The 144179-nt window shown below is 36.3% G+C and overlaps 3 protein-coding genes and 2 pseudogenes across 4 annotated transcripts; 4 read left to right on the top strand and 1 right to left on the bottom strand.

The window, feature by feature from the left end:
- Positions 1 to 66329: 66329 nt before the first annotated feature.
- On the top strand, positions 66330 to 67159 carry LOC145112041 (uncharacterized). Its single transcript, XM_079048251.1, has 2 exons — positions 66330 to 66895; positions 66988 to 67159. Exons 1-2 carry the CDS (start codon positions 66330 to 66332, stop codon positions 67157 to 67159), a joined length of 738 nt encoding a protein of 245 aa, XP_078904377.1.
- Positions 67160 to 80283: 13124 nt separating this feature from the next.
- Positions 80284 to 81024, top strand: LOC145112040 (phosphoglucomutase, cytoplasmic-like; annotated as a pseudogene).
- Positions 81025 to 82366: 1342 nt separating this feature from the next.
- Positions 82367 to 82909, top strand: LOC145112039 (uncharacterized). The gene has a single exon (XM_079048250.1). It carries the CDS (start codon positions 82367 to 82369, stop codon positions 82907 to 82909), a length of 543 nt encoding a protein of 180 aa, XP_078904376.1.
- Positions 82910 to 86417: 3508 nt separating this feature from the next.
- LOC145117155 (wall-associated receptor kinase 5-like) lies at positions 86418 to 109979 on the bottom strand (annotated as a pseudogene). Its single transcript, XR_013712528.1, has 3 exons — positions 109078 to 109979; positions 108782 to 108958; positions 86418 to 87696 (listed from the first exon to the last, which is right to left on the bottom strand). The product of XR_013712528.1 is annotated as a wall-associated receptor kinase 5-like (transcript).
- Positions 109980 to 127335: 17356 nt separating this feature from the next.
- Positions 127336 to 128296, top strand: LOC145112036 (uncharacterized). Its single transcript, XM_079048248.1, has 2 exons — positions 127336 to 127551; positions 127643 to 128296. Exons 1-2 carry the CDS (start codon positions 127336 to 127338, stop codon positions 128294 to 128296), a joined length of 870 nt encoding a protein of 289 aa, XP_078904374.1.
- Positions 128297 to 144179: the final 15883 nt, after the last annotated feature.

Raw genomic sequence — 144179 nt, 5'->3', positions numbered from 1 at the left:
TACGCGGGGAGTAATCTGGAGGTACTTTGGGCGTACTCTAATCCTTGCAATTGACCACTATCAGGGTGGTTGACCGAGTACACAGGGCGTACTTCGAGTACGCGGGGCATACCGTCACATCCTTCAAAATCCAATAAGTGGTTATTGGCTTAAGCACTTAAGTCCATATTTCAGATCCAAGGGTCAAATACAATCTAGAGTCATAAGTTTTCCAACTATATGACTTTACATACCCATTAAATGCATTACTCATGGTCTTAATCCATTAAGACCTTCTACAAGATGCATGGAGCAAAACTAACCATTATGACTTTATTTTTATGGCTTAGGACCCCTCCTTGGGTCTGAAAGGACCACTCAAATCGTCAAGAACATACCATCTTCAAGATGAGACATTTGGGACCAAAAAGCACATGAAATCAACACATAAGCAAGATCTAGTAACAAACCATCAAGGTATGAACTTTATACCTTGAAATAATGGAGAAAGGTGCAAAACTTCCAGATCCAAGCCTTGCCTCAAGCTTCCAAGCTTTACCACCACCTTCTTCTTCTTTTGGAGCACTCAAAAACTCAAACTCAACCTTCCAAGGACTCAAACCAGGCTAGGGTTACAAGGGAACACGTTTTATGCTAATGGAGGCTGAAAATAGGGAAGGAATGAGACATAAGGATGCTTAAATACTAGCCAAACCCTAAAAACTAGGGTTTCCCACTCTTGCGAGTACGCCCAACATACTAGGGCGCGCCCTAGTACGCTCAACGTACACCACGTACAGATGGCATACTCCGAAGTTGTCACACCCCCGAACCGGGACGGCGAAAACATCTGAGGGCGGATGACTTCATGTACAGTATCATAACAATTGAATATGAATGAAACATAGCAACCAAACACCATATATTGGAAATACACACTTACATAGTTTACATATTGAACTTGTTCATCAGTTACACAAAAGTAATAAAAGTAAAATTTCTTGAAGTCGCACCACCTGATCTCCTATTCGAGCTTATTACCTACCACTGGATCCCTGAGAATACAAATTAATTTAAAATGCTCAACATAAAAATGTTGGTGAGTTCATAAGTATATTTGAGAAAATGATTTTGTATAACTTTTTAATCACAAAAAAATCCTGTATTTTCTTAAAATAGTTTGGTATGTTTGTGTCCAATCTTGTATTAATGCATGTGTGTTATTGTTTAATAGAATGCCAAAAGTGATTGAAGAGAATGTAAATAGAATGCCCCTAGACAACCCTATGTTGCCTGTACAAGAAGAAAAGGATAGTCTCCCGTAAATTTCATAATGTTAATTCCTCTAAGTGAGTCGTCATAACCATACTAATTAATGTCAATTTCACCTGTCTTGGTGTTTGTGAACGCCGGCGGAAAATAGAATAAGGTTATCGTCACCCTAGACTGATGTAGTCGAATTGTAGTGAACAACTCAGGTGTGGGGTGTTATCCCCATATAGATCTATACACAAAACCCCGCTCTTCCTCCAAGAGACTCTGGTTATAACTACATGCTACGATCGTACACTCAATAGGTGTCAACTGACACGTCTTACTAGATCCTTAATCGAATTTTACGTGAAAAGAAACATATAAAACTCATTCCGGGCCCAATGAACCATGTAAGAGAACCACTAAGGTTCACTAAACACGTAAGTCATTTTCAGGCCCGAAAGGAATGAGGTTATATAACATGGGCCCAAAATATATGTAAAAGGACACCTAAGGCTCTTTTCACATGTAAGGTATTTATAGGCCCAAATAGCACGCAATTAGTATCCAAGGTCCGTCGCGCATGTTAATGGGTCAGTGAGGCCCCATAAACAAATAAATAGTATTCAGGACCTATCAAGCATATTAATGGGCCACTAAGGCCCAATATTATACGAATGGAAAAATTAGTCCGTTTGTTATTTTATTGCTAGTATTTGTTCAATTGTTTGTCAAATTGACCTAAAAATACCACTTTTGTAATCATATATATATATATATATATATATATATATATATATATATATATATATATATATATATATATATATATATATATATATATATATATATATATATTAAATGCACATAAGTTAACATGTCTAGATGATTTTAAAATATGTATAAGTCATATAATCTTTCATCTAACAAAAGTTTAAACACTTTTAGTAAGTTAAAACATCTTTCTGATTTTTGGCCTTTCTGTCCCTATTTTTAGAAAACTTATAGAAAAATCATCGTACGTCGAAATTTGGATCCGTAAACTCTGAGCATTTGTAAAATGAGTCTAATTTCTTCATAATTTTTATTATAATTTTTAGGGATATCTAACCAGTGTAAAAATGTTCATTTTCACAGACTGGTCCGGAATCCTTCCTGAAATGATAGGCAGGTTTGTAAAAATCGCCAAAAATTGTAGAAAAATCGTATGTATGAGTGAGAGTAGTCATTTTAAAGGTATAAACCTGAAATTGTTGCATGTAAAACATTTTGGAAAAATATTACCATCAAGGTGGTCAAAACAGTTCGTAACTAGACCAAAACGTTCCTTTTACAAGCTGATTTTAGAGTTTAGGTTATAGATTTTTGAACACAACACTTGTTTTTGCTATTTTGAGTGTATAAATTTCAGATCTGCAAGTTTACATGACAACATATACTTTTCTCATAGTTTCTATGAAGATCTAAGTGATAAACTTCTTATTTTTAACATATTTTTAGGTTTATGAAGTAAACAACAGATAATCATCAAATAATTCATGAAAAACACACATAGTCATGCATATACACATAGATCTACACAAAACAACTTGTATTCTCCCCCAAAAATTAGTAAAAACCGAAAATAGGGGGTATGAACTCACCTTGAGGAGTTGGATTCGGTTTTGGTGAGAAGATAAGAGGAAGTGATGTTGTTTTCGGCCTAGCACACCACTTTGAGAAGATCTTCAAAGTTAATATGATTCTAGAAGCATAAACACGATATTTGTGATGTTTTGAGGAAGATGAACATAAGATGGATTTATCCAACTTAAGAGTGAATTAGCTTACCTAGTTTGTGAAGCTTGAAAGAAAACTTCTTGAAGAACAAGTACCCACACGAATTTTTGAGCAAAGAGATAAGAGATTTTCTTGAGAGAATTTGGTGGTTGAAATGTGAATGAAATGAGGATGGTGGTGGGAAAGTCCTATGGCCGAGAATTTTGAAGAGAGGACAGGGAGTGAGGAGGGTCTTACATAGAAACATGATATTGCCTTGTTGTATGTTGTGTATTGTGCATGGAAATATGAGATTTCTTTGATGTATGGGAGGCTTATTGCATGGATATCCTCCATGCAATAAGGAGGTGTCACTTTTCTAAGGTAATTAATTTTTCATTTCATTTTTTTTATATGAAATCGAGAATGGAGAGGTATTCGGCCTAAGGTTGTCCCAAGAGATTAATTCTGATTTTTGGTTGGCCCAAAAAGGATTTTCGGCCCATCAAAGTTTAACAAATGGGTTTTAGTTTCAAAGGGCCCAACAATATTAATTCTCGGCCCAACTAAGGCCTCTATATGTGTTTTCAGCCTAAAAGATCAAAGGAAGAAATTTATCGGCCCAATAGGGCCCAATAAAGAAGTCGTGGTCCAATAAGGGTTTTAGGTTGAGAATTTATGGGTTAAGGTCCAAAAATGATTGAGTTTGGCTTATTGGATCGAGTTTTGGGTTTATACAAAGTGGTTTCGACTTGAATTATGACTCTTGAATGTGTAACTTATATAGTGTTGAAATTTGATTTAAGTCAAAGGTAGGGTTACAAGGTTACACTAAGAATTTATCCTATACAAGGATAGAAAAATATAACCCTAATTTGTTGGTTGTGACAGAAGTCCCCGAAATTACAATATTACCATTAGGGTTCCAATGCACACATTAAAGGGGCCAAAATGCAACATAAATAAATTAAAGGATTGTAATTAGAAGTACCTTGACATCAGGATGTTACAATTATCCCCCACTTGATTTAGACTTCGTCCTCGAAGTTAGCTGCGGCGAATAACTCAGGATAATGCTCCTGCATCTCAACCTCCGACTCCTAGGTCCACTCGGAGCCCTTCCGATATTGTCACTGTACGTTTACCAAAGGTATCTCTTTGTTGCGCAAGACCTTCGTCTTTTTTCCAAAATAGCTACCGGACTCTCAACATAGTTCAGGCGCTCATCGACGTGAATATCGTCCAAGGAAACTACTGCATCCTCATCCAATACGCACTTTCGCAGCTGCGAAACATGGAAAGTGTTGTGAACCTGACTGAGCTCGTCAGATAGATCCAACCTGTAAGCAACCTTGCCAACCCTGGCAACCACTCAAAAAGGCCTAATATACAGGGGACCCAACTTCCCCTCTTCCTGAAGCATATCAGACCTTTACAATGTGAGACCTTTAGTAATACGATATCGTTGATCTGAAACTCCAACTCGGATCGGCACAGGTCGGCATAGCTCTTTTGTCGACTTTGAGTGCTCTATGGTCTCTGCCTAATCTGCTGAATAAGCTCTGTGGTATGAAGGACTACTTCGGTCCCTCCCATAACCATGTGACCAACTTCCTCACAACAAACCGGGGTACGACATCTCCGACCATACAAGAGCTCAAAAGGCATAACACCAATGTTGGAGTGATAACTATTGTTGTAGGAGAACTCCGCAAGAGGTAGGTAGGAATCCCAACTCCCACAAAATTAATAACATAGGCCCGCAACAAATCCTCAAGGGTCTGTATTGTCCGGTCACTTTGGTCGTCGATCTGCGGATGGTAAGCAGTGCTGAAGTGTAACCTTGTACCCGGTTCCTCGTGGAACTTCTGCCAGAAACGGGAAGTGAATCGAACATCACAGTGTGAAACAATGGAGACCAGAACCCAATGGCAAGAAATGATCCCGCGAACATACGCATCAACTAAATTCTCGGCCGAAGAACTCTCCCAAATTGCCAAAAACTGGGCACTCTTGGTCAATCGATCCACGATGACCCAAATAGCATCAAAACCCTTTGCCGTTTTCGGCAACTTGGTGATAAAATCCATAGAAATTTGCTCCCATTTCCACACAGGAACCTCCAGAGGTTTCAGCTTGCCAAGCGGCCTCTGATCCTCTCCAGCTTCCAGTTTTCCATCCAAACTCCCTCGTCCTGAACCTCCCTGATCAATCCCAAAAGCGGAGAATCAACTGATATCCTCATACACGTCACCCTATCTGAAGACCCAACTGACTTGTGACTCAAAGCATCCACTACCACATTCGCTTTAGCCGGATGGTGAAGGATGTCGCGATCATAATCCTTAACTACATCCAGCCACCTGCGTTGCCTCATGTTCAGGTTAGGCTGGTCCATTAGATATCTCAAACTCTTGTGATCCGTGTAAACCGTACAACGGATCCCATATAGATAGTGTCTCCAAATCTTGAGGGCGAATACCACTGCCCCCAACTCCAGATCATGCATGCGATATCGCGACTCATGAGGCTTCAACTGTCGCGAAGCATAAGCAATCACCCATCCTCTCTGCATGATGGAGTCCGTCGGTCGGTGGTGGTGGGAGGATATATGCATGGGTGGGTGTTTAAAATTAAGAATTGATGTCGTATAGTAGTGGAAGGCACAGGATGGAGGACGACACAGTACATGGAAGACAGCGATGCAAAACTCAAAGAATTTAGGGATAGAGAGTACGATTTGGGAAACTCAAATTTATTAAAATTTAGATGAGGCTCTGGTGAAACTGATATCCTTAATTTAAGGGATATTAATTGATTTAGTGTTTTTACCATATTTATTATAACTAAGATTACAATTATACCATTATGTTATTTATTAATAATTTAATTTTTTCTTAAATTTTGATTGGTCTCTATATCCATATAATAAATGTGGATCAATATATGAACCTAATTATATATATATATATATATATATATATATATATATATATATATATATATATATATATATATATATATATATATATATATATATATATATATGGTTAGGTTATGATGTGGATGTAGGGATGAATGTGGACTAATGGTTTTAGTTATTTTAAGAAAATGATTTACATATATTGTTGAATTAAAGAAAATTGAATAATGACATAATTCTTATTTTAAGGGTATTCTAGTCAATTAAGCTAGAATTAAAAAAGGAAAATTGAGGATTTTAAAGGATAATAGATTCTAGACAAAACTTCAAAAATGGTCCATGTGGTTTCAAAAAATATGAAGTTTGGTCCCTAATTTACAAAAACCTTACAGATCGTCCCTGTGTTTTCAAAACTTATAACATTTGGTCCTTCCGGCTCACTCCGTTACAATTCAGCTGTTAAGTAAGGGGCATTTTTGTCATTTCACTACCCAGGGACCATTTATGAGGTTTTCTATTACTTTTTTTTAAATAAATAAATAGATAAATAAAATTTAATATGCAAAGGTCCCACACCTCTCTCTCTCTCTCCCTCTCTCTCCATGTACACCGCTCCTCCTGTCACAACTAGGAATTCAAAGGTTTTTGTAAACATTAACAAAGGTAACATTTGTGGCAAAAACTTGAAAGTATGCATGATAATTATTCAATGACAACAAAATTCCATCAAACACTCTATACAAACACTTCAAATGGTCAACAAAAGATTAGAAACCCTAAAAATCCCGGTTTAAGTCCATTATGGACTAGGATTTTCTTATTGGGCCTAATGGACCAATAAGCCTCCAATTTAACTATTTTGGGCTTAGGACCCTTAAATGGGCCCTAATTCGACCCACTTTCATGAAACTTAACATTTTGGGCCATAATGGACCCCACATGAATTGGTCTACCATAATGGGCCTTGTTGGGCCATAACAAATCTAATCAATCCTAATGGGGCATAAATCCATTCTTTTATGCAAGATTGGGCCGTAAACCCTCCTAAGGGCCCAATGGGCCGAAAACCATCAATTTGGGCTTCATATTATCGGACTCAAGCACTAAAGGCCCAAACCACTTCTCTCCTTTCTCCCTCTCAGCCCAACATATATAAAAAAAGGAGAATAATGGGGATTATAATGCCTTGACACCTCATTTTTGCTTAAGGGACAATTAGGAGATTACACACCATGTACCCATACATTCTCACATTCCCATGCGTCCATCACTTCACTTCTTTCTCTCCTCCCCCCTCTCTTTTTCTTCTTCGGCCGAGAGCAAGAGGAAAACACACACACACCTTCAAACTTCCTTCAAACTCTCTCTAGTTTTCAAGAACAACTCCTTCTTCATTTCCTAAGAATTTCGAGATTTAGAGTGTTTCCAAAGGGATTTTTCACCACAATCACTATAATTAGTAAGTTATTATCAAAAACCAACATCTTCTTTCATTTTAACACCAAGAACTCCTTCTCACATAGTTTTATTCCATGATCACACCTTAGAAGCTCCATAAGCTCGAGATCCACATCAAGGTGTTGCTAGGACCAAAAATCTTCTTCACATCTTCTTCAAAACCGAAACAACTAAGCAAGGTGAGTTCATACCCCCTTGTTTTTCGGTTTTTACTTGTTTTTGGGGGGAGAATACAAGTGTTATATGTTGATCTATGTGTGTTTGCATGTTATATGTGATTTCTTTGGTTTTTGGTTGTGATAATGTGTTAATACTTGAAATATCTCGAGATCTATAGAAAAAGTGTGAAAGAATCATAAACAAAAACATAAAAAAAACATACATCATAGATCTAAGAGTCCTTAAGTTTAATAAGTGAAAAACAAGGCCAAAGAACTTTGCAAGTGTCATTTTTTCAAAAATAACATAGATGGGTGTAAATTGATAATTATCGGTTTTATGAGGATTATAAGGTATTTATTTGTACAAAAGCTGATTTTTATGAAAATAATACTTTTCAAAAGGTCAAAAACATAAATTTTAGCTTATAGGGCTTTAAATTGGGCCTCACGGGTTTTTGGGCCCAAGGTTGCGAAAAAAATGAAGTTTTGAGGGGCTGAAATGGAAAACTTAACAAACAATGAGTCTAAAACGTAAATAAACTTTTTCAAGGGTTGAAAATGATTTTATTACCAAATTGGACTAAAAATGCAAAGTTTTTGATTTTGGGGTCAAAATTGTAAAACTTACGGAAATTGGGCCAAAGATGTAAACTTTTTACAAATAAAGGCTGGAAATGACAAATGCAATAGTTTTGTATTGAAATCACTATTCAAATAAAGTTTGGGTGGAAAATGTCAAGAAAAATGGTTTAAGGACCAAAAATGTCAATTTTCATAAAAAGGGACTAAAAGTGCCATTTTTATAGAAAAGGGGCCACAATGGTCAATCTAAATGTTTTTTGGCCAAATATACGATTATAAATTTTTGGGTTAAAAATATCAAGTTTATAATGCATGGTTTTAATATATATATATATATATATATATATATATATATATATATATATATATATATATATATATATATATAATGAAAACTTCGTTATAAATCAAACGTTAAGATATTTTTTTAACATTGCGAATGAACATTTAGCATACAACAAATACCAACAATACGAACTTAAACTCGATAAAACGTAAGCGATTCAAAGGTTGGGCTCAAATACCTTCTATTCGTGCTATTGGGCCTTTGTGGCCCAATATCATGATTATTGGGCCCAATATAATCACACATGTTTATTGGGCCGCAGGTGACCCAATTACATGCCTAATGGACCCTTAATGGCTTTTACCTGCTATTGGGCCTTAGTGGCCAATTTGCAATGCTAGTAAGGTCCAAACCAATCATATGCATGATGGGCTAACGTGTCCGTCCCGTACTGGACAGCCTATAATAAAATACATGATTCGTGGGCCTCTGCTGCCCTCTTCTCTTCGTCTGTTAGGCTTACCCCTTTTATTCAAGTAAACATAAATCAGGTTGTTAAACAAGGTTATTCAATTTCAATTGGATTTAGTGGGAAATAACGGGTGACACTAATAAGTGTCGGTCGTAGTCTGTAGTTATAACCAGAGTCTCCTGGAGGGAGAGCGAGAGTTTGTGTATAGATCTATACGGGGGTGACTCCCCCACACCTAAGCTGTTCGCTACAGTTAGACTCGGCCAGTCTAGGGTGACAAAATCTTAATTCAATACCGGCATTCGCTAGAATGCCAAGACAGACGAATTAGTCATTATTATGCATGGTTATAACGACTCACATAGAGATCCAATACCATCTAAGTAATCATGAGAAATCATATTCATTCGTTGTGATGATACAATAATACAAAAACTATCATACTATTTATATCGGAAAACATCGGGTTTTCCGGGGGAACAACATTACTCACTCCTACTCTCAACAACTATAATACAATAATCAATTTTGAATAACAATCAGTTTTACTTGTCTTGAAATCAGATACACATGCACTTATCGGATCATCGCATCTTTTTCGCAAACAGTTTTTGTACATAAAATATCGGATTTTCTGGATTTTACAAACGATACAAACAAATTTTATATCAAACATGCTTATGAACTCACCAACATTATATATGTTGACGTTTTCAAAACAACTTGTATTCTCAGGTAACAGATAAGCTGAAGAAAGATACCAAGTGTGTTAGGATGTTATGTTTTGTGACTCTCAAACAATTTATGCTATGGATATGTAATGTTTAAACAATGTACTTGATGTGAACAATGACAGTTGTACTATGTAATGTTGGTGATGTATGTGTAGTTCATGTATATTCATTGTGATGATATTTCAATTTAAGTCACGCGAGCCCTCAGACGTTTCCGCCGTCTGGTTCGGGGGTATGACAGGTTGGTATCAGAGCTCTGTTTATAGTGAACTGGCATATCTAACCACACATTGATATGCAACTATAAACCCAAAGAGGGACTAAATAACTTTGAACAAAACAAATAAAATATAATAATAAACACTCTTACTTGTGCGACTTAGGAAAATTAACATAATACCAAATCAAATAAGATGATTTGAAAAAAAAATCTTGACATCTCGGTTAAGCCAGGACTGTTCACAGTTGTATTAAGGGGCGAATGTAGCCTGATCAACTACATTTCCTCCAGAATACAACTATCACATGCCCTGGGGTGATCGCGATGGTCGGTAAACCTAAAACATACCCTTTTATTAACCAAGAAGAGAACATCAACTCAATTTATATAACAACTAAAACATCTTAGGGGTAATAGTAGTTTATTTATATACCCTCTCGCAGACAGTATGGCCGGCTTCCGTCATCCTGGAGATCCGTATTTCCCTAACCAGGAAAATAACGGATGGCTGGAAGAGGAACCTGAAGAAGACCCCGAGGAGGAGTCTGAAGAAGAACCTAAAGTGGAAGTCGAGGGCGGACCTGCTGAGCCAGTGGTAGACTTGGAAGAAGAAGAAGCCGAAGAAGACCTCGAAGGGGAGTCCGAGGAAGAACCCGGTGACGACGACGATGGTGATTCGGACGCAGAGGCTGAAGTCATCAACCCACCTTACCCGATTAGGGTGCCCGCTCATCGGATGGGCCCGACTGGCCCCACACCTCCATGGGGTGTTGATATATGGAGATGGAGCAGGCAGCAAGGGCAACGACCCCCATATGGGATGGTCAGGGAGTTCTATGATCTGAGAGATGGAGGACCAGCTGACCGGGCACTTCCTGTTATGGTGAGGCGGTTGCGGAACACTGGCGACCTAGCCCAGGGTACTACCGAGCAGCTGAATCAGATGTGAGCCGCAGTGGCAAGAGCGGAACAAGAAACTCAGGAGGTAATCCATAACTTTCAGGTACGTCAAACAGTTTGGGAGGACCGACTACGAGCCACAGAACGACAGGTGGCACGTCTTCAGGGCGTATCCACGTCATCAGCCCTACCATCCACCACATCTCAGAGCACTCCGGACCAGTAGACCTCCCTACTAGTGTTATGTTTCTTTTATGCGCACTATATTATGTATCCATCCACTCTATGTTTAAGTGATTACACTACTCATAGAGTCGTTATGCTGCCGAACTTTCTACGTTTTATGTATGCTCTTTCGAGAAAATTTTCATGTATCAAAGTACGGATATTATTAGTGGAAAATAATATGTGTTCTATCGTGATGTTGTTATCTGCTATGTGTTATATTTCCATGTTGTATGTCAATATGTAAAATTACTTAAGTATATGCTATACACCTAGTTTATAGGACCACAAAATCATGAAAATTATAGGCACTCAACATCTTTCCGTTCCATGACAGAAGGATGGCTTAGCGACCCACCCGTGGAAACCCCGAGCCGACACCACCAGAAATCAACTCAGTTGCATTTCAAGCAGCTGTATTTGTTGCAGTCACAGCGACACTGGCGCAGATCCACAATGGAAACAATGGTGGAGGCAACGGGCAAGGGGCCGAAAGCTCAAACAACGGAATGAACTAGGGGCCTACCAAGACATGCTCCTACAAAGATTTCACCAACGCCAAGCCACGAGCCTTTAATGACACAGGGGGAATGATAACCCTGAAGAGATGGATTGAAAAGGTGGAATCAGTGTTCGAGATATGTGATTGCCCCGAAGAGGTTAAGGTGAAGTTTGCAGCATGCACATTTGTTGATCAAGCTCTCACCTGGTGGAATGGACACGTAGAGGCCACAACTCTTCCCGTAGCCAATGTCATGTCGTGGGCGGAATTGAAAGAAATGCTGATGGCCGAGTACTGCCCGCATGGCAAAATTCAGAATATGGAACAAGAGTTATGGAACCTCACAGTCCGAAACTCCGACATCGATGCTTACATATCAAGGTTTAGCGAACTGTCTCTGTTATGCCCCGACATGATTACCTCGGAAGGAAAGAAAATCGAACGATTGATCTGGGGATTAACTCCCCCAATTCAAGGAAACGTAATAGCCGCAAATCCTGAAACCTTTGACAGCGCCAAGAGGTTGGCCAAGAAGCTGTATGAACACAACAACAAAAGAGGGGAAAAAGCAGGGGTAACTGAAAGCAAGAAGGAGAGTGATAACAAGCAGGGAAAGAATAACAAGCGGAAGGGATGACAAGGCTCAGAGTCATCAAAGAAACAAAAACGGTGACAGTTCATGTTGCAACCACCCAAGTTCCCTCCACACCACATGTTCCAACCTCATCTACCCCAAGTGCCCCTAAGCAGTATTCCGGAAATCTCCCAAAGTGCAACAAGTGCAATTTTCATCACAATGGTGAATGTAGGGAGATGCATTGTACCAGTTGCAATTGAAAGGGTCACACGACAAAATACTGTAGAACATATCCTCCCCAGAACCATCAATCGGGAAACAACAACAACAATCGCAACAACAACAACAACAACAACAACAACAACACCAACAACAACGACAACAACACTGGGGCAAGCCATACATGTTATGGATATGGATGGACTGGGCATTTCCGTCGAAACTGCCCCAATGTCAACAACCCATGGAATGGAGGAGTAGGGAGAGTGCTGACCCTGGGACAAGGAGAAGCGGTTCAGGATCTCGCTGTTGTCACTGGTACGTTTCTCCTTAACAACACATATGCATGCATCTGTTTGATACCGGGGCAGAGCGGAGTTTTGTGAGTAATAAATTCAAATATTTGTTAAAACAACAACCCCAGAAGCTTAATGAAACCTTTACGGTGGAAATGGCTAATGGGAAAACAGAATCAACTGGGAAAATCTACGTAGGATGTACCCTAACCTTAAATCACCACGCCTTTCAAATAAACTTGATGCTTGTAACTATTAGGAGTTTTGATGTGATTATCGGTATGGACTGGTTGAGCCCCCATCATGCCAAAATTATGTGTCGTAAGAAGGCTGTTCGCCTTCATCTCCCTAACCACGAAACCCTAATTATATACGGAGACAAACCCAGTACGAACCTTCGTCTTATCTCGTGTATTAAGGCACAGAAGTGTCTAAAAAAGAAGGACTTGGCGTTTCTGGCTCACGTCGTGGATAAATCCAAGGAAGAGATTAGTATTCGAGACATCCCAGTGGCTTGCGATTTCCCTGACATCTTTCTTGAAGACCTTCCGGGGATACCCCCAGAAAGATAAGTCGAGTTCCGAATCGACCTTGTACCAGGAGCTACACCCATCGCCAAATCGCTCTATAGGTTGGCTCCTGCGGAGATGCAAGAACTGTCAAGCCAACTCAGCGAACTCTTGAGCAAAGGATTCATCCGACCTAGCTTCTCACCTTGGGGAGCCCCGATCCTTTTTGTTAAAAAGAAGGAGGGATCCTTTAGAATGTGCATCAATTATAGAGAGCTGAATAAGGTCACTATTAAGAATCGCTACCCACTTCCACGAATCGACGATCTATTCGACCAGCTTCAAGGAGCAAATTACTTCTCTAAGATAGATCTGCGATCCGGCTACCACCAACTCAAGGTCCGGGAAGAGGATATCCCCAAGAATGCTTTCCGAACTCGCTATGGACATTATGAATTTATTGTAATGCCCTTCGGTCTAACGAATTCCCCTGCCGCATTCATGGACCTGATGAATCGAGTCTGCCGACCATTCCTTGACAACTTTGTCATCGTTTTCATCGACGATATTCTGGTCTATTCTCAAAGCGAAGAGGAGCAAGGTCGAAATCTCCGAAAAATCTTGGAAACCTTGCGAACCGAAAAGTTATACGCAAAACTCTCTAAATGTGAGTTTTGGCTTCGTAGCGTAAACTTCTTGGGTCATATTGTTAGCCAAGAAGGGATACATGTGGACCCTTCTAAGATCAAAGCCATTGAAGGATGGGCAGTCCCAATGACACCCACTGAAATTCGTCAATTTCTGGGTCTCGCAGGCTATTACAGAAGATTCATTCAGAACTTCTCCAGAACGGCCAAGCCACTTACCATGCTTACACAGAAGGGCATACCATTTGAATCGACCGAAAAGCAGGAGGTTGCCTTCCGAACTTTGAAACGAGCTCTCTGTAGTGCGCCAGTACTATCATTACCGTAGGGAACTGAGGACTTCGTAGTTTATTGCGATGCTTCGAATCAGGGTTTAGGTTGTGTACTCATGCAGCGGGGGAATGTGATAGCATATGCATCCTGGCAACTAAAGACACATGAGGTGAATTATACCACCCATGATCTCGAATTGGGAGCTGTGGTCTTTGCCTTGAAGATTTGGAGGCACTACCTTTATGGTACGAAGTGCACCATTTTCACCGACCACAAGAGCCTCCAACACATTTTAAATCAAAAGGAGTTAAACATGATGCAGCAAAGATGGGTTAAGCTGCTAAACGATTATGAGTGTGAAATCAAGTACCACCTAGGCAAGGCTAATGTGGTAGTTGATGCCTTAAGTCGGAAAGAATACTCAAATCGTCGTGTGAAAACTCTTTCCATAACCATCCAATCCCATCTGTCCTTGCAAGTCAAAGAAGCCCAGTTGGATGCTATGAAGACAGAAAACAGAACAAGTGAAGCGTTACGTGGAATGGAAAAGAACTTCGAAGTCAAGGAGGATGGAACACACTGTTTCATGAACCGAATTTGGATTCCTAAACTTGGGGGATTCAGAGAGGTAGTCATGAATGAGGCCCATAAGACACGATACTCCATCCGTCCGGGATCAAATAAAATGTACCTGGATATCAAGCAACATTATTGGTGGCCTAACATGAAGGCAGAAATTGCCACTTACATTAGCAAGTGCCTCACTTGCGCTAAAGTGAAGGTAGAATATCAGAAGCCCTCGGGACTATTACAGCAGCCGGTAATACCCGAGTGGAAATGGGAAAGGATTACCATGGACTTTGTGACCAAATTACCCAAGACAATTGATGGATGGGATGCCATATGGGTAATAGTGGATAGGTTAACAAAATCCGCCCATTTCCTGCCAATAAAGGAATCATACAAGATGGAACGATTGACGAGAATCTACATTAAGGAGATTGTGAAACTCCATGGAGTACCAAAATCTATCATCTCAGACCGAGATAGTGGATTCACTTCACACTTTTGGCAGACGCTTCAGAAAGCTATGGGAACACAACTCGACATGAGCACTGCTTACCACCCACAAATAGATGGTCAAAGTGAGCGAACCATTCAAACGCTTGAAGATATGCTTCGGGCATGTGCGATAAACTTTGGAAGGTCGTTGGATATCCACCTGCCTTTAATTGAGTTCGCGTACAACAACAGTTATCACACAAGCATCAAAGTCGCTCCTTTTGAAGCATTATATGGGCATAAATGTAGATCACCGTTGTGTTGGGATGAGGTAGGTGACACTCAGCTAGCGAGAGGACAGACACCAAACAATGCATTAACAGGGCCAGAAATCATAAGCGAAACGACATAGAAGATAGTTCAAATCAGATCTTGACTCCAAGCATCACGAGACCGACAGAAGAGCTACGCTGATAAACGGCGAAAGCCCTTGGAATTTCAAGTTGGGGATCGGGTGTTGTCAAAAGTCTCTCCCTAGAAAGGGGTGATTCGTTTCGGGAAACGGGGAAAACTAAACCCACGATACATTGGACCATTCGAGATTCTTGCCCGAATCGGTCCAGTGGCTTATAGATTGCAACTACCTGCCAAGCTCATCAGTGTACACCCCGTGTTCCATGTTAAAAATTTGAAGAAGTGCTTATCCGACGAAACTCTCGTTATCCCATTGGAAGAAATCGAAATCAACGAGAATCTCCTGTTCGTAGAGGAACCGGTTGAAATCATGGACAGGGAAGTGAAGCGTACAAAGCAAAGTCGCATTCCGATTGTGAAAGTTCGGTGGAACGCAAAGCGCGGATCGGAATTCACATGGGAACGCGAAGATCAGATGAAGCAAAAGTACCCTCACTTATTTTGGCACTCTCAAATCTAGCTTCAAATAGAATCTCGGGACGAAATTTCCTCTAACAGGGGGATGATGTCACAACTAGGAATTCAAAGGTTTTTGTAAACATTAACAAGGGTAACATTTGTGGCAAAAACGTGAAAGTATGCATGATAATTATTCAATGACAACAAAATTCCATCAAACACTCTATACAAACACTTCAAATGGTCAACAAAAGATTGGAAACCCTATAAATCTCGGTTTAAGTCCATTATGGACTAGGATTTTCTTATTGGGCCTAATGAACCAATAAGCCTCCAATTTGACTATTTTGGGCTTAGGACCCTTAAATGGGCCCTAATTGGACCCACTTTCATGAAGCTTAACATTTTGGGCCATAATGGACCCCAAATGAATTGGTCTACCATAATGGGCCTTGTTGGGCCATAACAAATCTAATCAATCCTAATGGGCCATAAATCCATTCTTTTATGCAAGATTGGGCCGTAAACCCTCCTAAGGGCCCAATGGACCGAAAACCATCAATTTGGGCTTCATATTATCGGACTCAAGCACTAAAGGCCCAAACCACTTCTCTCCTTTCTCCCTCTCGGCCCAACATATATAAAAAAAAAAGGAGAATAATGGGGATTATAATGCCTTGACACCTCATTTTTGCTTAAGGGACAATTAGGAGATTACACACCATGTACCCATACATTCTCACATTCCCATGCGTCCATCACTTCACTTCTTTCTCTCCTCCCCCCTCTCTTTTTCTTCTTCGGCCGAGAGCAAGAGGAAAACACACACACACACCTTCAAACTTCCTTCAAACTCTCTCTAGTTTTCAAGAACAACTCCTTCTTCATTTCCTAAGAATTTCGAGATTTAGAGTGTTTCCAAAGGGATTTTTCACCACAATCACTATAATTAGTAAGTTATTATCAAAAACCAACATCTTCTTTAATATGCAAAGGTCCCACACCTCTCTCACTCTCTCCCTCTCTCTCCATGTACACCGCTCCTCCTGTCACAACTAGGAATTCAAAGGTTTTTGTAAACATTAACAAAGGTAACATGTGTGGCAAAAACTTGAAAGTATGCATGATAATTATTCAATGACAACAAAATTCCATCAAACACTCTATACAAACACTTCAAATGGTCAACAAAAGATTAGAAACCCTAAAAATCCCGGTTTAAGTCCATTATGGACTAGGATTTTCTTATTGGGCCTAATGGACCAATAAGCCTCCAATTTAACTATTTTGGGCTTAGGACCCTTAAATGGGCCCTAATTCGACCCACTTTCATGAAACTTAACATTTTGGGCCATAATGGACCCCACATGAATTGGTCTACCATAATGGGCCTTGTTGGGCCATAACAAATCTAATCAATCCTAATGGGGCATAAATCCATTCTTTTATGCAAGATTGGGCCGTAAACCCTCCTAAGGGCCCAATGGGCCGAAAATCATCAATTTGGGCTTCATATTATCGGACTCAAGCACTAAAGGCCCAAACCACTTCTCTCCTTTCTCCCTCTCAGCCCAACATATATAAAAAAAGGAGAATAATGGGGATTATAATGCCTTGACACCTCATTTTTGCTTAAGGGACAATTAGGAGATTACACACCATGTACCCATACATTCTCACATTCCCATGCGTCCATCACTTCACTTCTTTCTCTCCTCCCCCCTCTCTTTTTCTTCTTCGGCCGAGAGCAAGAGGAACACACACACACACACACCTTCAAACTTCCTTCAAACTCTCTCTAGTTTTCAAGAACAACTCCTTCTTCATTTCTTAAAAATTTCGAGATTTAGAGTGTTTCCAAAGGGATTTTTCACCACAATCACTATTATTAGTAAGTTATTATCAAAAACCAACATCTTCTTTCATTTTAACACCAAGAACTCCTTCTCACATAGTTTTATTCCATGATCACACCTTAGAAGCTCCATAAGCTCAAGATCCACATCAAGGTGTTGCTAGGACCAAAAATCTTCTTCACATCTTCTTCAAAACCGAAACAACTAAGCAAGGTGAGTTCATACCCCCCTTGTTTTTTGGTTTTTACTTGTTATTGGGGGGGGGGGGGGAGAATACAAGTGTTATGTGTTGATCTATTTGTGTTTGAATGTTATATGTGATTTCTTTGATTTTTGGTTGTGATAATATGTTAATACTTGAAATATCTCGAGATCTACAGCAAAAGTGTGAAATAATCATAAACAAAAACATAATAAACAACATACATCATATATCTAAGAGTCCTTAAGTTTAATAAGTGAAAAACAAGGCCAAAGAACTTTACAAGTGTCATTTTTTCAAAAATAACAAATATTGGGTGTAAATTGATAATTATCGGTTTTATGAGGATTATAAGGTATTTATTTGTACAAAAGCTGATTTTTATGAAAATAATACTTTTCAAAGGGTCAAAACCATAAATTTTAGCTTATTGGGCTTTAAATTGGGCCTCACGAGTTTTTGGGCCCAAGGTTGCGAAAAAAATGAAGTTTTGAGGGGATGAAATGGAAAACTTAACAAACTATGAGTCTAAAACGTAAATAAACTTTTTCAGGGGTTGAAAATGATTTTATTACCAAATTGGACTAAACATGCAAAGTTTTTGATTTTGGGGTCAAAATTATAAAACTTACGGAAATTGGGCCAAAAATGTAAACTTTTTACAAATAAAGGCTGGAAATGACAAATGCAATAGTTTTGGACTGAAATGACTATTCAAATAAAGTTTGGGTTGAAAATGTCAAGAAAAATGGTTTAAGGACCAAAAATGTCAATTTTCATAAAAAGGGACTAAAAGTGCCATTTTTATAGAAAAAGGGGCCACAATGGTCAATCTAAATGTTTTTGGGCCAAATATACGATTATAAATTTTTGGGTTAAAAATATCAAGTTTATAACGCATGGTTTAATATATATATATATATATATATATATATATATATATATATATATATATATATATATATATATATATATATAATGAAAACTTCGTTATAAATCAAACGTGTCCATCGCATACTGGACAGCCTATAATAACATACATGATTCGTGGGCCTCTACTGCCCTCTTCTCTTCGTCTGTTAGGCTTACCCCTTTTATTCAAGTAAACATAAATCAGGTTGTTAAACAAGGTTATTCAATTTCAGTTGGATTTAGTGGGAAATAACGGGTGACACTAATAAGTGTCGGTCGTAGTCTGTAGTTATAACCAGAGTCTCCTGGAGGGAGAGCGAGAGTTTGTGTATAGATCTATACGGGGGTGACTCCCCCATACCTAAGCTGTTCGCTACAGTTAGACTCGGCCAGTCTAGGGTGACAAAATCTTAATTCCATACCGGCATTCGCTAGAATGCCAAGACAGACGAATTAGTCATTATTATGCATGGTTATTACGACTCACATAGAGATCCAATACCATCTAAGTAATCATGAGAAATCATATTCATTCGTTGTGATGATACAATAATACAAAAACTATCATACTATTTATATCGGAAAACATCGGGTTTTCCGGGGGAACAACATTACTCACTCCTACTCTCAACAACTATAATACACTAATCAATTTTGAATAACAATCACTTTTACTTGTCTTGAAATCAGATACAAATGCACTTATGGGATCATCGCATCTTTTTCGCAAACAGTTTTTGTACAGAAAATATCGGATTTTCTAGATTTTACAATCGATACAAACCAATTTTATATCAAACATGCTTATGAACTCACCAACATTATATTTGTTGACGTTTTCAAAACAATTTGTATTCTCAGGTAACAGATAAGTTGAAGAAAGATACCAAGTGTGTTAGGATGTTATGTTTTATGACTCTCAAACAATTTATGCTATGGATATGTAATGTTTAAACAATGTACTTGATGTGAACAATGACAGTTGTACTATGTAATGTTGGTGATGTATGTGTTGTTCTCATATATTCATTGTGATGATATTTCAATTTAAGTCACGCGAGCCCTCGGACGTTTCCGCCGTCTGGTTCGGGGGTGTGACACCTCCTCAACCTCATTCTCTTCTTTATCTTCTTCATGACTTTCCCCTATCATCTTTGTCTCTCTGTCATCACCCTTCCTTACCCATGAATGATCTTTATTACTGCCACGTGTCTCTGATGAATCAACACTTCTGGAATCATCAATCAACCCCAAACCAGTTCGTTCAACTGGTTTTTGACCGAACCGGATTTTGTAATATAGATCATGGTTTAGTTGTTTCAGTTTCCTTTCTTTTTCAAGTATTCTGTCACTTAAACTACTATTGCTTTGGTTTCCATTTCCATTAGATTCGTTTTTTGCATCTGAACCAGAATTATATTCTCTCTTCAGATTATCTATCTCTTCGTTTAAATTCTTTATCGCTTCTTCTGTGTCAGACCTGACAAAAAATTAAAAGGCTCAACAATTTATTATAATAATGGGTATTCACAATAGAAACACCAAAGGTTACTAAAAGACCAAGTACGATGATTAATATGTAATATTTCTACAGTTTCTCGATAATGATGATGCTTGAATGTAATACCCAATTTCACACAGCCAGAGATCAGAGATGTTCATCAAGTGTCAATAGAAGAATAGAAGATAATAGATAGGAATACTAACCTGCCAAACCGACGACTCTCCAACTCTACATCAATCTTTCTATAATCAATACCTTTTTCTCTTGAAGCAAAACTTCTTTGGGTTTAGCATCGCCAAAAGGGTTCACCTTAGGCCTTGTCTTCTCTAATCCCTGCAGCTGCAATGCAGTCCAACCCTCTACTGAACTGGCGAAATGTGAACTCGTGGGCCGACTGCTACTTTTCTTAGCATCAATTTCCAAATCCACCTTCTTGTGATCCAAAACTTTCTCAGCCCCTGGGCCTAGCTGCCCCAAAAGGACTCGGTTTACTAGTGTGCGTCGATGGCTCAACTGGAGCACTTTCACCCTTTGGTAGATCTAACACCAAATGTCGGCGTTCCATTGGTCGTTCCTGATCACCATCACGAGGTACAACTCCCCTTTTCCAACGATCGTCTTGAGAACCACTGAAATCCCGAAAACTAGGACCGAAATTAGAAGACCTGGAGAGTGGCATGGGCTCTGTTGAGTATTTGAGATATTGAAACTGATATGGCATATTTGGTTATTTAGGGAAGCCTTTTTAGGCTTAATCATTTTATGATTCCCTATGGTGCCTTTACAGTAGAAGTTCTTAATCGAGCTCTGCTAAGGCATTGGTTTTATATTAGACATTTATTTTATATTTATGGTAGATATTTATTGTTCCCTATAAATAATCATTAGGTTTACTTTTGGTGTAAGCTTTTTACCAGATTAGGGTTTTTCTCTATACGTTCATGAGATAATCAATATACAAAAACCCTTTATCAGATTACTTGCATATTATGGTGATTGATTCTTGATTGTTCTTGATATTCCGCATTCGTCATCTCGGATTTATTCCAAACAAGTGGTATCAGAGCGGGTTCTTGTAGATCTCAGCGATTTTTGCAAGAATCGATCTTGTTTATGGCGATATTTTATCATGAATCTCACATTGTTCTTCAAGTTTTGTAAGTTTTCTGAAAAGAAAAAGTCTATATCTCGCTTTTTTGTTGAAAATCTTGTTCAGATCTGTTTTCTTCAACTCAATATTTCATCTGATTTGTTCTTGAATCGAGGTTTGGAAGAGAGTTAGAAGAAAATTTTGTGTTTGTTTGAATTTTCGTGTTCAGATCTACTTTATCTCTCTAAAATCCATCTCAGATCTGTTTTCTCTCACTAAAAACCCTTTCAGATCCGTTTTTCTCTCTCTAGAATTCTTATCAGATCTACTTTCTCTCTGTTCAAGTTCTATCATTTGTTGAAGATCTAATGGATCTTTTATTCTGTAACTCCATTTTAAAACTTGGATTAAAGGTCACTAAACCAATCTATGGTGTAAACAAATCAACTTTGTTTCATGTTCTTGGTGATTCTACGTTGAGGAATGTTACTGAGTTATATAATTCTTTTGTTGATAAGAAAATAAATCATTACTCACGGGTTAATGAACGTGAATTGCAAAAGAATGAGAGAATAGTAGAACAATTTCGTGTTATCTATGAACATTTAGATCGGGAACATAAACAGATGTTGAAGATAAAAAGGGCTGAAAAAGAAAAAGAAGAAGTTCATGTTGCTCTTCAAGTTTCTAAAGAAAAAGTGACTCCAAATGTTCTTGTTGAGGGGGAGTCAAGTGGTTCATGTTATTCAGAAGAGTTACATTCCGAATCAGGTACTTCAGAAGATGAATCTCAAAGAAATTCATCTGAAATAGTGAAAGTGAAGACATTCTGTTCTATTGGAACTCAAACAGATGATTCTTTATGTTCTGATGATATCTTTGAAGGAATGATTCCTTACAGAAAGCCAATTCTTCAAGAAATTCAGATTTACCAAACTCCAAAAGTTTGTGTGTCAAAGTCTTCAAATGTTCAGATTCAGAAAGAAGAAAAAGATGTTCATATCCGAAATTTGTTTCTGAAGCCTAGAAATAAGAAAAGGAGGAAGAAGAGAAAGAACAAGAGTAAAATGAAGAAAGTTTGGATGCCCAAGGTACAAGTACCCAATGCTTATGAAAAGGTTGAGAAAGTTGATGTCAAACATGCTCAAAGAATCTCTGGTTCTCATTTTTCTTCAGTTAAAAATCTTAGAAGTTGGAAGGAAAAGAAAAGAGAATTTGGTTGGTTTAATGAAATTTTTGGAAATTTTTGTTTTCCAACTAAGAAGCGGGTATTATTTTCAGATGATGATAGATTTTCTTCAAATAAATGGGTTTGCAAGAAAGGAACTTCAATGTTGAATCTTAAATGGGTACCAAAAGTCCCATAAAATGTTTTGTCCTTGATTAAAAAAAAAAAAAAAAAAAAAAAAAAAAAAAAAAAAACGAAAATGGGGACAAAATCTTGGTGAAATCTGGTGGATTTGGTTCAAAGATATTAAATTTTGTTGAAGGAATCAATTTTTATTGGTTTTTTTTAAGTGTTGGAATTGACAAAAGTTGAAGAAGTTGACAAAGATGGGCTTAAAAGGACATTTTCTGCAGAAAGGGGGTCAAATTCTGACATGTTGCAGTGAACAGTGGATGCAAGCTGTCATATGTACTTTTAGCAGGGGCTGGTTCGGAACTTTGAAGAAATAAAAGCTTAATTCAAAAGATGAAGTTTTGGGCTGCATTTAATTCTTCACTTATTCTTTAGGGGTCAATTCTGTAACTATGATGAATAATGATTCACATTCTTTGCAAACTGGTATCGACCAACGAAAAAAAAAAAAAAAAATTTGTTGTTCGTCTCCTATCGGTGAAGCAGTTCTTAATTCGTTCAATGGAGTACAGAGGCGAAACTCAAAGACGCGAACCTTACAACTCACAAGCGAAACTCAAGTTTAGAAGCGAAAGTTAATGAAGCGAAGTCAAGTTTGAATGTTTCTTATTGAAGCGAAAGTTTGCTTTGGGTGTAGCATCAACGAAATTGGAAGCGAAACTCAGGATTCAGAACCGAACTCACAGAAGCGAACCTCATGAATAAGAACCGAACTCAAGTTAAGAAGCGAAACTCTGATTAAGAACCGAACTCACAGAAGCGAACCTCACGAATAAGAACCGAACTCAAGTTAAGAAGCGAAACTCAAGTTAAGAAGCGAAACTCCGATTAAGAACCGAACCCACAAGAACCGAACCCGAATCTACTGTTCATAGGCTAACGTTCGGTCTATTTCACTTTGGGAATGAAATTGGAGCGACCTTAAGGACTTTCGGTCCATGTCGATTTGAAATCGGAACCAGAAGGAGCGAACCTGGAATTGAAATTGAAGCGAACCTGTCATTAGCTTTCGGTTCATTACTTTGAAGCGAGAGGAACGAAACTCCAAAATGAGGAAGCGAAAGTAATTGGCATCAAAGCGAAGACACCAAAATGAAACTGGAATTGTTAGAGATCAAAATCGTCACTCTCAGAAACAAGAATCGGAACCAATTTATATTCTTGAAATCAATTTTGGAATTAAAATTCTAAAAGGAAATCGCATTCGGAATCAGTACATCAAAACAAAATCGAAGTCGGAACTTAATTCTTCACTCGGAATGACCCATCATTCGGAACGAGATTGAATGTTCTTATGTATCTGTTCGCTTTTGCAGGTCAAAATATAAAAGTCAAAATTTAGGATCGAACAGATTAGGAGCGAAAGGTGAGAGAATCGGGTTCGCACTTATTTCCCATATTTAAAAGTGATTTTGAATTCGCCTCTCACAATCAATCTTATGCTCGGAACGAAAGTAAAAATGCGAGATGGTTGGATTCGTGTTCTTCAAGATACGCAAACGAGTTTTATCAGACGTCTAATTGGAGAAGAAGACTAAACGTTTCATCTTCGGTCCCTGCAACTTCAGCGTTTTGACCGTTCTAGTCCTCAAATGTTTACAATCTTTACCGTTTCTGCCCCACTTTGGAAGATGCCATTTATTTCATCGTTAAAGTGAAGAAAATGGGTTATATTTTCAAATTTTGCCCCCTAACTTTCAAACCTTCCCAGATTTTACCCCTTCTTTCCAAAATATTTTAGTTTCTAATCTTTTCTTTGGTCTTATTCTTTTCAAACCCTTCTAAATAATTGCTTCTTTTCTATTTTTTTGTCTAAATTTAAATATCGGAAAATACAAAATTATTTTTTGTTATTTTTCGGTTTTAATTTTTTGAAGATTGGGTTTATTCTAAAGGGATTTATTTCATCAAATCTGATGGGTTTTGAAGATTGTTGGTGATTCTTCTTAACTTTCCGGATTCTCTCCATGGTATTTGTTGAAAATTCAAGGGGGAGTGATGATTATTCAAGGGGGAGTTCGTATGTCGCAGATTTATTCTATTTCTCTCGCTTTGAAGACCCCATGTACTGATGAGTCTCACAATTTAGGGGGAGAAATGCCAAGAAGATCGGAAATCGTGATCTTCATCAGTTTCAACATCTAGGGGGAGATTGTTGAGTATTTGAGATATTGAAACTGATATGGCATATTTGGGTATTTAGGGAAGCCTTTTTAGGGTTAATCATTTTATGATTCCCTACGGTGCCTTTACAGTAGAAGTTCTTAATCGAGCTCTGCTAAGGCATTGGTTTTATATTAGGCATTTATTTTATATTTATGGTAGATATTTATTGTTCCCTATAAATAATCATTAGGTTTACTTTTGGTGTAAGCTTTTTACCAGATTAGGGTTTTTCTCTGTACGTTCATGAGATAATCAATATACAAAAACCCTTTATCAGATTACTTGCATATTATGGTGGTTGATTCTTGATTGTTCTTGATATTCCGCATTCGTCATCTCGGATTTATTCCAAACAGGCTCCTTGCTCGCTGCCCAATTATCAATCTCGTCAACTCTACAAATTCCGCCACCAACTACATCGATAGAACCGTAACGGTTAGGTCTAGTGAGAGCGTCATAAGTAGGTATGATAGGTTTCTTCGTCATTGCCCAATTATCGACCTCGTCTGCCCTAGATGGTTGATCATATTCTGAAATCCAAGGAGATGAAACTCTACGATCATCACCATAGTCACCATAAGACTATTAGCTTATCTCACCGGAGTTGTGGTTTCGGGGAAAGCAGGGGTCGAGCAAAACAATAATAGAGGGTGTTTGGGGTGACGCGGCTTAACAGGAGAGGGAGGGAGGGAGAGAGAGAGAGAGAGAGAGAGAGAGAGAGAGAGAAAGAGGATTTAATATTAAATAATTATATATTTTATTCTTTTTTTTTTAAATTAGGCAAAAACTTCAAAAATGGTCTCTGTGATTATGAAATGACAGAAATGCCCTTCACTTAACGGCAAAAAGCTAAAGGAGTTAGTGAAAAAGACCATCTGTTAAAAGTTTTGAAACCACAGGGACCATCTGTGAGGTTTTTGAAGATTAGAGACTAAACTTCAGATTTTCAGAAACCATAGGGACCATTTTTGAAGTTTGTCTAGATTCTATTAATTTTAAAAATCTGATTTTTAGGATGATAATTCTCTTAATTTGGACATTCTTATGGAATATGTTTATAAATATATTGAAAAATAACAATATTATTGAACCACACAAAAATACATATTCCAACAAAATATATATTTTGATTGAATGGATTTCCTGAAGAAATAACAAATTTTTGGATACAAGTTATAATTTTTTTATCACATTCTTAAGAAATAAAAACTTTATATACTATTCTATAATAATATAGCACTAACTAATAACAAACAAATCCAACATGTGTATTATTCTACCTGAATATTCAACCAGAAGATACTATTACACATAACTTTATCATTCTATTCTAGGTTATTATGTCATAATATAACAATAAATAGTGCATTCTTTTTGGAAGATCGGTGACGATTTTTCATCTCCATCCCACGCAACATCATCCAAGTTGATGTCCCTTGATCATCATGCTCCTTTCACACATTCAATGAGAATTGTAACACTCCAAATCATGTAATCAATCTTTTCCCTTTAAATGAATTAATTTTGCATAAATGGTCCCTTTTTGTATGATGGGCGTACTTAAGTGTATACTTAGCATACTATGGGGGAAGGATCGCAAAGGAGCATGGCGTACGCTGGTCGTACGTGAAGGTACGACGGGCGTACGTGGCTAGTGGCCAAACCCTAACTTTTGGACTTGTGACCTATTTATGCATCCTTAACCCATTTGAGCATCGCCCTAGCCAGCCTCCATCACTCTCAATCATCCCTAAAATCATTATTGTGTATTTCTTAAGCTTGTGAGTGCCTCAAATATCATATTCTTAGTGTGTTAGCAAAAGAGAAGAAGTAGAATCAAGCTTGAACGATGGAAAGGCTTTTGGATATTGCATTTAGAGCAACTTAGGAAGCTTGAGGAGGTAAAAAGTTTTTTCCTTGGTATTAATGGAAACATATAAACAACAATTTTCACAAATGCCATTGCAAGGAAACATAAAATAAGACAAAATTAAAATTTTCTTTATTTATAAAAAGTGCGGAAAAAAACTTGTCCTTACAATGCAAATACAAATGAAAGCTATGTTTCTAAATATTCCTAAGCAATCTATCATAACTCCTAAGCAGCAGCTCAAAAATCTGATCATCGAACCATGCGATCGAAATCCATCTCTTCACGATCAGACTCAGCTTATTCTTCCTTTAAGCTTCCTTTCTTTTCTTTGATCCTACAAAACATCAAAATGCAATCTTATCACATCATGTATTAAGAATCTATAAACAAGAACTTAAAAGATTTAGATAGTGAACTTACCTGAAGTAGAGTCATACATTTTGACTTTACCATCCTTGCGATCCCTCAGGTAGATACGACAGCTTCGCATCCAATGCCCCTTCTCTTTGCAATCGAAATATATGGACTCTTTTGGAATGAAAGAAGGGACTATCTTAGAATTTGCCTTTCTCTTATGATCAAACTTTTCGACCATGGCATATTTCTTTCCCTTAGGAGAAGAAATCCTTACTGGACTATCATTGTAATTGCCTATGTCCATGGCAATTTGGGAAGTAGATCGTCCAAGAAAATTCCCTTTGCCAGTAAGCCAAATCATTTCTGATTCAGCAGTAATTAGCAAATATGTCAGATCAATGAGGGTCACATTGTGGTCTGTCATATAGTAATCCTTTAGTAACTCACTATACAACTCAGGAAGTGACTCAAGAACCAAGTCAACAACCAGCTTTCTTGGGAAGACAACACCCTACATCCCCAACCTGCTAATGTGTGACTTCATCTCGAGTATGTGTGCACACACAGAATTTCAATCTTCATGCTTGCATGCCAATAGGGCTTGAGTAACCTTGAACTTTTCAAGTCGACGAAAACGTGGGTCAGGGAGAATCACTAAAGGAGGTGGATGAAGTGAAGTATGATTTCCAGTTCCACCAATGCACGGCAAAGGGATTGATCTTTCACGTTGATCGCCACGTGGAATATCATCTTCATTAGGAAAGCTTTTTCCAAAAGGATAAGGAAGACCATAGTTGTCAAAACTAGACATCTACAAAAGGAGAAATTCAAGTGAGTTGATTTAATACTAAATATAACACCCAAAATGAAATATTAAGGCTAGGACCCTTCACAATAATTTTTACAATTCAAAGGAGGGATGTCGTAATCTAATTTGTAAATTATTTGAAGGTAGGTAAATGACGATTTACCAATTCCACCAAACAAAATTTAAGCTAATTAGGTTTTAGATGAAACTCCTAGATCTTTTGAGATTCATTGAACTTTTCAATGACATGTTTAATCTCGATTATGCGCTTAAAGTTTGTGACTGGGATGCCGAGGATCAAAAACAAGGTTTGAATAACCATGCAAATTAGCTTGGTACTTTCGAAGACATCTATCACCTAATCAATGTGTCGTTTAACCACACACGCTCCATTGATCTTTGACAATATACGAGCTACCCATTGCCATCCTTCATTAGTTCTATATTAGTGTGCCGGTTAACCACACACGCTCCACTAATGACCAACAAGGTGCAATGTGCAATTTCATGGATTAGGATCACATTCACATTTTTCCTAAAGTAACTAAGATTGGGAATTTATAAGACATTTAGTTACTTAATATATATTCATTATACCTGTAATGAGGATTAATTGTCCTATCAAACCCATTCAGATAACGACCCTCCACTGGTCAAGAGTGTGGTGGGTAAGAGTGGATACCCAATGTCGGTCATTTTACAGGTCGCTTCCTTAAACACCCCATATAGACCAGCTTTGTGAATGAGGCCTACAAACGGTAAGACTGACTTTACTCTTCTACATATATAATATATTATACTTTTAACTTTATATAGTATAAGGGTGTATTTTATATTTTTAAAATACAAAGGTTTAATCTTTAATAAATTAGACACTTAATTTAATTATACTTAAACCTATCTATGGACCTATTAATTGTCCTTTAATTAAAACACTTAATTAATTAATTAATACAATCCATGATGGTGTATTTTAAACTATTAAAACACTAGGTTTTAGAATTTAAATATTTCAAAATTAAAACTTTTAATCAAGTTTTAAATCCCAAAACTTGAGGGAAAATTTTGAAACTTTTCAAAACCTTTTAGATCAAATTTGAAAAACAAAAATTAATTATATAATTTATCTTTATCACATAATTTGGCCTAATCCATTTTATATGGTAAGATAATTCAAATCAAATTCTACAAATAATTAATTTATCATATAATCTAGCAATTATCTTAAAATTTGACAATTATCTTGCAATTAGATGAGGATAATCATTACCATATCAGAAAACACGTTTTTGATCAGTTAAAACAACTTCTAGTAATGATCCTAATCTAATTCTGGCCAAAATCCTGAAAATCTTGCCAACAGACGAGTCAACTCGTCGAGTCATGAGATGGACTCGTCGAGTTGGCTCAACTCGTCGAGTTCCATAGTGGATTGGTCGAGTTCTACAGTGGACTCATCGAGTTCATCTGGAAGGGTCCAGATTTCGACTTCTTTCAGCTTTGAACAATTAACCAAGGCATCAAGTACAACATAAAAACATCCTAGGCTTTGATACTAGTGATGGGTTTTGAGCACTACAACATTCCTATGGTGTACATGCAACCCTAATGCTTTGGATCTAGCTTTTTCTCAAGTTATACATGCAAACAATCTTCCAAAGCATAAACCCTAAGACTAGAATATACAATTTCGAATTTCATATGTAAATTAGGGTTTAGAACATTACCTAACTTCTTATGTAGCAATAATAAGAATAATCCTTCTTGATCTTGACTTCTGAAAGCCTAGTGCCCCAAGTGTTGCACCTCTAATGGAGTCACAAACACCCAATGCAAAGAATGACTTGGAGTGGGAATGATTTCGACTAGGGTTCTCTTAGAATAATGCATTGGCCAAAAATCCATATAGAGAGGTTCTTTATATAGTTGTGGCTGCTAGGGTTTTTCAGGTGGAAACCCTAATACCTTGCTTAGGCAACAAGCAGCCCATTGACTCCTTCCTTAGAGCCCTTAGACGAAATCTTATGGGCTTACCCATAAATTTCGTCCACTCCACTCTATGGAGTCCATCAATCCAATTATGCAACTATCAATGATTTTCACAACAGTCCCTCAATTATTAATCACTTCCTTTAATACCACAATTAATATTAAATTAATTTCTGATTAATTACTAATCAATAATATGATTTCTAGATAATATATTAATCTTGTAATATATTACTAAAATCATTTTGAGTACCAATTTATTATTCATATAATAAATCCTACTCTCTCTCCACTTGTCATCCTATCAAGTTGCATGAGTGAAGGCAACCCAAAATGACCATGCTCATAATCAAGTCAAGTACATTCCAATTATAGTTATGGGATTAGACACCTAATCCAACAATTTATAGAGCTAGGGTTTTCTATATGGTCCCCTTTTGAGTTCATGATTTATTTCTTGGGAGTTTGAGCAACTCCAGGGATTTTCGATGGTAGATCTGAGGTCCTTTAGCTCGTCCATGTCATAAAAATGCAGACTTGTTGGTTGTTTTAACCCCATGCATGAGTTAAGAACCTTGGAAAGGTCTTAATGGGTAGTAAAAGGTTGTTGGGAGCATATGAGACATGCAAAGGCATAAAGTTTCCAACTTTATGCCTTAAGACTCTTCAAACGACCTAGATCTGAGTTTGGAATAAATAGTCTTTATGTATTAAGCACTTAATGGAGAATGTGCTTATTCTGTTTGTATGCTAGGCATACCAAACTGTATGTTGCGCGTATAGTTAAGAGCTTAGTACGCTGAGCGTACTTCTGAGGAGCGTCGGGCGTACGCTCAACTGTAAGATTTGGGCTTCGGTGGACTTGTGGACCATTTGGACTTTACTTTGCTTTTGGGACTGGACTGTAGGATGATATTGGGCCTTGGGAATTTCAATGGGTTTTGTTGTCTAGATTGGGCCTCTTTGGGGCATGAGGCCCATTATAGTTTGGACTTGAATTTTGGGCCCATTTTTGTAAGTAGGCTTTTGGGCTTGAAATGTGGGCCAAAGTTTAGGATGTTGGACCCTTAGTTGATTTCGTCTCATATATCTAACTAGGTTAATTGGTATATTTATACAGTTAGAGATTTGGGCTACTAGTCGAGCGGTATCATGTTCACCGTATTGAGGTGAGTCTTTTCATCATACCAATGGGTCGAAGGCACCAATGTTGGCCCATCATCGGATGTGTATTGAATAGTTGATATGCATTGTATGCTTAGTAGTATTGATTGATATATGTGAAGAACATGGGCGGAGCCCATGGCACCTAGTTATCAGACTCTAGGGGGAGCCCAGGGCATTCCAGGTAAAGACCATGGGGGAGTCCATGTCACTTGGTTATTAGACCATGGGGTAGCTCATGGCATTCCAAGTAAAGACCATGGAGGGAGTCCATGGAAATCTATGTTTGCATATCTGTTGTATGGTTTCCTGTGAATATATGTATTGGATATTTTGGGAAAAGCTCACTAAGCATTAGGTTACAGTTTTGTTAGATGTTTTAGGTACTTCGGGATCAAAGGGCAAGGGCCCGTCATGATGGCGCGTCACGCACTCTCCAGCAGTTTGTTATGGACACTCTGATGTTTTGAATAATTTAATCAATGTAATGGATTTTTGAGAAATACTTTATGGTTGGAACTTACAATTAAGGAACATGGGTTTTATTTTAAATGAAAAAAAATATATTTGAAAATCTGGTTGTTACAAATTGGTATCAGAGCCTTGGTTTGAGGTATTCGGGCACACTCTCGGGTATTTTAGAACTCAAATTGAGGGAATGGTAAAATTGTTTTTCAAAATCAAAAGTTGAAAACTTTTTGAAACCGGTCTCTTTGTAAGAAAAGGGAGAGTGCAATGCATGTAATCGGCTGAGCTTAAGTAAGTGTATCCCTAATGTGTTAGCCATGCTATAGTTATATTTGGAAACTGCTAATTGGATGGATTTTTTTATGTGTATGCTTTCAAAGTTGTATAGGTTTAGGATTGCATAGCCCTAGAATGATGAATTCTGCCTTATTACTATTCCTTGTCTGGATTGTGGTCTAGGGTAGAAGCTTATTTGAAAGTATGTGTTATTCTGTTTGTGTATAACTTGCATGCATACCGCCACCTGTTATGATTGAATTGAGTTATGGTTTGATCTTATGATAGCCTAGGATTCGAGTTATGTGGTATTATGTGGGTCATGTTATTGTTTTAGGGAGAATTAGAGTTTTCAGGTAGATCCGTGGGGAAGGTACAGGTAGGTGTGGAAGGTAGTATTGGGCCCGTACCACTGAAAGCACATGACATGTACCCGGACCCATGTTAGACCTGGAAGCTCTAAGGAGACCGGTAAGGACAAGGGAACCCCTTTCGAATATCCTTATCATTTTGTTTTGTGGTATTTTTAGTTGAGGATGGTGATGATCACTCGAGGTTCATGATCAGGATCAGGATCTGGGTCGGACTCCAGTGCAGAGCCCATTGATGAGAGGTTCCGCGATCTTATCGCATCCGGGGTGACTCGTGGCATTCTTGATGCTACCCCAGTGATTTTCAGGACCGTCAAGAAAGGTATTATGGAGATCATGGAGGAGTGGCTAAGGTCTTTTCAAGCCAAGATTTATGCAGGCCAGATTGGAGCCTGAGCTCCCTCATTCTGGAAGTTTAAGGCATGTGGTACGCCTGAGTTCTTTGGGGTTAGGGACCCTATTACAAGTCATCGCTGGGTGGAAGACATGGAGAATGCCCAGCGCACGAGTTTTTGCCCCGAGGTGGCAAAGGTGGGGTTCACATCTTGTATGCTGAGGGACCGAGCCCGAGACTGGTGGGAGGAGGTTACCCGCGAGGTGAGATCACAGGTGTGGATGAGACGACCTAGCAGGAATTTGTGAGGAGATTTGATCAGGAATTTGCACCGTCTATTGAGGTGTAGCGGTTAGTAAGAGAGTTCCAGGATTTGCAGCAGACTACCGAGACTATGGCGAAGATCACCGCCAAGTTTCGCGAGTGAGCTTTAGTGGTTCCGTAGTACGCTACGGACGAGGAAATGAAGAAGAGCAGATATCATTCCATGCTGAGAGATGACATTCGAGAGTTCATGATTTTTTCTGCGTGCAAGACCTTGAATGACATGGTGGAGAACGCACGGGAACAGGAAATTGAGTTAGAGCTTCGTATGAAGCGAAAGCCATAGCAGGTGCAGACGACTGTGGGTCAGGCTAAGAAGTATAAGATCTCCGATTCTTCGAGTAGAGGCCAGCAGGGCCGGGGCCGCTATGCAAAATGCGGCATGCAACATATGGGAGCCTTCCGGGTGTCAGGTTCATCATGTTATGCGTGTAGCCAGCCGGGCCACATCAGCAGGGATTACCCCAAGGGCTTGAGTTGTTTCCACTGCAACCAGACCGGTCATAAAAAGGCCGATTGTCTGAGGTTTCCAGGAGGAAGAGGAGCAGTGGCGGCGCTTGCGCCCACCACAATGAGGATCACTGATGGCCGCCCGGCTAAGGCAGAGACTCCAGCGGTGAAGAGTCGCGCATTTCAGCTAGCCGCAGAGGAGGCTAGTGCAGTGCTAAACGTCATGACTTGTATATGATCTATTTCATGTCTTGTTTATCTTATATTATTATGATCTTGTATAGGGAACTTCTTGGCCAATGGGTTGTCGGCTCATGTTCTTTTTTATTCGAGGGCTACTCAATCATTCGTATCTCTTGCTCTCAGTAAGAATTTTCGGGAAGCTTCAGGGACCTTGGGTTCCCCACTTGAGGTGGAAATTGCAGATGACCGCGTCGTGAGTGCTGCGAGGGTATATCGGGGGAGTATCCTGAATGTATTCGGGCAGAGGTTTCATATCGACGTGGTTCCGAGGATTGATGATTTGTTCGATCAGCTTCAGGGTGCATCTTGGTTTTCCAAGATTCATCTTCGGTTAGGGTATCATCATATGAGGATTAGGGATGAGGATATACCGAAGAAGGATTTCGGGACTCTCTATGGTCATTATGACTTCGTTTTGATGTCATTCGGGCTCACCAATGCTCCAGCACCATTGATGGATCTCATGAACCGGATTTGTAGATCGATGTTTGATTGGTGTGTGATTGTCTTCATTGATGAAATCTTGGTCTATTCTAAGACGAAGGAGCAGCACGAGCATCATTTGAGGGAGGTGTTGGAGATCTTGAGGAGGGAGAGGTTGTATGCCAAATCCTCCAAATGTGATTTTTGGTTGCGGGAGGTGCAGTTTTTTGGGCACATTATCAACTAGGAGGGTATTTTGGTTGATCCGGCCAAAATCGAGGCGGTGATGCATTGGGAGGTTCCGAAGAACGCATTCGAGATTCGGAGTTTCTTGGGTCTTGCAGGGTATTATTGGAGATTTATTCAGGATTTATCCAAAATTGTCGTGCCCTTGACCCGTTTGACCAAGAAAAGTGTGGCCTTTCAGTTGGGTCCAGATCAACAGACGGCATTTGAGACCTTGAGGCAGAAATTATATGAGGCCCTAATTCTAGTGCTACTCGAGGGACTGGCTAACTTTGTAGTGTATTGTGACGCTTCTATTTTGGGATTAGGAGCGGTTCTGATGCAAAGGGTGCATGTGATTGCTTATGCTTCATGGCAGTTGAAGCCTCATGAGGCGGATTACCCCATTCATGACTTGGAATTGGGGGCGGCGGTGTTTGCCCTCAATATTTGGAGGCACTATTTATATGGGGTTCGATGCACCATTTTCACTGATCACAAGAGTTTGAAGTATTTGATGGATCAACAGAGTCTGAATATGCGACAAGGGAGATGGATCGATGTAGTAAAAGATTTTGATTGCGAGATCTTGTACCATCACAGGAAGGTTAATATGGTGGCCGATGCCTTGAGCCGTAAGGCGGCAAGTGCTCCAATCCAAGATGTTTGCGTGAGGATGAAGGTGATTTCACCTCTATTGGATATGATCAACGAGGCTCAGGTGGAAGGACTGAAGAAGGAGTATTGTAAGGTTGAGCGTATTCGAGGGCGGATTTCACTATTTGTTCGAGACATTCGGGGTTCATTGACTCAGTGTGGCAGAATTTGGGTACCGGCGTTTGGGGGGTGTGAGGCAAAAGATCTTGGAGGAGGCACACAAATCCAAGTTTTATATCCATCCGGGGGCTACAAAGATGTATTGAGACTTGAGGTTGAGTTATTGGTGGCCCTGCAGGAAGCAGGAGGTTGCATGGTTTGTTGAGCGGTGTTTGACCTGCAGGAAGGTCAAAGCCGAACATCAGAGGCCCCACGGCAAGGTTCAGCCCTTACCTATCCCCATGTGGAAATAGGAAGAGATTACTATGGATTTTATCATGAAGTTGCCTAGGACGGCTCGGGGTGTGGATTTTATTTGGGTTATTGTGGACAGATTGACCAAGAGTGCGCATTTATTCCAATTTTCGAGGGTATCTCCGCCGAGAAATTACCAGATATTTATATGTGGGATGTGGTGGTCAGGCACGGAATGCCGGTATCTGTAGTCTCGAACCGTGATGCTCGATTCACCTCCAGGCTTTGGAGGAATTTTCATGAGGAGTTGGGTACCCAGTTGCATTTCAGCACCACATACCACCCCCATACCGAAGGTCAGGGCGAGCGGACAATTCAGACGCTCGAGGATATGCTTCGGTCTTGCGTTTTGGATTTTGGAGGGAGTTGGGATACTTACCTTCCACTAGCAGAGTTCTCATACAATAGTTATAATGCTAGTATTAACCGACCTTCGTTCGAGATGTTGTATGGTCGGAGGTGTAGGACTCCAGTTTATTGGGGTGAGGTTGGGCATTGAGTCGTGGGAAGCACCGAGGTGGTGCTTAAGACCACCAAGTTTATTCAGCAGGTGCACGACAGTGTGACATCCCCATTTTCACGGCCAGAAAAGACCGATTTGTTTATGCTTTGTTTAAAAATCAAAGTAACATTTTAAAGAAAAGTGTTGTGGAATTTGTTCCCGGAAAAACATGATAAATGTATTATCAGAGCATTTCCAAAGAAATGTATTTTATTTCTTTTAAAACATTGGGATGTCATCGTCAATACATAAATATAAGCATGAACAGACCTTACATTCTTTTACACTAGTGATCTACATCTCTTTTAAATCTCTCAGTGTAAAGTAGCTTCATATTGACACCTGTGATACAAATAAACTTGAGTGGGTCAGGTTGGGAAATCTGGTGAGTACATATGGATTTCAATCCCACAATGTTATATCATATATATAATTTAGAACTCACAAAATATACAATTTCACCATATATATATATATATATATATATATATATATATATATATATATATATATATATATATATATATAAGCTAGAAAAATGTTGTTGAACTAGATTATTACCCACATTAAACGTGGGGGAACGCATATAAAAAACATAAAAATGTCCACAGAACTCTTAAAATGAATTTATTAAATTATTGAATACATATATTAAAAAAATTAATATCATAAAACAAAATAAAACATGACTTGAAGATTAAAACTATAAATAAATAAAAAAAACGAAATATTCGATCATAAACTAATATAAAATATTAAAATATCTTCATGAGAAAAAAAAAACAACGGTTTTCGAATGCAGTTTGAAATAAATACAATCACATATTTCTACTTGGCATATTAACTATCTCAAAATCTAAACAGAATGACAATACTTCATGCGAATGATGTGCTGAAACGACATGTTGAATCGTATTTCTTTTAAAGAAATAAAGGAGATTGTTTCGATAATATCACCATTCATTTTCACCGGCATTGTAATTAGTAACATCTAATTTAACCCACTGATTCGGAATGAAAACCCAAATAGTCCATGAACGATCTCCACATATAGAAAAATATCTCAATTTTTCATCAAACTTGATAAGCCTTGATGTATAACCCACGGATTTCATCGATTTGTTCAAAAACCCGTTGGTATTCTAGTCAGACGAGTCTCAATAGTACCTATATATATATATATATATATATATGTGTGTGTATATATATATCTATATATATATATATATATATATATATATATATATATATATATATATATATATATATATATATTAGTGTACGTTTAAAGTCATGTAGGAGTTATAACCAGAGTCTCCTGAAGGGAGAGCGGGAATCTGTGTATAGATCTATACGAGGTTGACACCCCGCACCTTCGTTGTTTGCTACAGCTAGACCGGCCAGTCTAGGGTGAAAAATGTCTTTTATCGATTTGGGCGCCTAAGAAACACCAAGACAGGCCTCCGTCATATTAGTATGGTTATAACAGCTTACTAGAATATAATAATACTATTTAGAAATTTATGTAGGGAAAAAGCTTACAAATAAATTGGCACACTGTGTTGACCGCCCCTATGCATGGTAATGATTGTCCACATTCGTTGTGTCGATCGTCCACTTGCGTTGTGCGGAATGTCCAAAATCGCCTGTTGATTCTCACACCTCACCAGTCTTAGGGTTTTAAGACCACCATTTTGTATATCAGAAAATATAGGATTTTCTGGACTAAACGATTTTATACGATTTCAAAAACGATAAACTAAAACAAACACATGTAACTATACTCAATTGGATACAGAACTCACAATTATTTTATACAAGAAAATATGGGATTTTCTAGAGTAAACGATTTATATGATTTCGAAAATGATAGACTAAAACACACACATGTAAGTATACTCAATTGGAAACATAACTCACGATAATTTTATACAAGAAAATATAGGATTTTCTGGAGAAAACGATTCCACAATTTCGAAAGATGATAAACTAAAATACACACATGCAACTATACTAGATAGAAAACAAGACTTACAACTGTTTTGACAAGAAAACACTAGAATTTTCAGGATTTCTAAACTATCACAAAGTTTTATACTAAAATGCTTATGAACTCACCAACATATTTTATGTTGACGCTTTTCAAAACGACTTGTATTCTTAGGAAATCAATAAGCAGGTTAAAGGGATGCGGATTCAGGATTATTTTGCTGTATTTTGGAATTCATTTGCTTATGTCTCTTTTGTGAAATTTGAAGAACAAATACAATATGTAAACAATGTAAGTTTGTTATCTCAATGTATGATGTTTGGATTGCTATGTTTCATTTATATTCAATTGTTATGATATTGCACAATGAAGTCACCCGCCTCCGGATGTTTCTGCCGCCTGGTCCGGGGGTGTGACATTATTTTCCCTGTATATCTTTTAGAGAAAGATGCCTCCCAGGAAGAGACCCAACAGAAAGAACAACAACCCTTCGATGGATCCGCCGACACCACCTCCTCAGTTCGATCATGTTATGTTCCAAGCAGCAGTTACAGCCGATGTGGCTACCGCAATGTCGCAGATCAATTCTAGAGGCACTAGTGGATCGGGAAGTTGTACCCATCCCCTTAATCTTGATGATGGTCAGGGACACCCAAAGGAGTGTTCCTACAAAGACTTTATGAATGCGAAACCCAAATCCTTTGACAGCAATGGAGGTGTCATTGCCCTAACTCGTTGGTTCGAGAAGACCAAATCAATCTTCGAGATCTGTGCGTGCCCCGAGGCAAGCAAGGTGATATTTGCCGCCTGCACCTTCACCGATAGAGCACTGACTTGGTGGAATAGCCGAGTCAAATTAATAACTCTGCCGATAGCCAATGCCATGGGTTGGGAGAATTTGAAAGAACTAATGCTTGCGGAGTATTGCCTAAAGGGCGAGATGCAAAAGCTAGAGCACAAGCTCTGGAACCTGAAGATTTAGGGTTCCGACATTGCTGTGTACACTGCTAGGTTCAACGACCTGGCTCTTCTGTGTCCTGGGATGGTCACCCCGGAAAGCAAGAAAATTGAGAGGTACATATGGGGATTGACACCCCCAACTCATGGAAACGTCTTGGCTGCTAAACCTCTCACATTTGACAGCACCAAGTGTCTGGCACATACTCTGATAGATCACGGGGTTGATCATGAACCCATAATAGCCGTTCCCGAACCACCAAAGGCGAGTGGTGAAAAGAAAATGTTCTGGTACAAGGGCAAGGACAAGTCTTCGCAGGAGCCCTCCAAGAAACAACAAATAGTGGTAGTTCATGCTGTTACCACTCCTGTTGCTGTTCCTGCAACTCAAGCACCTACCAGTAGATACGTTGGTACCCTTCCAAGGTGCAATAAGTGTAACTTTCATCATCACGGACCCTGCCGTGACATGCAATGCAACAGCTGTGGCAAAAAGGGTCACACAACTCGTTTTTGCAAAACACAAGTCCAACCAACCAATCAGGCTCCTGGAGCGGGAGTTGGTCAAGCCTGCTATGGCTGTAGGGAAACCGGGAATTACAAGAGGAATTTCCCAAAAGCGAAACCTGCAGGCAACACAGGAAGGGTGTTAGCTATGGGCCAGGAGGAAGCAGTCGCTGATCCCACCGTAGTTACGGGTACGTTCCTCCTCGACAACTCTTATGCATGCATTCTTTTCGATAGTGGTGCGAAGAGGAGTTTTGTTAGTCATGCATTTAAACATCTACTCAAGCATAAATTGTGACAACCGTCAAAATTGAGTCAAGTCAAAGTCAAACAAAGTCAACAAGTCAAAACCAATCGACTCAATTAACCCTTGTATATTAGGGTTTACACTATGTAATTACTGTACAATGCAATATTTTAATGAGAGAAACATCATTTGGAAAGTTCGTGTGTTGAATTTCCTAAGTCTCAAATGCAGTAAACATTGAACCAAAACGATAAAACATTATTGCACACTCATCGGGAGTGTGTACAACACTAAAACACGGTTTCACAGGGTTTACGAACCTTGCGTTGTGAAGCCGGACACTCAAATTAATCACAAACGAAACTTCTCTAAATCGTTTTCACTCTATCTCTTTCTCTTTGAAATCTCTCCCAAATCTCTCTCAAAAGTTCCCATAACTTTTTGTAATCATTCGGGCCATCCCGACCCTTAACTGGGTCAAAAACCACTTGAAACGGGGTAAAAACGGGTAAAGTAGGCTTAAGGACCCAAAACTGAAGCTTCAGGACCGAAGTCCCTGTCATAAAGGAAGACGACACACATTTGTCTGTCGTAACCTTATGACGCACGTGTTGATGACACACAATGAGTATCAGGGAAGCCCCTGTCATAAAAGAAGACGACATGTATTTTTGCGTGTCATAAGTTTTCCGGTTTTTTACTACGACTTCGTTTTAACTCCGTTTTTCATTATTTTAACGTGGGATTTTCACCCAAAACTTTATTTTATAAACTAAGGCCCCAAAATATATAAATCTCCAGGGTTTTTATAAAAATATATTAAAAGAATTGGTGGTTGAACTAATTATTGAGGGAATATTTTGCTTTTCCTTATTTTATGACAAAAGCAAGCCACCACCACCTCACTCTATGATTAGCCACTATTTACAACTACCCCTTGTCACCTTGGGGGACCTTTACACCCAATCTCCAGCTCTTCCCACGTTCTAAGAGCTGGAGAATTGGTCCTCTCTCCTCAATCTCATTAAAGTCCTTTCATTCTACACTTAGCAACCAAAGAACACTCTCCAAAATTCTCTCATCTTTTCTCTTAACTTCAAGAACTTCAAGGCTTTCTCCAGGGATTTCTTTCTTCAATTAGTAAGTATCTTCATCATTCATATAATTATTACACTCCATTCTACTCAAATCATTGATATCTTACACAAATTCCATCTTATTCGGTGTTAGATTCTCGAATCATCAAGACATCTTCTTAGTGTTCTTGGGTTGAACACTTCCTCTCTCTCACTTTCGTCTACTGAAACCACATAAGGTGAGTTCATACCCCTACATTTACATGTTTTTCTTAAGTTTTAAGGGGGGAATACAAGTAAAATCATCAAGAACACAATTAAACTTTTTCTAACAGATTACATCAGAAACGATAGACTTCGATCACGGACTGTTTTGGTCAACTTAAATATTTTAGTTTTCAAAACTGTTCCAGGTGCAAGTAGTTCAAACGCTTAGCTTTAAAATGGATACTTGTACATCTCCATATAATATTTCTACAATTTATGGTGATTTTTACAAAACTGCCTATCGTTTCAGAGGCAAACCCGGACCAGTCTGTGATTATGGACATTTTCACCTCTGTTAGAAATCACTAAAAATCATGATAAAATTTACAAACAAACTAGACTCATATTCCAAACTCTCAGAATTTGTGGATTTGGATTTGGAGCTTTGATGATTTTTCTATAAATTTTCTAAGAACAATAACAGAAACTGTATTCAACAAAAAGTTGCTGTCAATTTCATTTCACCTTGTAACATGTTGAGCAAGGTGTATATATTTATGTGATTATATGTTATTGCAATATATGTCATTTTATCTTAATATATAGACACACATCAGTTTACAAATTGATTTGGACATATTGAATATAAAGAATAACAAGTGATTATAATCAAAGTACAACCGATACATTCAAACATTTAATAAACTATTTTGAATATAGTTTGCATACATTACTACGTACTACCCTTGGTTGATAAACTATAATAGGTATAGTTTATGATACATTACATAACACATACATTTAAAAAGGGTACATTTACACAAAGGATATTTTCATTAAGCAAGGTACAGCCATACGGTACCAAGTTTTCATAACACGTAATTCCGTTAATGACTTTGTGAGACATTTACTTCAAATTACCATTAAGTCCTGTATTGTAACCAGAGTCTCCTTGAGGGAGAGCGTGATAGTTGTGTATAGATCTATATTGGGTTTGACAAACCCACACCTAAACTGCATGCAACAGTTAGACCGATAGGTCTGGGGTGACAAATGTCATAACATTTCCGACGCCCGAAGAACGTCGTTTTAGGCAACCTTGGTCATAGCATGGTTATAATAAACTCACATAAAGTATTAATAAATATTGGAATTTACGGGAACTTCATTAAAATTAAACGAGTTTATGTCGATTTAAACTTGCATTGTTTTACTATAAGTATGACAAATTACTTATACATTTCGGTCTTTGAATTTAAGACTACATATACATTTTAAGGAAAATATTGGATTTTCTAAAACAAATACTACTTTTACAAACGAAAGGCTTTTAATACTACCAAACAAAAGCTTATGAACTCACCAACCTTTGTGTTGACACTTTTTCAAACAACTTGTATTCTCAGGAAATCATTAAATAGGTAACCAAGTGCTTTTGAGGATGGGACGCTAAGGCGTCTACTATTTCATATTTTGTCAACATATTGTAATTGATTCGTAAACATGTAATTCATACAATGATGTAACTTTTTCAATTATATATATGTTGGTTGTGTTTGCTTGAATTACTATTACAATTGTTGTTATGATACTATACATGAAGTCCTCCACCCCCGGACATTTCCGCCATCCTTGGTTTGGGGGTTTGACAGATTGGTATCAGAGCACAGTTTATAGTGAATTAAGTATATCAAACCACATAAGATATACAAACTATAAACACAATTGGGACTAATAGTCTCTGATTTGTGCATTTTTCAAATAAATATACTTTTAGAAAATAAATGATTTTCTTGATTAAAGTATACATACATACATTACATGCTCGCATGGTATCATGAGTAGAGAAAACATAAAGCAAAAGAAGAAGAGTTGAACATTTTGAGTATGCCTTAGTATATGTGGATTAAGTCTGGGAAGGATATAGCCTGATCAACTATATCTATCCGAGAATTGACTTGCATATACCGGGGGATGGTGAGGATGGGCAACAAATCTAACAACCTAATATCACACTACAAAGGATACTTTAAGAACTCAAAACTAAACATTTACAAATACTATAGGAGTATTTTGTGTTACTATAATAAGTATATTAATTATGTCCCGACTAAATTAGTATATGTGAAACTTTTACAAACGGTCATATACTTGGAAATAAGGAAACTCAAAAAAAAATATTTTATACTTTCATTTTACCTCATAACCCAATGTATTGGGTCAATTAAAAGTATAAAATCGTATGTATCGTAAACATACCGGAAACAACGTAATAATATACTTTATGTATAAAAGATTTCTCTTCCTATAAATATACTTTTACTAAAAGTACATTGGCTTACAACTTATGACAGAACCATGCCGCCAAGGAAGGAGACTAGACCATCTAGCAGCGCAACACCACCTCCACCACCACTACCAACACCTCCACCACCATCACCGACACTTCCACCACCACTACCAACACCTCCACCACCATCACCGACACTTCCACCACCACTTCCACCACCTCCACCACCATCACCGACACCTGCACCACCATCACCGACACCTCCACCACCATCACCGACACCTCCACCACCATCACCAACACCTCTGCCGCCGCTTCCACAATTTGATCCAGCAATAATCCAAGCTGCAATAGCAGCAGCAGTAGCGGCAGCTGTGTCCCAAATTGTCTCTAATGGGAATGGTGGATCTGGGTCAGGTGTTACATCCTCTAATCGGGGCGACAGTTGGGTGCACACAAGAGAGTGTTCTTACAAAGACTTCACAAGTGGCAAACCTGATTTATTTAATGGAAGCGGGGGAGTGGTCACACTAATGCAATGGTTTGAAAGGACTGAAGCAGTTTTCGAAATCTGTGCTTGCCCCAAAGCAAGCAAAGTCAAGTTTGCGGCATTCACTTTCACCGGTAAGGCTCTCACTTGGTGGAATGGCCGAGTTAAGTCACTTACTCCTCCAGTGGCTAACTCTATCAGTTGGGAGGACTTGAAAGCTTTGATGCTAAAGGAGTATTGCCCGAGGGGCGAAGTGCAAAAGCTTGAAGAAGAACTCTGGAACCTCAAGATGTCGGGCACAGACCTTGGAACTTATACTACCCGATTCAGTGACCTCGCACTCCTCTGCCCAGCAATGGTCACTCCAGAAGATAAGAAGGTGGAACGATACCTCTGGGGACTATCATCCCAGATTCACGATAGCGTGCTAGCCTCGAAACCCACTACTTTTGAAAGTGCCAAAGAATTGGCACAACAACTTATCGACCATAGAGCCAGCCACGACACTATAGCGATCACCACTGATCAATCAAAAGGGGGAAACAACAAAAGGAAGTTCTGGAACCAAAAGAAGAGCCAACCAGCCCAGGACCCCGCTAAGAAGCAACAAATTGTTGCTGTCCATGCTGCCACTACTGCTACCACCCCAGCACCACCGAAGCCATAGGCTGGAACCCTACCCAAGTGCAACAAGTGCAACTTTCACCACAATGGTGCTTGTAGGGAGATGCACTGTAACAACTGCAACAGGAAGGGGCACACTGCTTGTTTCTGTAAAGCGCCGGCTCGACCAATCAACCAAGTCGCCAGTACAGGGGCAACCCGAACCTGCTACAACTGTGGAGAAGCAGGTCACTTCAAAAGAAACTGCCGCAAAGCACAAGCCCCTAATGCTGGTGGAGTAGGAAGAGTCCTGGCAATAGGACATGGGGAAGCAGTCGAGGATCCCACGGTGGTTACCGGTACGTTTCTCCTCAATAACTCTTATGCATGCGTACTATTCGATAGTGGAGCGGAGAGGAGTTTCGTGAGCCACCAATATAAACAATTACTTGAACAAAATCCCCAATCACTAAAGGATACTTACGTAGTAGAAATGGCAAATGGGAAAGTAGAACGCACTAGCGATATATACTCAGAGTGTACTCTCACTCTAGACAACCATACATTTAAAATTGACCTGATGCCGGTCACCATAAAAAGCTTCGACGTAATCATCGGAATGGATTGGTTAGTTCCTCACCGTGCCGACATTCTATGTTACGAAAGGGCCGTTCGCCTCAATCTACCAAATGGCGAAACCCTTCTCATCTATGGTGATAAACCTAGTGCGAATTTACAAATCATCTCATGCATCAAAGCCCAAAAGTACCTCCGGAAGGAGTACCACGCCTTCTTGGCCCACGTAGTAGACAAGAAACAAGACGTGAAAGACTTCAAAGACATCCCCGAAGTGTGTAACTTCCCGGATGTGTTCCCAGAAGATCTTCCTGGTGTACCACTCGCACGACAAGTCGATTTCAGAATTGACTTAATACCCGGAGCTACCCCCGTAGCCAGAGCTCCATACCGCCTCGCACCAACAGAAATGCAAGAGCTGTCCAGTCATTTTAATGAGCTTTTGAGCAAAGGGTTCATCAGACCAAGCTTCTCACCTTGGGGAGCACCAGTCCTTTTTGTAAAGAAGAAGGACAGATCCTTTCGCATGTGCATCGACTATCGGGAACTAAACAAACTCACCATCAAGAACCGATATCCTCTACCCCGAATTGATGACCTTTTAGACCAACTCCAAGGAGCAAATGTCTTCTCAAAGATCGACCTAAGGTCAGGTTACCATCAGCTACGAGTTCAAGAAGAAGATATTCCCAAAACTACATTCAGAACTCGCTATGGGCACTACGAGTTTGTGGTGATGTCCTTCGGTTTAACAAACGCACCTGCGGTATTCATGGACCTAATGAATAGAGTGTGTCGACCCTACCTAGACAAGTTTTTAATCGTATTCATCGACGATATCTTGATCTACTCGCGAAGCGAAGAAGAGCATCGCCTACATCTACGCCAAGTGCTAGAGACACTAAGAGCTGAGAAGCTTTATGCTAAGTTCTCTAAGTGCGAATTCTGGATTAGAGAAGTGGATTTTCTTGGCCATGTGGTAAGTGAGAAAGGCATACATGTGGATCTCTCCAAAATCAAGGCAATCGAGAATTGGTCAGCACCCAAGACACCAACCGAAATTCGACAATTCCTTGGGCTTGCTGGCTACTACCAAAGATTTATACAAAACTTCTCTAAGATTGCTAAACCACTCACCACCTTGACGCAGAAAGGTGTGAAATTCGAATGGGAAGATAAACAAGAAACTGTTTTCCAAACGTTAAAACAAGCCCTATGTAGCGCACCGATCTTGTCTCTCCCAGAGGGAACCAAAGACTTCGTAGTGTACTGTGATGCTTCGAATCAAGGCCTCGGATGTGTGCTCATGCAGAGAGGGAAGGTTATCGCGTATGCATCAAGACAGCTTAAGACGCACGAGGTTAATTATACTACGCACGACATGGAATTAGGAGCAGTAGTATTCGCTTTAAAGATCTGGAGACACTACCTCTACGGCACGAAATGCACTATCTTCACTGATCACAAAAGTCTTCAGCATATCTTCAATCAGAAAGAGCTCAACATGCGACAGAGGAGATGGGTAGAGTTGCTGAATGACTACGAGTGCGAAATTTGTTATCATCCGGGCAAGGCCAATGTAGTGGCCGATGCTCTAAGCAGGAAGGAGTACTCGAGCCGCCGAGTAAAATCCTTAACAATGACGATCCATTCCCACCTGACCATACAAATCAAGGAAGCTCAACTGGAAGCTTTGAAACCAGAAAAGGTGGCATGAGAGACATTAAGGGGAATGGATAAAAACTTAGAAGTCAAGGATGATGGAGCACGTTATCTCATGAACCGGATTTGGACACCGAAGTTCGGTGGACTCCGAGACGTCGTCATGAATAAAGCACACAAGACTCGATACTCCATCCATCCCGGGTCAGATAAGATGTATCTGGACCTCAAGAAATTATACTGGTGGCCGAACATGAAAGCTGAGATTGCTACCTATGTGAGCAAGTGCCTGACTTGCGCCAGGGTCAAAATCGAATACCAGAAACCATCTGGGCTATTACAACAGCCGGATATACCTGAGTGGAAGTGGGAACGAATAACCATGGACTTCATAACCAAGCTGCCTAAGACATCGGGTGGGCTTGACACCATATGGGTAATCGTAGACAGATTGACCAAATCAGCACACTTCCTATCGATAAAAGAAACCGACAAGATGGAGAAGCGGACTAGAACGTACATCAAAGAGATTGTACGACTCCATGGTGTGCCGATATCCATTATCTCCGATAGAGATAGTAGATTTACCTCACGGTTTTGGCAGTCTCTACAAAAATCCTTGGGAACTAGGCTTGACATGAGTACGGCCTACCACCCACAAACCGACGGACAGAGCGAACGAACCATTCAAACGTTGGAAGACATGTTAAGAGCTTGTGTGATAGACTTCGGTAAAGCATGGGATACCCATCTACCGCTTATCGAATTCTCCTACAATAACAACTATCATACTAGCATCAAAGTCGCTCCATTCGAAGCTCTTTACGGTCACAAATGCATATCACCCATGTGTTGGGCTGAGGTGGGGGATACACAGCTAGCTAGAGGGCAAGTCTCTAATAGCACCCTCATTGGCCCTGAAATCATAAAGGAAACCACAGAAAATATCGTTCAGATTCGAGAAAGACTGAAAGCGTCTCGCGATCGACAAAAGAGTTACGCAGACAAACGACGCAAACCCTTGGAATTCCAGGTGGGTGATCGTGTACTACTAAAAGTTTCCCCTTGGAAAGGAATGATACGATTCGACAAACGCGGGAAACTAAATCCAAGGTACATCGGGCCATTCGAAATCCTTGCTAGGATTGGGCCAGTAGCATACAAACTTCGATTACCTCAGGAACTCGACAAAGTACATCCCACATTTCACGTGTCGAACCTAAAGAAGTGTTTGTCTGATGAGACACTCGTAATACCACTCGACGAAATCGAAGTCAACAAAAATCTCCACTTCGTGGAGGAACCAGTCGAAATCATGGATCGGGAAATCAAACGAACGAAACAAAGTCGTATTCCCATCGTGAAGGTCCGTTGGAACACTAAACGAGGGCCTGAGTTCACCTGGGAACGCGAAGATCAAATGAAACAAAAATACCCACATCTTTTCCCAAACTCTTGATGTCCCAGTCAAATGCAAATTTCAGGATGAAATTCCTTCTAACGGGGGGATGATGTGACAACCGTCAAAATTGAGTCAAGTCAAAGTCAAACAAAGTCAACAAGTCAAAACCAATCGACTCAATTAACCCTTGTATATTAGGGTTTACACTATGTAATTACTGTACAATGTAATATTTTAATGAGAGAAACATCATTTGGAAAGTTCGTGTGTTGAATTTCCTAAGTCTCAAATGCAGTAAACATTGAACCAAAATGATAAAACATTATTGCACACTCATCGGGAGTGTGTACAACACTAAAACACGGTTTAACGGGGTTTATGAACCTTGCGTTGTGAAGCCGGACACTCAAATTAATCACAAACGAAACCTCTCTAAATCGTTTTCACTCTATCTCTTTCTCTTTGAAATCTCTCCCAAATCTCTCTCAAAAGTTCCCATAACTTTTTGTAATCATTCAGACCATCCCGACCCTTAACTGGGTCAAAAACCACTTGAAACGGGGTAAAAACGGGTAAAATAGGCTTAAGGACCCAAAACTGAAGCCTCGGGACCGAAGTCCCTGTCATAAAGGAAGACGACACACATTTGTCTGTCGTAACCTTACGGCGCGCGTGTTGATGACACACAATGAGTATCAGGGAAGCCCCTGTCATAAAAGAAGATGACATGTATTTTTGCGTGTCATAAGTTTTCCGGTTTTTTACTACGACTTCGTTTTAACTCCGTTTTTCATTATTTTAACGTGGGATTTCACCCAAAACTTTATTTTATAAACTAAGGCCCCAAAATATATAAATCTCCAGGGTTTTTATAAAAATATATTAAAAGAATTGGTGGTTGAACTAATTATTGAGGGAATATTTTGCTTTTCCTTATTTTATGACAAAAGCAAGCCACCACCACCTCACTCTATGATTAGCCACTCTTTACAACTACCCCTTGTCACATTGGGGGACATTTACACCCAATCTCCAGCTCTTCCCACGTTCTAAGAGCTGGAGAATTGGTCCTCTCTCCTCATTCTCATTAAAGTCCTTTCATTCTACACTTAGCAACCAAAGAACACTCTCCAAAATTCTCTCATCTTTTCTCTCAACTTCAAGAACTTCAAGGTTTTTTCTCCAGGGATTTCTTTCTTCAATTAGTAAGTATCTTCATCATTCATATAATTATTACACTCCATTATACTCAAATCATTGATATCTTACACAAATTCCATCTTATTCGGTGTTAGATTCTCGAATCATCAAGACATCTTCTTAGTGTTCTTGGGTTGAACACTTCCTCTCTCTCACTTTCATCTACTGAAACCAGATAAGGTGAGTTCATACCCCTACATTTACATGTTTTTCTTAAGTTTTAAGGGGGGAATACAAGTAAAATCATCAAGAACACAATTAAACTTTTTCTAACAGATTACATCAGAAACGATGGACTTCGATCACGGACAGTTTTGGTCAACTTAAATATTTTAGTTTTCAAAATTGTTCCAGGTGCAAGTAGTTCAAACGCTTAGCTTTAAAATGGCTACTTGCACATCTCCATATAATATTTCTACAATTTATGGTGATTTTTACAAAATTGCCTATCATTTCAGAGGCAAACCAGGACCAGTCTGTGATTATGGACATTTTCACCTCTGTTAGAAATCACTAAAAATCATGATAAAATTTACGAACAAACTAGACTCATATTCCAAATTCTCAGAATTTGTGGATTTGGATTTGGAGCTTTGATGATTTTTCTATAAATTTTCTAAGAACAGTAACAGAAACTGTATTCAACAAAAAGTTGCTGTTAATTTCATTTCACCTTGTAACATGTTGAGCAAGGTGTATATATTTATGTGATTATATGTTATTGCAATATATGTCATTTTATCTTAATATATAGACACACATCAGTTTACAAATTGATTTGGACATATTGAATATAAAGAATAACAAGTGATTATAATCAAAGTACAACCGATACATTCAAACATTTAATAAACTATTTTGAATATAGTTTTCATACATTACTACGTACTACCCTTGGTTGATAAACTATAATAGGTATAGTTTATGATACATTACATAACACATACATTTAAAAAGGGTACATTTACACAAAGGATATTTTCATTAAGCAAGGTACAGCCATACGGTACCAAGTTTTCATAACACGTAATTCCGTTAATGACTTTGTGAGACATTTACTTCAAATTACCATTAAGTCCTGTATTGTAACCAGAGTCTCCTTGAGGGAGAGCGTGATAGTTGTGTATAGATCTATATTGGGTTTGACAAACCCACACCTAAACTGCATGCAACAGTTAGACCGATAGGTCTGGGGTGACAAATGTCATAACATTTCCGACGCCCGAAGAACGTCGTTTTAGGCAACCTTGGTCATAGCATGGTTATAATAAACTCACATAAAGTATTAATAAATATTGGAATTTACGGGAACTTCATTAAAATTAAACGAGTTTATGTCGATTTAAACTTGCATTGTTTTACTATAAGTATGACAAATTACTTATACATTTCGGTCTTTGAATTTAAGACTACATATACATTTTAAGGAAAATATTGGATTTTCTAAAACAAATACTACTTTTACAAACGAAAGGCTTTTAATACTACCAAACAAAAGCTTATGAACTCACCAACCTTTGTGTTGACACTTTTTCAAACAACTTGTATTCTCAGGAAATCATTAAATAGGTAACCAAGTGCTTTTGAGGATGGGACGCTAAGGCGTCTACTATTTCATATTTTGTCAACATATTGTAATTGATTCGTAAACATGTAATTCATACAATGATGTAACTTTTTCAATTATATATATGTTGGTTGTGTTTGCTTGAATTACTATTACAATTGTTGTTATGATACTATACATGAAGTCCTCCACCCCCGGACATTTCCGCCATCCTTGGTTTGGGGTGTGACATAAATCCCAACCTTTAACCGAAACATTCACCATCGAGATGGCTAACGGAAAGAAAGAGAGCACTAACGACGTATTCATAGGATGTACCCTTACCCTAAACGACCATTCTTTTCCAATCGACCTTATGCCAGTTTCCATAAAAAAAAGTTTCGAAGTCATCATCGGCATGGATTGGTTGAGCCCCAATCATGCTGATATCCTTTGTTATGAAAAATCCATTCGCCTCAATCTGCCATCTGGCGAAACTCTGATTATCTATGGTGATAAACTTAGCTCAAACCTTCGTATCATTTCGTGCATCAAAGCCCAAAAATATATGCGAAAGGAGTGCCATGCATTCCTAGCCCATGTCGTTAAAACAAAACAGGAAGTTAAAGACTTCGAGAGTATCCCCGAAATCTGAAACTTTCTTGATGTCTTCCCCGAAGATCTTCCCGGAATTCCTCCCGAGCGCCAAGTCAAGTTCAGAATCAACTTAATCCCCAGAGCTACCCTCATAGTCAAATCCCCTTACTGTCTAGCGCCGACAAAAATGCAAGAGTTATCCAGCCAGCTCAATGAACTACTCAACAAGGGATTCATCAGACCAAGTTCCTCACCCTGAGGAGCCCCGACCTTATTCGTGAAAAAGAAGGATGGGCCCTTTCGGATGTGCATAGATTATCGCGAACTGAACAAGCTTACTATCAAAAACCGTTACCATCTTCCCCGAATCGACGACCTCTTCGATCAACTTCAAGGAGCTATCTACTTCTCAAAGATAGACCTGAGATCAGGGTACCATCAATTACGAGTCCATGAGAGTGGTGTTCCTAAGACAACATTTCAGACTCGATATGGTCACTACGAGTTTGTAGTAATGCCCTTTGGTCTAACCAACGCACCCGCGGTATTCATGGATCTGATGAATTGGGTGTGCCGCCCCCTTCTAGACAAGTTCGTGATAGTATTCATAGATGATATACTTGTATATTCTCGGAGTGAGGAAGATCATAGACAGCACTTGAGGCTAGTGCTAGAAACTTTAAGGGCGGAGAAACTATATGCAAAATTCTCAAAGTGCGAATTCTGGATCAGAAAAGTAACTTTCCTCGATCACGTGGTTAACGAAGAAGGCATACACGTGGACCCTTCCAAAGTCAAGGCAATCAAGAATTGCTCAGCACCGAAGACGCCCACATAAATCTGTGAATTCTTGGGTCTTGCTGGCTACTATCGCAGGTTTATCCAGAATTTCTCCACGATTTCTAAGTCTCTAACCGCCCTGACTCAGAAAGGTGTAAACTTTAGTTGGGGAGAAAGTCAATACAGTGTGTTTCAAACATTGAAGTAGGCCCTATGCAGCGCACCTATCTTGTCTCTTCCAGAAGGGACGGAGGACTTCATGGTCTTCTGTGATGCATCCAATCAGGGGCTAGGCTGTGTGCTCATACAGCGAGTAAAAGTCATTGTTTATGCCTCGAGACAGCTTAAAGCACACGAAGTCAATTATACAACTCACGGTCTGGAGTTAGAAGCAGTGGTCTTCACATTAAAGATTTGGAGACATTATCTCTACGGAACCAAGTGCATTGTCTTCACCGACCATAAGATCCTACAACACAATATCGATCAGAAAGAGTTGAACATGAGGCAACGGCGGTGGGTAGAGCTACTCAATGATTATAAGTACGAAATACGCTATCATCCTGGCAAGGCCAATGTGATAGCAAATGCCCTCAGCCGGAAAGAGTATTCAGGTTGCAGAGTGAAGGCACTAATAATGACCATCTATTCCCATCTACCCGCACAAATCAGAGAGGCTCAGCTGGAAGCCTTAAAACCAGAGAACATGTTGGAGGAAGATTTGAGGGGAATCGAAAAGAACTTAGAGATCAAGGGAGACGGAGTTTACTATTTTATAAACTGATCTGGACCCCAAATTTTGGTGGTTACAGAGAGGTTGTCATGAGCGAAGCTCACCGGACAAGATACTCCGTTCACCTAGGTTCGGATAAGATGTATCTGGATCTCAAAAAGCTCTATTGGTGGCCAAACATGAAAGCAGAGATCGCTACCTTTGTGGGAAAGTGTCTGACTTGTGCCAAGGTGAAGGTGGAATACCAAAATCCCTCAGGTCTACTTCAACAGCCAGAAATACCTAAATAGAAGTGGGAAGGAATTACGATGGATTTCATCACCAAATTAGCCAAGACCCCGAGTGGCCATGACACTATCTGGGTAATTGTCGGCAGATTGACTAAGTCTGCCCACTTCCTGCCAATCAAAGAAACATACAAGATGGAGAGACTGACCTTAATCTACATCCAATAGATAGTTCGACTGCATGGTATGCCTGTGTCCATTATATCTGATCGAGATAGCAGATTCACCTCGAGATTTTGGCAGTCTTTGCAGAAGGCTCTTGGAACTAAGTTGGATATGAGCACCGCTTACCATCTACAGACCGACGGGCAGATTGAGAGAACCATTCAAACCTTGAAAGACATGTTGAGGGTATGTGTTATAGACTTTGGCAAATCGTGGGACACCCATTTGCCATTGGTCGAGTTCTCCTACAACAACACCTATCACACTAGCATCAAGGTTGCACCATTTGAAGCCCTCTATGGCCGTAAGTGCAGATCCCCTCTGTGCTGGACTGAGGTGGGTGACACGCAGCTAGCTAGAGGTCAAGTCCCTGATAGCACTCTCACAGTCCCATAAATCATCCGAGAAACCACAGAAAAAAAATCGTACAAATTCAAGAATGACTAAAGGCTTCAAGAGATAGACAAAAGAGCTACGCCGATAGAAGACGAAAACCTTTGGTGTTCTAGGTTGGTGACCGCGTTCTATTGAAGTTCTCACCCTGGAAGGGCATGATACGCTTTAGAAAGCGTGGAAAGCTGAATCTGACATACATTGGACCATTCGAGATCCTCGCTAGGATCGGACCTACAGCTTACCAACTTCGTTTACCCCAATAACTTAACAACGTACATCCCGTCTTCCATGTGTCAAACCTCAAAAAGTGTCTATCCGATGAGACTCTTGTAATTCCACTCGATGAAATCGAGGTCAATGAGAGTCTTAACTTCGTGGAAGAGCCAGCTGAAATAATGGATAGGGAAGTCAAGCAAACGAAACAAAGTCATATCCCGATAGTGAAGGTTCGCTGGAATGCCAAGCGGGGACCTGAATTCACTTGCGAGCGCGAAGATCAGATGAAACAGAAGTATCCGTATCTATTTCCCTAGTCCATAATTGTATTTGTTTTAGAATTTCCGGATGAAATTCCCTCTATCAGGGGGATGATGTGACAACTCAAACCATTTTCAATCAACGAAAGTCAAATCCCGATAAATAAAAATTTCGAATTTTATTTATTTTGTCTAACTTGTAAGGGTTGAAAACAACTTAGATTATATAAATTAAATTTATATAAGTGTCGGGACTAAAATCGTGCGAAAAATCAAGTTTTTCCTTAAAAATCAACCAAGTCTCGTCATCCCAATGTTTACGGCCGCAAACGGTTCACGACCGTAAACTGTTCACGGCTGGGTGGACCCCACCACCGACCATGAACCCAACCTACATAAATATATATATATATATATATATATATATATATATATATATATATATATATATATATATATATATATATATATATGTGTGTGTGTGTGTGTGTGTTCTTACCCTCATTTTTACTTTTCTGGCCGAAAACACCACTTTCTCTCTCTAAAACCACCAACCGAAAACTCAATCTATCCTCCTAAAATCACCCAAATCCACCTTGGAACTTGTTTTGGAGCATCAAACATTCATCCTTTCATCAAATCAAGCATTCTTTGATCTTGAGTTCACGGCCATAAACCCTTCACATCTTCAACTCTTCAAGGGCCGAAATCAGTTCACGGCCGTAAACCATTCAAAGACTGTAGACCCTTCAAGGGCAGAAAACTGTTCACGACCGAGAACAGTTCACGGCTGAAAACCCTTCACGGCCACAATCAGCCCCAATCGGAATCTTTGCTGTAAACCCACTTTTCCTCTTCGATCGAGTCTCGGTAACATTCCTTAACCAAAAGCAAGTGTTTTTCTAACACTTTAACTAATGGATTCGCTAATTTAAATACAAATATTTGTGTTTAATTATTATTAGGAGTCCGTTAACTTCGCGTACAACAACTCGAGGGTCCTCATTTCCAGTCTCGTTGTCCGGCACATACACGCATCCAACTGTGAGTTCATACCCCTACACTTTTACTATTTTAACGTTTTCAGGGGGAATACAAGCCATACACAAATAGTTTTTGTGAACTTTATACACAGAATTTCAACAGGATTAAAACTTATGCAATTGATACAACAAAAAGATCACCGCATTTTATAAAATGTTTAGATATGTTATCCCTTTTGTAACATATATGCTGAGCATAAGGGAAGTTTTCAACTCACAACTATAATTGCAGAGTTTTCAGAACAATATACGAACCGAGTACTTAACACACATGCAAACTATAATATGTATAGTTTGGGATTTCAATACACAGTTTTACCATCTCAGGATTATACATAAATAATCATATAAACTATGACAGATATAGTTTATGGTATACATTACTACTTTCTTAATACAAGAGTACCATACTAAATAATTATTTAAGTATAATTATTTTTACTCTAGAAGACATACGTATAGATTCAAGTACAAGTCAACATTACATTACACATAAACTAGTTAATACAGGGTTGTGAGACATCACTTCAATTGTACCCTTCGGGATGCGGGCTAAATCCTATCATAGTATAACCAGAGTCTCCTGGAGGGAGAATGTGAGATTTGTGAATAGATTTATTCGGGATTGACTATCTCACACCTAAACTGCTAGCTACAGTTAGGCAGACATGCCTGGGGTGACAAATGTCATAAAGTCTGACGCCTGAAGAACGTCGTAGAGGTCACTAGGTCTTATCAAGCATGGTTATACGAACTCACAACAATATAAACTAACCTTTGTTTACGGGATTTCATTCTTCATTAGTTTTATTTTCATTAATAGAACTACTACGTACTACAACTGGAGGATTTCAGGGATTTCAACTCATGGTTTTATTTTAAGTAATAAAACTACTATACATATTGGTGCTATCTAGGTTTTTATACAGAACATGTTATACATACTGGTGTCAACCAGGATTTTTATACAATACATTACTTTACATTACTCGTGGTAACCAGGGATTTCACACAAGAGTTTTCATACAAAGCTATACTATACAAAACAGCTGGTGGTAACCAGGCATACATACTAATGCTTTCATACACAAACACAGAATACAATAACGAACTTACATTTGATCTTACGGTTTAAGACTACTTTTCATTACTAAAGAAAATATTGGATTTTCTTGGAAACATACAAACATTTTACAGATTCATCACCTTTCAAAAACATGCTTATGAACTCACCAACTTAATGTTGATACTCTTTCAAAATCGTTTGTATTCTCAGGAAATCAGTAGACAAGTACTTCCACAGCTTTTGAGAAGACGGAGCGTATAGAGTCGCATCTTTTATATTTTGCTATACTTTTGATGTATACAATCTATGTATCAAACATATGTAATTACCTATATATTAAATGTAATGGTTGTGTTTACTTTGATTACTATGATGCAATTGTTCTGATACTATACATGACGTCCTCAACCCCGAAGATTTCCGTCGTTTCGGTTTGGGGGTGTGACATGAAGAAAAATAAGTAAAACAAAATTTTAACTAAATAAATAAAGACTTTAAATTTAAAAAAACATGGAAAAATCTTTGTGGTGTATGAACCATCAACCTCGAGAGCTGAACCAACAACTACAACAACTTCCATAGTTACCCCTTTAATTTGTATATATGGCCTCGGGACATCTTGAAAATGATCAACCTCCAATAAAAGCTACAACGGAAAAATGGTCATATTATTAAAAAAAATAAAAAAACTAAAAGCTGAAGTGTTAGATTTAACAAATGAAACCACGTGGACTGTATGTGAAAGAAAATCAAAATTCATATGAACCTGTGACTTTTACCAAACTACAGGGACCAATTGTATAATTTAAACATAAAAATATTTACCTTTCCATCTTGGTAGATATATGCAAATGCTTCAATGTAAGCTACATATTGATACCTGAAAACCATTTTAATCGAATAGATATTTATATAATATCCAACAATGGAATCCCTAATGAAACGGAGAAAGAGAGCAAGTAGCCATACCAATTGAAGGTCGAACAACATTATCTGGAAATTGACATCTTTGACTTTGACCTGAAAATAAAAATTAATCTCACATCATAGTCGAAGGGCATCCGCCCCACATTCTGGAATACCATTAGTAAAATCTTGATTTTGCACCTCTTTGGCCACCTTTAATTCAGTTGGGTCCAAATTACCCTCCCCCAGTCTTTTTTGATCAGAGAGATAGCCACCACCATCATGATGCCTGTAATTAGCATATGCAAACAAGATTGTGTATTCTGGGAATGGGATAATAATCATATATAATAATAATTGTTAATGTAGGGGGATAGTTAGTGCATTCACATCAAGCCTTCTACAGAGTTTGATGGTTGAAGCGGAGAATGCAAGGACTTGACAACATCAGGTTGGGATTCTAGTGTATTGTACTGGTGTACATGACCTGAACAGGTGTCAAAAAAATGTCAAATACTTCTACTATTAATTATTCAGGTATAACATGGATGAAAATGAAATGGAAAGAAAACTTGCCAATATAGACTCCCATGAAAGACCCAACAAAGATAGCTTCAACCAACATGATAATCCTGAAAATATAATTTTAAAAAAAATTATACAAAAAGCAAGAAACATGTCTCATACGAAGCAATCATCATGCAAGCAACACCAAGCATTTGCAATCGTTATCTATCCATTAAATTGCCAAAAAGATATCGCTCAATGTAGTTAATAGTCAAATACAATGTATCGGGGACCAATCTATACTCTTCTGCAACCTACATTTATAACATTTTACATCAATAGAAAATTTAAATGAAATTAACAAAATAAATGGGATTAAAATAATGTTGATCATTAAAGTCTTTATTACCTTGACAAACCAGTCTATTAGGATTGCACGCATGCTGGGATTGATATCTTTCTGAACTTTTTCCGTGAAATCAATTGAAGGTCTTCTCTTTGCCTAACATCACCAATAAAAAGTGATTAGAAATCAACAAGGAAATCATTGATGGAATTAGAAACTAACAAAAATAGATGGAATTAGAAACTGAAAAAAAAGTGTTGTCGATTTTGAATTTGAAGGAACTGTAGTCGTCGTTCTTGGAGGAAACAGATCATTAATAATTAATAATGTATGTTAAATCAAAAGAAAATTTTCGTTGGTAAGAGATTATGATTGTTTATCAAGAAATGGATCTGATCATCAAAATTCTTGTGACAACCTGAAATTTTCTATTGCCTTGAAAGTTCAGCCATTTAACCCAAATAAATGCCATACTTTTTCCTGCTATCATTTAGCACAATTTAGAGTCTGTTCGAGCATTCTGAGCCCAGTACACTTAAGGAATAAGTGTTGGGGCTTATCTGCCAAAGCAATAGTACGTCAAACGAGCCTGAAACACCTTGACATGGAGTTCACCGCCAGCACATGGGAGTTTACGGTCGTAAACTCCATGTGGGCCGTAAACTCCACTTTATAGGGAGGAATGTGGCCATTTGTTCATTCCATCCTTCCCTTTTGGCTGAAATCCTCTCAACTATCATCCCGTTCTTCGTCCCCGATCTCCAAAACTCGTAAGTTTCTCGTCCTAACTAGTTGATATCCTTCTTAAGCTAGTGATCTTACATGTTTTCATCCATGAAATTCATGTTTTCATAGATCTTCAAGTTTCACCAAGAACACCAAGAACACACACTAGTGTTCTTGGCCAGAAACGACCATTCAAGATCCTAGATCGTAAGTACTCTTATCCTAACTCATTGTACACTAGGTTTAACATGTTTAGGGCTTAGAAAACATCAAGAAACAAGGATGAATGAGAGTTTACGGCCAAGGGATGTTCTTGGGCCATAAACTCCCTTTAAGGGTGCAAAGATGCCCTTTCTTCCTTCCTTATGCCCCGAACTCAACCTAGAACCAACCACCATTGAAGTAGGGACCTTAAACATCAAAAATACCATGGCCATATAGAGTTTACGGCCATAAACCCAAAAGGAATTGGTCCTTTGGCCGTAAACTCCATAAAGGGGTCATATGGTGCCCCTAACACCCCCTATGGCTTGTATAAATGACTAGAACCTTGCATGCTTAACCTAGGAACACCAAAACATGGAAAGAGTGGGCAAACATTAGTTTACGGCCATAAACTCATGTGTTTACGACCACAAACTCCACCAAGGGTCCAATTGGAGCCCTAGTCCCTTCCTTAGCCCTTGATTCGAGTCTAGCTTAATTCCTTGAGTGGTTTAGGACCTTTGAACACCCAATGACACCACTTCCATGAGTTTATGGCCGTAAACTCATGGGCGAAGTGGTCTGAAAACCGTAAACACCCCTAAGGGCCACCATTTGAGGAGTAAACTCCAATGTGAGGCCATACTCTCTTTATATGCAACCCTTGGTACTCATAGCACTTGTAGCAAAGTGTTTTCATGTATTAGGACATCCTTACTTGCATAATTAGTTATTAAATGACTAATTAGATACTTAAATGTATCATTACATGTTAAATAGGATTCGCGTGTGTGGTCAAGTCCTCACTTGACACTTAGCATCCTATACCATCCGTTCATCCGAATCACCCACGTCAGGTGAGTTCATACCCCTGAATCAACCTTTTAAATGGATTTTAACTGCTTTTATGGGGGGGAATACAAGTTGAACTATAGAGTTATTATATCAATCACATGTGATTAATAACTGTATAGCAAATAGATTTTTGCATGTTAAACTGCTTTATCCAGCTAAAGGTTTTCAAATCCCTTTTAAAGTATGAATATCCCTTTTTAGATTATTAAAGCTCTTTCAAAGGTTTTCAAATCTTGTTTTATAAACTGACATCAAGTCATAAATTCTTTTTAAAGGTTTTCCAAAGGTTTTACCAAAACTTCTTTAATTCGTTTATATTGTTAAATGCATGCATGTATATGTATAGTTATATAAGCAATGTTTTAAGGACTTAGGAAGGCTAGCTCGCCCCAACTCCTTTTCCTCGTTTGGATGTGGCTTTAGGGTATTGGTTATCCGTCTGAAGGTCGTTTATATATTGGTTATATATCATGTATACATATATAGTCATAAAAAGTACTCTCAGCCAGTTCATTTCCTTTGGGTAGCAAAGGCATCCTTCCATTATTCATATACCTAAAACACTAGTAACTATTATAGGAATAGTTAGGAGATTCTATTTACTCACTCTCTAGTACGAAGAATTACTCAGGAGTCAGTTCATTCGTGAGTCTATACTATTATGTTAATACTTTAAATAGAATGTGACGCACTATTTCCCGATACGACGCTTCCTAGCGTTATCACCGTGTAACCAGAGTCTCCTGGAGGGAGAGCGGGCATCATGTGTATAGATCTATGCGGGACAGACACTCCCACATCCTGACTGCTAGCTACAATCCGAGCAGGTAAGGCCCATGGGTGACATAATGCCACATACTTCACGTGACCTGGAGGGTCATCAGGTATTCGATCGTCAATCAGCATGGTTACATACGAGTTCACATTCACCCTTTTATTTATAGACTTTGCTAGGCGTATTGTTCATTTAATACCCTCCTGGAGTCTATGTTTTATTCACCTTTAGACTAAGCCAGGCGTATTGTCCATTTAATACCCTCTTGGAGTCTATGTTTTATTCACCTTTAGACTAAGCCAGGCGTATTGTCCATTTAATACCCTCCTGGAGTCTATGTTTTATTCACCTTTAGACTGAGCCAGGCGTATTGTCCATTCGATACTCTCCTGGAGTCTATGTTTTATTTACTATTACCAGCAGTGTTACTGCTGAGGCAAAATATTATTTTCCCTATTACTTTTACTTGTGATTTTTCTCATAACTTCCTTAAAGTAAAAACTATATTTTGATAATGATAGTACCCTTAAGGGAAAATACTCTTTAAACATAATACAGTCGGGTCTTGGTAGAAGATTGCCTTTAATAGAGATACTCCTTGGTTTAAACATAAAACAATTGGGTCTTGGTAGAAGACTGCTTTTATTTAGAAAATATAGGATTTTCTGGAAAGAATTCTAATACTCTGTAAACTCAAATCACCATCATTGTGTGAGATTATTTTGAAGTAAAACATGTATTTACACCAATGTCATTAAATACTTATGAACTCACCAACATTTAAATATGCTGATACTCGCTTTCAAAATAACTTGTATTCTCAGGTCATCCGTAGACAGGTACACTCCGGAAGCTTTTGTGAAGACAGCCTTGTACCGAGCTGCATTATATGTTATTCTCTGTATTTACTTTTGATATTGTTGTTAAATGTAACCTATGTAAAATTATTACTATTAATGCAATGGTTGTTGTACTTTTATTACTATACTGCATATGTTGTGATACTTGACATGACGTCGCTCCGCCCCGAAACGTTTCCGCCTTCGGTTTCGGGGTGTGACAGATTGGTATCAGAGCATTGTTTATAGTGAGCACAGTATATCAAATCATAAAAGATATACAGCCTATAAATACATTTGGGATAAAACACTCTGACCAAGAATTTTACTTTAAAATATAACCATATTTTACAAAAGTATAAGAACATCCAGAATCTAAACACCCGAACAAAGTATCACAAGAAGAATAAGAATAAAAGTCTTTGGATGTTGACCATTACCGTCAAACCTGGGCAGTTATGTAACCGTAAGTTGGAATAAATATAACCTGATCAACTATATTTATTCGAGATGCAACTAACGTGTGCTTGGGAGTGTTGGTGGTGTTGCAACGAATCTGAAACTTACCAAATAGGAATTCTAGAGCCAAACATAAAGTTTAAAATACTATAGGAGTATTTTAGGATACTAAAAGACTCGCAATAAACCCAGAAACATGTTCAGAAGATAAGAATCAAACATGAAATTAAAATACCATAGGGGTATTTTAGGAACCATAGATAACCTTGCGTGAAAACCAAAGAGATCCTTATTGATAGACCTGTGATTACAGAGTGTATACTCCTAAGGTTATATATAGTAAGGATCTCATAGTCTGAGAATGTGTGGTTTCGCTCTACTTCCTTTTCCCTATTTGGATGTGGATATAGAGTAGTATCACATATTCGAAGGCCTATCAGATCTAAGTTATATATGATTTGTGTACACTGTGAAATTGTAGCAGGACTCGATATGGATCACCCAGTGAAATGTTTTAATAATCTCTTAGGATTCTTTAGACATTTCCATTCTCGCACGAACCCGGTAGAGAACCTTATCCACTTCAGTGATCGGCAGAAGAGTCGATTCAGACCCATAAGAGGTTCATTGAGAAGGTTTCCAATTAGGAAATAAATGAACAGGGACGAGACTGTTGAAACCACCATGTACCTATACCTCTTAGGGACATCGGTGGGAAATTCGCCTGAACTTCCGAGATTCCAGTCATCCACCATGAAGTGATGACACTCAGAGTCAGAATCAGAAGTAAGGCGGAGCAGAAATTCAATATGTCTGCAAAAGAAGAAAACCTTAGGAAAATACCCGAAGAAAACCAACGCCAATTCCAGTCAGGGATAAGAGGTGGATAGAGGGAGCCAATACATGGAACCCGAGAAGTGTTTTTTTCTCGTTATCGTCACGCTAATAAATCCATAAAATAATACAATTTAGTGAGTCAGTGATTACACTGCTCACACTATGTGTTAGGTAAGTCGTCTTTCCCGTCGCAATTAATACGAATAAGATCGGATCTCAAAACCTCGATTGAGAGTGTTTAGCCATAAGTTTTCATGAGCCTTTTCTTCTGTAATCTTCGTTCCGAACTTCCCTCAAATCTTTGAAATCCGGAGAGCGAACCTCTCCAGTATAAAGATAACTTAGTAGGAACGACTCCCATTTTATGGCTTTCCGATACACTTACTCCTACCCTGTTACCCGGACTGCATCATAGGGATGTAGGTCGACACTCAGATAACCATAATTCAAGGCGCGGGAAAATTTATGCCTATCATAATAAAGAAAGATACATTCAGTGTTAACCATCATCTCTCATCAGCTTGTGTTCCTTTTCGTGTAGGAAAAACCATGCCTCCGAAGAAACGTAACCAACCCGTTAGTAAGACACCGGTCCTTCTATTCGATGAAGCTACATTTCAAGCTGCAGTCTCAGCAGCCGTAGCAACTGTCATGGCTCATCTGAACGCTAACAACGCCAATGTTAGCAAGAGCCCTATCGGGAATTCCGATCAAAGCAATGGACAGCAGGAACCAACACCTGTGTACCCAGCCACCCAAGAACCCCAACCAAATCCACTGAAAAGAAAGTTTAAGAACGAGGAGGGAAGTACCTCGACTCAAGGACCTTCCAAAGGGCAACGAGCTGAGGTGGTCAATACCCCTGTCAACCCTTCCGTTTCGACTCCAGTAACAATGCAGCAGACCTTTTTACGAAGGCACTTCCTACTGCAATTTTTAGGAAACATGTCCATGACATCAGAATGCGACATGTGCATAGAACATAATGTGACGGATGTCTAAATAAGGTGGAGTCAACTATACACTGCACTCTTTTTCCCTTTGCTAAAGTTTTTTTCCCACTGGGTTTTCTTTAGCAAGGTTTTTAATGAGGCAGTACGTCAAAGTTGAATGCTAAAATGATGTCATCCAAGGGGGAGTGTTGTAAATAATTGGTGGTGTTGCAAATAATTGGTGGATGACATAATAATTGGTGCATGGCAAATTTGTCAACATTTCTAACTAGTTACAATTATATGTTAGTAAAATTTGTAATATAAATACTCCTCCATTGTAAAGGATGAAACACACCAATTTGAATACTTTAGATAAGTTATCAAATTCTCTCCAAATCTCCTTTCTTCTTTCTTAAAAGTTCTTAGTTTAGTTTTACTAATCTTGTTTAATTACATCAAATTTATAACAATATATATATATATATATATATATATATATATATATATATATATATATATATATATATATATATATAAGCTAGGTTATTATGTGGATGGACAACTATTGTGTGGACGTGTGGATAATACTATTTTATGAAAATTACTAAGAGAATATGTTGTTTAGTAATGTGAATACCTTCAATCTCACAGAATTATTGTTATTTTAATGGATTCTCATCAATTCTAATTCATTTTTGTTCTCATTCATCGTTTTTTATTTATTTTAATTCTTACAGAATACGATTCAATAAACATCCTGATAACATTCTGACAGAATGAAAATAATCAAAAAAATGTATAATAACCTTATAGACGATTTAATTAGTGAAAATGCTTAATAATTAAAATAATTATATAAGATTGAACGTATTCATATTATCAAACAACATATTTTCTTTATAATTCTCACAAAATAGCATTATCCTCACGTCCACACAATAGATGTCAATCCACATTTGAACCTAGCTCTCTCTCTCTCTCTCTATATATATATATATATATATATATATATATATATATATATATATATATATATATATATGTGTGTGTGTGTGTGTGTGTGTGAAAAGCTTCAAAAAAGTCATAATATTTTAGTCCAATTTATAAAAAAGTTTCAAACTAAATTTTGTTTATAAAAAACATAGAATAACGGCTAAAACTTCAAAAAACCTCTTTTTGGCCGGTTTCACAGATTTAGCCGGTATTCTGTCTTTTATCGTTAGTTTGGTCAAAATAGTAGGATTTTTCTTAAAATTACCTAATAACCAAAATATTAGGAATTTTCTGAAAATTACCCTAGAATTAATGGATATTATTATGAGATAATTACAAAATTAGCCAAATACACTAATTACTTACAAATTTAGCCAAAAAAAATAAAAATTGAAATAATAACCACTGAAATCGCAGATGGAAATGACCGATCTGTGATTTTTCCCTTCCATATGCGAAGGTACAAGCGCCTAAAGCATAGCTGTGCTTTAGGCACTTGTACCTTCGCAGATGGAATAGTCCATCTGCAAATTTCGTGTTTCATCTGTGATTTTCCGAAAAAAAAAAAAAGCATAAAACCATTTTTTTTCCTTCATTTTTCACTCTTCAATATATAAAAACTCTCTCTCTCTCTCGGCGATTCCCAGTGACGATTTCTTGAAGAAAATGGATGATTTTTTCAACAATACCGAAAATATGGTTACATTTTAATTCTTTTTATTTTTTAATTAACATTTATTTAGTATATGTTTTTATTATTTTATTATTTATTATATTAGTTAGTGTAAAAAAATGAAATTATATTGTTTGTGATTGGGTAATTTTGTTGTATTTGATAGCTTTAATATTATTTATTAGTAAACTTGAAGTTTTAATGCTATTTTGTTAGTGGTTATGTGAATGTACAAGTATAGACTGCGTAGAATGTGCATTGGCTAGTTGTACATTTAGTAAAATGGTTAGAATATGTTATTTTCTTTAAGTTCAAAGTTAAATAAATTGTTACAATAATGTTTACAATATGTTTGGTTAGTTGTTTAAGTTGAGAAATTGATATAGTATGGGTAGAATATGTTATTTCTCGTTTGTATAGTTGCTGTATAACTTGAAAAATTGTATATACTTATCGTATAAGTGGTTGTATAACTTGAAAAATGATTATAATAATGTTTACAATATGTTTACAATAGTTGTTTGTATATTTGTTGTATAACTTGAAAATTTGTATATACTTATCGTTTAAGTTGAAAAATTGTTATAGTATGGTTAAAATTTGTTATTTTATTTAATTTGAAAGTTAAAAATCGTTTGTATACTTGTCATAAAATTGGAAAATTGTATATAATTGTCGTTTAAGTTGAAAAATTGTTATAGTATGTTATTGTTTTTCAGCGTAAATATAGAAATTATTGATTAAATGTTGGTTTTTGCATTGTTTATGTTTGTAATTTGAATGTTGGATTATGATTGTATTCGTGTGATGATTGTAAAACACTTTCATTGCTTGTGAAAGTGAGTACTTACACCGAAATAAATTTTTCTCAGCTACCAATATTCTTGCATAATTTTCAAAGAACAAATCCTAATACCTTCACAGCCATCAAGAAAACAGATACCAACCGCTTTCAATTCTGTTTTGTGGCTTTAGGTTGCGTGGTATAACATATTTGTTTTATTGAGTTAATTAATATTTCTTGGTAATGTATCTCGTTTACTCTTTACTTATCACTAATAAATGTTTGTTTTCGTATGCAGATTTGTACCTTCCTTAGGTGCATGATACTGTTAATATATGTGGGGTATTTACCCCTTCTTCGGAACTATCTGACAACAATGTACTTCGCAGTGGATTTGGATGGAAACCATGAACCCCTACTCTTAGTAATTGGTTTGGGAACCTTAGAGTGTGAAGAATCATGGAGATTGTTCATGATGAAGTTAAAAGAGTGTTTAGGTGAGGATACAGAGGTTGGTTTCATAAGCAACCTATGTGATAAAATGGACTTTGCTGTTCAGAGTGTCTACCCAGATTCGTATCATGAATATTGTCCTAAAGATATAGCTCGAAAAATACGTGATCTTGTCGGACATAATGATACGGAAGTCGAAACGTTGTTTTGGAAGTCATGCAATGCATATAGTGTTCATGATTTTTACTTGTGTCTGGAAAGGTTGCAAAGTGCATGTAGGAAACCACCTTTCTGCACCTTGCTTAGGAGTCCAATTTTCTGGCTTGACGATATAGCAATTTCAAAATGGACACGAGCATTTTTCCCAAAAGTACGTTACAATGTTAAATCGATTGATGTCCCTGAAATGTTGCAAATTATATCCACGTCCACACGTGAGTTTCCTATCACAACGATAATTGAGTTAATCAATACGTCGATACAATCAAAGTATGTTGAACGGGCTGAAGTGGCGGGTAACTTTATATTTATATTTAGTTTTTTTCTTGTATTATTATTTTAAAATTAACAAATTTTGCAAGGAGGTTGTCTGGTGGGGTGACCCCTTATGTTGAGAATAAGGTTCAAAAACGTGTCAACAAGTCTTATAATTGGGTGGCAAGACGTTTGTATGGGGATACATTTGAAGTCGATGACAATTCTGTCACCACCAAAGTACAATTTGAACGTAGGGTATGTAGTTGTGGGAAATGACAAAAAATCGGTATACCATGTGGCCACGTTATAGCATCTCTAAGAACTCGTACGTCTGAAGCCATTCAAGAAATGTTGATTATAAGTTCACTGCTTTCGTGTATCGAGTTGCATTTGGATCTGAGTCGCTGAATTCTATACCATCACATGTGCACTGCGAAATACCAAATGAAAGGGTGGTCGTGTTACCTCCCTAAAAGAAGTAGTTATTCATGTAACCCGTTTGCATTTTATGTCATATTATGTATTAGTTATTTATGTATGACGTTGCATTTTATGTCATGTTATGTACTAGTTATGGGTTAATGTTTTAATGAATTGATTATGGACCTGTTATCTTAATTCATTTTTAATTGCGATTGAGGAAACAACATACATTAAAAGTAAGGGAGATTTATTAACTACTCACAAAACACACGTACAACAACAAGCAACGTAACTAACAAAAAACAAATAACTTAACCAACATGCATATTAAAAGTGAGGGACATTCTTTAAAAGATTCCATGCATCTCCGTGGGTAAACTCTCTACCATCAGATTCGAAACGGTATAATTCCAAAGCCACCTATATGAGAATGTCTTCATCCATATTCGCATGTTCATTATCAAGCTCGTTATAAATACGTTGAAAATGCTTGACCTTTCTTTTCAAATCCAGAAACTTCGCTCTGACATCTCTTCTTCTTCGATATTGAGTACGCCCCATTTGATGGTGAAACAAATGATAGACACGAGACCAAAATGATCCAGCGCGAACTTGTGCCAGACCTGGTGGAAAATCCTCCTCTACAGTTACGATCCAAACTTGAACCAAAGCGATCTCCTCTTCGTTGCTCCATCTTTGTGGTACAGGTGAGTCCATAGTTGCAAGGGGAAAAGTAATGCGATACAATTAAAATGGATATGAACAACTATTTATACTGACTCCTTATTTTCCCGGTGCAATGGTTTGTCAACTCAAGTAGTAGTGTATTGTGTTGTCATTCGATGCAATGACTTGTCAACTCGAACAGTGATCTGTTGTGTTCTCAGTTAGTACACTGCGTTCTTCAGTTAAGTTGGACTATGAATTGCAGACAAATTAGAAGATTGGACTACGATATTGTGTATAAAATACTATAAATTGACATTAAGTTAAAAAAACAGTTTACTAAACGATGTTACAGTTATTCATATATTATTTTTGAAATTTTACTCTCTTTATTTCACTAAAAATGAGTTCTATAGCATGGAGCAATGAGGAGTTCTTGGTTCTTACACGTGCATATATTCATGTGTACGAGACCAGCAAGTTGAACGATCCTATGTTTTAGACTCGTTTAACCAATATCTTTAACACTGAAAACCGAATGACTACAGCAAACGATCATGACGAACTGGACATCTTAGCAAGATGGTATGAAATGAAAACTTAAGTTCTATTATTCAACGATCTTTATACCAAAATTGACGATACCCGTTTAAATGCTACTGAGGAGGTCATCTTGGAACCTGCTAAGGAGGAATACAAGTCATTAAGTGACGGGTTGGAATTCCAGTTTGAAGCCCCTAGGAATATTTTGAAATATACCCCGTTTATTTAATATCTATTTCAATTTATTAGGTGTGTACTAGGTTATTTTCATGTATTACGTATGTATTGGATGTACCTCCTATGTTTAATTTTAATTAATAAATGCTCATTGTATTAGTTTTCACGATACATTACAATACATTACTAACAACAATTCCATGAACCATTAAACTTAAAACATTACAAACATTACTAAAAACAACGAATTAAACTTAAACTATTAAACTAACAACCATTACATGAAACATTAAACTTGTAACATTACTACAAACAAAGCATTAAAATAAAAAACAAGTCCATGGGTTATTTTTAACGGAAAATAGAGCGGTCTACATGAAATACTGATTATTTTTAACAACCTTCCAAACTTCCTCATATTCGAAGTCTCTGCCTTCACGCTCACAGATGTAAAAATCTGTAACAAGTTCCAAGAACTCTTCTTCGTCCCGACAACGAAGTTTGGTACTTTTCGCATAATTACACGCTCGATTGAACCATGTGATTTCTTCCTTTACATCTATCCATTTACTAACAACATCTGATTGTTGTCGTTGTTGTCCTTCTCCCATCTCATGGTTGAACAAAGCTGTTATGCGGGTCTATTCATCAACTACTAGGCAATGCGGGGGAGCAAGTAACGGTACACCCTCCTTAACACTTAGCCAGCATCGTGTTAGAACCAACACCTCGTTTCTCGTCCATGGTCGTTCAGAATTGGAACCAGGTACTTCATTTGAAGAATTTGTTGCATTCGACGACATTTCTAAATATGGGAGTTGGTTTCGTTTAGTTGATATGGGTGTTTGGTTTGTAGATCTTAAACATCTATTTATATTAATAAATACAGGAATATGAATTACAACTTTGACTATGAAATGGTTGCATTTGGACAATGATTTGCAGGTTACTGCAGTGACTTATCATGTCAAACAGTCATTTATGTCTTGTCACTTCAGAGTTTGACTACGATTTGCAGGTTACTACAGTGACTTGTCATTAATGTGTAGTCATTTCAAAGTTCGACTATGAATTACAACTCTGACTACAAAATGGTTGTATTTGGACTAGTATGTATAAATACCACTTATAGCACCAGTTTATTATAATCTCGATTTTATTATGAGTTCCTCACAAAATTTCGAAGTTTGCTCATGCAACGAAGTAGATTGTTACTACTGTGATTAAGTCGACCCTTTTTTTACACCCTCTTCAGCCGGCCCATATATGTCAGATGAAAATTTGGAAGAATTGAAGAAGGCTGAAGAACAACAAGAACAGGACAAAGAGTCATCCCGACTTCTCACTCAACGTGGTAATGATATTGCATCGGAATGCAAAGAAGCTCAAGAATGGATAGACCTCAATAAAAACAAAATCAAAGAGCATGAAGAATGGATAAAAAGACTAAGAAAGCAATCAGAACGACTGAAAAATGGCTTGCTGAGAAGGACGAGCAGTTGATACAACATAGGGTGCAAAAGGATCGTTTAGAAGATAAAATGAGAATTAGGGATGAATATATAACAATCGAGAAAGAGAAGTACCCATTGCAGTTCCCTGAGTTTAAAAATTAGTTACAAAAATGTTGTAACGTTATCATGATACACCTTACGGTGCAAAAGGATCGTTTGTTGTTTTTTTTTAAATAAAATCTTGTAATTGTTATAATCTGCAAACTAAATATTATAATATAAAAGCTTCATTAATTGTTATAATCTGCAAACTAAACTAAAATATGAAAGCATAACAATGTCTTGTAAGATTTAATACAAAAATTACAATACATAATAAGTTAACAACTCTTCATTTCAAGTTTTTTTTATATCAAAATCAGCGTCATAGCTTTGTGAGCCACTCGCTGAACCACCAATATTAAATGCCATTTCTGCAGTAGAAATTGCCATGCGATGTGCTCCACTATCGGACGCCCTTCTAGTACAATTGTTTCTCGTATGTCCTCGTTGACGACATGTAGAACACTCTTTTCTAATTGGACCCTCGTCTTGGGATGGAATGCGGTCTGTGTTTCTTGGCCTGCCTGGCTGACGTTTATCCTTTATAGGTGGCTTAACAATCATCAAATCATCGGGGATATCCCATTCGGATGGCTTTGGCAAAGGGTTTATTGATTCCTCATACGTTTTCCTCAGTGTTTCGGTAAAGTAATCATTTAATGCATACCTCGAGCAGTCTTGGTAATTGTTCACTGTTAAACATCTTATGACATGACCACAAGGTATCCCATCAAGTTGCCAATACCTACATGTACATGTCATTTGTTGGAAATCAACAATCACGTTTTGTGCCCCCTTTTTGACCTCGCATTTCGTGTTTGAGATCATGCGAACATCCCACTTACTAAAAGTTTTTTTCTTTTCTTTTACAATATCATCGGCCTAAGGGGTGAGTGTTGTTGTTGCTTCTGCTTAAAAAACAGACAAAATGAAGAAGTTAAGATCAATAACATTTAATAAAACATTAATATTAAAAATTAACTTAATACCTTCAAAGTTACGTCTTTGAAACCACCACTGTTGCATTGTTGCACAAAAAAAATCGATCAACATAAGTATCGGCACCTTACGTGTGTGTCTAGATAATGCATTTATAGACTCCGCACTGTTGGACGGCATAAGATTGTATCAGTTCCCTCTAAAATATGCCCTAGACCAAGTTTCTGGATTTATACTTTTTAAGTACTCCCATACTGGTTCTTTTGTCTTTTTCATAACTTCCATGGCAGCGTCAAAAGCATCAACTGTGTACGCCCTACAAGCCTCCCAAAAAATTCCTTTAACTGTGTTACTCTTCCCGAATCTAGATACTATGTTGAAATACAAATGGACACCACATATTGCGTGATGAGCGTGAGGAAAAATATTGGCAACGGATGTTGCTATAGATGGAGACCTATCAGATATAATTGTAAGCTCCTGCATAATGCGTATGCAATCACGTAGTTTTTGAAAAAACCATGTCCAAGGATCTGTACACTCATTTTTGCATATACCATATGCAACCGGTAATATTTGGTTTTGTTCGTCCTTAGTAACTCCAAGTAACATGGTACCTTTGAACTCGCCCTTTAGGTGCGCTCCATCTACTACAAGGGTCGGTTTACAAAAATTTACAAAAGCGCGTACCTACAATACATTGTATATCTATTCAAATACACCAAAATAAAAATGAAAAAAATAATAAAATATTACAATACTAACCGAACAACCAAGTGTGACGTACAAAAACTCAAAGCGATCATCACCATCTGTTTAATATGTGTCACCGTACCTGGATTATGTTTGACCAAATTGTGGAAATAAGCCGGAAGTTTGGTAAAAGAATCCTCTTTCGTACCCTTAACAACAACAATGCATATTGCTTCGCACGCCATGCCTGATGGTATGAGATATTGATATTCAATTGAGCATTCATATCATTAATAATATCTTTTCCCCGATAAACTCTACTATAATCTTCAGCCAAAACATCAGCAAGATATTCACCCAAAACATATTTGTTTGCTTGTCGATGATTAGGTTGAAAATTGTTGAAGAACATGTGTGTACATCAACAAATTTATTCTCTTGGAAAAGTCCATCAGAATTTTTAATTGCTTTTGTTCTTAGTAACCAAGAACAACTTTTCGAAACACACACAACCTCATATCTTGATTTGGTGGATCTACTTGTCCTCGTCTGAAAACCTTCTCGAAGACATTTTATACCAATAGCTTGCTTTAAAAGTTCTTTGTTCTTAAATATACTCTCACATTCAATCTTTTGAAGATTGATGTCTACCATCTGCGTTGGGATATCTTCATTAATATCAACTAGGCATGCTGGTAGAGGGGGCATACTGTAAAAAAGGCTATCAGGATACTTAGCTTTAACTTCATCACCCAACTCATCTCCATCTGAATTGCTTTCTAAGTCGGTTATATCTAAACCTACATCAGTAACATCAACATAATCCTCGTAAACATGCTTTTTTCATCTTTTTGACGCATAATTTTTTTCTTTTTACTTTTATCTACTACACGCCTATTCATAACTTTAACTTCTTGTTCGGGAACATCAACACAACGACCACCCACGTCATTAAGATATGTATCAACATCATCATCACCAACATACTTGTAATTCTCATGATCCACATAGTGAATAGGTGAATAACTAAAATTAACATTTTCAGCAACACTGTGAAATTGAGGTACACTAGGAGTATTGAAAGTACCTATCAGATCGTTGCTCCCTTTATAGTCGCATAAATTACCAACCGACTGATTTCCACTCTGACCAGCCTCATTAACCTCATCTCCTTCATCAACCACCACAAACACTTTCACAGCCCTTCCTCCACTACATTTGATTACATTTTTCTACATTCTAACATCCATGTCTTCAACTATGGCTATATAATAATTTAATTCAGGATGATGGAAACGAAGACTAATTCTATATTTGTCTAACAAACCAATTTTGCTTCTTACCAAAGATACAAAATCACTATAACTAATATACTCAGAAAATATCAAAGCGAATTCAGAAATACCTCCATGTGGACATACGTATTCCGGATTTGTTTCAATAACTTGCCATCTCCCACCGGTTACAAGACATACCAAATATTCAATCATTTTTTTAGAGAGATTTTAAAGAAATTTCCTAAAGAAATAAGAAGTAAAATGATAATTTTCTACAAAAGTTTATATATATAATAAGGTTATTTCATAGTCAAACCCATTGATTTCATAGTCAAAACAAAAAAAATAAAAAAAAAACATAATTTCGCAGATGAAAGAGAGAGGAAATCGCATATGGAGACAGTCCATCTGCGATTTTAGCTTGGTAATGCCCTATATATATATACAAAAAAATTAAAAAAATACCACACCTTTGAATGTACAAGTGGCTAAATCACAACTGTGCTTTAGCCACTTGTACATTCGCAGATGGGATGTGAAAATCGCTGATGGACCATTCCCATCTGCGATTTGTATGGCCAATTTTGCAACTTCAATTTTTTTTGGCTATTTTCCACAAAGTAATTAGTATATTTGGCTAATTTTGTCATTTTCTCTATTATTATTAACAAATCATTTATAAAGATAACAAATAATTTTATTTAAATAAAGGGAATACATTTGTTGCTAATTTCTAGGAATATAATGGTGGACTAAGTACTCTTCTATTGTTTGCTGACCACTTCAAACTCTCTATGTTCCTCCTATGCATCGTTGTGGGTGTCATGGTGAGATGTACTATGCGAGTGTTCATCTAATGGTGGTGTTCCTCTTATGTTCTTTAACCTATTTACCACCCAACATCCATACCTCACATGATAACAACCATCGGCTAACACACATCTATCAAATATGAAACGCGGACCGTGAATGACAGATTACATTTAAACATATGAATGGTGATTATCTATTTCAATTGTCATTCAATGTTCACTTTTCATTATTGTTGGATGTGTGTAATTCGATGGTTGTTTCCAAGTAATGTATGGAGGTTAGGTGGTACTTATGTTAAATAACATTATGAAAGATCTATATGTTCAAGAATCATTGTGTAATGATATTTTCTAATAACATGTGATCGTATAGCGTCACACAATATAGAGTAGACGCTTATTGACTGTTTATTAGTTAATTTGATTATTAGTAAGTATTATCAACTCTTGTATTTAATTAGAGAAACGTACATAGTACATCTCACCATGACACCCACAATGATGCATATGGGGAACACAAAGAGTTTGAAGTGATCAACAAACAATAAAAGAGTACTTAGACCATCATTCTATTCCTAGAAATTATCAACAAATGTATTTCCTTTGTTTATAATATATATATATATATATATATATATATATATATATATATATATATATATATATATATATATATAGGCTTAGGTTATTTTATTTTTACTAACTATTGTGTGCCAAAATGCACAAATCTGGACCAACGGATGGAATTCATCAATGGACATGATTTGAGAGTGTATGATATTACAATGGGATAGCATGTACCATATAATCACACAAATTTTAGCAAAAGGGTATTTTGGACAATTAACTACAATTATAAAAGGAGATTTTCGGATATTTTTGGATAATTAATTCTCCTAATTTTTAAAATATGAGTTTTTTAATTAATTCAATTTTAATTCTAACATAATTTGTAAACATAACCAATTTATTCTATCAGAATATTTTTTAGTTAGAATGATACTCTTTCAGAATTTTATTCTATTAGAATATTATTGAATAATAACAAAGTTCTGGAATCCGAGGTTGAAAAATAACAACATTCTAGCATATTCTGTCAGAATAACATAATGCCAATCATAAACTACTAAATACATTCCGAAAAAAATACACAAAATAGATTCTTGAACTAATAATATACCAAATAATTAATTGTGATTCTTTGAATAATAACAACATTCTGAAAGAATAACAAGTGTAATTTTTAAAAAATAACAACATTCTTAAACATTGAGTGTGATCATTCTTTAATTCATTCTTCAAGCCTTTCCCATTAGTTCTTCAAGCCATTTCTATCACAAATTCTGTTAGAATGCAACAGTAAAATTCTGTTAGAATACATTATCAACATATAAATATTAAAATTTTATCAAAATAAAACAGTAAAATTCTAGCAGAATTTATTATCAACATATAAATAATTAACCAAAACCATAATCTGAAGACATGAATAAAAAAAATTAATAGATTTTTATCCTCTCAATTTATTAACAATCAAATGAATAACAGATATCTAACCATGGTTTTTATCCTTTCATGTTACTTGCAATTTCTATGACTTTATATATTCTAACAGAATATACAGAATATGATAGAATACATAGAATACATTCTGGCAGAATACATAGAATGCATAAACATATATATATATATATATATATATATATATATATATATATATATATATATATGTTGGTTAAAAAACTGATAATTGTGTTCCAAAATCAAAATCAAAAAGCAATTGAATGTAAAATATATTTTCAGGATTGAGGTAAATAATTTCTACAATTAAGCACAAGTTACTACATCACATAAACAATCTTTTGTTTTCTAGTTACAAATACCTAGATTTCAACTATGCATTTTATCGAACACTTTGTGTGCTTCTTCAGTTTCTTCAAAAAAAATTAGTGAGAGTCTTACCAATCATCATGTCACCATTGATGGAAACATCCATGGAGTTTGATAACTCCTTCCGTACATTATCGCTTGGTTCTGAACATCGCTTCTCTTCTTTCTTTCGCTAGTGAAACAACATGTTGTCTTCTCCTTTGTACAACCGCATTCCCAACTGCAGTTTCAAATTAATATAATTGAAATCACTTGTCAAATTCAAACTCATTCAATCGTTCATAAAAGGGGTCAGATTCATCCACACGACATGAAATGGATTCATCGCTATATCATCACAATCAACAGAAATAACTGGAAGAGAGAAAAACCATAGTCAAATTCCATGTGCTATGAACTGTAGAGAAAGAAAGCATGCCTATATTCTTGATCGGTGGTAGCGTTCGACGGTGATGGCGGAGTCGATCGGTGTTGGGTGAAAGCCGGAGAGAATGGAAAATGGGTGAAGGGATTGACGGCAATTGTAATTTTCAAGCGTAGGGTTTTTTGGGTTTGACTTTGATATCCCATATTTAAAGGGATGATAAATATATTAATTATCTACCATATTTAAATATGTCAAGATTACTATAATACCCTTAAATGATTTATTTAATGATTTATTATTTCCTGAATTCTGATTGGTGCATACAGGCACACAATAATTGTCAAAAACATTTGAACATATCTCTCTCTCTCTCTCTCTCTCTCTCTATATATATATATATATATATATATATATATATATATATATATATATATATATATATATATATAAGATTTGTTAATAATAATATTCATTAATTTCTTAGTAATTTTCAGAAAAATCGTAATATTTTGCTTGTTGGGTATTTTTCAGAAAAGTCCCGCTATTTTGAAATAACTAACGAAAAATGACATAATACTAGCTAAATCTGCGAAACCGGCCAAACATGGTTTTTTCAAAATTTTAGCCGGTTTTCTGTGCTTTTTTGTAAACAAAATTTAGTTTGAGACTTTATAGAGAGAGAGAGAGGCTGGATCAATATCGAACCATCTTGAGGGACCGAACCAATGAATTGAGTGTTTGTACAATTAAATGAAAATGAATTCGCGAGAGATTTAATTCAAATATGATAACCGATGTTGTTTAAATTTAATCGATCAGATGAATTGATTTTGTTTTAAGTTAATATTAACTCAAATTACTGTGAAATAAAGCTTTGTTAAAAAAAATTAAAAAAATTAAAAAAATAATAAAAAATGTTGATGCATTGTTTTTCTTTTTTTCCCATTTGTTTCACAGATTCCTTCAAAATCATACTATAAGATGTTTTTTTTTCACATTATCGTAACTCAATTTACAACAAATTATATTATAATTGAGTTTAATATTTTAATTTTGGATAAAACACAAAATTCACCATGCATCTATATTAGATGCACAGTTATTTGAGGTGCATCTGAATGTACCAACGTTATTTTATTATCATCAGAATAGTACTAGTACAAGGAAAAAAACTAATTTGTGATTATTATCATAATGGACCTATATTATTTTATTAAGAAATTCCTAAAGATCCCCATTGGATATTGATAATTAGAATATATCATCTCTATCAGTATTCCGAAGTCAGCAGAATTAGGGTCATGCTTAAATAAACATCGGTTTATAGGAGACAAGGATACAAATACGTTCTCATACACCACTAGAAGCTGGTTTATAAGTACTTGTTAAGATGGGATACAATATTACTTCTACTTACAACTTTTTCGGATAAGTTTACTTTTTCATAGTTGTTGAGAATGAGGGGTTTACATGAGAAGTAAGTATAATTAAAATGTTTATAACTATCATTTTTTGCTGATTTTTGTTGTTTTCTAGGTTAAGTTGTTTTATTGTTGTTGTTGCTATTTTTTGTTGATGTTGTTTTTATGGTGTGGTTTTTGTTGTCCTTGCCGTTCTTTGATGTTCTTTTTCATGTTATTGTTGTTTCTTGATGTTGTTTTTGCTGTTGATGCATTTTTTTTTCGTGGTTGTTTTTTTATACTGTTTTTTAAACTGTTTTTGTTTTTTGATGTTATTGTGGTTGTCATTTTTATGCTATTTTTTGTTGTTTTTTTTATATATGTGTATATTAATATGCATATATGCATATAAATGTATACATATGCATATGATGTATATAAATGTGTACATATACATATTATGCATATCCATATGCATAAAAATAAGTATATGACATGCATATTCATATGTATATGAATAAGTATATGCATATTCATAAGAAAACGTATATGCATATACATATGAATAAGTATTAACACACACACACACACACACACATATATATATATATATATATATATATATATATATATATATATTCATAGGAATAAGTATATTTATAAGCATATAAATAAGTATATGCATATGCATATGAATAAGTACATGAATATGCATAAGAATAACAACATGCATATGCATATGCATATGAATATACTTATAAGTATATGCATATAAATAAGTATATGAATATGAATATGGATAAGAATAATTATATGCATATGGAAACTAAATAGAAATGATTATTGTTATGTATATGTACATGCATAAAAATAAGTATATGGCATATGCAAATGCATATGCATATACATATGCATATGCATATGAATAAGTATATGCATAAGACAATTAAATATATATGATTATGTTTATGTATATGCATATGCATAAGAATAAGTATATGACATATGCATATTCATAAGTATATGCATATGCATACGAATAAATTATTCATAAGTCAATTAAATACATATGATTATGCTTATGTATATGCATATACATATGCAAAAGAATAAGTATATGACATATGTATATTCATACGCATATGAATAAGCATATGCATATGCATAAGAATAAGTATATGCATATGTATATTCATAAATATATGCATATGAATATGCATATGCATAAGAATAAGTATATGCATATGAATATGCACAGTGTTGCAAAACTCGGCCTACTCGGCCGATTACTCGGAATCGGCCCTCCACCGAGGAGAGTAATGTGAACTCGGCAAAAAAACTCGGATTAAGTCAAACTCGTTCAAAAATTGGTCAAAAATCGGTCAACCTCTCTCTAACTCGGGCCTACTCGGTCTTATTCGGTCAAACTCGGCCAACTCGGTCAAAATCGGTCAAAGGGTCAAAATTGTCATAAAAAGAGAAAAAAATCAAGAATTTCAAGATTCATATGTATAATACACTTAATGATTTATTATTTAACACACACATGTGATTATTACTACATATATATATCTTAAATTTTCAGTAATTATTTATGAAGTGAGACATTCGTGTGTATTTCAGTTTTTATGTATTCACATGTATCTAATTTTGTTAGGTATTTCAATCAAATTATGATTTTAACTTATGATTTTGACATATATAATTTTCCTAAAAATATTTCTACATGAAATACCGAATCCGAGTACTCCCCGAGTACTCGCTACTTCGTAGTCGGCCGAGCAGCTACCGAGTAGCGAGTTCTACAACCTTGAATATGCATATGCATATGCATAAAAGTAAGTATAGGCATATACATATTCATTCTTAAAAAATAACTATATATATCTTATATATATATATATATATATATATATATATATATATATATATATATATAATTTTTTAGATTAGCAAAATTATTTACTTATATTTCGAATAATATTTAAAAAATATTTTTTCAAAAATAATATTTAGTGCATATTCATATTTTTATGGAGTTGTTATTCTTCTTTTCTTCCATTTGTTGTCGCAACAATGATGAAAATTATTGATGTCTGAAATTTAAGACTAAAGTAAAATTGGGAAATTGGGAAATTCCTAAAAAGGGATGAGAATGAAATTTATAAAACAATCAATTTACTTGATTCTATTAGAATATTTTGGCTGCAAGGTTATTGTTTATTTAAAGCTAAAAGACATAATTAAAAACATTAAACAACTATCTTATAAATACTAAAAGTATTGGAATCATTTTCTAATTCAAAATCTTATTTAAATGGTGAGTTTCCTATTTTATCCTTGACTAAAAACTATCCTAAAATTCTGAATTATCCAACACAGTGAACATGTGTCATTGATTGGGATGTATATCACATTAGCTTCTATGTTCTGCAACTTAGCAATGGTGGCTGATTTGGTACATGGTTTGACGAACAGGACTATGGTTTCCATGTAAATATTTCACATTGAAGTATGCTTATCTCAATGTGATAGTTGTTGCAATAAAGCTACCAATGGATTTCACGTTGAAACATGCCTGAGCTTTTTGTGCACCATAATGGGTAATCGTTTTCCTTCTCTAGAAAACTATAAACACAAAGGAAATTTTCACAAACATGATGGATGTTGGACCGTGTTCTATTTGTGGTGAAGAAAGTTTCGGAACTAGTAAAATTTTCCAAAATAAATAACTAAATATAAAATTTCAAGAATCTTTCACTTTTAATTCTATTTTGTTATAGGATTGAACCATATACGTGAAAAGGATGGAATATGGGTTGTTTTAACTTAGATGTCTAATCTTTATTATAAAAACAAAGACAACCTCACTAGTGGAAACTTGTCACTATTGAAGACATTGTGAAGCAACAATGGGCCAAATTCGGACGCCATTATTACACTCGATACGATTACGAGGTTTTTAAATTTTTATAATACTTATTCAACTGCCAGTATTGTTTTAAAAAAATACTTTTAAGTTGATATTGTTTTGTAAAGAATGTGGATGTAGGTGTTGCAAAAGAACTAATGGCCCACTTAGTCAAATTATAGTCTTCTCATAGTGAAGTTAACAAGTAAGTTTCATGATTTCTCTTTAACTAATTCAGACTCTTTAAAGTTTGAACTGTTTTAGTTACCAATTACTTACATTGTGATATAAATTTGAATGCAGACTGATAAAGGGGGTACGATCTGATGTGGCAAATGTTGCAAGTGCTGATGAATTTGAATACAAAGATCTTGTTGAATGTTTGTATTCAAACAAATACACACATAATTTGAATCTTACGACTAATATTGTTGGCATCAATATTATCCTTCTTAACAAAACTAAAAAACAACATAATATCGCATAATGGATCTATTTAAAAAAACAATGCATCAACCAGATGCATATGATTTTTTTTTAATTTTACTCCAAATTATAAGTTCTTAATCTCAATAATCGAACAATAATTTTGTAATTAATATGTTGGTTCTTTCCTTTAATTGCTAGGAATGAAAGAAATTCATCATAAAAAGTAATCAATTTCTTGGTTCGTTTCCTTTAAAAGGATTTCGTTGTTGAACTTCATTATATATATATATATATATATATATATATATATATATATATATATATATATATATATATATATATATATATATATTAGTAAATTGACAAAACTGTAAAAATGGTCCATGTGGTTTGCATTTTTTATGGGTTTTGGTCCAAACCTCAACAATTTTGGCTACATGGTCCTTTTGAGCAGGTTTTCTTATAGAATTGGTCCCTGGGAAAGTTGAAATGTCTATTTTACCCTTTTAATTTCCTTTTTCCATTTTTTTCATTTGTTTACCATGTTTATTAATAAAAAATAAAAAATAAATCAACCCACCCCTGTATCCTACGAAGCCTACAGTGTCCCTTCACTCCCACACCCTAAATCGGTATCTCTCCATCAACACAGACACCACCTCCTATAACACACACCATCACCACCGCCCATACCTCATCTAACTATTATCAGGTTACACAACAAATCCATTCCCCGTTTACTTCTGTTCCAATAAAAACCTTTAATTTAACCAAAAGCTTCTTGTTTGTCACCTAATAACATCGATGATGATGTGTGATGTGGCGACATGTGGATAGAATTAGGGGCTTACGAAACTGCTACTGAAGATGCATAAACCCACATCATCGATGATAGATTTTGAAGGGTTGATCTGATTCAGAAGAAGATACTTCAATTTCTGAGAAATTGGCATATGGGCGTTGTTTAAAAAAACAATTAGGGAATGTGTAAGGAAGATCAATGTTGTAGATAAGCTTTTGATGTATTACATAGTTTTTTTACTAGTATTATTGTATGATTATTTTATTTATTGGAATTGATTTATTTCATGTTTGTTATTATCTCCTATTTTGTAGCTAGATTTCCTATCCTTTTGTGTACTGTTTATAAAAGGATTTTATGATATTTGAATAATACAACAAGATATTGAATTTATCATGGTATCAGAGCAAGAAACCTAGCTACTCTGCGAAACCCTAAACCTTCATCGCCATGGCAACGGACGATGATGAATCTTCTAAAAAGAATAGTAACAACAACAACACACCATATCATGACTCTCCTTACTATATTCACCCATATGATTCACCTAGACAGTTGCAAGTCAACAAGTCAAAACTACATGGATTAGGTCCAAGAGATGGAGAACTTCTTGTTCGCCAAAAACAAGATTGGCTTCATAGACGACACCATTGTGGAACCAGAGAAGACGTCGAAGGAGTATATGGCATGGATAAGATGTGATTTAATGATAAAGGGATGGCTTACTATAGTCGTGGAGAAAGAAATAAGAGCAATCGTCAAATACGCCAACACTGCTTCAGAAATATGGTTGGATCTTCGTGAAAGATTTGGAAAAGAAAGTGCTCCTAAGGCTTATGAACTAAAGAACCAACTCACCACCACCCAGAAAGACGGGACCTCTGTGTCTTCCTACTACACCAATGTACAATCATTATGGGATGAGATTCAATCCACCTTCCCTACACCAAAGTGTACTTTCAATGGGTGCACCTATATAATAGGGAGACGTCTCATTGAGCATCAGGAGAAGGAGAAGTTGTATGAATTTCTCATGGGCCTAGATGGTGACTTTAATGTCATCAAAACTCAAATACTTGCCACTTCACCAACACTGAATCTAGGATCATCTTATCACCTTGTCGCTGAAGACGGACGTTAAAGAAACATCACCAAAGATAAGAAACCCACCATAGAGGCAGTTGCCCTCAAGACCTTTGTGCCCAACAAACAAGACGAGAACTCTTGGAATAAGAACAAATTAAATTAGATTTTCACAAAGAAAGAGGCCGATACCCAACGTTGCACCTTTTGTGATAAAGATGGTCACAATCATGATGGGTGTTTCAACGTACTATGTACCCAGATCGATGGTCGGGCAAGGGAAAAGTGGACAAAGAAAAACCAAAAGTTGCTTGTGTTGACACCAACCCTATCCCTGGTCTTACAACAGATCAGTATGAAGCTTTTTTGAAGTACTTTGGAGGACCCACTAAACCGGAAGGTGAAGAAACCATGCTAGTGGCTAACATGACATGGAGATTTGGTGATGAAAACGATTGGGTCATTGATTCCGATGAAACTAAACATACGAATTATAGGGCGGACATTCTCTCCAACAAAACCAAACATGTATATGATAGGCATGTTGTGATTCCTAATGGAGATGTCATACCGGTTGAAGGGAGTGGAGATTACCTTACCGAGTGGCATTAAAATTGAAGGAATCCTTCATGTTCCTCAATTTAATTGCAACCTTTTATTTGTTAATCGGTTAACAAAAAACCTTCAATGTGCCATAACCTTTTTTTCCGGATTTTTAGATTATGTAGGGTCTCCGGTCAAGGAACTTGATTGGTGCATGTGATTGTCGAAGGGGTTGTATCATATGGGGATTTTCGAAGAAAGGAGAAAGGCTATGCATGTCACGATAGATAGATGGCACAAAAGATTGGGCCATGCTTCAAAAGGAAAGTTAGTTAAATTAGATTTTCTTAAAAACATTGCTTCTAGTTTTAAGAATAAAGTATGTGATTCCTACTCAAAGGAAAAATATATTAGGTCTCCTTTTGTTTTAAGTCAAATAAAGACAAGTCAATGCTTTGAGTTAATTCATTGTGATGTTTGGGGAAAATAATGTATACCTTCCCTCACGGGTGCCAATTATTTCCTAACTATTGTTGATGATTTTAGTAGGTCTGTATGGATTTTCATGATCAAAAACAAATATTATGATAGTAGGTGTTTAATCAATTTTCATAAAATGGTTGAAAATCAATTTGGGAAACAAATCAAAAGAATAAGAAGTGATAGTGGTGGTGGTGGTGAGATCATTTCCCATGTCATGGCCGATTTTCACAAAAAAACATGGCATTCTATTTGAAACAACTTGTCCTCACACACCCCAACAAAATGGGGTTGTTGAGTGCAAGCACAGAGATCTTTTGGATATAGCCCGTGCTTTAAGATTTGAGGTTGGTCTTCTAAAGAAATTTTGCGGAGAGTGTGTATTGACTGCTGCCTACTTAATCAATCGGTTACCATATACATCTCTTTCAAACAAAACTCCATATGAAGTGTTATTTGGCGAGAAATGTGATTATGGACACATGAAAGTTTTTTGGTTGTTTAACATATTACATAAGCAATGAAACCAAAGGTGACAAATTCAAAGTGCGGGGGAGACCATGTATTTTCTTGGGCTACCCACATGCAACAAAAGGGTTGATGCGAACCAATATCAACGACTGATTGGGAGACTCCTTTATTTGGGAGCAACAAGGCCCGACATAGCTTACTCAGTCAACATTCTTAGCCAGCATGTCGCTGATCCTAGACAGCATCATCTTGATGCTCTTTTGTGTGTTCTTCGTTATCTCAAGGTTTCTCCTGGTCAAACAATTCTTTTGCCGATATTAGGTGGGAATGATCTTGTGGGCTACTCTGACTCCGATTGGCTTGGATGTCGCATGACAAGGCGTTCTCGGACAGGTTATCTTCTCCTTTTAGGATGAGCTCCAATCTCTTGGAACTCTAAAAAACAATATGTGGTTTCCCGATCTTCTGTTAAAGCTAAATACCGAGCAATGGCCACCACTGTTAGTGAAATCATTTGGATGCGTTGGATGTTAAAGGAATTAGGCGTTGATCAACATGGTTCTACTACTCTTTTTGTGACAATCAAGCTGCCCGTCACATTGCTAATAACCCTGTCTTTCATGAACGCACTAAGCATGTGACGATGGATTGTTACTTTGTCCGTGAGAGAGTGGATTCAAAGGAAGTTTAACCTATGCATGTTGATACCAAGTTATAGCTTGTTGACTTGTTCACGAAAGGTTTAGGTTCCCAACATCTTCGTTTTCTTCTGGACAAGTTGGGCATTTGTGACCTTCATGCTCTAGCTTTAGCTTGATGGGGAATATTGGAATTGATTTATTTTATGTTTGTTATTATCTCTTATTTTCCAGCTAGATTTCATATTCTGTTTTGTATTGTTTATAAAAGGATTTTATGACCTTTGAATAATACAACAAGATATCAAAATTATCATTATTTGGGTGCTACTGTGTGTGTTTGTGTTTCATTAATTGTTTATACAGGGAAAGAATAGGAAGAGCAATAAACGTGAATAGTGAAGATTGCAAATCATAATGGGTAGTACATGTAATTGGGTTCTTATTGAAAATCATTTTGATAACCATTCTAGAAACCGGATTAAGCCAAAATTGTTTGAAACCATGGATGAACAAAGTATAAATTGAAACATAGGTTTGGAGGATGGAAATAAATCAACTTCTTTAATCTATTTTCTGTAAAAGGAGAAAAGGGAAAAGGGATGTTGTTGACGGAGGTATTGGATTGAAGTTTATATGTGTCATCAACTTGTTTTGAGTCAAAATTGTTTGAAGGTATATTTGTAGATAGAAAATCGTTTGGGATTAAATACAAAAAGAGTAAGGTTTATTATTGGAATTGCAAGTGGATCAGATGGCGATTGGAGGAGTTGTAGGTGGCCGCCTGAGAAGACAAAAGGAGGAGGGTTGTGGGAAAGATTATGGTGGTAGTGTGGAGGGGTTAGGTCCCTTTATATTTCTCTTCGTAAAATAAAACGTTAAAAATGATTAAAAACTGATGGGGATTTTTTTTTTAATAATAATAATGGCATAATGAAAAAAATTAAAATGGTAAAATAGACATTTCAACTTTCCAGAGACCAATTCTATAAAGAAATCTGTTCAAAATGACTGCATCCAAAATTGTGGGGGCTTTGATCAAAACCCAGAAAAAATGCAAGCCACATGGAATATTTTTGCTGTTTTGTCTGTAAATTTGACAATTATGAAGGAAAGCTTATTTTATATAAAAATTAAGAAAAATAGATATATATTAAGAGTCAAATACTTGAAAAATTAGAGGCTTGTAAAAAATAAGTTTAATGGTGTACGTCTGTCGCTCAACATGTGAAAAGGATTTGCTTGACGTGCTTCACCATGCATGACCATCTAGAAAGAAAAGCTCCGTGACCATGGAAAATCAGCATGGTTAGAAAGATAAAAGAAGCGTCTGCAAATTTTTTTACTAACTAAGAAGTCATGAACCAAATTTTAACAAACTATTATAATGACGAACGCTTTTTATGTTACATATATATCTCGAACTCAAGCAAATAACAAAGGACCATATGGTAGTTAAAAGGTAACACCTAACAAAGTCACTCAAATTACCCACAAAGTACTCGACACAACACAGTGAAGACAACAATTGAAATACAAATAACAATGTTTTGAAAAACAGCATGGTGCTGATTCCAAACAACCGGGACTAGACTATTACAAACACCATACAAACTAAGCGTGGTGTGTTTTCTTGATCCACAATTCCTGTCGAACCCGAGTAAGACTCCCACTCGTTAGTACTATATGGGATTAACGGGACACCATAAAGATCAGATTGCTCTACTTCTAGAATCAGGCTTTTAGATTCTACATGTGCTTCTTGATGTTGAACCCAAGGATGAGTTGTAAACTTCCTTAAACCCTCTAGTTCCATTGCCACCTCTGTCATAGCAGGTCTATTTTCTCCTACCAAGTTAAGACATCTCTTTGCTATTTCAGCTACTGCCTCTAACTGCTCAAGAGTCCCTTCACGTAACAGTCGTGGTTCAACAATTTGGAATAGACGGTTTTCTTTCATTGAATTGACAAAGTATGTGGCCAAGTTCTTTTCCTCCATGGTTGTACCCAAGTGTGCCTTGAACAAGAGTTGTGACTTGATCGTGATCTAAAGGGACCATTCTTGAAGCACCAAGATCTGACACTTTTGTGGTGTAGTTATCATCTAATAATATATTGGCAGACTTGACATCCCTGTGTATGATAGGCATAGAAGCTTGTGAATGAAGGTATGCAAGTGAAGCTGCAGCTTCAGCAGCAACTCTCAACCGATTCTCCCATGATAACCAACTCATTCCACCCGATCTATGATGAATGTGATAGAAAAGTGTGTTGTTAGAGATGAACTCATAAACTAATACTGGTACCTCCTCTTCCAAACAACAGCCTAACAGCTTAACCACATTACGATGGATGACTTGTGTAAGGATAGATACTTCATTGACGAATTGCTCTGCCTGTGTCTCATCAACTATTTTAGACTTCTTTATTGCAACAACACGTTTATCAGACAAGATTCCTTTATACACTACACCAGAACCACCTCGGCCAATAATTTGCTCCTCCGAATAGTTATCAGTGGCTTTTCGGAGCTGTTCACTGCTAAACATAGTCACGACATCACTAGCCCCTGCTGCCTTGAGCTTTTGTTTCAGAAACACACCCCCATTTTGCTCAAAGAACTTTTCTCGTAGCTTCATCAGTTTCCTCTTCCTTATGCCAAAGCAAATTCCAGTTATTGCAGATGTGATGGCCAGAAAGCCAACAACCAAAACTACATGCGAAAGTAGAAGAAATGAAGCTAGCTCTATAATAAATAGTTGTTATTTTTAAAAATTATAACATAAAAGCATGTGCTAAAATATCCATAAGGTAACATTGCAGACCGAATGTGACTGAGAGAGAGACATGGAAAGATTAAAAGTATGCTTGTGTTCGTAAGTGGAATTATAGACGACCAAGATGTGGACTAACAATCAAAACAACATTATGCCAGAGAAATATGTCGTGTGTGTGGGACCTAGATTAAAAGACGTAAGCAATGCATAAATCAATTGAGCAAGATGCAGCGACTGTTAACTACAACAAGCAATGAGAGCTTAGGAATACCGTTGAACCCGTTGCCAATTGGCTAAAAATGTTGTTTGATGCCAGTGGTCGATCTTGACTTCATGTGGAGGTGAATTTAAATGAAGAACCAAATAAGCAAGGGAAGAAAGAGGTAATATGAGAGAATAGAACAAGTTTTATAAGGAATTGTAAAATGTATTAGGCTGAGAGAATAGAACAAGTATTATAAAAACTTATTAGAAAAATAAAGGGAAAATGACATATAGGGCCCTACGAACTTTCTAGGGTTTACCCGTGGAGTCCCTAAACTCTTTTCTTGGCTTTATGAGGGAACGAAATCGTTTTTGTCGGGTCAATTACGCCCTTTTGACCAAAGTGAACGAAATCGTTTTTGTCGGGTCAATTACGCCCTTTTGACCAAAGTGAAGGGATCCGGTTACCCCTTGCCATATTGATATTTGTTGACCAATTTGACTTTTAATTTTTCCTAACCTTGGACCCACATCTCCCTCTCTCCCAAGAACACAATCTACCAGCATCCATCGTCGTCTTCTTCCTCTCAACCTTCCTCTCAATCGGTTTACCCAAACACTAACATCTAATAAATACTTTTTCTACTTCTATTGAATTTCATTCGTTTACAATAAATTTCACCATTGTCCATACGTATTCTTTTACAATAAATTCAATAGATTTCACCAATTAAAAGACAATAATTTTTATCCTCTGTATCCCGTTTTCATCTGCCTGCTAATTCCATAAGCTGTTATAATGAAAATCAAAGGATAATCTGAAGAAGAGAAAATCGCAAGAATCAAGGGGTTTAATCTTCAAATCCAAAAATATAAACCAAAATATTTTTGCTTCCAAGACTTCCACATGTGCGTGAGAGTATCGTCTTCTTCCTACAGAAGACTATGATAGGAAAACAGGTAATTAACACACTCCGTTCTCCTCTAGAACACCGGGAACCGTTGTCTCTCTCCTCCACCCATACCGTCCGCCTCAACACCCGTGATCTGTGGTCGCTGACGACGAAATCAAGAATGCCAAGGGTACCACCGAAAAAAGGAGCTCCGTCCCCTTCAACGGATTTGCCGCCACCGGACCGAAATCCACCCTTCTTCCTTTGATTTTCTTCCTCCTTGATCGATTGAACTCCTCATAACCACCCCTCATTTGTTGTTGTTCAATTTCCGATGAACCTTCCTTCCCTTCTTGTGTTGCAGTCGGTCGGACCAGAAGAAGAAGGAGACGGACTGCAACCGCCTACTACTTTCGTCTTCCTTCCTCGACCGGTGCTCGCTGATCAGCCACAAACAATCACCCCATCGTTTCCTGTTTCCGTCCGCATCAATTTCCCTTCCAGATCTAATGAAGACGAAGGCCCCCCATTTTGTATATATTACGATTATTCAATCTGATACCTAACAATTATTCATTTGAGAGAGAGATGGGTGGGCCCAATTTTTATCTATGTTTCCCCTAAACCGGCTAAAACAAGTAAAAGGGACTAAAAAAACATGTTGCCTACAACTTGATTTCCTCTTAAGGCCACGAAAAAACTTAAGTGACTAAAATGGTTAATCCCAGAAACTTCATAGGGCGTATGTGTCATTTTCCCAAAAATAAATTTGTAAAACTTATGTCGAATTCGTAACAAAATTTTAAATTCCGGACAAATTTGTATTGTAATTTAAAATATATGCCTAAAATGTAAATTTTGAAAAAGAATAGGATATTCAAACTAACATAACACTTAGGTTGTGTTTGTTTTTTGTCTGCAGATCTGCGTGACCTCTTCTGTCTGCGCCGCGCAGACCACGCGCAGACATTATCATTCGCAGACTGTTTGTTTTTTTGAAGACTGCAGACCTAAAAATGTCTGCGCACCCTCTTCTTGGCGCAGATGTGGACCAGAGTCTTCTAATATCTTCAGACATCTTCTAGCCTAAAAAAACATATATATCTTTATTTTTTTTAAGTTTTTTTTTTAATTTATATTTTTTCCAACTTTATTAATGATAAACAATTTGAAAAAAAAAATTACAAAACTTAAAAAAAAACGTTCGACGATACAAACATGATATTTTTGACAAATTTATAAATAAATATTTATTACAATAATAGTCGTTGAAGTTGTTTATATAAATATGAAAAAAAAAATCATAATATATATTCTTATATTTTTTTGCCAAATTTTGTAAAACATTATTTAATATTGTATCATCAGTTTCTCGAAAAAAATATTTATGGTACGTTTTTAATGGATTTAATTGAAAAAATCGAAGTTTATTTCCATCCATTTATGTATCAAATTCTTTGATCCTTAATTATAATGTTTAGTTATAACTTTGCAACCAAAGTTGTTGGTTTTTTATCAAATATATACGTTAATTCATACCATTTTTATTTTTATTTTTTATACAATGATACATAAAAGTTGATCTAGATTCGTTAATTATTTATAACAAAGTCATAAAAATTTTAAAAAATCACTTTGAAGTTTAAAAAAATCAGTTTATTTAGATTTCAGTTTATTTTAGTAGCCCGCAGATGTTAAAAAAACAAACAGTCTTCTTTTTTCAGACTGCAGATGTTTGGTCCACCTCTTCTACTGCAGAGGTCTACAGATGTGGTCCGCAGACTGCAGACATATTGCCTCAGAAAAAACAAACAGCACCTTAGTTATCTTTTAAAAATATAATACCGTTAGAGGGTTCTTGATATGTTCAACATGAGATTATAAGAGAAAAACAAATGTTTTAAAAACCGGTTTTTTGTTGAATCGGTTTGGTGATCGGTTTCCGGTTCAACCGGCTTAACCGATTCGACCGCTGAGTAAACCGATTTCTATAATCATCATTTTTTTTTCATATTTTACTACACATACATACATACACAAATTCAAACATTAAAATATACATGAAAACAAGTTGTAGATCAATCTAAATACATTAAAATAACACATAACCATAAGTTTTACATAAATCCATGTGCATTAAAAAGAAAATAAAGTCCTAGCTGAATATAAAACAAAAAAAACTTCATAACATTTATCATTTGCTTTTATTCAGAAAAATTTTAATAAATGTGAAAAAACTATCAAAGTTTATTATGCAAAAGGTTTCAATTTCATGTGTTTTTATTCAATTTAACTGGTTCAACCAGTTTAATTGAACCGGTTCAACCGGATTTTTGTAAAAACCGGCTGGTTCGATCTAGTTCAAAAATAGACGTAAAATCGGTGATAGTTGAACCGCTTCCTTCCCCGATTCCCGGTCCAACCGGTTCAACCGGCCTGTTCAAACCGATTTTTAAAACATTGAGAAAAACATAACTGAAAACATTAATAAAGATATTCAAAATTATTAAAAGGTTCTTAACCAGTTTTCCATTCTTATTGTTCCCACTTTATTAGATAGAGTTTTGTAATATATTGAACTCACAAAAGTATTCTTATTGTTCCCACTTTATTAGATAGAGTTTTGTAATATATTGAACTCACAAAAGTTTAATATATTGATAGCATGATATACCATTATTTTTATTTTTTATATAACTCTAATCAAAAAATTCTATAATGCATTAAACTTTATAAAGTTTAATAATATATATATATATATATATATATATATATATATATATATATATATAATATTATAAAAAAATATTTTTTTTCTTTCACCCCATACATTTGAAACCACCAAACTCTTCATATTTCATTCTAATATATCTATCTTATTAATTTAAATATATTATTTTTGTTTTGAATTATCAATATATAGTATAAAAATGTCCTACGGTCACATATTTCGAAAAACGGTCTGTCACACTTTATATTAAAAGTGTGGCAAAAGGTCAGTAAAAAAATTTAGAGACTATTATTGGATACATTTAAATTAGTTAGTGTAGCAATTGTATAGATAATCAAAACATTAACTACATTTATTTATACTAAATGTGATAATTATTAGCCACAATATTTGATAAAATAATTGGTTATAGCAACAAATTCTCTACCCAATAACCACACTTTGATAATACGTCCACATTTTTTCATATCATACAGACACTAAATTTTAAAGTAACCATAAGACTCATACAATGGCATCACATTCCGTCACATTTATATGGTGTGTGTAGGTCATTTTGTACTAATGATAATATATTTAATAAACTTAAAATTATTCAAAGACTATCCAAGTTAACTTAAAAATATCAAAAATTAATTTCTACAACAATTCAAAATTTTCTAAATAAATGATTTTTAAATTAATTAACAATAATAATATTTAAACGTAACATGACCTTATAAATTATAGTTTATAAAAAATGTCAAATAAATATTTTTAAATTAATTAATCGTAACGTTAAAAGTTTTAATATATGATATAATATGATTCAAAATCTTTATAATTTTATATAACAAATTAGTGTAAAAAACTGTTATTTCGTGGTTAATATTAAGAATATAATTATTTTCGAAATGTATTTTCCAAAATTTTAATTATTTATTTTTATTTTGGCGCAATACGCGGGTATTCGTCTAGTTTTTAATAATTAAAAAGATTTTTTTCTTATTGAGAAGTTCAATTGTCATTGAATATCGTATCCATTAAATGCCAACATGACATTCCAAAACAGTAGAATTCAATCTATTGAATGTCAATTATTCATGTCATCGCATTCATTTTCTAATTAAATTATACATTATGGATACTCTGAATTTTTCACTCCATGTACTGCGCTGCCAGACTGTCTTATATCTTAGTTTTTTATTCTGTGTACATGCTCTAGACGACCTTCTATCGTTGTCGTTTTATGGTCAGATTTATGTCAATTAATGCTTACGTAAGTAAGATGTAATCAAGAGAAACAAAACAGTGGTTTCCCAGTTCTCAAACTTAATCGGTCAAAAAAAATTGGAACTTGATCGGTAAAAAAGAATTGGTGGCCACGATCATTTAGACTTGTTACACTTATTATGTGAGGTTAAATTAGACACAAGGATATTTATGTGAAATGTGAGTATATATATATATATATATATATATATATATATATATATATATATATATATGTGTGTGTGTGTGTGTGTGTGTGTAAACTAAACGTATTGTATACTAAAGATAATATCGATAAGATTGTGTTTAACTATTATACTCTGTTAATTCTTTTATTCTGAAATTCTGATCTTATCCTTATCTCTAACAAAATGGTATGAGAGTCATCTCCATCGGTTCAAGATTTTCAGATTACGTGCAGAAAACTCTGAAGGAGACAAAGATCAGAGACATTTTCTATGGCTTCCCAAAACAATTTCTTTCAAACCCAGCTTCCAAAATTCACAGGTAAGAATTATTTCCATTGGAGAATTTAGATGCGATCACAAGACTTATGGGAGATCAATAAAACGAAAGTATAGAATCTGCAAATCCTACTGTCTTGACAATGCAACAAACAAATGTAATAAAGGATTTGAAGAAACGAGATAAGAAATTATTGTGTAATGTCACACCTTATGATCTGATAAGACAAACACACGACACGCTGATAGATAAGCATCAGCGTCTACTACAGCTATAACGCCAACATATAAAACTTATCAGCGTCATCTTATATTACAGTTATCCGATTTTAAACTTTTATGTATTAGGTAATGATATAGATAAGTATAGAATAGATCATAGATCCGGTATCTTTGTGATAAGATTCGTTCTTAGTATAGATTAGACACAATCCCTTCAATAAAGGGATATACATGTATTGATTTGTATATATACAGCATTAGGGCAAACCCTAATGTTGTGATCGTGGCTTTGTGTTAATCGTCCTTGTGAAAGACATGTCTTCTTAGTGAAGACAAAAATCTTTCTTGGTGAAAGAACAATTTGAAGAACATCTATGTTATTTACTTTCTGTTTATTATTTTGCTTAGATTATATTTACGTTTGTTATTCATACTTGAAGTGAATCCGATCGATACAGACCTTCAATTGGTATCAAAGCAGATTTTTGATACATGCAAGTAATCATGTCGACTTCAAGAAATTCCAAATCCTTTGGTCTCAATAAAATTCATCCCTTCGATGAATACAACTTCTCCATGTGGAAAACCAAGTCCATGGTGGTTCTTGAAACCATGGACTATGAGATGAGAAATATTTTTGAAAAAGGTCGCCATGTTCCTATGTACCAACCCATAGTCAACAATGCTCCCCTTGCCCCCTGAAGCAAAAGCCAGAGACGAGTTATGATGACGATGACAAGAGACTCTTCAATCTTAATGTAAAATCCAGGGTTGCTATTGGAAAATCTCTTACATACCATGTGTATCATCTCATACAAAATTGTGAATCAGCCCAAGAGATGATGGACACGTTGACAGTGGCTTATGAAGGCACTGTGGAAGTCTAGGCTACGACCATCAATAATCTTAATCGGAGATACGAGCATTTTTTTTCTCAACAAGGTGAGTCTCTTACCCAAACCTTCAATAGGTTTAATTTTTTGGTTAATGATATGCACAAGTTGGGAATCGTCAAGCACTCTTCGCAGTTGGTTTTGAAGTATTTCGATTCTCTTGGGAAAAGTTGGGAACATCACGCCGATGTTCTTAAGAACGACTAAATTCTTTGGTTGGGAATCTACTAAATTATAAAGAGACCAAAGCTCTTCGTAAAGAAATCATGAAGGACTCGAACAAGGAATAGTCTGTTGCACTGGTGTCTCGGATGGAAAAAATGAAGCACATCAGCGATTTTGATAATTCAGATCAGGGTGAAGAAAGTGATGAAGATCTCACCGATGAGCTTGTTACCAACGCTGCACTTATCGTCAAGCGCTACGAAGAAAATGAAGCAAACGGGGTTAGAAGAGCTCATTTCAAGGGAAACAGTTCAGCAAGGAGGTCCATTTCTGAGAAGAGAAACTCAGGTAATTTCTTTAATTGTGGAAGCCCTGATCATTTTGCCAGGGACTATAGAGAGAAGAAAGAAGCCCAAAGTCTTGAGAACTATGAAGTTTTGTATAAGAAGCTTGTGGATCATATGAAGAAGGAAAACATCTCTCTACCAAAAGAATTCATTGCAAAACAAGAGGATCATGAAGAATTGGTGGATGATGAGGAGACATCTGAAGATGAGAGGCTGAATGTTAAGGGTCTCATGGCACTTATCAATGATTCCCTTGATGGTATTTGTGACGCTGATGGTTCTCATGTTGGTAAAGGATCAAGTCCAAATCTAGGTCAAACTTGGTACCTAGACAGTGGATGTTCTAGACACATGACCTGTCATAAGTCCCTGTTAACAAATTTTGTAAAGAGAGATTTTCCATAGGTTGCTGATATGAGCATATTTAGTCATAAGAATCATGCATGATCTTAATACTTTATGTTGTTTTTATCTCATTTAATGAACAAAAGGTGCTTAATTAGTTTATAATTTCATTTTTCAGCAACAATTACATGCTCGGATGGAAAAGGAAGCGGAACTAGCGATTGGAAGCTTGGATCTTGGATTTTGAAGAAAGAAGGATGTTGTTGGACAGCTTGACCCCTCGTCAGTGTTTAGGCCATATCTCATGAACCGTAACTCCGATTGACAAGGATCAAAATTTTCTGAAAACTAGACACAATTTCGGACGACTTTCGTGTTTTGAGAAAATGCTGATTCCACAAGGTACTCGGCGAGTAGGGTCGACTACTCGGCGAGTTGCATCGAAGATTCGAGAAGATAAAGACTCCTTGACTTACCGTACACGGGTTTTAAGTGACGGACTCGCCGAGTAGGTCACTGGACTCGCCGAGTAGCCTCTGTTTCGTAAAAATCTATATAAAGGGACTTTCAGATCGATACCCTAGGAGAGAGATGAACCCTTGGAGGCCAATTGTCGACTAAAGGTGCTGCTGGAGCGTGGGAAGCAAGGGAATCAACCCTACATTCAATTTTAAGGAGATTTGAGGCAAATTCACATCATTCTTACTTCAATCTATTGTTTTTCATTATGTTAAGACTTTTAAATTTCGTTTTTGTGCTGTCAATTACCTCAATCATGAGCTAAAACTCTTAAACTTCTGTTTGGGGATACAAAATTGAGACTATGGTTTGATTATTGGTAGGATTAATTCAATATTGGTGATTTTGTTGATTATTAGCTTGTTAAAGAACCTTGTGTGTGAATGATAACTATTTTTCTGTTGATAGGAAGATAATTAAATAGTATGAACATCTTTTAATTGTCAACCTCATATGTTTATGTGACCACTTTATCATATGTCTAGGAATAACAAACGTGAAACTAGAATTAATAGAAAATTAGGTAAATTCATGTGTGAGCTTGTTTGATGACCATCAGAAAGAGGTTAATTAAAGGACCAAATTAGTTAACCATTACAAGTCTAAATTAACCCGAATAAATAACCTAGTGAATTGAATTAAATTAGACAACTGGCCATTGTTTGAGTTAGTTTGTTCTCTAAGGATTAGTGCAGCGAACGTGAATCTAATCACTTGAATCGGTAGCCAATAGAAGAATCAATCCATTGCACTATTGCCATAATATCAACCATAGGATTAATTGAGTTGAACTAAACAGAAGTTCCCTTCATTATTGAATTTAGTTGAATCTTTGCTTATCTAGTTTCTAGTTAATTAGTCTAAGTGTTAGTTAGTAAGTTTCTAGTCTTGGAAAACTCGAGAAAACCCCCCCCTTTCTATTACTTGTTTTATTTAGATAATATTAGCATTTATTTTAATTGTTTACCGTTCCCTGTGTTCGATACCCTACTTGCTTGAACTATATTACTAATCGATAGGTACACTGCATTTCGTGTGTTTATTTTGTGTCTAAGTTAGTAGGATTAAAACTAGTTCGTTTCACACACATCAAGTTTTTGGCGCCGTTGCCGGGGAACGGTTCAAATAGTTAATTTTATTTGCTAATTGTTATCGTTTTTATTTTATTGATTAGTTTTTTATTTTTATTTTAATTTTTATTTATTATGTATTTTCCAAATCTCGATGCTTTTGATGCTTTTCTTGAGGAAGTAGTACAGGAAATTGAGCAAGAAGATGAGGAGTATGACTCAGATGATGATTTGAAGTAATTTGGAAGATGGTTAGATAACATCTTGCCTAATAAACAAGAGCAATCTGAGTTACAAGAGCTAGAGTTCAAAGATGAAGAATTTAATCCAGAAAGAGATTTGGAGGAGCTGGAAAGATTGCTAGTAGAAGGGTCAGATGAAGAACAAGAACAAGCTGAGTTGCAGGAACCAAGCCGTGGTTTGACCATTACCACGACATGGCCCCCTGTTTTTTCGGTTTGTGTTTCGAAGCATGGGGTGACGACTCCAACTTTGGAGAAATTTCTGAAGCGCGATCCATTTCTGATTAGTATCCAACCGGTCCCAACCCTTATCAAGATTCTTGGGTTTTATGTATTCAAGCTCGTTTGGCCAATTTTAGAAGCAAAGAGCCAATTTTTATAATTTGCACCAAAGAAGATATTCAATGCAACGGATGGATTGGCATTGAGTTTATTAGAAGTTTATTAAGTTGAGAGTCCAGCTCAAGACTCGCACAAAAAGAAGCGCTTGCGGGAGGCAACCCGTCATTAGAGTTTGCTTTTCTTTTTCTTTTTAAACTTCTAGTTTATTAGGGATTGCATGTGAGGGTCTAGAGTCAAGGCTGACGAAGCGAGAAATCGAGTCTAGGCGAGAGAGGAAACGAAGTTTTGAGTCAAGCTATGAGTCCAATTGATAGAAGGGTTATAGAGTGTTTATTCACTGAAGAAAAATGAGGGAAAGTATTAGTTTATATAACCCCCAAAGATCAGAAACGGACTTGGGCAGAATAAAAATTTTGTCACTCAGCGGTCTACTCACCGAGTGCATCTTATGGACTCGCCGAGTCCATGTGAAAATCCGCGATTCTTCTGCCATTTACGCTTCAACTCGGCGAGTCTACATACTTACTCGACGAGTCGCTCATTCTTCTTACTTTTGAGCTGAAGATTTGATGACATTTGATATGGGCATTGGTTCTTTTCTTTGAAGATCATTTTCCGAGCATTTCCAAGAGTTTTTCCCTTATATTTGGAGCTTTTATAAAGACTGTACCACACGAGATTTTGACACCCAAGACATGGATGAGTTGTTCCCATGTCTAAAGTCAATTGAAGATGGAGCTGAAGAGAAGAGATTTCAACCTCGCCACTACTATCCCAGGGGAGTTTGTTCCAATTCTCTCCTTATTTTTATTGTTCTTTATCATGCATGATATGCAATGGGGACATTGCATAAATTAAGTGTGGGGTAGGGGGTTGGTTGGTTACACTAGTTAAATTTTAAAATTTTGCATAAAATTTGCTAGGATTAATTTAGAAAATTTTGGTAAAACAATTAGGATTCCATGCTAGTGTTATGCTTGATGATTGCATGAAGACCCAAATGTTTAGTTGAGCCAATACACATTATAGTGCATTTGTGGCCCCCTTTATTCTAGTGAAATCATGGGACAAAAACACAACCTCGCTTAGTTTGAGGAATGCAATATGTTTAGTATCGTGTACCAGAAATGTATCCAGGAAAATTTTTATCTTTAGCAAATAAAGGTTGAAGTTGAGCGCCCCTGCTTAAGCATGTAGGGTTTTGAGTGAAAAAAGTGAGATACATGTAAAAAAAAAGAGAGAGAATTACAAGAAAAGTTGTAAGAATTTTGGAGCAGTTAAAGTGAAGATCAAAAGGTCAAAAATCCGAAGAATCAAAAAGTTGAAGATACCAAAAATCAAACACAGAAGGTGGTGAATTCAAAGAAATCAAGATCAAATGTCCAAGAAGTGAAGAATTCCAATAGCTCCATAGTGGTATCGAAAAGTTGTAATTTTCTAGATTATGTATGCTTGGGTTGCTTGACCAAAAATACCTTGAGGTTAAAAAAGTTTTCTGGGGATGGATTCGGAGGGATGCATAAAATGAGCGTTGTTCAAAAGAAGTGGGCGAGTGTTTATGAGGATTGTAAGTATTTTGGATTAAGGGGGGTCCTTAGGAAAAACTTTAGACACAAATGCATGCGTTGCGGTCTTGGCATAATGGCTGGGTTCGATTGGGATTATCTTATGTGGTATTAGTATGTTAAATATCAGTTTTGCTTGGGGGCAAGCAAAAGTCAAGTGTGGGGTATTTTGATATGGGCATATTTAGTCATAAGAATCATGCATGATCTTAATACTTTATGTTGTTTTTATCTCATTTAATGAACAAAAGGTGCTTAATTAGTTTATAATTTCATTTTTCAGCAACAATTACATGCTCGGATGGAAAAGGAAGCGGAACTAGCGATTGGAAGCTTGGATCTTGGATTTTGAAGAAAGAAGGATGTTGCTGGACAGCTTGACCCCTCGTCAGTGTTTTGGCCATATCTCATGAACCGTAACTCCGATTGACGAGATTCAAAATGTTCTGAAAACTAGACACAATTTCGGACGACTTTCGTGTTTTGAGAAAATGTTGATTCCACAAGGTACTCGGCGAGTAGGGTCGACTACTCGGCGAGTTGCATCGAAGACTCGAGAAGATAAAGACTCCTTGACTTACCGTACACGGGTTTTAAGTGACGGACTCGCCGAGTAGGTCACTGGAATCGCCGAGTAGCCTCTGTTTTGTAAAAATCTATATAAAGGGACTTTCAGATCGATACCCTAGGAGAGAGATGAACCCTTGGAGGCCAATTGTCGACTAAAGGTGCTGTTGGAGCGTGGGAAGCAAGGGAATCAACCCTACATTCAATTTTAAGGAGATTTGAGGCAAATTCACATCATTCTTACTTCAATCTATTGTTTTTCATTATGTTAATACTTTTTGATTTCGTTTTTGTGCTGTCAATTACCTCAATCATGAGCTAAAACTCTTAAACTTCTGTTTGGGGATACAAAATTGAGACTATGGTTTGATTATTGGTAGGATTAATTCAATATGGTGATTTTGTTGATTATTAGCTTGTTAAAGAACCTTGCGTGTGAATGATAACTATTTTTCTGTTGATAGGAAGATAATTAAATAGTATGAACATCTTTTAATTGTCAACCTCATATGTTTATGTGACCACTTTATCATATGTCTAGGAATAACGAACGTGAAACTAGAATTAATAGAAAATTAGGTAAATTCATGTGTGAGCTTGTTTGATGACCATCAGCAAGAGGTTAATTAAAGGACCAAATTAGTTAACCATTACAAGTCTAAATTAACCCGAATAAATAACCTAGTGAATTGAATTAAATTAGACAACTGGCCACTGTTTGAGTTAGTTTGTTCTCTAAGGATTAGTGCAGCGAACGTGAATCTAATCACTTGAATCGGTAGCCAATAGAAGAATCAATACATTGCACTATTGCCATAATATCAACCATAGGATTAATTGAGTTGAACTAAACAGAAGTTCCCTTCATTATTGAATTTAGTTGAATCTTTGCTTATCTAGTTTCTAGTTAATTAGTCTAAGTGTTAGTTAGTAAGTTTCTAGTCTTGGAAAACTAGAGAAAACCCCCCCTTTCTATTACTTGTTTTATTTAGATAATATTAGCATTTATTTTAATTGTTTACCGTTCCCTGTGTTCGATACCCTACTTGCTTGAACTATATTACTAATCGATAGGTACACTGCCTTTCGTGTGTTTATTTTGTGTCTAAGTTAGTAGGATTAAAACTAGTTTGTTTCACACACATCAGTTGCTTTTGGCGATAACAATAAAGAAGGCATCATAAGTGTTAGAACCTTTGAGAGTCGGGCATTCAAGATGAAATAGGTGTCTTTTGTCAAAGGCTTCAAGAACAATCTCATATCCACCAGTCAACTTTGTGATGCTAGTTATAAGGTTCTTTTTGGTCGCCATGAGGGGAAGGTGTTCGATTCTAAAAACAAAATTGTGTTGATTGTACTCAGACAACAATATTTATGTGGTTTGATTTTGTTGTTTTAAGACTTTGCTATCTTAGTTTTACTTTATGCTTCGTTTCTCTTTAAAATGATGAGCATAAGTTTTTTTATTACTAGCTATAATTTTATGCTTTAAAAAATTCCTCTTAAACTTTTTGTTTTTATTAAAGGAGTATACATTGTACATTTTTTCTACAAACATTTCCTACATGATCTTCTATATCAATAGTGACCTTATCTGACCAATCTACTCTGAAGGAATCATCATATCATTTCTTGAATGCATCACTCTCCTTGTACAGCCAGTGACACTGACTTTGCATCTTGTCTTTAGCAGCAACTTACCTCTCACTGACGCTGATGCACTCGCTGATTAACATGTTGCTTTATGCTGATGAGACCAGATGGGGGATAACTATGCCACCAGGTGTTCTTCTAGGCAAATATATCTTCTATCTTGTACAACCTATTTCTTTTACAATGAGATGAGATGAAGTTAGGTGACCTGGAACGACTAATTTCCAGAGACGTTCTCACTACAACTTCATCACCTCAAAGATCCAAAGGCGTCTTCAACAAGACAATGATCCCACCTTCTCTTCCCTCAGGGGTCTCAATGTATGAAACCTTCAAGTTTTGTCTTGGTGACTCTCATAACTCGAAGGTTACAAAGATTGGATCCCTATAACTCATTGGTTACAACGACGGGTTCATGTTCTTACATGAAGTTTGGGATCAATCGACAGAACCTCAACGATTAAAGGCATTATCTCTCCTTGTTTACTATAAATTGTATTGTTTTTGTGTGATATGGTTGATCTTGTTTGTTCTCTTTTATAGCCAAAAATTCAAGGGGTAGATATTTTGGAAAATGGAAATGCATTAATGACCATTCAATTCAAAAGATTTGATGGAACGAGTCTTTATCACCTTTTTGAAAAAGTTGCACATATTTTGACGTTTAAACTATTTTCTTGTTTAACTAATTGTGTTTTTTTGTATTCTTATCTTGTTTATTATTTTGTAGCATTTTGTAAAGGAATCTAACGGTGGCAATTTTGAGCCTAGTATGCAACTTTTGACACATCATCATCCCTAGAAGCATGTTGTTGTATGTGACAAAATATCTCTAAGTTTCTCATCAGTGAGACCATCTGCTGAGAACATTGAGTCACCCTCACATGCTGATTGTCTAGTGTTGTCTAAACTCTCAAAGTGAGATTGTCTGGTCCAAATAAAAAATATTGATAAAAAGGTTAGGTGTTTATTTTTAGTTTAATCATCTTACCCGACCCTATCCCTAGAGGCATACTTTCCGTATACATCAAGTCTCATGTTCTGATGAAACATTTAACACAACCCAATGGCTTACCCTAATTGCATAGTCTTCAACATAAGATTTACTTGGCTGGTCCTTAAATGACAAGGATTGTTCATATCCCTGACCTCCTAGTCTGAGGTATGTCATGGTACAATTACGATTTAACAGTGAATCTTTCATTCTAGATTGCAACTTACTCCATGATACGAAAGTTTAAACCACTTCTTGTTGATGAGTTAAATTGTTAATGATTCATGTTGATTTCACCTCAACGTGACTAAAACAATCCATTCTCTCCACAAGTCTTCTAATACATAACTTGATGATTCACTGTGTAAAACCATACACTGATAAAAGTTCGAAAGCCTGTGTCGATGGTTAGCCTATGTACCGTAGGCTATCATACGCACCAATCCGTTCTTGCCCTTACATTCTTCTTTAAAGTTTTAAGATTCAGCGTAATGTACCATACGCTGATGAGAGCTTGATAAATCTATGTCGATGGGTATATCATTGTCTGTGATATATTACACTCACCTATCCACTTTTGCCATTTTTCTTCTAATAAAAGAGATTTATTATTCAACATATGAAACCGCATGCTGATGAGATCTCACAAAACTATGTCAGTAAATAGTAGTTTAAGCCCACACTATCAAGAGACATCAGAAACTTAATGGGGGACCGTCTCAAGTTACTCGCTGATCGCCCATGCTGATATTCATTGCTGCTGATGACTTGTCTCACAGATCTAACTTCCTTGTCTCAATGGTAACTTTTTGGATAAGTTCTAAAAAGATTCTTCATTATCTTGGGATACGAGATTTTTACGGAGAAGATTTCTTCAGTCATGATTACTTAAAAAGGAAGAAATCCTTTTCGGTATATATTTGGAATTCACCGCTCTAGGTCAATTTTACAAGTGATTCAAAAGCAATTGGCACTCTCTCTCAAAAAGAATCCCAGTCATAATTTTCATCAAATCTTTCATCATGTCAAAGCTTCTATATGAGTTTTCCCCCAACGCTAACATCATCAAAGGTCCTTATGCTCCTAACTCCACCATCATCATCCAAACGACAAATGTAGCATTATCGGCTGAGATACCAAAGCAGTTCACGAACTCAGAAATCAAAGACTTTGTCGACTATGTCAAGAGCGGTCCTCCTCAATATGCATTCTGTGATTTCCCGGACCCTTTCTACCGTAAACAAGTATGTGAGTTTTACTATACATTCTTTGTTGATACTATTGTTCAAACCATCACTGGAACCATTGGAGATGGTTAATTTAGGGTTACCATTGATGTGGAATCCTTTTGAACTGCTCTTCATCTTCCTCGATTCGGAAGTTACTCTAAAGCTACCAATCTGTTCATGAAAAATTAGGGTATAAATTCCACCTTCCAAGCCTCACACGCGATCCATACAAGAACACTCTTCGGGTGCAAGAACCAAGAGGTTATTAATCTTTCTTTCAATTTATTTTTAAAGTCTGTTGCTATAACTAGTAAAACCTAGATCTTAGGGTGCATGTACACTTAGGTTTGTCTTTGATTGTTTCCGCTACCTTAAGATGGAGTATTGAATACAAATAAAACCCACAATCACCTTTTGCTTCAAATGATGCAACATGTCTATTCTTTTCCTTCCACATTAAATGTTAATGTTAGGTTCAATGTTGATAGATCCTCACGTTCATAAGTAATTGGCGGAGATCCTTAAAGCATAGGTAGGGGCGATATTTGTTTAGGAACAAGAACCAAAGAACAGAGATTGAGATACAGTAATGAGAGAATAGTGGGTAAGAGGTGGTAGATTTTTTTTGTATCCAATAAATTTAATTAAAATATTTTTAATAATTGAATAAATGGAAACCTCAAAAATAAATGAAAAAGAAAAAAAAACGGCAAGGTAATCATTTAAAGCCTGTAGGGAGGACGTGTGTAATTTTTAACCATATGAGAGATGGTTCGAGTTATATATATATATATATATATATATATATATATATATATATATATATATATGTAACAACTGGTTCTGAAAGTGTTTCGTTGCTCGGGGCTGCAGTCTAATTATCATTGTCATAGGGTTTAGGGCCTTGGGAAAGGAAGGATTTGGCCCAGTTCAGAGGTGGGAGTTATGACATGAGTGACCCAAGTATTCGTTTGTGTCTTCGGAAGCCAAGGGTATGATTGTAAACGGATATCTCGGTCTTTTATGGATTTTGGATTTAATCGGGGAAGGTTTTAAGGATTGGGAGAGTTATTAGGATCATAGGGCTTTTCGCCACCTTTTCGTGGATATAAGGTTCGTTAGAAACGGACCTCTGATGAGAAAGTTATCGCAATTTGAAGTTATTGACAATTTTGGTCTGTAATGGAGATAAGTCGCAAGGCAGTCCCACGCATGCAAGGAATGCATGCATGTGTTTGGCTGGGTACGCCCAGCGTAGAAGGTTGCATGGTCGTGGGTGATTTGTGAGTACGTCGGGCCTACTAAGAGGTACGCGAGGCATACTCCATTTAGACCACAACCCTAAAATTTTGGGTTTGGAACTATATAAGGAACGTTATGCTCTAAAACCCAGCCACCCTCTCACCTTTAGAAAGTTTTCACGAAACCCTAATCCCTTGTTTGTGTGTTTTCAACTTAGATGATCAATTTAGAGTGCATCTTGGTGTTTTGAAGGAAGGTGGCCATTGTTGAAGCATCATCAAAGGAGCAAAGGCTTATAGATCTAGAACCTTATCAACATTTCGCATTCATATAAGGTATAAATCTTTGAGCTTGGTGTTTATTTGCTTAGATCTCTTGAAGTATGGGTTTTTGGTCCTTTTTGACCCCAAGGACGAAGCTTTATGGTTCAAATCTGTTTCCTAGGCTTAGGGTTGCCACCCTTGGTGCTATTTGAGTCCATAAGACAGAAAGTTGCTATCTTGAAGGTCTTGATGTGTTCATGCATGAGTTAAAGTCATTTTCATGGAAGTAGATTGCTATACTTTGATTTTGGTTTCATTTGGGTCGTGTAAAGTCACAAAGTCAGTGACTTTATGGGTTTAGACGTTAAGTAAAGCTCAGATTTGTGATTTGGTCCCTTAGTTTGAAGCATTAAGTTCCTAATAGCAAAAAGAGCTTAACAGCAGAGTATGTTAGGCGTACAGCCTGGTACGCGCAGCGTACAGGTCACAAACCTAGTACGCGTTGTGTACATCTGAGTACTCCCTGCATACTCAGTCAGAGTGGGTTTCACACTTATGCGCCTCAGTTTGGGCCATTCATTAGACTTTGCTACTTTGGTCCTTTGTGGGCCATCAGAAATCATATATTTTAGGTTAATAAAATGTTTCGGCTTTAGGGTAAGGCCTATTAGAGGGGTTAGTCCCAATTTAGAAAATTGGGTCAATAGTGGGCCACTAGTGGGCTTGGGAAGGCTAACTAGTAATTGGGCCTTTCTGTGTGGATTTGGGCCTTAGTTATTAATATAGTTGGGCTAGGGGTAAAATGGTCATTTTAACCCCAAGTATGGATTATGGATCATGGTTTGGGACCCAATTGCTAATTGGGTGATCTTTTGGTATTGATAGCTCGAGGAATTACCAGGGCAGCAGCTAAGGATTTTGTGCAGTGAGCTTCAACTTTCGAGGTGAGTCTCCTTACTGTTTGTATGGGTAGAAGGCACCAATGCTGATCCATTTTGGTTTATGTATGGTAGGAAGACCCGGGGGTTAGCCCTAGGCATTATGCATGGAAGACCAGGAAGCAGCTCCTAGCACACTGTATGCTATTATGTATGGTAGGAAGACCCGAGGGTTAGCCCTAGGCATTATGTATGAAAGACCAGGAGGTGAATTCTGGCACACTGTATGCTGATTAGCTAAGTAGAGTAGTATGTATGCTAGTTGTCTCTGTGATGCTTGCATGGAAGACCAGGAGGTGGTTCTTGACACTTGTCTGTAAGACCTAGGGGTGGCCCCCGGCTTGGCAAGAAAGACCACGAGGCGGCGCGTGGCATAATGACAAGACTATTATCGGCACATAACATCTTTATTGATTAGGATATATGAATGATATGTATGGCTCACGGTTATGTATGACAGTATCCGGTTGAAAGAGACCGAATGGGTAGGCCAGCACCCAGATATGCTAGGCAGTATGTTTATTTTATGGTATATGATATTTGGAGATCTCACTAAGCTTCGTGCTTATGGTTTTCAGTTTTGGTTTCAGGTACCTTAAGTTTTCAAATAAGGGAGCTCGAGGCGATCGCAGCGCATACACCTATGTTTTTCCGTAATATGTAATTTCTGGGAATGAACTCTAATAAATGTTTTTATTTCAAAATGTTTTTCAATGTGTGACCCAAGTTACAAATATTTTTAGTTATATTAAAATGAAAATTTTGCTCATTAATTTTGGGATGTTGCAATATATATATATATATATATATATATATATATATATATATATATATATATATATATATATATATATATATAACAAAAATGTAAAAACAAAACAAATGTTTAAGTTATGGCTATGATATCTAATATAAAAATATATTTTTTTAAATAATCATATGGCTATATGCGTATCCACATACGAAAAAAAATAATAATATATTGTTTCTTATAGATGTACAATAAAGTAATTTTTTCTTTATTATTACTTTTTTTTTTGAAAAATATTGTATATAAAATGTTATTATATATAACAAGTTTTTTGGGTTATTTATGTTCTCATTTGCTTTTTAATATATACTAGTAATTGAGTATGCCCTTTGCAGCGGGGTTTTATCTATTTTTGTTGTGTATTAGGAGTGAAAATTAATTAAACACATATAGCATATCACGTTTCTTGTATTGTCATACATAGGTATTGTCATAAAATTAATTAGATAAGTATATATATATATATATATATATATATATATATATATATATATATATATATATATATATATATATATATATATGAGAGAGAGACCTCAAAGATTAATGAAAACCTTAGAAAGAAACATAAAAACACCAAAAATAATATCTAGCGATATCTAATATTTTTTTGACTTTGTAGGCATAAAAATCGTTTACATATATAATTCAGTTTTCAAAAATTAAAACGTAATCTGACTTACTATTATATATACTGTGAATCTGGACTAAATATAATTTATTTTTTAGCAGATTTACAATGTAAATTTTAGCTAAAACTTTGAGAAAAAAATAATTATACATCAATATGAATGTATACTTAAATAGTATAAAAAATTATGAATTTTAATATTTTTATTTTATTTTTTCGACAAAAACTAAACCTAAATATTAACAAAAAAAAAAAACCAACAACAACTGCAACAACAACAAAACAAAGTGAGTCTTTATTTAAATTAATTATGTGAAAACCCGCAAGTGAGTTTATTTATATTGTTGATCTGAAATATATATAATTTAGTTTTTAAAAATCACGATGCGAATCTGATTTATAATTATTTACACTTTGAATCTGAAATATAAATAATTCAGTATTCAACATACACAATATGAATCTGAACTAAAATTTCGAAAAAAAAAACTGTTTTTTAAAGATGTCGTAGGTTCAAATCATACAGAGCGTGATTCAGATCTTCTTCAATCGAATTCGATTGAAGCTCTAACTGGAACGGCAATATGAATCTAGATTTAAAGAGTATGAAAAAAATATGAATTTTAATTTATTTATTAAAAACATAAACCTTAACTTTTCCAAAAACAAAGAAAACGAAATAAGTTGTTTTGAAAAAAATAAAGTTTGTTTTATGTGTATGTGTGTGTGTGTATATATATATATATATATATATATATATATATATATATATATATATATATGGTCCGGTTCTTATGTTGACACATTTTAATTTAAAGTGAGGACTTGTGAGTATACCTTAAAAAAATTGAAAAAAAATTTTAAAAAATACAAATCATAAAATCAAGCATAGATCTATGTCCAAGAGGAAAAAAAATTGGAAAAAAAAATTTGCATCGTTAAAATTGATCCATGATTCAAATTTAATGATTCAAATTCTTTTTCCAATTTTTTTTCTCCCGAAATAGATATATACTCGATTTTATAATTTGTATTTTTTTTAGATTTTTTTTCAATTTTTTTAAGGTGTCCTCACAAGTGCTCATTTTAAAATGAGTTATCACCCGATCCCCCCCCTCTCTCTCTCTCTCTATATATATATATATATATATATATATATATATATATATATATATATATATATAACGAAAAATCGTGAACAATGATATATTTGGTTTTTTTCCATAAATAACAAATGACTTAAAAAAATAAAATAGAAAAAAAGTGAATTTTTGTTATAATCACGCATATAGGCCTCGAATTTACAAATCTACAATCATTGCTTTGGTCATTGATTGCTTTAAATTCCGATGTTTTGAATTGGTTCATTGACTCTTTAATTTATAATGAACATCTAACGAATTTTTCTGTATATATGTATATGTATACGTATATGCATACCTGAGGAGATTACCACATCTAAAGATTTTGAATCTTTTGCAATAGATCGACACCCATCTGCTGTTTTTCCATCAGTCCCCTCGTATCCTGGCGAACAATTACAAGTGTAACTCCCGGGAGTATTTTTGCAAACGCCATAACAAGGGAAGGTGCTTTTGTCCTCGCATTCATTGATGTCTGGCAAATAAAGATATTCACATATTATAAAATATTTATAATTGATAAGAAAGACATATATTCTATATTGCCATGGGGTTATTTACTTATTTTAATTTGGTTTTAAAATTGAAACGGACCTTGGCAGCCTTGATCAAGATAAGGATTGCCCTCGTAACCTTCATTGCAGCTGCAACGATACCCACCAGTATCTACATCGTTGCAGGAGCTATTTCCCTTGCATGCTGTAGCGTGTGAGCAACTCCCTGGAACCACCCAATCGACAACAATCGGGACATTGGGATTTGTCCTATCATCAAAGTCTCTGTCTTTCAGATCGTTTAGACCACCAAAATCAAAGCTGCCTTCCTCCCCAAGAAATGCGAAACCGCAAGGATTGATAGACAAAACATTAGAATGGCTGCCAAAGGTGGTAAATGTAGCATCAATATACGAAAGGCCCTTTGGTATTGATGTCTGACAACACCCGATTCCAAAGCAATACCCACTGGACATGTCACTTTTTATGGTACAGAATCCCAAACAACCAATAGTTAAGTTGCTTCCATTCGCATCCCCGTTAATCAAAACATAGTCATCGCATCCAATGACAGTTAACTTGTTCTTCTGTGAAAAAGTTCGATAGCCTTCCTGTAACTGAATCCACCCATTAAATATAACAGGTACACCAGGTTCGTCGTAACATGCGTAAGAAATTGTGTTGAAAATTCTCATCTCCGAATCTGAAATATTGTGTATAGAGATATCCCCAATAAAGAGCTTTGGCGGGTCAAACTGTGTGGAATCGCAGGTCAACTCAAATGAGTCATCTAAGTAACAGCCTTTGCCTATGCCGAAAGGGTATTTAACGGTCAAGTTCCCGCATTTTGTTGGGCAGCCTGGCTTTGCTATGTTGCCCATGCCTGTAAGGTCGGTACTTACGAAGTTTCCCTCAGGCAACAAAGGCATCGATTTTGTAAAATCGAAAGTAAACAGAACTAGTGTGAAAAGAAGAAGCATTTTTTTCTTGTTTTTTGTGTGATCAAATTGCGTGTGTATGCCAAGATTTATCCGAGCATCTTATATAGGGCATGCAAAACTGCAAAGGAGCATTAGTTTTGTCGTGTAATACGCATCAACTTCAAACAGTAATAAGGTACCCCACCTTTTACAAAAGTTCTGCATGAAATGGACCCTGTGAAAACAAAAATTTCTTTCATTAATTTGGAAGTATTGATAACTGAGCGCACTTTCAACATAGAGAATCTCAAGTAAAAATCATAATAAAATAAATAAAGATATTATAATATATAAATAAATAATATAATATAACATATTATATATAAATATAAATAGGCTGTATGATTATATCCGACATTTAAGTATACATATTTTTAAAGGTGTTGTTATATGTACCTCTTATTAAAATAAATCGTCACATCACAATTATCCAGACATTATTACATTGCACAATACAATTTGGGGGTATGAATTCTAAATATTTGTGAGTGTGGTGATTATCCAAAAATCATATTATAATATAGAACATTTTCCTATTTATTTTTGTTTATCATAGTCGAGATAAAAATATTTAGATTAATAAAAAGCGACTCCATTGACCGCGGACTTTGATTGTATGGTCTAACTTTTAAACCCCCGTTCCGGTTCACGATTGATGTCGAAAGAAGATTCTCACTGTCATAGGAATTAGGAAGCTACCAAATGATCATCTACATTAGCCACTCATGAATAAATTCTGAAGATAAGCTATAAAAAAATTTCATTGGTTAAGAGAGTGCCGTAAATAAGATGCAACCATTTTTTCTCCGAATATGCCAAATGGCTGCAAAAAGACATATTAACGACCGAGACCATATTTAAATTTTATGGAAATAGAACAAGCATCAAAAGAAGAATGATGATTTTTTTTTTGCTTCTGGATGTCATTAAACACGTTTCTATATAGATACTTCTTGAATCGACTTTGAAAAGTAAATGATGCAACTCTTAGACTTCAAAAAGAAAAACAAAAGCTAGGAGGAATCTGGAAGTGCACTTGACATAAAATACCTCGTCATGCCACCTTAAAGATACATAATTCAATGCTTAAACCTCACATGGAAATTTTATAAAATAAAAGATAACTTGATTTGAACAAGATATCCTATTTCTAGGATCTATAATTAAATATCACCCCTAAGGGCGAGCATCGATGAGTTTGGGTCGGTTTTGACCCAAAACAGAACCCAACCGATCGGTTTGGTCTATTGGTTTCATTTTGTACCAGTTCCGTTTCGATTTTAAACCCAAACCCCTTCCCAGCCTAAGTTTCTAAACCTTGAGAAATCAATATATAGAGGCTTAGTATGATGGATGTTAATGGTGTATAATGTTATCCCATACAAAAAAAGCAGTCTGACACAAGGCAATTATCCGGCCTGCCAAAACCATGTCAAAAGGAAGAGTTGAAGAGAATGATAGAATAACAACCGGATAGTGTAACGACCCAAATTTTCAAACAAAAATTTCATTTTAAATCAATCAAATCATTTTCACAAAATATTGAATATCAATGACAATTGTTTTTAAAATCCATAACATAAATATTTTATTCCAAATATCAAAGTATCCTATAAAAACGCATGTGAGAGTGCATGCCGCGCCATCAAGCCTTGTCATTGCCCTTAGGCTCAGATGTACCTGAAACAAATCAACAAACTTTATGCTAATGCTTAGTGAGTTCCCCAGAGCATACCCCACACAATCCACATAGATCACATATATCATATTAGCTATAAAGCTACATAAACTACATAAGCCATGCATATAAACATATATGGATGTCGTGGAAACCATCCAAGGTCTTACATCAAGTTCCACTGGAACCCCCACGTGGTCTTTACTAGCCGCCACTGGAACCCCCACGTGGTCTTGGCTCACTGCCGTAGGAACCTCCACACGGTTTCCCTAATCATAGAAATATTATACGAACTAAACATGTAAACATACTAGGAAGCCGTGGAAACCCTCCAAGGACTTATACCAAATGCCATAGGAACCTCCTCATGGTCTTAACATATCGCCACGGGAACCCCCCGGGGACTTCCATACAAGTGTCATAGCGACATATCATCTAACCAACTATCTATCCACATATATCATAAAATGGGTCGGCCTTGGTTCCTTGGACCTATTGATATGGTGAGAAGACTCACATTCTCAAAATGTTAAATTGATAAAAATGAGATAAAATAAGTCCCAACGCGCAGCTCCAACTCAACTGTCTATAAACATCATGTTAACTTGTCAAAATCCCGAATACCAGAAATACCCTTATGGTCAAACTTGGTCAACCATGGTCAAATTCCAAGTCAATAGTCAAGGTCAACAGTCCATGTTAACCCCAACTCGTCGAGTGCATCCAGCAACTCGTCGAGTTCCTTTAGAGTCCATACAACCGAAATCTCGAGTCAATTCGCCAAGTTACCTAAGTAACTCGTCGAGTTCCTTAATGTCCAGAAGACCGAAAACTCATGTAGACTGAAAACTCTAATCACTCATAATCTCGAAAACGGGTACTACCCGACTCGTCGAGTTGGCTAAGCAACTCGTCGAGTCCCTTCAGTCCTTTTTGTGTTTAGTCCTTTTTACAGTGGAATCTAAGGCTCCAAATTACAGATCCAACCCATTATGGTGTAGTTGTTGGATTAGGTGTCTAAGCTTATAACTATAATTGGTATGTACTTGACCCGATAGTAGCATGGTCCTTTTGGTTTGCCTTCACCGGAGCAATTTGATAGGATGAATATTTGTGAAAGAGGTTATTTGTGATTTATTAATATATTATAAGAATAATATATTAATTGAGAAATCATATTATTTAATTGGTATTGATTAGGAATTAATTTAGTGAACAAAAGAGACTGATTAAATTAACGTTGGACTGATTAAGTAAATCAGTGATACATATAGTTTGTGCCAATGATCCATGTTAATTAGAGATGGACTAAATCTATGTGAGTGTCCTTGAAGAGTTAGTCCAAAAGGCTATCAAATGAATTATTGGATTAAAGGCCTAAGTGAATGAATTAGAGTTACAATATGAGACCCTTGGAATTCCACTCTATAAATGTAACCCCTAGCACTCCAAAAATCAGCCAAGTCTTCAAAGAAGAAACCCTAGCCGATTTTTAGTGCCTCCTAGCCTCTCTTTCATAATCCTCCAATGTTCTTGGTGTTTGTGACTTATTTGAGGTATCACATTTGAGGTACTAAGCTCTTGAAAGGCCAAGTTCTACAAGCTACAACAAAGAGGTATTCATCTAAATTTGTTTTATGTTGTAAATCTCAAAATTGTATGCTAGTTAGGCTTCATGCTTTGGATAAAAGAATATTGCATGTATAACTTGAGAAAACTTAGATCCAAAGCATTAGGGCTGTATGTGCACCATAGGAGTCTTATAGTGCTAAAAACCCATCAGTGGTATTAGAGCTTAGGGTGTTTTCTGTTATATTGATGCATTGGTTAATTGTTCAAAGTTGAAGCAAATGAAATCTGCTCTCTGACTGGTGGACTCGACGAATCCTATGAAGGAACTCGACGAGTCCATTGCCTGACTCGACGAGTTAGATCATCTGTTTGCAGATTTTCGGGTTTTTTAGCCAAAATTGGATTAGGATCATTACCACAAACTGTTTTGACTGATAAAAATCATTTTTATGATAAGGTAATGATTATCCTCATCCAATTGAAGGATAATTGTCAAATTTTGAGATAATTACTTGTTTATGTGATGAATTAATTGTTTGTAGAATTTGATGTGAATTATCTTTCTATATGAAATTAGATTAGGTCAAATTTTGTGATATAGACATATTATATGATTAATTTAATTGTTCTCAAATTTAATATAAGAGGTTTTGAAAAGTTTCAAAACTTGCCCTCAAGTTTTGGAATTTAAAATTTGATTAAAAAGTCTTAATTTTTGAAATATTTAAATTCTAAACCCTAGAGTTTTAAAAGTTTAAAATTCAACCCTTATACTATAATAATATTAATAACTTAATACTATATATATATATATATATATATATATATATATAAGACAGTCGGTCTTACCATTAGTAGGCCTCATTCACGAAGCTGGTCTCTAAGGGGGTATAAGGAAATTGCCTATAAAATGGCGATTGAATGGGTGTCCACTCTTACCCACCGCTTCCTTGAATAGTGGAGGGTCGTTAGCCGAACGGGTAGGATATGACATTAATTCTCATTAAAAAGTATAATGACAATTATAAAAGTAACTAAATATTTTCTAAATTCCCAATCTTAGTTACTTTAGGAAAAAATGTGAAAATGATGTTATTCCATGAAATTGCACTTTGCACCTTGCCAAGTCGTTAGTAGAGCGTGTGTGGTTAACTGGCACACTAACTTGGACTAGCAAGGGTGGCAAAGGGTAACTCGATGTTTATCATAGATCAATGGAATGTGTGTGGTTAACCGACACATTGATTAGGTGATAAATGACATCAAGAGTACCAAGCACATTTTCATGATTATTCTCACCTTGTTTGTGATCCTCGGTATCCCAGTCACGAACTTGAAGGGCATAATTGAGATTTAAACATGCCATTGAAAAGTTCAATGAATTGCAAAGAAATAGGAATTTCATAAAACTTAATTCTTTAAAATTTTAGTTTTGGGTGGTGAAATTAGTAAATCGTCATTTACATACCTTCAAATATTTTGCAATTGGATTACGACATCCCTCTTTTGAATTGTGAAATATTGTGTTTGAGTCCTAACCTTAACATTTCATTTGGGTGTTATGTTAAGGAATTTCTATCTAATGAAACTTGTCTTTCTTTTTAAGATGTCTGCTTCAAACAACACTTCAAACTCAAATGCTTCTGGCACTTTCTCCCTCTTGAAATTATGTGGGAGGGTCATTTTCGATGGGTCGAATTTCAATAACTGTATTCGAAACATTCACATGGCCATTCGATACGAGGAAAAGGAATATGTCCTCGAAAAAGAGCTAAAGGAGATTGAGGAGGAAATTGCTACTCCTGAGCAACTGGTTGAGTATAGGGCTCATGAGAAGGACACGATAAAGGTATCGTGCATCATGCTAGCCACTATGACTTCTGAGCTTCAGAAGTCCTATGAGGACTTGTGGCCTTTCGAGATGCACTAAGACTTCATGGAAAGGTACCATCTAAGTGCTCGACAAGAAAGGTATGAAATCATTGCCTCCATGATAACAACAAAAATGAAGGATGGAGAGTCCATCACGACCCACTTGCAAAAGATGCAAAGATATGTGGACCGCTTTCTAAAGTTGAATGTCAATTTCGACGAAGAGTTGGCTATTGATATTATCCTACACTCTTTTCCTCCTTGTTATGATTAGTTCAGAATGACTTATCATATGAACAAGGAGGAAGTAACTCTAAGCAAGCTTCAAGGCCTACTGAGAACTGTTGAAAGTAGTTTAAAAGGCAAGTCTGTTGTATCCACTCCTACTGCTGCTGCCCCAGTCCTGGCAATTGGACATGGGAAGGGAAGGGAGAGGAAAGATTTATCAAAGAATCACAAGGGAAAGTATCATGATGGAACCTCTTCTAGTGGGTCAAAAGGTGGTTATGCTGCTTCCTCATACAATCCAAAGGAAGCAGAGTGCTTCCATTGTCATGAAAAAGGGCACTAGAAACGAAGTTACCCTAAATACTTGTAGGACATTAAGGATGGGAAGATAAAGCCCACCTTCGCAGTTATTTACACTATTCAATATAATAAATCATCACATGCTAGTTCTTGGGTCCTTGATACAGGATGTGGTTTTTACATTTGTTCTGATTTGCAGGGTCTAAGAAGAAGTACGGATGTGGAGCACGGGAATATGAACTTGATCATGGGGAATAGGAAAGCATCGCCTATCACCAAGATTGGAGTTTATTCTTTATTGCTTAGTAATGGGTTAGGTTTAGAGTTGAATAATTGTTGTTACTCGCCAGATATGACGAGAAACATTATTTCTTTTCATAGTTTGTATAAACAAGGTTTTAGATTTTCGTTTAATAATGAAATTGGTTCTATAAATGCTTTCTATAATGAAAAGTTTTATTTTGAAGCATTGCCTTGTAATGGTATATATAAAACTGTGATGGTTGTAGACAACTTAGGAAATAATGTATTGCATATTGATTTGTCTAATGGTTTCGAAAAGGCATGCTTGTGGCATTGTCGTCCGGGACATGTCAATAAGAAGCGCATAGCCCAACTCCAAAAGGATGGAGTGTTAAAGTCATTTTACTTAAAGTCCGATGACATGTGCGAATCTTATTTGCTTGGAAAGATGACCAAGTCACCTTTCACTGGTACATGTTAAATAGGTGAGGGTTGGTTGTATCTCATACACACCGATGTGTGTGGACCCTTCAAATCTACCACAAGGGATGCTAACCGCTTATATGTAACATTTACCGACGATTATAGCAGATATGGATATATATCTACTTAACTAAGCACAAGTCAGAAACCTTTGAAAAGTTCAAAGAGTTTAAGTAAGAAGTGTAGAATTAATTGGGCAGGATGATAAAGATGCTCCGATCCGATCGAGGTGGTGAGTATCTTAGTGTTGAGTTCCACAACTATCTTAAAGAATGTGGAATTGTTTCACAATTGATGCCACATTGATCACCGCAGATTAATGGTGTGGCTGAGGGACACAATCGAACCTTGTTGGACATGGTTCGTTCCATGATGAGTCGAGCTTCGTTACCTATCTCCTTTTGGGGGTATGCCTTAGAGACTGCCGCCCATATCCTTAATCTAGTCCCAACTAAGAAGGTTGCCAAAATACCTGACGAAATGTGGACAGGGAAGCTTCCCTCATTAGCGCATATCAAGGTTTGGGGTTGCGAGGCTTTCGTAAGACGAGAGACTCACGACAAGCTCGAACCTCGTAGTGAGTGTTGTATTTTCATCGGTTACCCACAGAAATCCTTTGGATATTTGTTCTATAGACCTACTAAGAACGTGGTCTTCGTAGCGCGGAGGGGTGTCTTTCGTGAAAAAGAACTCATATCCCAAGAGGATAGTGGGAGGCAAATTTACCTTGAAGAGCTTCAAGAGTTAAGTGATGAAGGACCTCTAACACTAGCAATCAACCTAAGGATGAGACTCCTGTTGAACCAGTTGACAGGTCCATACCTTTGAGACGTTACAATAGAGTTAGTGTTCCACCTGTGTTATATGGTTTTCATATAATAATTGAAGGTGATACGTTTATCAGTGATAGTACATTGATAAATTTGGATGAACCTAAAAACTACAAGGAAGCCATGGTGGGCCAAGAGTCTACAAAGTGGAAAGAGGCAATGGATAGCGAGATTCAGTCCATGTATGACAATCAAGTTTGGAACTTGGATGAAAATGTACCAGGTCGTAAGACGGTCGGGTACAAGTGGATCTTCAAGAAGAAGACCAACATGGATGGGAAAGTACACACATATATGGCACGATTGGTTGCGAAGGGCTTTACTCAAACTCCTGTAGTTGACTATGACGAGACCTTCTCACCAGTAGCGAATATCAAATCTATAAGGGTTATGCTAGCCATAGTTGCGTTTCATGATTATGAAATATGGCGGATGGATGTCAAAACTGCTTTCCTTAATGGGAAGTTGGTTGAAGATGTTTACATGAATCAGCCAGAGGGTTTTGTAGATGCGAAGTACCCTAATAGAGTGTGTAAGCTTGAAAAATTCATTTATGGATTAAAGCAAGCATCTCGCAGATGGAATCTTTGTTTCGATGAGAAAGCCAAAGAGTTTGGTTTTTCGAGAAGTGAGGATGAGTCTTGTGTATATGTCAAGGCTAGTGGGAGTATAGTTAGCTTTCTTGTGTTGTATGTGGATGACATACTGCTCATAGGAAACGACATTCCAACCTTGCAGGAAGTTAAGTCCTGGCTTGGGAAGTGTTTCACAATGAAGGAACTCGGGGAAGCTGCTTACATTCGAGGGATAAGGATATTGTGAAATAGGAGTAAAAGACTAATAGGACTTAGTCAAAGTACCTACTTGGACAAGGCGTTGAAACGTTTGGACAAGATGTTGAAACTTTTCAATATGGAGAATTCCAAGAAAGGAGAATTTCCTATCCAGAGTAATACCAAACTGAGTAAGACTCAGAGACCGAGTACCGATGCCGAAATAGCATAAACGAGTCGAGTACCATATGATTTTTCCGTTGCTTCGATCATGTATGCTATGACATGTACTCTCCCTGATGTGGCTTTTGATTTGAGCATGGTTAGTCAGTATCAAGGGAATCATGGTAGGACGCACTGTATAGCAGTAAAGAACATTCTTAAGTACATGCGGAGGACTAACAACTGGGTCCTTACCCTCGGTGGGAGTGATGACTTGAGAGTGACAGGGTATAGTGACACCAGCTTTTAGACCGACCGAATAATTTCCGCTCTCAGTTTGGCTGGGTATTTACCTTAAATGGAGGAGCAGTAACATGGAAAAGTTCCAAACAGGAGACTGTGGCTAATTCAACGTGCGAATCAGAGTACATAGCAGCAAGCAAAGCGTCGAAGGAGGCAATATGGTTAAAGAACTTCATCGGAGACGTTGGAGTTGTACCAGCTGTAAAGGAGCCTATGGAGATTTTCTGTGACAATGAGGGTGCGGTCGCCTGAACCAAGGAACCAAGGGATCATGGTAGATCCAGGCACATCGACAGAAAATATCACTTCATAAGATATCGAGTAGAAGAGGGACTCCTCGTAGTGAAGAGGGTATCGTCAGAGGATAACCCAACAGATCCCCTTAGGAATGGACTAAGTAGGCAGTTAGAAACTTGTAATAAATAAATGTAATTGACATTTGATGATTAAATAATAATGGTTTTATTTATAAGTAAAGCTTACTGTCTTCTGTCAATTGTTTATTTTATATTTCACTTTTGCATGTTTTGACTTCCAAAATAATATGATTATTCGAACTATCCACATTCAATCATACTTTGGAAGTAAGCTATGAGTTTAGACTGTCATGAAATGGCTTGTAGATTGTCTAAGGTGTTTAGACATAGAAAACGCCTGCTACAACGTTCATGAGTGCTCCTGAAATAAGATTTGAGTATTGGATTAAATCCACGCTCACATAAATCACTTCATAGAATTTATCACGAGTGATTGTGAGACGATAATATCGTATAGTCTTCAAACCAAGATATATGAGTTGTTGATTACGAGTTGGTTGTGCATTGACAGTACGAAAACACATCAGTAACTTGATGTTATTTAACGTGTTGTTGTGTATAATTTAACAAGTAATTAGTACAAGCATATAAGTCGAAGTTTATCAATTCCTTTTATCCTAAGAGGATTAAAAGCGATATCATGGGCCCCTCGATGATTTTATTTTGACTTATGTGTCGGGCCAGGTCAGGAATCAATTGATGTGTTCAATTAAGTTCTATGTCAGACATATCAGAAATCGGGAAACAAACTGTTGGACAATGAGTATGACTTCATTACATGTATTTGTCCCCACGATATCTTGAACAAAAGAGGATTATATGATCCGTTATCTAAAGGACGCATTATTGACTAGGTCAGAGTTCGACAGTGGCTTTTGAGAGCTACGACTGCTAATCGGATTTTGAAGTTACATTGGCAGTTATAGTTATTAGACTTATCCAAGTGGGAGCCTGTTGGATTAGGTGTCTAAGCACATAACTATAATTGGTATGTACTTGACCCGATAGTAGCATGGTCCTTTTGGGTTGCCTTCACTAGAGCAATTTGATAGGATGGATATTTGAGAAATAGGTTATTTGTGATTTATTAATATACTATAGGGTTTAGGTCATTTTTGGTCACTTAACTTTTGGTTTTTTGCTCATTTGGTCACTTAACTATTTTTAAGTTTTAAAAGGTCATCAAACTTTTGACTTTGTGCTCATTTAGTCACTTAACTTTTGATTTGGTCACATTTAGTCACCTAACTTTTAGATTTGTGCTCATTTAGTCACCTAACTTTTAAATTTGTGCTCATTTAGTCACTAAACTTTTAATAAAATTTAAAAGTTTAGTGACTAAATGAGCACAAGTTTAAAAGTTTGGTGACTAAATGTGACCAAAACAAAAGTTAAGTGACTAAATGAGCACAAAGCCAAAAGTTTGATGACCTTTTAAAACTTAAAAAGAGTTAAGTGATCAAATGAGCACAAAACCAAAAGTTAAATGACAAAAAATGACCTAAACCGATTTAGGTCATTTTTGGTCACTTAACTTTTGGTTTTGTGCTCATTTGGTCACTTAGCTCTTTTTAAGTTTTAAAAGGTCATCAAACTTTTGACTTTGTGCTCATTTAGTCACTTAACTTTTGGTTTGGTCACATTTAGTCACTTAACTTTTAGATTTGTACTCATTTAGTCACCTAACTTTTAAAATTGTGCTCATTTAGTCACTAAACTTTTGAAAAAATTTAAAAGTTTAGTGACTAAATGAGCACAATTTTAAAAGTTAGGTGACTAAATGTGACCAAACCAAAATTTAAGTGACTAAATGAGTACAAAACCAAAAGTTTGATAACCTTTTAAAACTTAAAAAGAGTTAAGTGACCAAATGAGTACAAAATCAAAAGTTAAGTGACCAAAAATGACCTAAACCCTTAAGAATAATATATTAATTGAGAAATCATATTATTTAATTGGTATTGATCAGAAATTAATTTGGAATTAATTTAGTTATCAAAAGAGACTAATTAAATTAACGGGGACTGATTATGTAAATCAATGATACATATAGTTTGGGCTAATGATCCATGTTAATCAGAGATGGACTAAACCTATGTGACAGTGCATGAAGAGTTAGTCCAAAAGGCTATCAAATGAGTTATTGGATTAAAGGCCTAAGTAAATGAATTAGGGCTTACAAGATGAGACCCTTGGAATTCCACTCTATAAATGTAACCCCTAGCACTCCAAAAATCAGCCAAGTCTTCAAAGAAGAAACCCTAGCCAATTTTTGGTGCCTCCTAGCCTCTCTTTCATAATCCTCCATTGTTCTTGGTGTTTGTGATTTATTTGAGGTATCACATTTGAGGTACTAAGCTCTTGAAAGGCCAAGTTCTACAAGCTACAACAAAGAGGTATTCATCTAACTTGTTTTATGTTGTAAATCTCAAAATTGTATGCTAGTTAGGCTTCATGCTTTGGATAAAAGGAATATTTCATGTATAACTTGAGAAAACTTAGATCCAAAGCATTTGGGTTGTATGTGTACCGTAGGAGTCTTATTGTGCTAAAAACCCATCAGTAGTTACCACGTAACGTTGCAAACTTTACATGCATGCAAGTCCTCTCAAGGCTAAAACACTAAAACCAAGGTTCCTACATGGTTTAGTGCATGGAAACGAGCCTAAACTGGATAAAGTGGACAAGTTTATGTCTATACAGGTCTAGAGTTGTCTAGATCTGGAACCATATCCTCATGACAAGTCTAAATCTGAGTATGACATCATTTTTCCCCAAAAGTGACAATATTCTTTCACAAAATGTCATCTAAACAAATAGAGGTCAATGTAGCAACTTTATAACTCAAGATGGTTGCCAATACAGAGTAGATGTCGGATCTACTGCTCCTCTCTCTACTCCACCTTCTTCAAGCTTCAAAATCCTTCACAACCACACCAAAATCACTCACCAAAGCTCTCACACACACTCAAGGAGGTATAAGGCTCGAACTAGGGTTTCTCTGGGCTGTTAGGACGATGATAGAGGCTACAAATGAGTCATAAGTTCCTTAAATAAGGTACAAATCCTAGAAAATTATGTTTTCTCCTTACAGCATCTACTCGTCGAGTTGGGCCTTCCAACTCGTCGAGTAGATCCCAAATTCCGCAACCCATAAATGATCTCTACTTGACGAGTTGGAGCTCCCTAACTCGTCGAGTTCCAGCCTAAAACCCTAAAATTCTGAAAAATAATAAGATACCTGAAACGAGCATTACAAATCTCCAGCACTTGAACTAGACTTCGTCCTCGAAGTCTGCTGATGCGAACAAATCCGGGTAGTGCTCCCGCATCTCCTGCTGATGCGAACAAATCCGGGTAGTGCTGCCATTGCACCTTCACTAGATTCACCTATTTATTACGAAGGACCTTAATTTTCCTATCCAAGACCGTAACGGGTCGCTCAATGTAGTTCAGGCTCTCATGTACTTGAATGACGTCAAAAGAAACAATTGCGGCTTTGTCTGTGATACACTTCCGAAGCTGGGACAGGTGGAAGGTATTGTGTATCTGGCTAAGCTCGTCCGGTAGGTCAAACCAGTAAGCCACCTTTCCCGCCCGAGCCAAAATCCTGAACGGGCCAATATATTGAGGCCCTAATTTGCCCCTCTTCCACAATGATAAGTTTCTCGTATTTATCAAGACACTTTTCTTGGTCAGTGGTCCGAACGGTGTAGGGTGAGTTTTGTGACCAGTCCGAGAATGAGATTTGACAATGATACCCTTGAGATTTGAAAAAGTATGGTTTGAAACAGTGTGAGTACGTGCAAATGTCCTTGGTTGTGTTTTTCTAAAAAGTTGAGGTGACTTGAAATGTCTTGGAGTTGGTAAAATCCCTTTCCATTTTGGGTTGTCAAAGGAATAGATTTGAAAACCATTACTTTGAAAAGACTTTACACGCTTTTGAGTCTTGTCAGAAGAGTTTGAAAAGGTTTTTGAAACTGTACATTCCTTTTTGGTTGATTTCTTGACTGCAGGGTTTTTCGAAAAGTAATTTTAGAAAATGAGTTTTTCTGGACTCTTATGTTTTGAAATTCTGGCTTGTCTTTTGTTTTTTGAAAATATTTCCTGCTTTTTATTACGAGATCTAAGTTCTTCCTTTAGATCCAGTTTCGCCTGAGTTTTTGGAGAACCGCAGTCATTGATGTTCAATTGCGGTTTCTTGGAAACCTTTGATTGTTTTTGAAATCGTGGACTTGAGTCATCTGAACTAGAAGATTCAGGACTCTAAGAGCATTGACCGTATTCGGAATCGTCTATGGGTAATTCATGAAGGATTGGCTGAATGGTCACAATACTCTTGACTTCGGTCTGAGGTAGAGAAGATTAGACTACCGCAGAGTAAGCCAGAAATGGTTCTTTGGTGGGACACTTTATGGATGATAATTTTGGTTCAAGACTGCAGTTAGGAGAACTGCGGTCAGAGGACAAGGTTGGATCGTGTACAAGTGTTTTGGGTCCTTCCACAAGGATTTCCTCATTGACAACTGATGAGGCCTGAGGCCTGAGAGTTGACAACTGATGAGGCCTGCGAATGATTGGAATTTGATCACATGGGTGATCCGAAGTTTCGGGAAGAATTTCCTCGATGACACAATTATTACTCAGGTTATGAAGTCTACCGAAGTGGGCTCTAATGTCTTCTAGAAAAGTCTTGTCATTTACAGGAAAGTGAAATTCTCGGTCAGGAGGGACATAGATATGGTCCTTGTTAAACCGGGGTGATGAGTCCTTTGCGGTGGAGTACCCATTGGACCATCCCCAATTGTATGTATTGTCAACGATTCCATTATTTACAAGATTTTCAATGGCCTCGCTTTCATTAAACAAATTTTCAATTAACAAGTTCAAATGTACAATTTCTTTTTAGGCTAAATCCCTATGATCTAATGCTATGCCTAACTGGGTTTCACATAACATTTTTGCATCCTTCTCTAATCCTAAGTCTTTTTCTAGCATGGCCACTTTGAGTCTTTTGTCTTCTAGACGTCCTCTAACATGGAGAATTTCTTGGGACGCTGTGTTCTTCTCATATAGGGCTTTGTTATAGTCTGAAAGGACGATGACACATGTATCATTAAGGTTATCAAGGAATGGTTGACAATCATGCATGCTATAATTAAGAGTTTGAATCATGAGTTTTACCTATTCAACAATGCTTCGAGTTCCGTCCTTGGCCATATAGCAGTAGTTCTTTCCGAGCTTGGTCGATCCGTCTTCATCCGCAGTGGCCATCATGAAAATCTTTCCCTTGATTTTGATGTTGAAGTCTTCATCCTCATCACCCGAAGACCACACTTGATGATCTCTTTTTACCTGGGCAACATATGCCCTACCCTTTTCTTTTTCATCCATCTACTGTGCCATTCGGAGATAAAAGGCTTTGTCCTTTACAAAATTTGTTTTACAGTCCTGAACAAAATGATACTCTTTGTTGCACTTATGACAAATGACAACATCTTCTTTAACCTCGGTTGAAGGTTCGGAGTCAGTTGGCTTAGAAAGTTGCGGTACCTCCTTGGCTTGATGTGACTTAATAGGTTGCAGAGAGTGGTGAGGGTTTTTGGGATATCGAGAGTGATTATTCTGAGGATTGAAGTTGCGGTTAAAGGGAGGTTTAGTAAACTGTTGATTTTTGCGAAAGGATGAGGGTGGTAGTCTGTTGAACTGTTGGCCAACAAGAGCAATAGCATTTTGCAACTCCTCTTCATCATCGTATGACTGCAGTGGGTTGTCATACGAGGGAGAGTAAAGCGATGATTGGGTGTGAGGGGCTTGATCTATGAGAGCGAGTGGACCTCCGAAATCTGCACAATCTTTGAGTACAGTGGATTCTTGTGCTTGAAGTTCACCATATAGCTTGTAAATAGATAAATAATGAATCTTTCTATCTCCTTCGACTATCATTTTAGCCGTAGTCCAGTGTCTACCCAAACCATTGAGAAACTGAAGGTTAATCTCATGGTTACTTCGGACAGTGCCAGCATTTGATAACTTTGTAACAATGAGGTTGAATCTCTTGAAAGAGTCCTCAAGGCTTTCACCCGCATGAGGTTTGAAGTTGTTAAACTCATTGAGTGCGATAGTGAGCTTCTTATCTTGTGCCTGATTAGCACCTTCATACATGTTCTTGAGAACATCCCATATCTCTTTTGTAGATTTGTAATTGATGAAAACGTCGAAGTTGTTAGGAGCAACTCCGCAGGATATTTCATAAAAGGCAATTGCATCATTTTCCATTTTATCGAGATCATCCTTAGTGGGACGATTCAAAGTAGGCTGGCCTTGACAAAGTCTGGCTTGAGCACCGTCGGTTTGAACTGGAGTGAGAATAGGGACATGAGGTCCTTCTTCTATAGATCTCCATACATCTTATCCAAGTCTTGTAATATATCTCTCCATTCTTTGGGACCAGTGATGATACTCATTTTCCACCAATATTGGAGCTCTATTCGAACCTCCAACACTATTGGAAACATTGAGTGATAATGCTTGTGCCATATTTCCTTGTTTTGAAAAGATTTTGTAGCGTTTTTTGTTTTTTTTAAAGAGAAATGAGCTTCAGTGGTATAGAAGGCCTTTTAAAATCAGAGTTCTTGTTCAAAAAGCAACCACTTTGGCTTTGATACCAATTGTTGAGAGAAAAACTTGAGAAATACACTTGAACAAACATTAGAACAATTTATATTGCGGAATAAGTTTAACTCAAAGGATCATAAAGATCAACAATAATAAGTTAGAGTTAGAGACTTAGATAATTAGATGCGGAAATATAAGGAAATATAAATGACAACAAGTATTATATCAAGTAGACACTTAAGCTGATTCGTAACAAGGATTGTAATCAAACCAAGTTAATAAGTGTGATCAGCTTAACATGATTAAGTCAAGAATGACTTGCTCCGAGGAGAGATTGTTATCTTTTGATAAGAGATTTAAGTTCAACAAGATTTTGATAGTAAGAGAGTAATGAGAGATAATATAAGATGAGAGAAAAGATGTATATTGCAAATGAAGCAGAAAGCTCTATTTATAGAGCTCCAGGAAAGTTACAGAAGAAATAAACAAAGACTTAAAGGACGTTTCCATGCAAGGTACACTGGACAATACATAGTGAATACATAAGTTAAAAAATGATAAGTCATTGTTCTGAAAGAAGGTTGCGGATGACTTCTTAGTTTGACGTTGCGGTATCAGCAGATGCATTGCAGTGGAGAGGGGACTACAGATGGAGGTTCAAGAGAGTCACTTCTTGCTTCAACAAGATTGATAGGGTTTGACTACTAAACAACCTTATTATATATAAAATTTTGCAACAAATTAATAGTTTAGTTGTTATTTCTTTGGAAAATTTGTTTAAAACCTCTCTAAAACAATGAATGAATATTTGGTTTGTGTTGTAACTGGTGGGAGGTGGAAAGTTATTGAAACAAATCTTGAATATGTATGTCCATAGGGAGATATTTCTGAATACGCTTTGATATTTTCTGAGTATATTGGTTATAGGGAGTTTGTATCTTTGGTGAGAAGGAAAACCAATTTGTTAGACAAATATAAAACTAGTCTTCATTTCTATCATCTTGAATTGAATCATTATATAGCCATAGTTGAAGACATGGATGTTAGAATGTTGATCAATGTAATCAAATCGAGTGGAGAAGGGTTGTGAAAGTGTTTGTGGTGGCTGATGAAGGTGATACAGTTATGGAGGGTGGTGAGACTGGATATGAGTCGGTTGCTAACTTATGCACTGATAAGGGGAGCAACAATCTAATAGGTACTTTCATTACTCTTAGTGTACCTCAATTTCATAGTGTTGCTGAAAATGTTAATGTGAGGTATTCACCTATTCACTATGTGGATCCTGAGAATTACAAGTATGTTGGTGATGATGATGTTGGTACATATCTTAATGACGTGGGTGGTCGCTGTGTTGATGTTCCCGAACAAAAAGTTAAAGTTATGAATAGGGGTGTAGTAGATAAAAGTAAAACGAAAAAAGTTATGATTCAAAAAGATGAAAAAGTACATGCTTACGGGGATTATGTTGATGTTGCTGATGTAGCTTTAGATATAACTGAATTAGAATGCAATTTTGATGGAGATAAGTTGGGTCATGAAGTTAAAGCTAAGTTTCCCGATAACCTTTTTTACGGTATGCCCCTTGTACTAGCATGTCCAGTTGATGTTAATGAAGATATCCCAGCACATATGGTATACATCAATGTTCAAAAAATTGAATGTCTCAGTATATTTAAGAACAAAGACCTTCTAAAACGGGCGATTAGGAAAAAATGTCTTTGAGAAGGTTTCAGACGAGGACAAGTAGATCGACCAAATCAAGGTATGAGGTTGTGTGTGTTGGGAAAAATTGTTCTTGGTTACTAAGAGCAAATGAAATTAAAAATTTGGCAGACTTTTCCAAGTGAAAAAATTTGTTGATGTACACACATGTTCTTAAACAATTTTGCAAACTAATCATCGACAAGCAAACAAATAAGTTTTGGGTGAATATCTTGCTGATGTTTTGGCTGAAGATTATAGTAGAACATATCGGGGACAATATATTATTAATGATATGAATGCTCAATTGAAAATCAATATCTCATACCATCACGCTTGGCGTGCGAAGCAATATGCACTGTTGTTGTTAAGGGGTACGAAAGAGGATTCTTTTACCAAACTTCCGGCTTATTTCCACAATTTGGTCAAAAATAATCTAGGTACGGTGACACATATTCAAACAGATGGTGATGATCGGTTTGAGTTCTTGTACGTCGCACTTGGTTGCTCAGTTAGTATTATTATATATTATTATTATTATTTTTATTTTGGTGTACCTAGCTATAACCAGTGTTTTTGAATAGATATACAATGTATTGTAGGTATGCACTTTTGTCAATTTTTGTAAGCCGACCCTTGTAGTAGATGGAGCCCACCTAAAGTGCGAGTTCAAAGGTACCATGTTACTTGCAGTTACTAAGGACGGACAAAACCAAATATTACCGGTTGCATATGGTATATGCAAAAATGAGTGTACAGATTCTTGGACATGGTTTTTTCAAAAAATACGTGATTATATAGTCAATATGGAGGAGCTTACAATTATATCTGATAAGTCTCCATCTATAGCGACATCTGTTGCCAATATTTTTCATCACAATCATCATGGAATATGTGGTGTCCATTTGTATTTCGACATAGTAGCTAGATACGGGAAGAGTAAGACAGTTAAAGGAATTTTTTGGGAGGCTTGTAGAGCCTATACAGTTGATGGTTTTGATGCTGCCATGGACCTTATGAAAAAGACAAAAGAACCGGTATCGGAATACTTACAAAGTATAAATCCTGAAACTTGGTCTAGGGTACATTTTAAAGGGAACCGATACAGTCTTATGGCGTCCAATAGTGCGGAGTCTATAAATGCATTATCTGGACATGCATGTAAGGTGTTGATACTGATGTTGATCGACTTTTTTCGTGCAACAATGCAACAGTGGTGGTTTCAAAGACGTAACTTTGCAGGTACTAAGTTTTAATATTAATGTTTGTGTTAAATGTTATTGATATTAACTGTGTAATTTTGTCTATTTTTAAGCGGAAGCAACAACAACACTCACCCCTTGGTCCGATGATATTGTAAAAGAAAATAAAAGTTCTTTTAATAATTAGGATGTTCGCATGATCTCAAGTAAGAAATGTGAGGTCAAAAGGGGGCACAAAACGTCATTGTTGATTTCCAACAAATGACATGTACATTTAGGCATTGGCAACTTGACGACATACCTTTTGGTCATGTAATAAGAGCATTAACAGTCAACAATTACTAAGACTGGTCAATGTTTGCATTAAATGCTTACCATACCGAAACATTGAGGAAAACATATAAGGAATCAGTAAACCCCTTTACCAAAGCCATCTGAATGGAAGATCCCCGATGATTTGATGATTGTTAAGCCACCTATAATGGATAAACGCCAGCCATGCTGGCCAAGAAACACATACCTCATTCCATCCCAAGGCGAGGGTCCAATTAGAAAAGAGTGTTCTACATGTTGTCAAGCAGGACACACGAGAAATAATTGCTCTGGAAGGGCATCCAGTAGTGGATCACGTCGCACAAGAATTACTACTATGGAAACGACATTTATTATCGGGGCTTCTGCGAGTTTCTCACAAACCTATCACGCTAATTTTGATTTAAAACAACCTTAAATTGAAGAGTTGTTAATTTATTATGTATTGTAATGTTTTTATTAATTTTCTAAGATGTTGTTCTTATGCTTTTAAATTTTAATTTAGTTTGAACACTATAACAACAAATGAAGCTTTTATATTCTAAGATGTTGTTATGTTTTTTTACTTGGAAATTAACGGTAAACAAACATATTAATTTTAAAAAAAATAGGAAACCCAAGACATGCTAATGTTACAAAAAAAAAATTAACTAATTATTAAACTCAGGGAACTGCAAAGGGTACTTCTCTTTCTCGATTGTTATATAGTCATCCATAATTCTCATTTTATCTTCAAAACGATCCTTTTTCACACTAAGATGTATCATCTCTGCGTTCTTGTCAGTAAGCCATTTTTCAGTCATTTTGATAGTCTTCTTAGTCTTTTTTATCCATTCTTCATGCTCTTTGATTTTCTTTTTATTAAGGTCTATCCAATCTTGAGCCTGTTTGCATTCTGATGCAATTAACTTTACGACGTTCACTAAGAAGTCAGGATAACTCTTTATCTTGTTTTTGTTGTTCCTCAGCCATTTTCAATTCTTGAAAATTTTCAACCGACATATATGGGCCTGCTGAAGATGGTGTAAAAAAGGGGTCAACTAGATCACAGTAGTAACAATCTACTTCGTTCCATGAGCAAATTTCAAACTTTGAGGATGAACTCATAATTAAGTTCAGATTATATATTGTACTTTTAATAAGAAAACGATCCTATATGTCGTATTTATACATCCTAGTAATCTGAAAATCATAGTCCAGAGGCAACCATTTCGTAGTCAGAGTTGGAATTCATAGTCAAACTTGGAAATGACTACACATAAATGACAAGTCATTGTACTAACCTACAAATCGTAGTCAAACTTTTAAATGACAACACATAAATGACTATTTGACATGCTAAGTCACTGTAGTACACAGACATTCCACAACACTTGTCATGTCCTTGTTAACTCTCTTTTTTATTATTATTATAAATAAACGTTTAATCTATACGAAACGAATAGCCATACCATCTAGCAACATCTTCGATCGCAGTAGCTGGTTCCAATTCTCCATGACCATGGACAAAAAACTAGGTGTTGGTTGTAACACGATGTTGGCTTAGTGTTAAGGAGGGTGTAACGCCACTAACTCCCTTGCATTTCCTGGTAGGTGATGAATAGACCCGCATAACAACATTGTTCAACTATGAGATGGGAGAAGGAAAACATCAGCTACAATCAGATATTGTCAGTAAATGGATGGATTTCAAGGGAGAAGTCACATGGTTCAATCGAGCGTGTAATTATGCGAAAATTACGAAAACTCGTTATGCAGGCGACAAAGAGCTTTTGAAAATTGTTAAAGAATTTTACATTTTGGAGCGTGAAGGCTGAGACTTCGAATATGAGGACGTTTGGAAGCTTGTTAAAAATAATCAGTATTTCATGTAGATGGCTCTATTATTATGAAATTTTCATATTTGCAATGTTTTATGTGTAATGCTTCATGAAATTGTTATTTATAATGTATTGTAATGTATCGTTAAAAATAACCCAACGAGTTTTCATAAATAACATTAAACAGAGGAGGTACATCTAATACACATGAAATACATGTAAATAACCTAGTATAAACCTAATAGATAGAAATAGATATTAAATAAACATGACATATTTCAAAATATTCCAAGAGGCTTCATACTGGAATTCCAACCCGTCATTTAATGATTTGTATTCCTCATTAGCAGCTTCCAAGATGTCCTCCTCACTGGCATTTAAACGGGTGTCGTCAATTTTTGTATAAAGATCATTGAATAATATAATTTTAGTTTTCATTTCATACCATTTTGCTGCGATATCTAGGTTGTCACGATGTTTTGTTGCACTCGCTCGAGTTTCGGCGTTGAAGATATAGGTTAAACAAGTCCAAAACATTGGATCGTTCAACTTTTTGGTCTCGTACACATGAATATATGAAGAACTAAGAACCAAGTACCTCTCATTGGTCCATGGTTTTGAAGTCAATTTTAGTAAATTAAAGAGAGTAAATTTTCAAAAGTAATATATGAAGAACAAATATATCGTTAAGATAAAATGATTTTTTCACTGAAAGTAAATTTATAGTAGTTTCTATACAAAATCGCAGTCAAAATTTTTAACTTGTCTGCAATTCATAGTCCAACTTAACTATTGACAACATAACATATGACTATTTGAGTTGACAAGCCATTGCACTGAGTGTCATCACAATACACAACTGTTTGACTTGACAACACAGTTTTAGTTACAAAAAAGGGCCACCATAAATAATTATTCATATCCATATTAATTGTATCACATTACAATTTTACCTTGCAACTATGGACTCATCTGTACCACTTAGATGGATCATCGAATAGGAGGTTACTTTGGTTCAAGCTTGGATCGTAACTGTAGAGGAGGATTTTCCACCAGGTCTGCTAGAAGTTCACGATAGATCATTTTCGTCTCGTGTTTATCATTTGTTTCACCGTCAAATGGGTCATACTCAATATCGAAGAAGAAGAGATGTCAAAGCCAAGTATCTGGATTTGAAAAAAAGGTCAAGCACTTTGAACGTATTTACAACGAGATGGATAATGAACATCCGAATATGGATGAAGACATTCTCATACAGGTGGCTATGGAGCTATACCGTTTTGAATCTGATGGTAGGGAGTTTATGCATGGGGAAGCATGGAATCTTTTAAAGAATGTCCCTCATTTTTAATATGCATGTTAGTTAAATAAGATTAGACGTAGAATGTTCGTTAGTTATGCTATTTGTTTTTTACGTGTGTCTTGTTACTCCTTTAATGTATGTTGTTTCGGTAATGAACATAAAACATGAATTAAGAAAACACATCCATTTTCATTTCATAAAACATTAACACATAACTACTACATAATAGGACATAAAATGCAAAGGGTTATATGAATAACTACTTCTACTTGGGAGGTAACAGGACCACCCTTTCATTTGGTATTTCCCATTGCACATGTCATGGCAGAGAAGTCACCGTCTCAGATCTAAATGCAGCTCGATACACGACATAAGTCAACTTATAATCAACCATTTCATGAATGGTTGCAGACATACGGGTTTTTAGAGATGCTACAGCATGGCCACAAGGTATACCGTTTTTTTCCATTTCCCACAACTACATTCCCTACGTTCAAGTTGTACTTTGCTGGTGTCGAAATTGTCATCGACTTCAAATATATCCCCATAAATAAGTCTTGCTTCCCAATTATAAGAGTTGTTCACTCGCTTTTGAAGCTTATTCTCAGCATAAGGGGTCACACCAACAGAAATCCACCCTGCGAAATTTGTTAATTTATAAATAATAACACAAGAAAAGAAAACTATAACTATAAAGTTACCTGCAATTTCAGCCCGTTCAACATAGGCCAATTGTATCGACTGATTGATTAACTTAAAGATTGTTGTGATAGGTAAATCATGTGTGTAGGTGGATATATTTTTCACAATTTGAGGAATATCAATCGATTTAACATTGTAACGTACTTTAGGGACAAATGCTCGTGCCCATTTTGAAATGGCTATATTGTCAAGCCAGAAAATTGGATTCCTACATGCACTTTGAAATCTTTCCAAACAAAAGTAAAATTCATGCACACTATATGCATTGCATGAGTTCTGAAACAATGTTTCGACTTCCATATCATTATGTACGATAGAATCTCGTATTTTCCAAGCTATATCTTTAGGACAATACCCATGATACGAATTTGGTTAGACTCTCTCAACGGCAAAGTATATTTTATCCTATAGGTGGCTTATGAAACCAACCTCTGTATTGTCACCTAAACATTCTTTTAACTTCATCATGAACCATGCCCAAGATTCCTCACAATCTAAAGTTCCCAAACCAACTGATAAGAGAAGGGGTTCATGGTTTCCGTCCAAAGCCACCACAAAGTACATTGTTGTCAGATAGTTGCCAAGTAGGGGTAAATAACCCACATATATTAATGGTATCATGCACCTAAGGAAGGTACGGATCTACATAAAAACATAACATACTTATATTAGTGACATGTAAAATCTAAACGAGGTACATTACCTAAAACTATTAATTAAATCAATAAAATAAAGATGACATACCACGCAACCTAAAGCCACAAAACAGAATTGAAAGCGGTTGGTACCTGTTTCCTTGATGGCTGTGAAGGTATTAGGATTTGTTCTTTCAAGATTATGAAAGAATATTGGTAGGTCACAAAAGCTTCTTTTTGTGTAATTAGTCATTTTCACAAGGAATGAATGTGTATTACGATAATCACACAAATTTGATTATAAATATAAAAAAGTTGGTATTGAAATTGGATTACTTCATAGTCATACACATCATTTCATAATCAAACACATGATTTCATTGTCAAACTGTAAGCAAACTTTACTGATTGACAAGACAAGGCATTGTACTTGTCTGATTGACAAGACAAGGCAATGTACTTCTCTGCACTTCATAGTTCAACTTGAAGGATTCATAGTCAAACCAGATGATTTCATAGTCAAGCTTTACTGATTGATAAGACAAGGTAGTGTACTTGTTTGCACTTCATAGTTCAACTTGAAGGATTCATAGTCAAACCAGATGACGTCATAGTCAAACCGTAAGCAGACTTTACTGATTGACAAGACAAGGCAATGTAGTTGTACGGAATAAAAATTATTGTATAAATGGGTAATACTCAGTCCATGAAATTAATTTATGAAGTTATCCACATTTGATCAAATAAATAAGGCGAATGACATACTACAACTGCGGAGGTGAACGTATCATTAGGATATCAGGTATAACTAAAAACCCAAGAAGATTATTTTACGCTTGCCCAAATATGGTATCACAATTTTTAGTTACATAATATTTACACTATCATATTTCTACAACTTATCTTCTTGTCTATTTTTCAATTTACAGGGACCAAAATATGGGTTTATCGGTTGGGTTGATGAATAGAATGACCAATCTTCTATGGTAATAGCTAAGGTTGCTAAGTCGAATAAACACTTTCAATCTGAAAATAAGAAGTTAAAGATAGCATTGGTTTGTAGTTGGGTGTTGTTCTTGACAATTATTGTTTACAAGTTGTAAGCTTTTTAATTTTTTGTTAACTTTGAAGTGCTAACATCAATAAACATAGTGTAGTTGTTGTTATGTTTAAAGTTTTGAAGTTGTAACATTAAAAAATGGTGTAGTCGTTGTTATGTTTAAGTTTTGAAGTTATTACTACATTTTGTATGAATGAATGCAATTCTAACACATGAAGTAATTACTATCTGACACTTGATTTATAAATCGAACATTCACTTACTTATACATGTAACCCAGCTACAAAAGACCAACACACAATCCCCTATAAATTTTTGCCATCCTTTGATGAAACTCTAAAGTTGTATTTTTTGGGTCTACAAGTACACGTATAGGTTTGTCTGATACTAGTTGTTCCATAAACATACACATAAATATGGAACAATCTCCCAACTCGCCACATTGTTGGGGAACTTCTTTTTCCAAAATGAATTTCATATTCAATGGAATCCCTGGGATGTTCCTCCTCTGCCAATATTTAATGCTATCTAAAAAAATTTCTACCCGAGCCTCAAATTTGCTAAACGTTCCATCTGACTCAAATCTTTCATAAGCAATCCTCCCAAGACTGTCATAAAGATGGACTTCCATTGACGCTAGTCGTAGTTCCCCAAACAACCAATGATTGGGAAATGAATGAATCGGCATATAAACCTGTACAAAGTTTATAAATAATTATTTATTCATATTACGATACAGAAATGATAATAATTAAATTAAATTCAATAAAACTAACAATATACCGTATTGGCATGCCACCTAGGAACCATAAACTCGGGGTGTGTAGCTATCCCAGACATAAATGCCCTTCAATCAAAACCATTTTCGAGAATATGGCAAAAAAATTTGAGGCATTATTGTATATTGATCGGTTTCAAACCGTCTCTCCATCAACAGTCTAATCCAAATCGTCATATGCTGCGAAAGTTATGTTTAAAAAATAAAAATCAATTATAATTATAAATTTATAAATACTTACTGCTTGATCTAACCAGCCGTTGTGTGTATGCCCAAACACCACACTCCAAAACTATTTATCTAATATCAAACTGTAGAATCGGTGTTCCACGTTATACGCATGAAAAAAATACTTTTGTAACACAAACTCACCGCTTGCTAAGTAAGGCTACAGTCGCAAAATCGAAAAGTCATGATTAATAGCGAATGTTGGAGGAGGAACAGGGGTTGTTGATATGATATCAACCTTCTTCCTTGCTCTTCCCTTTGGCTTTGGTGTCATGTGTAACTAAAATAATTTTCAAACATTTAAATCATTATGTTTTTGAAAAATTGACATAAAAAATATTCTTCGCATATTAGCTTTTAATGTATACCTGCATGTAAGGAGTACACTTATACTTTGATGGATTACAAAGCCTAGGTCTATCAGGTGTAGCTTCATTATCATCAAAAACATGATCATCAAAGTGATATGTAGTCCCTGTAATTATTACATCTTCATCTAACACCTACATTAATACGTTATATTAATAAAATGTATGTATTTATTAATAAATAATATCATAAATGTAAGTATAATAACATGTTCATCTTCATTATCATAAAAATCGTAAACATGATCATCGAATTGATTTGTACCCCGCCCCCTTCGTGCCCCCTTTCGTACAACACCTACATTAATACATTATAATTATTAACAAACAATATACATAATTATTTACAATTTATATCAGAATTTTAATGTATAATAACCTTTCCAACTTCATTATCATCAAAAACATTATCATCGAATTTGTTTGTAGTCCAAGCCCCACCATCTAAAACCTATATTAATAACTTTAAATTATTAAAAAGTATATACATATTTATTAACCAATTATATCATAAATTTAGGGTGTCACTAACCTTTTCATCAAAATAAATATTTGTTTGAAATTTTTCCGTTTGAAATTTTGTCAGTTCATCAAAATTTATGTTGTTTCATATACTCTCGTCGTCCACTTCTTCCACAAACACCTCGGTGCGTTCTTGCTTCCTATACACCTCTTGTTCAAGCTTAAAAAACTGTTTCGCCAACTCTTCTAATCTTGATTTCTCACTTCATCCACCTCTAACGCGGGAGCGACCACTATAAGATACACTACACGAAGATTCATCTTGCCTCCTAAAATGGTTTCGCACTGGGGATGGAACTGAATGCGATTCACCATATACATACTCTTGATATGACATATAATAAGAAGACATTCTCTCATCATCACTCTGTGGCATGCTATGTCTTGGTCTTCGTCCCTCCTAAAATAAATTAACATATTTATAATGTACGTAAAAGTCCAAACATAAAATTTTAAATAAAGAAAAAAAATATAAAACCCATGTCATATCAAAAATCTTGTTCACATCAACCCATTTCAATTTTCTAGTTGCACTCCATCGCTTCATCCGAGGTGTTTCTTTGTTTTTTCGTAACGCAAAACCACCACCTCGAACAAATGGAAGCATCTCATACAACCATATCTATAATTTTAGCAATTATATTAATAACAATTATAACAACTAAAATACTTGTTATATATTAAAAATAATTGTATATTTATATACCCTGAATGGCGCCGTAAATCCTTACATAGAGTACTTGAAAGGTTGACGAGGCTCGGGTAGTCATAAATATTTATTGATTTTATTCCATGTATCCTCAAGGTCATCGTAGGTGAAGTCCCACAAATAGCTGCCCCAAGCAAAACTACAATAAAATATTTTTAATTATAATAAAAACAATTATAAAAAATATAAAACTTTCAAAGTCAACAAATAATACCTGCTCCACCCATCAAGTTCTCAGCCAAAAAAAATCAATCTTGTGGCACACGATCATTTGCTACTTTTCCCAAAAAGCCTTAACATAAAACGTATATCAGACATGCTCTAACTGCATCATCGTCGGTAGCTGCTAAGAATGGAAGATTTAAAATATAACTTTTCAAATCACAGGTTTTAACCGAACTATTTGTCTGGTTCGAAAAGAGACGTTCCAGCAATAAACATCTTTTTTTACTACTAAATTCTTTTTCTTAAAAAAAATTTCAAATCATTTTTTGGATACGCTCCAAAATTAAATCCGGTTATCAAACAAAACTCTTCCGGGACATAAACCATTTTAGTATCCCCCAATTAAAAATACAACCGCTTTATGCCATCTTGGGATACTACTGCATCCGGCCGCAACTAATGAAGAAACATCTTATGAAACAGTTGATGGGTTTTGAGCATAACAACAATTCCTATGTGTGTACGCAACCCTAATGCTTTGGATCTAGGTTTTATCTAATTGAACATGCATACATTGATTGTTATATTGTAACAACAATGATTCCCTTATAGATATTGAATCTTGAGAACTTAGTGTCACAAGTGTAACACCTTTAATGGCTCACAAACAAACAATGCAAGAGAATGATATGAGAGAGGAGGAAGGAGGATAATTTTTGGTTTCTTCTTCTTAGAATGATTTTCCGAAAATCAAAGGTTTTATAACCCTTTATATAGTGCACCAAGGATGCTATGGATAATCCTAATCTGAATAAAATATCATTATATCAAATATGGTAATTATCCACCTCCTTTGATTATACATATATGATAAGATATTTCAGAAACTCTAGAATAATCTTATACATATGTATAATTTCGTCCAACACCTTCCCTAGGAAGGTTCTGGACTCTTTCGCTCAACTATTGAATAATTGCACTTTTAATCCCTGCACTTTTAATTAATTCATTTAATCCCAAAATCAACAATATGATTACTAATTAATATATTATTTCCACAATATATTAATAAATCATTTATTACAATTTATTAATCAAATTAATAAATTCTTCCTCTTCCTCAATTAATCATCCTATCTAGTTGCAAGTATGAAGGCAGCCCAAAAGGACCATGTCACTATCAATTCAAGTACATACCAATTATAGTATGGTCTTAGACACCTAATCCAATAGTCTCCCACTTAGATAAGTCTAATAACTATAATTGCAAGCATGACTTCAAAAAATAGATAAGCAATTGTAGCCCTCAAAGCTTTTGTCGAACTCTAACCTAGTTAGTTGCGTTTCCTAACATAAGGGATCATATAATCCTCCGTTCTGCAAGATATCATGTGAACAAATTGTTGGATTGGGTGTCTAAGCCCACAACTATAATTGTTATGAACTTGATTTGATAGTAGCATGGTCCTTTTTGGTTGCCTTCACTTTAGCAACTTGACATGATGACTTACGGAGACAGAGGTTAATAAATGATTTATTAATATATTATGAGAATAATATATTAATCAGAAATCATATTATTTAATTAGTATTTGATCAGAAATTAATTTGGAATTAATTTTGGGATTAAAGGAACTGATTAAAAGAACGGGGACTGTTTTGCAAATCATTGATAGTTGCAAAACTGGGCTGGTGGACTCCTTTTGGATGGAGTGGATGAAATCTATAGGGAGGCCCTATAGAATTCGTCCAAGGTTTCTAGAAGTGGAGGTCCATGGAGTGCTTAAGGCATAAGCAAGAAATTAAGGTTTCCACCTGAAAACCCTAGCAACCTCAGCTATTTAAAAACCCCTTCACCCAAGGGTTTTCGGCCAATGCTTAGAGCATAGAAACCCTAGCTGATTTTTTGCAAATTCCCTCCTCTCTCTCCTCTCATCCTCTTGCTACAAGTGTTTGTGAGCCATTAGAGGTGCGACATTTGGGGCACTAAGCTTTCGAGAGTCAAGATCAATCAAGGAATTCTTGTTATTGCTATATAACAAGCAAGGTAATCATCTTAACCCTTTTTATATATGAATTTCGAAATACATATGCTAGATCTAGGGTTATTGCTTTGGAATTTCTTTTGCATATTCAATTAGTAAGAAAACTTAGATCCAAAGCAATTAGGGTTGCATGAACACATAGGATGTTGTTATGCTCAAAACCCATCAGTAGTATCAAAGCCTAGGATGTTTTTCAATTGTATTTGATGCAATAGTGATCTGTCCAAAGCAGAAGCAAAACAGATTCACAATCTGTTTGCTGAACTCGACGAGTTGGGTCGACTTGACGAATTCATATCTTGACTCTACGAGTTCACTTGTCAGATGCCTAATTTTTCAATTTTCAGATCTTGTTTAGATTAGCATAATTACCATAATTCGTTTTTAATGCCTTAAATTGAATTTTCTGAATGGTAATCTGATTTCCTTATCAAATAAGATTGATTTAGTCAAATTTTAAGATAATTACAAAATTATTTTATTAATTTAATTATTTAAAATTTGATCAAGTAATTTTGAAAAGTTTCAAATTACAACCTTTAGTTTTGGAATTTAAAATTTAATTAGAAGTTTAATTTTGAAATATTAAATTCTAAAACCCTAGTATTTTAAAAGTTTAAAATACACCTTTATACTATATAAAATTAAAAGTCTAATATTATATATGTATAAGAACAGTCAGTCTTACAGTTAGTAGGCCTCATTCACGAAGATCCTCTATAAAGGATGTTTAAGGAAGCGGCATATAAAATGACCGTGTTTGGGTATCCATTCTTACCCACGACACTCTTGACTAGTGGATGGTCGTTAGCCGAACGGGTAGGATTGGACATTAATCTTCATTAATAAGTATAATGATAAATATAAAGTAACTAAACGCTTTTTATAAATTCCCAATCTTAGTTACTTTAGGAAAATGTGAATTTGATGCTAATCCGTGAAATTGCACATTGCACTTTGTCAAGTCATTAGTGGAGCGTGTATGGTTAATCGACACACTAACTTGGACTAACAAATGGTGGCAATGGGTAGCTCGTAAACTATCATTGATCAATGGAGCGTGTGTGGTTAACCGACACATTGAGTAGGTGGTAAATGACAACGAGAGTACAAAGCTAATTTGCATGGTTATTCACACCTTATTTTTGATCCTGGGTATCCCAGTCACAAATTTGAAGGGCATAATCGAGATTAAACATGCAATTGAATAGTTAAATGTATCTCAAAGATATAGGAGTTTCATTTCATATAAAACCTAATTTGTTTAAAAAATTTCGTTTTCATGGTGGAATTGGTAAATCGTCGTTTACCTACCTTCAAATAATTTACAGTTGGATCCTAGCCTTAATATTTCATTTTTGGTGTTATATTAAGGATTCCTTATCTAATAAAAACTTGTCCTTATTCTTTTCCAGATGTCTACCTCAAACAACGCTCTCGGTTCCTCCAACAACACTTTCTCGCTCTTGACCATCTGTGCCAAGGTGACATTCAATGGGTCCAATTTTAATGATTGGATGCATAACATCTGAATGGTCTTACGGTTCTAGGATAAGGAATACGTCCTTGACAAAGAGCTGAATGAGATCGATGAGTCTAAATATACTCCTGAAGAGATAGCTGAGTATAAGGCCAACTGCAAGAGCACGACCAAAGTGGCGTGTATCATGGTGGCCACTATGACTCCTGAGCTACAATAGTTCTATAAGGACTATTGGCCTTACGAGATGTGCCAGGACTTGATGGAGAAGTACCATCAAAGAGCACGTCAAGATATGTATGAAATAGTCAGGTCACTCATCACAACCAAGATGAAGGATGGAGAGTCCATCATGAGCCACCTGCAACACATGCAGAGATATGTGGATTGTTTGCTCAAGCTAAACGAGAACTTCGGTGAAGACTTGGCTATTGATATAATCCTACACTCGTTACCTCCTTGCTTTGATCAGTTCAAAATGACTTATCATTTAAGCAAAGAGGAAGTCACATTGAGCTAGCTTTAAGGCTTGTTGAGAACTGCTGAAAGTGGATTAAAAAGAAAAACTATGAATCCACTCCTCCTACTGCTACTGTTCCAGTCATGGGAAATGGATAAGGAAAGGGGAAAAAGAGGAAAGCTCCCTCTAAGCAATGCTGGAAGGGAATGTCTCATGATGGGTCTTCTTCTAGTGGACCCATAGCAAAATCCGATTCTGCTCCACCTGCCTCAGATCCAAAAGATGCAACGTGTTTCTACTGCCAAGAGAAGGGGCATTGGAAGAGAAGCTTCCCTAAGTACCTGCAGAACATTAAGGATGGCAAGATCAAGCCTACCTCGGCAGGTATTTACACTATTTTGTCTAAAAATTCATCACATTCTAGTTCTTGGGTCCTTGAAACAGGATGTGGTTTTCACATTTGCTCTGACTTTCAGGGACTAAGAGAAAGTAGGAATATGGAGCTTGGGAAGATGAACCTGATAATGGGAAATAGGAGATCGTCACCTATTACCAAGATCGGTGTTGATGCTTTAAAGCTTAGTAGTGGATTATGTTTAGACTTGAATAATTGTTGCTACTCGTCAAAAATGACTAGGAATATTATTTCTTTTCATGGTTTGTACAAACAACACTTTAGATTTTCATTTAATAATAAAATTGGTTCTATTCATGCTTATTATAATGGTGTATTTTATTTTGAAGCATTGCCTTGTGATGGTGTATATGAAACTGTGACGGTTATAGACAATTTAGGAAATAGTGTGTTACAAATTGATTCGTCTAATGGTTTAGACAAATCATGCTTGTGGCATTATCATCTTGGACATGTCAACAAGAAGCGTAATGCCCAAATCCAAAAGGATGGAGTGTTGGAATAATTTGAACTATGGTCAGATGATACATGCGAATCTTGCTTAATTGGAAAGATGACTAAATCACCTTTCACTGGTACTTGTGAAAGAGGTGAGGGATTGTTGGACCTCATACACACCGATGTGTGTGGGCCCTTCAGATCCACCACAAGGGATACAAGTCAATTTTATGTGACTTTTACCGATTATTATAGCAGATATGGATATATCTACTTAATCAAGCATAAGTAAGAAACCTTTGAAAAGTTCAAAGAGTTTAAACATGAATTTGAAAATCAATTGGGTAGGAAGATGAAGATGCTCAGATCCGATAAGGGTGGTGAGTATCTTAGTATCGAGTTCCACGACTACCTCAAGGAATGTGGAATTGTTTCACAATTGACACCTCCTAAGACACCGCAGGACAATGGTGTGGCTGAGAGGCGTAATTGAACCTTGTTGGACATGGTTCGTTCCATTATGAGTCGAGCTTCGCTTCTGATATCGTTCTGGGGGTATGCCTTAAAGATTGCTACCCATATCCTTCATCTAGTCCTGACAAAGAAGGTTGCCAAAACACCTCACGAGATGTGGACATGGAAGGTTCCCTCGTTGGCACATATCAAGGTTTGCGGTTGTGAAGCTTTCGTTAGACGAGAGACTCACAACAAGCTTGAACCTCGAAGTAACCGATGTATTTTTCATCGGCTACCCACAGAACTCCTTTGGATACCTGTTCTACAGACCTAGTGAGAACGTGGTCTTCGTAGCATGAATGGGAGTTTTCCGCGAGAGGGAAATCATATGCAAAGAAGACAGTGGGAATATAATTGATCTTGAATAAATTCAAGAGTCAAGCGATACCTCTAACACTAGCGCTTAACCCGAGGAAAAAATTCCTGTTGAACCAATTGATGAGTTATTACCTCTTAGATGCTCCACTCGAGTTAGAATGACACCTGAGTTTTGTGGTTTCCATATTACTATAGATGGTGATACGTTTATCAGTGATGGTACACTGATAAATTTGGATGAGCCTACTAACTACAAGGAAGTCATGGTCTACTAAATGGAAAGAGGCAATGGACAGTGAGATCCAATCCATGTATGACAATCAGGTTTGGAACTTGGTTGATAACGTACCAGGTCGTAAGACAATTTGGTGCAAATGGATCTTCAAGACCCACATGGATGGAAAGGTGCACACGTTCGAGGCATGGCTGGTTGCGAAGGGCTTTACTCAAACCCCAGGGGTTGACTATGATGAGACCTTCTGATCAATGGCTAAGATCAAATCTATTAGGGTTATGCTAGCCATAGCTGCGTTTCACGATTATGAAATATGACAGTTGGATATCAAAAACACTTTCCTTAATGGAAAGTTCGTTGAAGATGTTTACATGAGTCAGCCATAGGGTTTTGTAGATGCTAAGTACCCTAATAGAATGTGTAAGCTTGAGAAATCAATCAATATATTGAAGCAAGCTTCTCACAGATGGAATCTTTGCTTTGATGAGAAGGTCAAAGAGTTTGGCTTCTCTAGGAGTGAGGATGAGTCATGTGTATATGTCAAAGCTATTGGGAGTATAGTTAGCTTTCTAGTATTGTATGATGATGACATACTGCTCATCGGAAACGATGTTCCAACCTTGCAGGAAGTTAAGTCCTTGCATGGAAAGTGTTTCGCTATGAAGGATCTAGGAGAGGCTGTTTATATTCTGGGGATAAGGATCTTGAGAAATAGGAGTAGAAGACTAATTGGACTTAGTAAAAGTACTTACTTAGATAAAGTGTTGAAGCATTTTAGCATGGAGAATTCCAAGAAAGGAGAACTACCTATTCGGAGCAATACCAAACCAAGTAAAACTCAGAGTCCGAGTACCGATGTCGAGATAGCAGAAATGAGTCGAATTCCATATGCTTCCGCCGTTGGATCGATCATGTTGTTGGGATTTTGGTATAATACAACATCCTATGGTGCCCATACAACCCTAAATACCTTGGATCTATTTTTTCACTAATTATACCTGCAAATGGTTTCCAAGGCATTAAACCTATAACTAGCATACATTTGACATAAACCATATAAGATACTAGTTAGGATAACATACCTTTTGATGGAGCTTGAAGTCTTGGTGTATTTGGCCTTAAAGAGCTTAGCCCCAATAGTGTGGAAGCCTCAAATGAAGTCACAACACATCATGGACAAAGGTAGAACTTGAGAGAGAATTCCATGCATCCAAAAACACCCATGAACTCCAAGAATGACTCAAGTGGCGTTTTTGAGGCTAAAAGCATGTATTTATATGTGTGGATTGCAAGGGTCATGGGTATAACCCAAATCCATACCCATGGGTTTTATGATCCATGGTTCATGTGGCCCAACTCTTTATGTATCGATACATCAACTTGGTCCAACATGGATCATAAGCCCAACACATATAAATACAACTAATT

This window comes from Lactuca virosa, chromosome 5, assembly GCF_052849685.1.
Source record: "Lactuca virosa cultivar CGN04683 chromosome 5, Lactuca_virosa_CGN04683_v6, whole genome shotgun sequence".
NCBI lineage: Eukaryota > Viridiplantae > Streptophyta > Magnoliopsida > Asterales > Asteraceae > Lactuca > Lactuca virosa.
This window is presented reverse-complemented; position numbering and strand designations above follow the sequence as displayed.

What these genes read in the sequence shown, in the direction of transcription:
- LOC145112036 (XM_079048248.1), top strand. Translation starts at nt 127,336, where the DNA reads ATGAATGCTCAATTGAAAATCAATATCTCATACCATCACGCTTGGCGT. An exon ending in ACGTCGCACTTGGTTGCTCA is followed by an intron (nt 127,552 to 127,642) that starts GTTAGTATTATT and finishes AATGTATTGTAG; the next exon opens with GTATGCACTTTTGTCAATTT.
- LOC145112039 (XM_079048250.1), top strand. Translation starts at nt 82,367, where the DNA reads ATGGAGAACTTCTTGTTCGCCAAAAACAAGATTGGCTTCATAGACGAC.
- LOC145112041 (XM_079048251.1), top strand. Translation starts at nt 66,330, where the DNA reads ATGTACTTCGCAGTGGATTTGGATGGAAACCATGAACCCCTACTCTTA. An exon ending in AATACGTCGATACAATCAAA is followed by an intron (nt 66,896 to 66,987) that starts GTATGTTGAACG and finishes AAATTTTGCAAG; the next exon opens with GAGGTTGTCTGGTGGGGTGA.